At 45.3% G+C, this 137,940-nt stretch overlaps 14 protein-coding genes and 1 long non-coding RNA gene across 26 annotated transcripts; 13 read left to right on the top strand and 2 right to left on the bottom strand.

The window, feature by feature from the left end:
• The first annotated feature begins 4,817 nt into the window (after positions 1–4,817).
• kpna6 (karyopherin alpha 6 (importin alpha 7)) lies at positions 4,818–17,945 on the top strand. Its single transcript, XM_030346443.1, has 14 exons — positions 4,818–4,970; positions 6,515–6,648; positions 7,554–7,646; positions 7,812–7,911; positions 8,008–8,102; positions 8,359–8,490; positions 8,568–8,656; positions 9,081–9,180; positions 9,373–9,536; positions 10,089–10,167; positions 10,466–10,591; positions 11,707–11,834; positions 12,795–12,979; positions 13,450–17,945. The coding sequence occupies exons 1-14, from the start codon at positions 4,967–4,969 to the stop codon at positions 13,638–13,640; spliced, it is 1,620 nt and encodes a 539-aa protein (XP_030202303.1). The 5' UTR covers positions 4,818–4,966; the 3' UTR covers positions 13,641–17,945.
• A 109-nt stretch (positions 17,946–18,054) lies between these two features.
• txlna (taxilin alpha) lies at positions 18,055–26,449 on the top strand. Of its 2 annotated transcripts, none has more exons than XM_030346444.1 (11): positions 18,055–18,188; positions 18,487–18,670; positions 18,918–19,184; positions 19,348–19,439; positions 19,856–20,026; positions 22,476–22,670; positions 23,183–23,302; positions 23,703–23,777; positions 23,897–23,989; positions 24,113–24,208; positions 24,992–26,449. In XM_030346444.1, the coding sequence occupies exons 2-11, from the start codon at positions 18,508–18,510 to the stop codon at positions 25,313–25,315; spliced, it is 1,596 nt and encodes a 531-aa protein (XP_030202304.1). In that variant the 5' UTR covers positions 18,055–18,188; positions 18,487–18,507; the 3' UTR covers positions 25,316–26,449. The 2 variants fall into 2 exon arrangements, with proteins under 2 accessions (XP_030202304.1, XP_030202305.1); XM_030346445.1 differs by having other exon boundaries at positions 18,065–18,179.
• A 380-nt stretch (positions 26,450–26,829) lies between these two features.
• Positions 26,830–30,067, top strand: eif3i (eukaryotic translation initiation factor 3, subunit I). The gene is made up of 11 exons (XM_030347159.1): positions 26,830–26,979; positions 27,314–27,406; positions 27,491–27,578; positions 27,693–27,758; positions 27,969–28,118; positions 28,494–28,621; positions 28,791–28,901; positions 29,004–29,093; positions 29,234–29,307; positions 29,419–29,511; positions 29,779–30,067. The coding sequence occupies exons 1-11, from the start codon at positions 26,977–26,979 to the stop codon at positions 29,858–29,860; spliced, it is 978 nt and encodes a 325-aa protein (XP_030203019.1). The 5' UTR covers positions 26,830–26,976; the 3' UTR covers positions 29,861–30,067.
• A 30-nt stretch (positions 30,068–30,097) lies between these two features.
• Positions 30,098–35,545, bottom strand: hdac1 (histone deacetylase 1). Of its 2 annotated transcripts, none has more exons than XM_030347157.1 (12): positions 35,420–35,545; positions 34,596–34,708; positions 34,099–34,216; positions 33,912–33,986; positions 33,558–33,696; positions 33,117–33,258; positions 32,896–32,988; positions 32,659–32,767; positions 32,127–32,507; positions 31,483–31,638; positions 30,984–31,032; positions 30,098–30,895 (listed from the first exon to the last, which is right to left on the bottom strand). In XM_030347157.1, exons 1-12 carry the CDS (start codon positions 35,466–35,468, stop codon positions 30,868–30,870), a joined length of 1,452 nt encoding a protein of 483 aa, XP_030203017.1. In that variant the 5' UTR covers positions 35,469–35,545; the 3' UTR covers positions 30,098–30,867. The 2 variants fall into 2 exon arrangements, with proteins under 2 accessions (XP_030203017.1, XP_030203018.1); XM_030347158.1 differs by having other exon boundaries at positions 30,984–31,029.
• A 24,461-nt stretch (positions 35,546–60,006) lies between these two features.
• Positions 60,007–61,758, top strand: LOC115536133 (ubiquitin carboxyl-terminal hydrolase 37-like). Its single transcript, XM_030347817.1, has 6 exons — positions 60,007–60,144; positions 60,373–60,428; positions 60,519–60,580; positions 61,029–61,101; positions 61,216–61,351; positions 61,463–61,758. Exons 2-6 carry the CDS (start codon positions 60,425–60,427, stop codon positions 61,530–61,532), a joined length of 345 nt encoding a protein of 114 aa, XP_030203677.1. The 5' UTR covers positions 60,007–60,144; positions 60,373–60,424; the 3' UTR covers positions 61,533–61,758.
• Positions 61,759–62,243: 485 nt separating this feature from the next.
• LOC115536089 (protein ALP1-like) lies at positions 62,244–63,604 on the top strand. Its single transcript, XM_030347744.1, has 2 exons — positions 62,244–62,376; positions 62,653–63,604. The coding sequence occupies exon 2, from the start codon at positions 62,762–62,764 to the stop codon at positions 63,602–63,604; it is 843 nt and encodes a 280-aa protein (XP_030203604.1). The 5' UTR covers positions 62,244–62,376; positions 62,653–62,761.
• A 25,274-nt stretch (positions 63,605–88,878) lies between these two features.
• On the top strand, positions 88,879–93,141 carry LOC115535224 (ubiquitin carboxyl-terminal hydrolase 37-like). The gene is made up of 15 exons (XM_030346242.1): positions 88,879–89,041; positions 89,199–89,266; positions 89,355–89,391; positions 89,566–89,646; positions 89,890–90,027; positions 90,356–90,482; positions 90,567–90,709; positions 90,883–90,976; positions 91,048–91,127; positions 91,242–91,385; positions 91,615–91,670; positions 91,761–91,822; positions 92,269–92,341; positions 92,456–92,591; positions 92,703–93,141. Coding segments are annotated over exons 1-15 (1,311 nt in total). The 5' UTR covers positions 88,879–89,039; the 3' UTR covers positions 92,773–93,141.
• A 6,278-nt stretch (positions 93,142–99,419) lies between these two features.
• On the top strand, positions 99,420–101,360 carry LOC115535217 (ubiquitin carboxyl-terminal hydrolase 37-like). Its single transcript, XM_030346231.1, has 6 exons — positions 99,420–99,834; positions 99,992–100,059; positions 100,148–100,184; positions 100,359–100,439; positions 100,683–100,820; positions 101,149–101,360. Coding segments are annotated over exons 1-6 (504 nt in total). The 5' UTR covers positions 99,420–99,832; the 3' UTR covers positions 101,327–101,360.
• A 14-nt stretch (positions 101,361–101,374) lies between these two features.
• Positions 101,375–105,028, top strand: LOC115535214 (ubiquitin carboxyl-terminal hydrolase 37-like). 4 transcript variants are annotated; one of them, XR_003974419.1, is made up of 9 exons: positions 101,375–101,503; positions 101,677–101,770; positions 101,842–101,921; positions 102,036–102,179; positions 102,409–102,616; positions 103,063–103,135; positions 103,250–103,385; positions 103,497–103,619; positions 104,877–105,028. XR_003974419.1 is itself a non-coding variant. In XM_030346230.1 (9 exons), exons 1-9 carry the CDS (start codon positions 101,391–101,393, stop codon positions 103,564–103,566), a joined length of 825 nt encoding a protein of 274 aa, XP_030202090.1. In that variant the 5' UTR covers positions 101,375–101,390; the 3' UTR covers positions 103,567–103,935. The 4 variants fall into 4 exon arrangements, 3 of the variants coding, with proteins under 3 accessions (XP_030202090.1, XP_030202089.1, XP_030202088.1); XM_030346230.1 differs by lacking the exon at positions 104,877–105,028 and having other exon boundaries at positions 102,409–102,464; positions 102,558–102,616; positions 103,497–103,935; XM_030346229.1 differs by lacking the exon at positions 104,877–105,028 and having other exon boundaries at positions 102,409–102,464; positions 102,555–102,616; positions 103,497–103,935.
• Positions 102,519–107,250, bottom strand: LOC115535216 (uncharacterized). Its single transcript, XR_003974420.1, has 4 exons — positions 106,900–107,250; positions 103,462–103,569; positions 103,175–103,338; positions 102,519–102,638 (listed from the first exon to the last, which is right to left on the bottom strand). It is a non-coding gene; the product is annotated as an uncharacterized LOC115535216 (long non-coding RNA).
• A 3,013-nt stretch (positions 107,251–110,263) lies between these two features.
• LOC115536388 (ubiquitin carboxyl-terminal hydrolase 37-like) lies at positions 110,264–112,457 on the top strand. The gene is made up of 7 exons (XM_030348211.1): positions 110,264–110,678; positions 110,836–110,903; positions 110,992–111,028; positions 111,203–111,283; positions 111,527–111,664; positions 111,993–112,119; positions 112,204–112,457. Coding segments are annotated over exons 1-7 (600 nt in total). The 5' UTR covers positions 110,264–110,676; the 3' UTR covers positions 112,351–112,457.
• Positions 112,458–112,469: 12 nt separating this feature from the next.
• LOC115536387 (uncharacterized) lies at positions 112,470–116,814 on the top strand. Of its 4 annotated transcripts, none has more exons than XR_003974674.1 (8): positions 112,470–112,613; positions 112,685–112,764; positions 112,879–113,022; positions 113,252–113,459; positions 113,906–113,978; positions 114,093–114,228; positions 114,340–114,462; positions 115,719–116,814. XR_003974674.1 is itself a non-coding variant. In XM_030348210.1 (8 exons), exons 3-8 carry the CDS (start codon positions 112,895–112,897, stop codon positions 114,407–114,409), a joined length of 522 nt encoding a protein of 173 aa, XP_030204070.1. In that variant the 5' UTR covers positions 112,470–112,613; positions 112,685–112,764; positions 112,879–112,894; the 3' UTR covers positions 114,410–114,778. The 4 variants fall into 4 exon arrangements, 3 of the variants coding, with proteins under 3 accessions (XP_030204070.1, XP_030204069.1, XP_030204068.1); XM_030348210.1 differs by lacking the exon at positions 115,719–116,814 and having other exon boundaries at positions 113,252–113,307; positions 113,401–113,459; positions 114,340–114,778; XM_030348209.1 differs by lacking the exon at positions 115,719–116,814 and having other exon boundaries at positions 113,252–113,307; positions 113,398–113,459; positions 114,340–114,778.
• Positions 116,815–120,922: 4,108 nt separating this feature from the next.
• LOC115535219 (ubiquitin carboxyl-terminal hydrolase 37-like) lies at positions 120,923–123,250 on the top strand. The gene is made up of 7 exons (XM_030346236.1): positions 120,923–121,471; positions 121,629–121,696; positions 121,785–121,821; positions 121,996–122,076; positions 122,320–122,457; positions 122,786–122,912; positions 122,997–123,250. Coding segments are annotated over exons 1-7 (600 nt in total). The 5' UTR covers positions 120,923–121,469; the 3' UTR covers positions 123,144–123,250.
• Positions 123,251–123,262: 12 nt separating this feature from the next.
• LOC115535218 (uncharacterized) lies at positions 123,263–127,607 on the top strand. 4 transcript variants are annotated; one of them, XR_003974421.1, is made up of 8 exons: positions 123,263–123,406; positions 123,478–123,557; positions 123,672–123,815; positions 124,045–124,252; positions 124,699–124,771; positions 124,886–125,021; positions 125,133–125,255; positions 126,512–127,607. XR_003974421.1 is itself a non-coding variant. In XM_030346235.1 (8 exons), the coding sequence occupies exons 3-8, from the start codon at positions 123,688–123,690 to the stop codon at positions 125,200–125,202; spliced, it is 522 nt and encodes a 173-aa protein (XP_030202095.1). In that variant the 5' UTR covers positions 123,263–123,406; positions 123,478–123,557; positions 123,672–123,687; the 3' UTR covers positions 125,203–125,571. The 4 variants fall into 4 exon arrangements, 3 of the variants coding, with proteins under 3 accessions (XP_030202095.1, XP_030202094.1, XP_030202093.1); XM_030346235.1 differs by lacking the exon at positions 126,512–127,607 and having other exon boundaries at positions 124,045–124,100; positions 124,194–124,252; positions 125,133–125,571; XM_030346234.1 differs by lacking the exon at positions 126,512–127,607 and having other exon boundaries at positions 124,045–124,100; positions 124,191–124,252; positions 125,133–125,571.
• Positions 127,608–131,816: 4,209 nt separating this feature from the next.
• Positions 131,817–136,331, top strand: LOC115536088 (ubiquitin carboxyl-terminal hydrolase 37). Its single transcript, XM_030347743.1, has 15 exons — positions 131,817–132,231; positions 132,389–132,456; positions 132,545–132,581; positions 132,756–132,836; positions 133,080–133,217; positions 133,546–133,672; positions 133,757–133,899; positions 134,073–134,166; positions 134,238–134,317; positions 134,432–134,575; positions 134,805–134,860; positions 134,951–135,012; positions 135,459–135,531; positions 135,646–135,781; positions 135,893–136,331. Coding segments are annotated over exons 1-15 (1,311 nt in total). The 5' UTR covers positions 131,817–132,229; the 3' UTR covers positions 135,963–136,331.
• The last annotated feature ends 1,609 nt before the right edge of the window (positions 136,332–137,940 follow it).

The following is a 137,940-nucleotide window of genomic DNA, read 5'->3' as shown; positions in this document are numbered from 1 at the left end:
GAACAGTCACTCACAGGTCACGATGTGATAAACATGGAGCAGCGGCGAACGGTGTAGCGGTGAACTCTTAAGTGGAACAGCTAAGCGAAAATTTAATTTTCGTATCACTTTTGGCGATATGTGGTCATTCCAGAGATACTTAAAGTGTCTCACACCGACACCCAGTCATAACATTCATTATACTGTAAGCCTGTTTGAAGGAATAGAAGGAAATTTATGACCGAAATCCCCTTCAATTGTAGTGGTTTTCATGGAACATAATCTTCTGATGCTTAATACCATAATACAATTAAGGAGTAAATGATGGATCTGTCGTCCAGCACTGTAATGTATGTTGAAATTGTTTGAAGTTATACTTGTTAGCTCTATTCATGTGTAACAGTAATATGAAGTTAGAGAGATTTCAAGGGTCCTGTTATAGAGAGGCTACAAGATGTAATCTCTTCAAACAAATACAGCGTCCGGCCTAGTGGGTTTGATTGGCTTGTAAGGTTTACAGAGTTACTTCCTCCCATGCCATGTGTTAATCAATTACTGTCTGTGTACAATAATTGTTGTATATTGATCCCGGCTTCATTTACTTCATCTACTCTAGCAGTGTCCCTAAGTGTGTCTGGACACTGCTAGAGTCTCTCTCTCTCTCTCTCTCTCTCTCTCTCTCTCTCTCTCTCTCTCTCTCTCTCTCTCTCTCTCTCTCTCTCTCTCTCTCTCTCTCTCTCTCTCTCTCTCTCTCTCCCTCTCTGACATCAGTTGGTGTAATGCATTCTCAGCCTGCACTCTGGTATCGTTTGCAATGTAATAACATTATCCAAGGCCAAGGCTGGAAGACCATGTCATAGAGCAAGATACACGCATACTGTTTAACAGGCTGGGAGGATTTAAATTGAAAATCCATAAACAATGTTCAAAGCGCTTGTTGAAACGTAAAACGGTCTGAGTGACTCTCATCTTCTTTGCACATTTACACACGCATATGTGCATATATATGTGTGTATATGTGTATATATGTATACATGTGTATATATGTACACATGCACAGGCACACAACTAATCGTTTTGGCAGGTCTATGGGCAGGTTCTGCTATCTGTCGGCCTCTCAATGTCTAGCAGCGTTGGCTCTTAAAGGGTCCAATATCAAATCGGGTCCTGATTGAAAGGTGTTATGTCACACTGCTGGTGTGAAGATGTTTGGTTCCACAGAAATGGTTTAATTATTTCTGACACTTCTCACATGGAGAGCATCTACTGCGTTTATATAATTTTTCTGTGAAGGCGGCAAAATGAGACGCTATTACTATTCAAATGCCTCCCACCAATCTCTCTCTCTCCCACAAAAGGATTGATGGAATGATCCTCGAAAGGATTCGAAAAACCACCTATTCAGCATTTTACTTATCGGCCGTGACACCGGGAGGACGGGGACAAGCCGACACAGACAATGTTAGGGGGAGAGAGAGAGACACGCACACAGAGGGAGAGACAGACACACACACACACACACACACACACACACACAAACAGAGGGGGAGAGAGAGACACGCACACAGAGGGAGAGACAGACACACAGACACACACACACACACACACACACACACAAACAGAGGGGGAGAGAGAGACACGCACACAGAGGGAGAGACAGACACACACACACACACACACACACACACACAAACAGAGGGGGAGAGAGAAACACACACACACACAGAGGGGGAGAGAGAGACACAAACCCAGAGGGAGAGACAGACACAGACACACACACACACAAACAGAGGGGAAGAGAGAGAAACACACACAGACACACACACACACACACAAACAGAGGGGAAGAGAGAGAAACACACACACGCACAGAGGGGGAGAGAGAGACACATACACACAGAGGGAGAGACAGACACACACACACACACACACACACACACACACACACACACACACACACACACACACACACACACCGAGGGGGAGAGAGAGACACACACACACCCACACAAACAGGGGGGAGAGAGAGAAACACACACACACAGAGGGGGAGAGAGACACAGACACACACACACATAGAGGGAGAGAGAGAGACACACACACACACACACAGGAAGAGGGAGACACACACACAGAGGGGGGGAGAGTCACACACACACAGAGGGAGAGAGAGACACACACACACAGAGGGAGAGAGAGAGACACATACTCAGGGGCGAAGAGAGAGAGACACACACACACACACACACAGGGAGAGAGAGACACACACACAGAGGGAGACAAAGACACACACATCCACACAGCGAGGGGGAGAGAGTAACAGAGAGAGAATACAGTACAAGGGAGAATGAGTGGTGCTAAAAGAGTGAGTGGCTCATCAGTATAACAGAAGGGAGGGTTAACGCGCGTTGAATGAATTCTCCACGCCTCACGCTATGAAGACATATATCCTCGTTCCTATTCATACCCCACATGCGCTGACACACATCTCCCTCTCTCCCTCACTCCCTCCCTCCCTCGCTCCCTCCCTCCCTGTGGCGATATCTGTCTCAGCCTTATTACTCTCTCTGAGCGGAGCCCCTCGCTCGCACACCACGCCCTGCAGATGGTACCTCCCGTGAGCACCCTCTGGCTCCCCGCTCCTCCCCTCTCGGCAGACCCCCCTCGTTACCACCCTGGTGTTTAATCGAATAAGGGGGAGGATTAAAAAGCAAGCACGCATGTAATGGAATCAGCGCAATTAAAATCGAATTTCAAAGATAATTGGTGATTTGGTGTAATTCAGTAAGCAGTCGAGATCGCTGTTTATTATGAACCTCCGTTTAGTTTCCTACATGTTATTTATTTGATATGGGCTAGATTCTAGCCTTTGTTTTTACAGCCAGGCGTTTTGCTTATTGCCAGCCACCAGAGATCTAAGGTCCCTCTGATATGCATTAACAAGTGCATGATTGAAAGTATGCTGTTGTTGTGTCCAGAAAAGCACGATCCTGGGTACCACACTAAAATATACCATAAAAACAACATCTCTGGTGGTAAACAAACTGACAATTGGCATGGGCCACTGGTACTAAATGTATTTTTTTATTAGCATAAATAGAAATGTGTTTGGTAGTGCACCAAGAAGGCACTACTGGTGAGTTCTGAGAACATTGGACTTTGGGCAGAGTGTGAAAGAACATGGAAGAATTCCAACCCTATTCTCCATTCTGACCCTCCATTAACCCCTGCCTCTTTGCCTGGGCAGGCCTGGCAACTCTTCATTTATATGAGCAATAAACATCTATACGAGCTATATATATGCCTTCTTGCTCACTTCTGGCTCCCTTGATTTCATTACACAGGACGTCTGTGGCATTGACTAATGGAAAGCCTTTGCTCCTCTCCAGAAGCGCTACGCACTGTGCGATCTCTTTTAGCCGGTACGACTGAATAGGGAACGGTACTCCCTGTGGGTGGGAGGCCCCACTGGCCCCACTGGCCCCACTGGCCCCACTGGCCCCAGCGGCCCCACTGGCCACAGCGGCCCCAGCGGCCCAAGACGTTAGAGGGGCCCATTTGAAGCGGCGGCTGGTCTCGCTCCTGGTCCTGTGTCACTTAACACGAGTGGGGGAGCTCCGTCCCAGCATGCCGTGTCTCAGTGCCGGCCCTCCCGCCAGTAGTCGCCGTGCCCCCAGAGAGAGGCAAGGCCTCATGAGGCTCTGACCAAAGCCAGTGGATCCACTTTAAACAGACAGGATTGATGGTCAATATTAGTTTCTTGTTTGCTGAGAAATTGTAATCAATATTCTTTATTTTTTTTGTGGTTTGTGCTGGAGTTGGCTTGATCTGCAAAAAGAAAATCCATTGTGGAATATGAGAGCACCTGATTGTGGAGAGCGCTCTATCACTGTGTTCATCAGTACAACATTGCCCCCTAAAGCTTCTCCTCAGTGCCTCACACCAGGTCCCTGAAGACACCGCGAACTGGAAACAGCACAGGTATTCACCACTACTCGGCCAGAGTCATTCTGTCCTGCCACCTCACCCCAATTGTCCTCCCACGTCCAGTCTGCAGATGTTCAGAGTAGACGTCCTCCATGAGGTGCAGATCCAGACGTGCAGAGGCCTGTGAGGGAGGAACTACAACACAGAAAGATCTGGAAGAAGCATGTTGCACGTTCGTTCGAGAGACATGGGTTCAAATCCCAACCCAGACTATAAGTGAGGCTAATAGGAAGAAATAAATAAACATAGTTGTTAGTGAGTGAGATCTGTGACAGTGAAGGGTAAAGGGCGTGTACATCATGTGTCACATTGCAATGACGCCTACATTTCAGAAGTATAGCGTAGGAATAGTATTGTATTTGGTAGTAATGGTATTTCGGTCATAATAATTCATTGTGAAATAATTTGTCATTATGGGGTCACATTGTGATATTAGACACTGCCACAGCGTTGCTCATGTGAGACAAAGTTTTGATAGGCCTAGGTTACGGTATATTTAGGGTTGATTAGGATTTTACATTCGACAAATCATTCAAGGCATCAGAAAATGGCGGAGTATCGACAGCCAAGAAATGTATGCATTCTGAAGAACAAGCCGTATAACTATCTATAAATATCATCCAGACATCTGCAAAGAGTCACAACAGTGACTTGGAGGTGGGAGTTCGTTTTTTATTTATATGTTCTCTACTATCTCTTTAATAATTCAAACACAGGAATTGAATTCAGTTTTTTGATTGAATGCACAATGACACAATTATAAAATATAAAAGAACACCATGGGTCTAACTTAATTCTGAGCAGACTTTATCAGGGGGCTGCAGTGAGTGGGTTCGCTGCGCCCCCTGGCGGCTGAAGATTACCTGCTTGACGGCTGCTGTCCTCCAGTGTGTTGACGCGACGGATTGCTTTTAGGAGCAACCTCTGGAAAGCTTCAGGAGGAAGGATTTCTACGATTTATTACTGCGCGACGTGAGGAAAACGTTTGATTAAAGACAAAATGGGTAAGGTAGTAAGACATAGGAATGAATGTGTGTAGTAAATGTAGTCCTTAGTTCTCTGATGGCAGAGTCCACTAGCAGCTAGCTAGCGGCGCCCTGTAGCAAGAGTTAAAGCGTGTAGCGGGCTCATGTCAACACAGTCATGCACATGCATTGATTCCAAATGACACGTTTATTGCTTATTGTATGAAAGACAACCTCGGATGGAACTACCTCAGTGGATATGGGTCGACGGAAGCGGGGATTACGGTTAAAGTAGTAACGCACCCCGCTAGCGGCTAAAGCTAGTCTGCTAGCCTGCTAACGGCTAATGCGGCTGTCAGCCTCTATTTTTAAAACTGTCCAACAACTAAATTACATGACGTCAGCTAAAACCTTTTCGGCTGTTCGGTCATAACGTTTGACACCGAAAGGACGAGTCAAGGGAAACGGTGTTAGCCAGTCAGCTAACAGACGTATTACAATATTTAAATCCTGCATTACAATCGAGCTTGGGCTTTTGTTGACATGTGACCCAGATGAGGATAAACCCGTCCACCTGGACTACAGGTATATGTGGATAGACCAGTCCACCTGGACTACAGGTCTGGTCTCTGAGGATAGGCCAGTCCTTCTGAACCACAGGTCTGACCCCCTGGTCTCTGAGGATAGACGACTCCACCTAAACCACAGTTCCCGAACGCCTGATCGGACTCTCTCTTACATCGCTGCCCTTATCACATTTGAAACCAATTCTCAGGGTTCAGTGCCTCACAGACTTGATAAAACACGTCACTTACTACATTGGAGTAGTAAGTCGACCTCATGTTTTTTTCCTTATTCGACAGGTGTCCATGCGGCACTATCACCTTGACAAAAGTTCATAACTGAGTCATATTAAGCAGGCTACGACACTATGGCATGTTGCACTTCCATACAGCATCAGGTAGCTGTAAAGTCTGTTCCTGACCACGGCCTACTGCTGAGCAGAATCATTTTATGGAATCATTACAATGTTCTTAATATAAACAATCCCAACGTTATCATTGCTCTTTTACTATCTTCTTCATACCAAGTTATCCTGCCGAGAGGTCTTGAGTGTGATAGTGTAAGCTCAGCCATGTGTGGCCATGAAATACAATGTTAGTTGCCTCATTTAATGCCGGGAATGGATATTGTGTGAGATTTTCTATGCAGTCAATAATCTCTGCTGTTAATCGGTTTTGTAGAGTGGCAGGAATACCCTGATGTCAGCCAAAAGCAGGTCAATCTCTGGCCAGAGATTTTATTCTATGGCTGCAAGCATAAAATAAAGGCATAGACCTTTCCAAGGCTCATACCTCATGTAATGTTACCCCCCCCCCCCCTTGTTTCCTCAACGTTACCTAATTTTAGTTTTAGGTGGGGTTGGAGAAACGTGATACACATCAGTGAAATACCCTGCACCCCTCAGACACATGCTACCAGCTACTCATTTGTGTGTGCTCTCTCTCTCTCTCTCTCTCTGTCTCTCTGTCTCTCTGTCTCTCTGTCTCTCTGTCTCTCTGTGTGTGCGCGCGCGCGCGCAGAACCGTCTGCCAGTCCGGCCAAGGATACCTGCCGGATGAACCGCTACAAGAACAAAGCCCTGAACCCCGAGGAGATGCGGCGCCGGCGGGAGGAGGAGGGCCTCCAGCTCAGGAAGCAGAAACGAGAGCAGCAGGTGGTCACAGACTCCATATAGGGCCCTCATGATGGAGGGCCCCTGGTCCAGATGGGGAGTGGCCCTCATGAGGAAGGGCCCCTGGTCCAGAAGGGGCGTGGCCCTCATGATGGAGGGCCCCTGGTCCAGAAGGGGCGTGGCCCTCATGATGTAGGGCCCCTGGTCCAGAAGGGGAGTGGCCCTCATGATGTAGGGCCCCTGGTCCAGAAGGGGAGTGGCCCTCATGAGGGAGGGCCCCTGGTCCAGAAGGGGAGTGGCCCTCATGATGGAGGGCCCCTGGTCCAGAAGGGGAGTGGCCCTCATGAGGGAGGGCCCCTGGTCCAGAAGGGGCGTGGCCCTCATGATGTAGGGCCCCTGGTCCAGAAGGGGAGTGGCCCTCATGAGGGAGGGCCCCTGGTCCAGAAGGGGAGTGGCCCTCATGATGGAGGGCCCAGTAGGGGGTGGCCCACTAAGTAATAATCAATATAATGATCACACTTTTTTAGCATTATTGAAGATCTTGGTCCTATTTGGAGCCATGCAGAACATAAGTCCATGACCTGAATGGTCCAACTATTGCGCCAATTTATCAAAGACACAAAGTTGAAGATGCAGACCACATTATTCTTCACAACAATGGTGTGAAGAAGAGGTTAGAAGATGAGTGTTACGGTGTCGCTAAGCCTAAACTGTGGCTGCAGTATCTAGGCTGCCATAGCAACGCTGAATCGTAATGAGGGGAAAAGGCTGAAACATTTTTTTCTTAATATTTAAATAATTACTGAATGAACTGGTGACTTTACGATTAGTTCTGCTGTATTGGTGCGCTTAAGCTTAAAATAAGGAAGTCAATTCTACATGAGTGCAGTGCTTTTGTGTACATTTTGTGTCACTGTGACCTGACCCATATCCCTTTTGAGTCGCAGCTCTTCAAGAGACGAAACGTGGACATGCTCAGTGAAGAGGCGGCCATGTTTGAGAGTCCTCTGGTGGATTCCTACCTCAACTCACCGGTCACAGTGAGCTCCACACAAACATCTACACATCCATATCCCAATAGACTCATGCCTGGTTCTTGGTCCATATTTAGTTTCAGTTCTGGTGGCTAATGTTTCCCAGCCGGCTAGTGGGTTGAGAACTCTGGGAAATGTAGTCTCTGAGTGTGTGTGCTTGTTGTTTGTCAGGAAGGGGTGATAACCAGAGAAATGGTAGAGATGCTGTTCTCAGAAGACCCAGAGCTCCAGCTAAGCACCACGCAAAAGTTCAGAAAGCTACTCTCCAAAGGTAATCCACCCCTGACCCGTGTCGCCCACGGGGCTGAGCCACCGTGTTCGATCACAACATCTCACGCCTCGTGTTGTATGGGTTCATCCACCTCAGAGCCCAACCCCCCCATCGATGAGGTCATCAACACACCGGGGCTGGTGGAGCGCTTTGTGGAGTTCCTGAAGCTGAGTGTCAACTGCACACTGCAGGTACACTCACTCACACTCACTCACGCACACTTACATACAAGCACACACAGACACACACACACTCTCACGCACACACTTGCATGCAAGTACACGCGCACTTACATTCACACGCACCTACAGGTACACACAGACACGGACAGATGCACACAGACATTCACACACACACGGACAATCACACGCACACACAGACATTCACACCCGCATACAGGTACACACGGCACTTCTGCCAAGGTCTAATCTGTTGTTTCCCCGGAAGTTCGAGGCGGCGTGGGCGCTGACCAACATCGCGTCGGGAACGTCCATGCAGACGAAGACGGTGATCGAGGCCGGGGCGGTGCCCGTCTTCATAGAGCTCCTCAACTCTGACTTTGAGGACGTCCAGGAGCAGGTAATGACCGGCCTGATGTTCCTCACAGCGCCCGTTGAACCCAGTGCGCTGACCACCTGCTGTGCTTGTTTGTCCAGGCGGTCTGGGCCCTGGGTAACATCGCCGGGGACAGTGCGGTGTGCCGGGACTATGTGCTGAACTGCAACATCCTCCCACCACTATTAATGTAAGTTTGTCTACCTTGCCCCACGCTGACATTTGACCAAGCCTACACACCGTGTACAACCGTCCTGTCTTACTCTTTGGTGCACAGATCAAGTGACCGATCTAATCAATGGACAGTAAAGAAGGGATTAATGGTTAACATGAGACTCATCTCAGAAGCAGCAGTCCTACATGATGGCAGACAGACACGGCCTGAACCACATGACCTCAAAGGGTGGAGCTCGGCCTTGTTAAGTTACGCACATATTCTACTGAAATCAAAGGGATGCTTCAGAAAGGATCTTGACGTATTCCTACAGGATACCCTCTTGTAAAGTTAACTACCGCTGGCCAAGATGTGTTGGCCAGTGGCATCCATAAGGCCATGCATGGCCTGGGCTGCCATGTGATGTGCCTTGTGCTCACTGTTTGAACTCTCCTGTCAGGCTTCTGACCAAATCCACCAGACTGACCATGACCAGGAACGCCGTCTGGGCGCTGTCCAACCTGTGTCGAGGGAAGAACCCGCCGCCTGCCTTTGAAAAGGTCAGTCCTCCCCTCTCCGTGGGGACCAGGCCGCTGTAGCCTACTACTACTAGCCTTCTACTTCTTATGGATTAAGGGGGAGATGGTGGAGCTCTGTATCTGACTGTGTGTGTGCGTGGCCCCCAGCTCTGTATCTGACTGTGTGTGCGTGGCCCCCAGCTCTGTATCTGACTGTGTGTGCATGGCCCCCAGGTGTCCCCCTGCCTCCCGGTGCTGTCCAGGCTCCTGTTCAGCAGCGACCCCGACCTGCTGGCAGACGCCTGCTGGGCCCTGTCCTACCTCTCAGACGGACCCAACGACAAGATCCAGGCCGTCATCGACTCGGGGGTGTGCCGGCGCCTGGTGGAGCTCCTCATGTCAGTGAGGCAGCAGTACAGTCCAAACCTCTTTTACCCTCACCTCAGACTGTGGGGAACGAGCTTAAATTATAAAGTGGGATTAGTCGGAAATTAAGGAGGTAGTGATTTATTTTGATCTGATTTACAAAGAACTGCTTCGCTCTTGGCCAGCAGCTTCTCTTTGAATAATGCTGCCCGATTAAAGCCTGCCTTATGAAATAGGATTTGTAAATGGCCGTGGGAATTAGGGATACAAAACTGGATGCGAGGAAACTGATACTTGCCGAGCAAATAATAATATGATGACAAATGTATTGTAATCTAAAATAGTTTTGAAGTCATTATTGTCTGTCTGTTTTATGCAGTTCTTAAAGTGCACTGTATTGGATATGTTTGGTATGGGCCATTATGTGCACTGCCGACAAATCCTGTATGAATCATCATGCCATGGGTGTGTTCTGTCTGGGTGTAAACGATAAGCCAGCTTGGCTCTGCCCCAAGGGTTTTTGTCTTCATCCACTTCCTGTGTCCCTGACTCCACCCCCTTATCTCGGCCCTCCTCCTCTGCAGGCATAGCGACTATAAGGTGGCCTCTCCTGCTCTGAGAGCTGTGGGGAACATTGTGACCGGGGACGACATCCAGACACAGGTGAGCACAACGCTGCGCTTCAGGAGGGTCGTCGAAGGTTCTCCTCCATGTCTGTTAAACGTTCCTATGTTTCCCTAATGCGTTTGTTTGAGTGTTGTATAGTTTTGTAGCCTGTTGGCTACGAGGTCCCGGCACATTCCTGGTGCCCTGCATCAGTCCTGGCTTTAGCCACAGTCCTGGCTTTAGCCTCAGACTGCAGGCTGAAGCCAGGGGGTGATGTAAAGCCTCCAGTCAGGGGCACTGAGTGGGTGGTGTAAAGCCTCCAGCCAGGCTCATTGTGTGCATGTTCTCTGTGTAGGTGGTGTTGAACTGCTCGGCGCTGCCCTGCCTGCTGCACCTCCTCAGCAGCGCTAAAGAGTCCATCCGCAAAGAGGCCTGCTGGACCATCTCCAACATCACCGCCGGCAACAGGGCGCAGATACAGGTGTGGCCTCAGAGCTGGATACAGGGGTTACCATGGCTACAGGGCGCAGATACAGGTGTGGCCTCGGAGCTAGATACAGGGGTTACCATTGCTACAGGGCGCAGATACAGGTGTGGCCTCAGAGCTAACTGGATACAAGGGTTACCATGGCTACAGGGCGTAGATACAGGTGTTACCATGGCTACAGAGCGCAGATACAGGTGTTACCATGGCTACAGAGCGCAGATACAGGTGTTACCATGGCTACAGAGCGCAGATACGGGTGTTACCATGGCTACAGATCTAGATACAGGTGTTACCATGGCTACAGAGCTCAGATACGGGTGTAACCATGGCTACAGAGCGCAGATACAGGTGTTACCATGGCTACAGAGCGCAGATGCAGTTGTTACCATGGCTACAGAGCGCAGATGCAGGTGTTACCATGGCTACAGAGCTTGGATATGGTTGTTACCATGGCTACAGATCTACATACAGGTGTTACCATGGCTACAGAGCTCAGATACAGGTGCTACCATGGTGTAACATGCGTTGTGTTTATCTCTGAAGCATGGACTGGGACTCTCAGCATTGGGTGCAGTGGTTGTATTGCCTGCACAATGGACCAGCAAACATACAGACAGGGTATATCATTTCCTGGTCCGCCTAGACAAAATAAATACAATATTACAAATTGCACGATAACCTGTGCGTGCAAACGAAAATAAAATAAATAATACCATGCCAAATATCACAAGAATGTATTAAACAACTGTCTAGAGATAAGTCACGATAATGATGACATGACTAACAGATATTTCATGCTGACGTGTTTCTTGCTCAACCTACCTGCATCAGATGCCGTCCTTTCTGCCCCAGCATACCCAGGATGCAACACTGTACCGAAATATCACAAGTCTTGACCCAATGACTGGATGGATTTAACAATATTCTCATACTCATTTTATTTACTCCCTTACAATGGGTGGGTTGAGATTGGTTAAAAAGAGGACATCCCACAAGGACCTGAGGGTCTTGATTATCTGCCTGATATCCAGAGAGACCAGGCAGGAGAGTAGATCCAAAAACAAAGGGCTGGGGAAGTCTTTATCTCCTCCTCCGTGCCCTTCCCACAGACGGTGATCGACGCCAACATCTTCCCGGTGCTCATCGACATCCTGCAGAAGGCGGAGTTCAGGACCAGGAAGGAGGCCGCCTGGGCCATCACCAACGCCACCTCGGGAGGCACGCCCGAGCAGATCAGGTCCTCAGAGCTCCACCACACCTGTTCACCTCATTCATTCATTACACCTGGTATTAGAAGGTCAGGTCCTCAGACATTCACTACACCTGTTATTAGATGACTGTAACCTGTCATTATAACACCTGGTATTAGCAGACTGTAACCTGTCATTATAACACCTGGTATTAGCAGACTGTAACCTGTCATTATAACACCTGGTATTAGCAGACTGTAACCTGTCATTATAACACCTGGTATTAGCAGACTGTAACCTGTCATTATAACACCTGGTATTAGCAGACTGTAACCTGTCATTATAACACCTGGTATTAGCAGACTGTAACCTGTCATTATAACACCTGGTATTAGCAGACTGTAACCTGTCATTATAACACCTGGTATTAGCAGACTGTAACCTGTCATTATAACACCTGGTATTAGCAGACTGTAACCTGTCATTATAACACCTGGTATTAGCAGACTGTAACCTGTCATTATAACACCTGGTATTAGCAGACTGTAACCTGTCATTATAACACCTGGTATTAGCAGACTGTAACCTGTCATTATAACACCTGGTATTAGCAGACTGTAACCTGTCATTATAACACCTGGTATTAGCAGACTGTAACCTGTCATTATAACACCTGGTATTAGCAGACTGTAACCTGTCATTATAACACCTGGTATTAGCAGACTGTAACCTGTCATTATAACACCTGGTATTAGCAGACTGTAACCTGTCATTATAACACCTGGTATTAGCAGACTGTAACCTGTCATTATAACACCTGGTATTAGCAGACTGTAACCTGTCATTATAACACCTGGTATTAGCAGACTGTAACCTGTCATTATAACACCTGGTATTAGCAGACTGTAACCTGTCATTATAACACCTGGTATTAGCAGACTGTAACCTGTCATTATAACACCTGGTATTAGCAGACTGTAACCTGTCATTATAACACCTGGTATTAGGTACCTGGTGAACCTGGGCTGCATCAAGCCCCTGTGTGACCTGCTGACCGTCATGGACTCCAAGATCGTGCAGGTGGCTCTGAACGGCCTGGAGAACATCCTCCGTCTGGGGGAGCAGGAGGCCAAGCAGGAGACCAGCGGAGCAGGGGTCAACCCCTACTGCAGCCTCATCGAGGAGGCCTACGGTCAGCACACACACACTGCTGGTCCACACACACTGCTGGTCACCACACACGCACTGCTGGTCCACACACTGCGGGTTACCACGTACACACTGCTGGTCCTCTCTGTCTCCGTCTCTGTCTGTCCGTGTCTCTGTCTCTCTGGGTGTCTGTGTCTCTGTCTGTCTCTGTCTCTCTGTGTCTCTGTCTCTGGGTGTCTGTGTCGCTGTCTGTCCACACACACATGACCCAATGGGGGGCTGGAGGGGTCATCAGAGAGGGATGGATGCTAGAAAAGACAAAGTCCCGTAGAATTGTAACCTGTATGAGGAGCAATGATTCAGGATCCCTTCCTCTTGGATTCTGTTCGACTGTGAATGTACATTTGAATGATTCAAGTATTATTATTCTTTTCATGATTCAGAAAAAAGAAACATGGAAACAGTTTAGGCCCCGTTATTGTTAAATCTCACCCCTTTCTCTGCGCTCCTCAGGTCTGGACAAGATCGAGTTCCTCCAGAGCCACGACAACCAGGAGATCTACCAGAAGGCCTTCGACCTGATCGAGCACTACTTCGGCGTGGAGGAGGACGACGTGGCGGGCCTGGCGCCGCAGGTGGACCAGGCCGGCCAGCAGTTCCTCTTCCCCCAGCAGGAGGCCCCCATGGAGGGCTTCCAGCTATAACTCCCCCGGCCCCCCATCCTCCAGGGTACATCCAGAGGGCACTCCTGTACCGTCTGACGCCCTCCCTCTCTCCCATGTGTGAGGTCCCATCTCCCCCATCTACCTTCCCCCCCCCGCCCCCGCCTTATCCTGCAGCCTCCGGTCAGCCCTGCTCGTCGCCAGGAGCGCTGACCTTTAAACGATCCTACCTAGTCTGAAGAAATACCCAACTCAAACGGTCCGAGGACACAATCACCTTGACAAAGGCCAGCGCGAGGAAGTGCGTCGTGGACATCTCTTCAACGTGCTGACATGCCATGGCTCATAGGGGTCAGCGTAAGGCTTCCTCTCTCTGGATCACGGGCCTCTTCCTGCTCTGGGGACCCCCCCCCCCCGTGGAGAGCTCTGAGGGTCCTGAGGTTGCAGGGCCAAAAAATAGATGAATTCATGGTCCTTTCTTTGCCTCGAGGGAGGGTTGTTGAATCATGCTTTTCTTTTCCTATGTTCTGCGTTTAAGGATTAGTTTGGTAGCCCTCCCTGGTTCCTGAGTGTGGAGCAGCGTTTGGGTTCTGCCACAGTGGCCGTAGATTCAGGGCTGGTTTCTCATGGTAAGAGAGGAACCGCCTCTAGGGGGCGTTGCTCCTCCCCATGGAAACACTGGGAGGGGGCGGGGCTAGTCTGACAGAGGCGGGGCCATGCCATTTTGAGTTGACGGGATGAGTTACTCCCTGATTTTGCTTTTCAGATAGTAGATAGAGTGTGGGGGGGTCTGGGGTTGAAGGTGATGAAGTAAGATGTCATTTAGGTTGAGGTGGTTCAGGTTTTGGGGGTTGGTGTTATGGGGTGGGGCGGGGGGGGGGGGGGGGTCTAATGTTCGTGGTGTGCCGTGTTATTAATAATGAACCCTTTGGATTATGAAGTTCTCTTGACTAATAAGATAGAGCATGGCTGGTGGTCAGCCTGCAGGGGAGGGGTGTGTTACCGGGACCCCGTGGGGGGCTTATAGGGTGCATGCGTTTCTACGGTGATGTCAATCACACTCGGACCCGGAGGTTACAGAGGTGTCATGGAGTGCAAACCGGTGTCACTCACAAAACCAATTTTGCGCTGCTGCTTCTACGCAGCGGTGCGCGTGGTCGACGGTCCACCGGGGATGTCTTTACTATTGGAGTCTGTGGCCTAAAGGGGCAGACTAGGTGACGGCTGTTTGTCCCACAGGACACCTCTGTGAAGGCTCCGTGAGCGTGGCTCTGCTGCGACCCCTCCCCGTCTCCTGCATGGCGTTTATGACCCTACTCCAAGTCACGCTATATCCCTGGCCAAACTCGGTGGCAGACTCGTACTACACAATAAGAGCGTCAATGCAGTGGTACACCTGGAGGACTCCCACTGGACAGGTTGCATCTAGTGGGTGGTTTTTGAGTTTCTTATTTTGGTGCTGGTGTGGTCCCAGTGGTAGCGAGGGTGTGTTGTACAGCAGTTGATAGATATCTAACCTTAATGATTCTTGGTTACCTTTATCGTGGAGAATGGCTTTGACAACTGGTGATGATGTTGCATGGGTCCATTGTAATATATAAAGGTGTGGGTATATATTCAAATCACTGGCTTACAACGTGTAGTACCAACTAGGGTCTGGCTAGGGATACGTCTTATGTGATGAGCCTAAACCTCCAAAACAAAACTTAAGATGTATAGAGCACACATTACACGCACACTTGCATCCAACACCAGCAGACACTGCACACACACCTTACCCATGAGTGGGTTCTCGCATTTGACAATGGTTTCCTCAATGACAGGTTTTACAGTGCACTCCTCTCCAAGGGGGGGAGGGGGAAAGCTATGCACACGATATTCTGTTCCTCGGTCAAAATGACCTGTATTCTAGGATACCTTTTTCATTTGCGAGCCACTTGACATGAGAGGATTTCAGCCTCGTAAACCCTGATCCCAGGTCAGCTGCCCTCCTGCCGCGGGTCACCACAGGCCCACTGGGGGAGGCCCAGCGGAACTGGGATCAGCGTTCCTCCGGGCACAACGGTCTGCTAGTGTGATGTTTGACTGACAGGCACTGCGTGAAGACGGATATATTCATTTTGTTTTACGACCCCCTTAAGGAGCGCTTATTCAGTGGATCAAACCCCACTGCTGGGACTCGGCGTGCAGGCTCGACTGTGGCTTTGGTCTGAGCTTAATGCAGTGTGTGTGCTTTGTATGGATCTAATATCTATATGGTAATCACATGCACACACACACACCGAAACGTTACATCAGATTCGAATTGATGAACCTTATTGGGGATCATCCCGGCCAACAGAGACCAAGCAGCAGCAGCAGCAGCAGCAGCACGGTCTAATGGCAGGGGAGACTGTCTCTCTGCCGGTCTCTCTGCCGGTCTGAAGATCCACAGTAGGCGTGTTCCTACCAGGCTGGAGAGGTTCAGCGGTGGACGCCGTCAAGCGGGCGGTTAGCCGCGCCCCGTCGCTCACGGCCTCAACGGCAGCGCGTTGCGCCCGCCGAGCAGCATTTATATCGATGGACTTTGGTTTAATTTCCACTTCTGGTCAAGATCCTCAAAGAATTTCCGGAGTGGCAAAGAAAACATGCTCACGAAAGAAGAATCTATAAAAAAAAAATGAAAATATTTATATTTTAAGAAATGCACTCCTATTCACTAAAGTGCCAAACCCGACCAACAACAGACTGAGATTCCTAGGTTTCTGACTGATAGACTTTCTTTCCTTTTTATTTTCTTCTTTTTGTCCTTTTTGTACTTGAATGTGCACACGTTTTGTGCAAAACATTGCTGCTCTCCTTATCTCAACATTTCATTATATTGCCATTTATTCTTTCTATAAGTGGCATTCTTCAACAAACAGGAAGTAAATCAGGACGCAGGATGTGACTTCATTGTTCGGGGCAACAAAGGGCTTAATGATTGCGTCACATTGCGAACTCCGAGTTGTGTCCCACTTCTTCCAGTGTTGTTGTGTTGTGGCTCAGGGGGACCCCACCACCCCCGGCGTTCCCAGTGACACGGTGACATTGGCTGACCCCCTGGGTCGGCTTGGGTAATTAACATGAGGTTCAATATGCGGCCAATATCCACTTCCCAACACTGTTCAGAAAAGGTTTGTCACCTTTTCTCAAGAGCACAAGATGCATGGCTGGGATCCTCAGCCAGGCTTGTCCACCTCTGTTTAGTGCTGCCCTAGTGAGCTGGTTATCTCAGCAAAGCGGGCTCCCCTAAGCCCAACATATCTTTAAAGGTGGTGTTTGAGCGTTGTTTCTTTTTGGCAAATTGCTGCAGTGTATTTGTTGTTTATGTTGGTCATCAACAAAAGCTGTTTTTTGCGAGCGCTGCAGGAAGCCCTGCGCTACGTCAACGCACTCCCGCAAAGTGCTCTGCCCTCGACGATACCGACCGCAGACGCAACAACCAGAGAGACGGGAACACGTTTTTCATACTTTGAGTTGAAGCAACTGAAGGAACTTCATGATTTTTTTCGTAAATTATGCAGTGATTGACATTATAAAAAAAGTAAAACTTGGAGCTGATCTATGTGTGTTTTCTGATACTTGGACGTGTATTCTGGTGAACTTCCAATCACTTCTGAGAAGTGGAGAAAGGACCTTCAGGATGTCCTGGTCTCATTAGGGTCTCAAACAATGGGAGATGGTACATGAAAGGTTTTGGTTTTTGTTAATTTGATTAGTTTACCTTCCTCCCTAATCAGGATATCCTGGTTTACAATTTTGAATATCTACATCATAGGTAGGATCTTTAATTTTTTTGTTGGTCATTTTCGAGCGGTCGCAGAATACTGTAGGAGGTGTTCTCTGAGGGGCTGGTTCCAAGGTCTCTATCCCTAGTTAGACATGTCTTCCGTCCTATAGGAATAACCATTGATGTCTCTTGTCAAAAAGGAAAGCGATGCTTAGCTTGGTCAAGTAATGTCTATGCTACAAATGTTTACAATGCTATGTGTTTGTGAAATAGGTTTCATGTCATCACGGACCTGTCCTAACTTCCCTTCTCTGCTTCAGTCCTTTCCCGCCCCCTTTTTTAAATGTATTTATTTCTCTTCAGATGGCTTTAATGTCTGATCCCATTCTTAACTGTGACTTGACTTTACCGACGGTATGAATGAGTGACGAGATAACTTCGAAAGAACATGACACCCAAACATGAACAAGAAAAATTACAAGCATACAAAACCATTAACAATATTAGAAATGTAAAAAAATAAAAAAGTATATTGAATAAAAAATTGTCCAGTGGAAATGCTGTACAAAACGAATAAAGTTATGTTGCAACCCTTTCGTGCATTTCCGTTTTGTTGTGCTTGTGTATGATGAACCTGTACAGCACGGTTCACATGATGTTCAGGTCAGTTCCGCTCCTGATCGCTGGTGGGCGCTAGAGGTAGTAGAGGCTCCTGATAGGTTGAGAGGCGGTGGGCTAACCGGAAGTGATTGTTGTGTTCTGGATACGGTTCTCACGCTGCAAAGAAAGTAAAACCAAAAGCTGGAGCAGGGGTATATCTCCTCCGTCAGGTCTGTCAGGTAACGAATTTAATATTAACATTGTGTAACAGTGGAAGAACTCGTACAGGACTGATGACTTGTCTGTCTGAGGACAGCGAACGCCTCACTATGTTAGCTCGGTACTGCTAACGTTCAACTACAAGCTGCGGATATAAGTGCATCTATTCGACTAAGGTCGATCTAGTATTATTGATAAGTGACAGGTCTCTAGGCACAAAGCTTGAGTAAAGTCTACAGGACTTTAATCAGTGTGTTGTGGTCAAGATTGTGTTGTGGCGTTGGAAACTAATAGTGTGGACTTACTTCTTAACGCCAGATATTACCGTAGATTGAAGAGATGAAGAAACAAGACGCGGAAGAATCCATTCCCCAGGCGGCCGATGAAGCGCCGTCTACAGCTGGGGCCGTGGAGGGCCCCCCCACACCCACGGGATCCGAACCGGAGACCCCCGCGGCACACACACCGCCTCAGTCTGGAGGAACCGGTCTGGACGATAAAGGTTTCAGTCATGTTTTCACGTTGTATCCAGACGGGGTCTTTGATCCCAGCTCTCATGTTTCCGTCATGTCGTCATGCTGTATCAAGACGGGAACTTGGATCTCAGCTCTAACGTGCAACAGCTAGTGCCCACACGTTGACCACTGGCTCTGTGTTAAGTTAATGTCGTCCAATGAGCTGTGGCTATTTAAGGTTCACTGAAACGTTCCCAACCTACTGTGTGTGTGTGTGTGTGTGTGTGTGTGTAGTGGCCGAGGTGGTGCTGTCCCAGTGTGACATGTCAGAGGAGCTGAGTCGGCAGCTGGAGGACATCCTCAGTACCTACTGCCTGGCGAACGCCAACGGCGACGGCCCCGCTCTGCCCAACGGCCAATCGCACAGCCCTGAGCTCAACGGCCTGGCCCATGAAGGGGACGAGGGCAAGGCCGTGAAGGGTGGGAAAGTGAGCGGCGGCGGGGGCGGGGGAGGGAAGGAGGCGAAGAAGACCCAGGAGAAGAAGAAGGTGAAGGGATTGGGTAAGGAGGTCAGGGGGCATCATCGAGGGTCAGAGGGCGGCACGCAGCCCCACGCTGTTGACTATCAACTAGCCCCATATATAGCTCGTCATGTTATCTTATTTTATTGTATTTCTGCCCCCCCATAACACTCTTCAAATGTACTCCTCGGGCCGCTGTGCAGGCAAAGAGATCACCCTCCTGATGCAGACGCTGAACACCCTGAGCACACCCGACGAGAAGCTGGCAGGCCTCTGCAAGAAGTACGCTGAGCTGGTGAGGGGCCTCCTGCACCGCCTTCACATAGCCACCAGAGGGCACTGTTGGCTCATGGGTTTGAGTGGGAAAACTATGATGGCGAAAATGACACATTCACTGTTTAGCGGAAATACGTCTTTCAGCCCTATTTCAAGAATCAAATCGGTTATTGTGTTATTTGTTATCAGTAGTGTTAGTTTTTTTAACTAAATGTCATTGCCATCAGTGTCCACTCTAAGTGAGCTGTTGCAGTCAAAACATGGTGAATGTTGGTGCATTGTATCTTTTTTTTTTTATAAACGTCCAATCATTGTAGTACAGCAAGCTACAGTTGCACAATAAATAAAATGTTGGCAACAAAGGCTAACCAAAGCATCTTTTCACGTCAAGAATAATGAGACCGTCCATCAAGTGTGTGTGTTTTGTGTGTGTAGCTGGAGGAGCAGCGTAACGCCCAGAAGCAGATGCGCGCGCTGCAGAAGAAGCAGAGCCAGCTGGTGCAGGAGAAGGACAACCTGCGCAACGAGCACAGCAAGGCTATCCTGGCCCGCGGCAAGCTGGAGAGCCTCTGCCGAGAGCTGCAGCGGCACAACCGCACGCTGAAGGTACGCTCCTCCTCAGCCGGTCAGCAGAGCCTCCCGGGAGGCTCGTAGCACTGCCCCTGGGTCTGCTCCTGTAGGGACCAGCAGCTGGTTGCACCAGCAGAACGTAAGGTCCCACTTAGGCTACGTTGAACGTAAATCACCCAAACGTTTGACTTTACACTCTACTAAAAAAATAGCAGTTGCACCAAGCAGATAGTTTCAACGTAACACTAAGTTATAACTTATCTTTTACACCTCCCCTCTAGCTGGTGTAAGTTCCATACTAACGATAAAGAACCGTTAAAAGAAAAAAACGTAAAAAGATTTCAACACTAAGGCAGGGTAAAGATGGCTATTCGTTTTGAGCAATGGGAAGAGGAGTTTCAACGCTGTTTGCACCAGGAACGGATTGTCCGTGACCGTATCGATCCATTTCTTTATTATAGGGCCCGACCGATTAATCGGCCGATTATAGCCTTTTTGAAAATAATCGGCATCGGCCAAAAAGCTTCTTTTTTTTTTTTTTTTTTCTTTTTTTCTTTTTAAATGTTATTGCGCTTAGTATCCTGCAGATTGCGCTCCTACTCGCCTTGCTAACTAACAACTTTAGCTGGAGTAAAAAAGAGGAGATTGAATTTTACCGTACAACATGAAAGCACGCTCGCTCAGGCAGCTGCGCGCTCACCTCACCAATGTACACAAGACGCATTGTTTGAGCATGTTGTGCCTGTTTTTCTTTAGGTCCCAGGCCATGTTAATTTGTTATACTGTAGACTCTAACGGTGAGACCATAATGCTCAGCAAGCACGTGTTAGTCACTGCTCACGAGCGCAGCACATTGGGAGTTAGTTATTTATTTTACATTTTACATTACACTCATTTTTGACTGTAAATGTATTCTAAAACACTCAAAGGTTCTGCATTCAATTCACATATTCGTCAAAAGTGTTTAAAGTATAATTTGGGTATCAAAAACTACGTTTTATATACTTTTTTTTTAATCGGCCGATTAAATCGTAATCGTAATTTTTCTCTGAAAATAATCGGCATCGGCACTCAAAAATCTATATCGGTCGGGCCCTTCCTTAATAAGTTTGATGTTGAATTATATGCGCGATTTCGGTTTTGCCGGGCGGAATATTTTATTTATTTATTTATTATAAAATCCGCCATCAAATTGCTTAACCTCACGCCTCTACCGTCCAAGCAAATTTTAGAGAATAAATGACTGAAACTGTTTTGTTTGCCCTCTCATTTGGGTGCCAACGCATCTTCACTCGGATAAGGTGGAAACTTGCCGTTATGGTGGTGCAACCAAAATTTAGAACACCTTTAGTTTGACACTAGCTACGTCGAGCGTAGGGTTAAGGCGGACTTTACACCCGAACTTATGATCGGCTTTACGTTCTGCTGGTGCAACTGACTGCTGCAGTCGGTTGCACCCGGACCCGGGGCCGACATAACCAGTGAGGTCTGCTCCTGGACCAGAACCCGGGACAGACTTGAAGTTGAACATCAAATGGAAGAATTCTAGACTTCTAACACGTCTCATTCCACCATAGTATGGCTCGCGTTCCCAACAGCTTGATTCTTTATTATTCTCTCCTATAATGTAATGATATAATAATATAACTACCAGCCTTAAAAGGGTAATGAAGGTTCAGAACGCACCACAGGGATTCCGGTAGATATTCGCTTGCAGCAAAGTTTCCTTTCAGATATATCTTGCTGTAAAGACTCAACATAAGACAATATTCTAGATCACTGCTCTAGATGTTCGACATGTTCCTAATATCAAGGACACCGTGTGGCACTCTGGGAAATGTGTGTAAAACACTATAGACAAGACTATACATGAAAGGCATCCACTCGCGGTTGATATGTGGAAACAGGGAATATTGAACGATTATAAGAACTCATCAACCCGGATATTATTGCGTAACGCGTTTGAAACGGCTCATACACGTGTCTTGAAAGAATCATTCAAAGGAAACAGACTGTAATTTAGAACCTAATGGGCTTCGATGTGTGTTGTCATGGACGCAAGACCAGACATTGGTTAAGGCGCGCCTTCAAGCTGGTAGCCCTGCTGTCATGGAGATGAATCTCCCGTTCAGGCCAGGCTAATGTCTGCTACCAAGCCCTGCCGCATGGAAGGAGCACCATTAGTGTGATGAGCCATGCTGTGTTTGTCCTGCGGATGCTTCTTTAAAGGTCCCATGACATGCCACCAGGTGTGGTGTGATTAGCCGCTACAAGCCGTATTGGAAATCTGACCCTTATGACATCACAGGTGGGCGTGTCCACCTAGATGGGTGACGGATAGATGAGCAACGTTTGCTACAGTCCACTGGGTAGGCGGGTAGACTGATCCATCCAGCACACATCTAGGTGGACACGCCCACCTGTGATGTGATAAGGGGCCGATTTCCAAAACGGCTTGTAACGGCTAACCCCCCCCCCCCCCCAGGAAGAAGGGGTGCAGCGGACGCGGCTGGAGGAGGAGAAGAGGAAGGAGGTGACGTCCCACTTCCAGGTCACGCTGCAGGACATCCAGTCCCAGATGGAGCAGCACAACGAGAGGAACGCCAGCCTGCGGCAGGAGAACACCGTGCTGGCCGACAAGCTCAACAAGCTCTACCAACAGTACAAGCTCCGCGAAGAGGTGGGCGGGGCCCCGACTCATGCTTAACCCCGCCCCTATCTCTTGACGGTCCTCTGAATCAAGACCCATTGAAGGGACGTGGAGGGCGTGGCCCCGACTCATGCTTAACCCCGCCCCTATCTCTAGATGGTCCTCTGAATCAAGACCCATTGAAGGGACGTGGAGGGCATGGCCCGACTCATGCTTAACCCCGCCCCTATCTCTTGACGGTCCTCTGAATTGAGACCCGTTAAAGGGAAGAGGAGGAAGGGGCCCGACTCATGCTTAACCCCGCCCCTATCTCTTGACGGTCCTCTGAATTGAGACCCGTTAAAGGGAAGAGGGGCCGTGTTGGGCACAAGGGGGGGATCAAGTGGAGATTTGACGGCTCCTGCAGAATGCAGGAGCAATGCATCAGAAATGGCTTCATTTTTAGTGCTGCCTAAACACAATCCTCTTCAACAATGCGCTAGTAGCCTTCTGTGCTTCTGAATGTGTTCCCTTGGTAAACAAGGCCTCCCTCTCCCGCCCAGCACATAGACAAGGTGGTGAAGCACAAGGAGCTGCAGCAGCAGCTGGTGGACGCCAAGCTGCACCAGGCGCACGAGCTGCTCAAACAATCCGAGGAGCGCCACGACCGTGAGAAGGACTTTGTGAGTCACACATGCATGCATGCATGCATGCATGCATGCATACATACATGCATACACAGTAGCTAAGGTCCGTCCTATTTACTGGTGGAGTGAACAGTTGCATAAGAACCTTACGGGAGGGTAATGATTGGAAAATATCGTGCATTTTGAATGTCCAAATAGCACACCACTAACATTTTAGTCCTGTCTCGTCTCATTAACGAAAACAAAATGTACATTTCGTCATAGTTTTTATTATCAAAGATCTATTTTTAGCTCGTCAACGTCTCGTCTTAGTCATGGAAAAAAGGTTGTTGACGAACATTTTCGTTGACGAAATTAACACTGATACACACACCTAGCTGTTCCTGGGGTTCTTACCCTCCCTCTGCCCCCCCCCCCCCCCCCCCCCCCCCCCCAGCTGCTGAAGGAGGCGGTGGAGTCACAGAGGATGTGTGAGCTGATGAAGCAGCAGGAGGTGCACCTCAAGCAGCAGGTGAGGACCTTGTATTGAGGACGTGCTCTCTGACCGACCACATGAGCCTTAAGAGTTGTTGATGTTGTTGTTGTTGTTGTTGTTGACGGAGCCTGACTCCTCTCCTCATCTCTATGCAGTTGTCGTTATACACTGAAAAGTTTGAAGAGTTCCAGACCACCCTGGCCAAGAGCAACGAGGTCTTCACCACTTTCAAACAGGAGATGGAGAAGGTGAGTGTGTGTGTGTGTGTGTGTGTAGGGGGGGGTATCCTTCTTTAGTCAATGTCTTCATTCTGTTGTAATGAATCAGTCCATTTGAAAACGAGTAATGAATGATCATCATATTGTCTCCAGATGACCAAGAAGATCAAGAAGCTGGAGAAGGAGACCACCATGTACCGGTCCCGCTGGGAGAGCAGCAACAAGGCTCTGCTGGAGATGTCCGAGGAGGTGAGGCCTGCCTCCTCCTGGCCCCGTGGCTCAGCGGGGGTTTCTTCTAGGGCCGGACCCTGGAGTTGGACCAGTCTTCATTAAGATGCCCCAGCGGCCTTCTCAGAAGAAACTATCTTAGGTCCAAACCGCTGCCCTAGTCCCGTCATTGGTGTTGGTTTGAAACTCAGACAGCGGCGTTAAAGCGAGAGGAGAGGGGCGATCTCTGGTCACGAACCATCTGACCCGAAACGCAGCATATAGGTTCACACGGCTGGACCAACCGGGACTACGTCCACTGATTTGGCTTTCGCTCCTCAATTTAGATCAATTCATTGTGGGATTTATCACGCTTAAAGGAGCATATTATACCACCAGGTGTGAGTGTGATTAGCCTACAAGCCGTTTCGCCATTTCTCCTTTAAGCTGTCGAATACCATAATCCTTTCTGATGTCCATGTTGCCGTCGTGGCAAAAAAAACGGAATACGGTTCATTTGGTTGATATCAGGGTCCACAGCCTCGTTCATTAGGGTTATATCAGGATCCACAGCCTCGTTCATTAGGTTTATATCAGGGTCCACAGCCTCGTTCATTTGGTTGATATCAGGGTCCACAGCCTCGTTCATTAGGTTTATATCAGGGTCCACAGCCTCGTTCATTAGGTTTATATCAGGGTCCACAGCCTCGTTCATTAGGTTTATCTCAGGGTCCACAGCCTCGTTCTTTAGCTCAACCTTTTGGCCGAGGCAGTAACGCGTCCAGAGATCGGACCCGTGAACCTGACCCTCCTCCTTGTGTTCAGAAAACGGTGCGGGACCGAGACTTCGAGGGCCTGCAGGGGAAGGTTCAGCGGCTGGAGAAGCTGCGGCGGGCGCTGAAAGTGGAGCGCAACGAGCTCAGCAAGAAGGTGCAGAGCCTGGGGGGGCCGGACGAGGCGGTGCCCCCGGCCCACGCCGACTCGCCCTCCCCGCCCCCCATGGACCTGGAGCACAGCGGCCACCCCCCCACCCCCAACAGCTCCTCCTGCTCACATGCCTGCCGGTGCGGCCCGGAGACGGACTCAAGGAGCCCGCTGGAGGGGGCCCCCCCGCCCCCCGCTGCCCTGCCCCTCTCTGCCCAGGACTGAGGCCTCTGACGGGGAGGAGAGCACGCTCAGACCGCACGCTCAGACTGCACTTCTGCACCCCCGCACCCCCCAACACACTGACACACACACACGCGCGCAGGCTCACATTCCACCCCAAACCTTAAAAACAAGAAATTTAAATATGGGAATACCAGCTCCTATAGGCCCTCAAAAGTTCATGTATTAAGTAACACAACAGACCATATTTCTGTTGCAATTAGAATGTCTATTTAAAATCATTCCATTGATGTGAGAAAAAGCCATCTTCGCTGAATGACTTTAGCCTCTGTTGAATTATTGCACACTTAGTTGCACAATGCTCTTGGACTGTAATAACATTTTGACATATTTAATGTAACTGTTACCTATATCTTACAGAGCACCACTATTCATTAAAATGTATATTTTTAATTGACATGTATTGAGGTTTATTTCGCTGTTTTTGGTTTTTAAATAAATGGCCCTATCATCATATCCTGTTGTGTATATAACAGTCTTTCCTCATTGCTATATACCAACAACATTCTTCTTCCCCGTAGTGTGTGGAGGGTGTGGTGTGCTTTGTGTGTGAACTGTTAGTGTGTGTGGAGGGTTCAGACATGGCTGTGTTGCTTACTGCCTCCTATACTTCACTATAGTCCCCGGGAACTGAATGTTAAACTATGCAATCCTAGCCACTCTCTGATCAAGCAAGCGCTTGCACGTGAGAATGTAGTCTATTCCATTGTTGGATTTGCATGGTACAATTTCATTAAAAATTCACGCTTTTGATTTAACAGAAGAAAATTGTGTATCCACTTGCTGCTTTACTTCCACTGAAAGGGAAAGCAAACAATGATAATATGAAGGAGGGTTGGTGTTGAATACAGTGGTCTATTTAGAGCTGAAAAACGGCTCTGTTTCCATGCTCATTATTCAGTTACTTCTATTCTTTGTGCTTGTATTGAATACCATGGATTAACTGAATATCATTGTTTTAGGAAATATGAAGTGCCTCCCAATCTAGTGCTTGGGTATTCTGTGGTTTATTGGAACGCACCAAAGATTGTTGAACTTTTTTGGTTTATTTTGCTTTTGTGTGTTTGTTGAACTGTCTGTGAAACCTTTCTCTTAAATTAAAGTGCAGCCAGTGTATACGTCCGTTACGAGACATGCTGATGTAGGGGGCAGACTGTGGTGTGGTCAGAGTTCTGGGATACCGAAGTGATTTGTTATGGGGAGGAAGCTGCAGACAGTTTTTGTTTAGGTTAAAATGCACATTTCCATAAAAGGTTTCCCTGAATTGTAACTATATATTGGTAAACTATCATACATTAGACATACATTAAACCAGACCTAAAGCTCATATAATTACCATACTCTGTATTATTTATTAGACAAGGTGGCCTAATGTAGTATGGCATGGGAAGGAGGGATTTGGTGTGTAGCGGTCAAACTTCCTCTCATATTAATGACATTTTAAGACAAGCACCAGCTACCTCCGGCCAATAGGGGGCCCCTGTCCGGCCGGTAGAGGGTCCTGACCGGCCGCTAGGGGGGCCAAGGCGGAAGTGCTAACTCCTTTCCGCCGAAAACCCGGCGCTTGATCCACGAGTGTTGGTCCTTTCTATTTCTTCGTTGGAATAAACAACCACCGAATACGGAGTAAAGGGACTTCAATCATGGTGAGTCTGGGTCATGAATATTTTCCGGCGCTGTTACACTTTTAAAGAAAACATGGATTTATTAGGTTAAGAGGTCTGCTCTGCGGGAGCTACATCGTCTACCGTGAGCTTAGCCAATTGGCTAGTTAGCTAGCTACTAGTCGGTGCGCTGGATAGCTTCGTTCCTAGCCTATGACACAATGTGCAGAGGGACGGTACATCTGTTGATCGGTACATCCGATGAAGAGGTTGCTACAGATGATCGGTACATCTGATGATGAGGATGCTACAGATGATCGATACATCCGATGATGATGCTTCTGATGATGGATACTGATCCTCTTGTTCTCCCCAGAAACCCATCCTGCTGCAGGGGCACGAGCGCTCCATCACTCAGATCAAGTACAACCGGGAGGGAGACCTGCTCTTCTCCGTGGCCAAGGACACGGTAAGGCTACTGAGAGCCGCACGTCACCCTCAGTGAGAGCTCCCGGTCGGTTCCTAAAGTTAAACCAGATGTTTTTGGTTCCAGGTTGTGAACGCGTGGTACTCCGTCAACGGCGAGCGACTGGGGACCTACAATGGTCACACTGGAGCCGTGTGGTGTGTGGACTGTGACTGTATCCTCTTTAGCCCTGCTCTCAGTAGTGTTGGCCTGCCATTACATTCAGTTGGTTTGTTTTGTGTGTTTGTATTGTGTGAGAACGGTCAATGTCCTTAACACTGTGACTCAGGGGACACCAAGAACGTGTTGACGGGGTCTGCAGACAACAGCTGTCGACTGTGGGACTGTGAAACAGGTAGGGCGTGAGGCAGGCATTGGTAATTTTAGGTATATTTTGTAAATGATCATCAGCGATTGCCAGATAGTCATCGTTTTTGAACGTGTGTAATGTATTTGACTGGTGGTGTTACGACCATGGCAGCCACGGGTCCACTGTAAAGTGATGCGTGATCGTTGAGCGGACAGCCCACGTCACTGGTTCAACCGAGGCTCCGTCCTCTGGCAGGTAAACAGCTGGCCCTGCTTGAGACCAGCTCTGCCGTCAGGACCTGTGGCTTCGACTTCAGCGGCAACATCATCATGTTCTCCACGGACAAGCAGATGGGCTACCAGTGCTTCCTCAACTTCTTCGACCTGAGGGATCCCCAGCAAATAAGTAAACAGCCTCCTCAGTTACAACAGAGAAAAGAGAACGTTAATCTCCATAATGTTAAAACAATGGACTGTATTTAATGATCTCGTGTTTAAATCGCAGTGTGTAGGATTTAGTCTCTCAGTCAATAGGCTGGAACCTTTCAGGATCATAAAACCATCGAGACGTCTTCTGCCCACTCCTACTGGCTGTGTGATTGTATTACCGTATTATTATTGACTGCAGACATGTCTGGGACATTTTAGCTTCAAGCTAGATGAGCTGTGTCTTTGTGTCTTTAAAAAGGTGGTTTGATGGATTTTAGCTAAATGAATAGTGTTCGTATGAATCAAGCCTCTTCAGTGAAAGTGTTGGCTCATGCCGCTCTTTGTGGTGCAGAGGACAACCAGCCCTACATGACGGTGCCCTGCAGCGAGTCCAAGATCACCAGCGCCGTGTGGGGGCCCCTGGGCGATTACGTCATCGCCGGACACGAGAGCGGAGAGATGAACCAGTTCAGCGCCAAGGTGGCTCTTCTTTCCTGTTGTGGTTTCCCATGTTTAGTGTGTCCTGACTCAACGCTAGAGGGTAGTGGAGTGTAGTGTCCTGAGTACAGCAGGGTAACTGAGGGTAGTTACCCGGACTGCAGGCTACAGGGTAACTTGCCCTGAGTGTAACTGGGTGCGTTGTCCACAGTCTGGGGAGGTCCTGAAGAAGATCAAGGAGCACACCAAGCAGATCAACGACATGCAGAGCTCCGTGGACCTCACCATGGTGATCAGCGCCTCCAAGGACAACACTGCCAAGGTAGCCCGCCGCCCCTCCGCCCAGATACAGCCGACTATAAACACACGCCGTCGTGTGGGTGTCAATTACTGACCATGTTTAACGGTGTTCTCGATTATCCAGCTGTTTGACTCCACAACTCTGGATCACATCAAGACCTTCAAAACTGAGCGACCCGTTAACTCTGCGGCCATTTCGCCCATCATGGACCACGTAAGGCAACCTCATGGTCAATGCTGAAACAGAATCATTATCCAAGCTTTGCAGCTACAAGAGTCATTAAGCATTTGAAGGGTGGCCCACTTCTAGCTCTATACCCATTAGGTTTGCCTCTTGTGTTTTTTTCCTATCAGGTGGTGATGGGAGGTGGACAGGAGGCCATGGAGGTCACCACCACATCTACCAGGATCGGCAAGTTTGAGGCCAGGTAAGAGGATATCCCCCTGGCAGTCTGCGGTCTCTTTAGCTATATGGCGTTGAGCACAGCCTCTCACAGATGCAAGTGTTGAATGCAGTCTTCTCTCTGCCCCCCCTCCAGGTTTTTCCATGCTGCTTATGAAGAGGAGTTTGGGAGAGTCAAGGGTCACTTCGGCCCCATCAACTGTGTGGCCTTCCACCCGGATGGAAAGAGGTAGGAGACCCGACGCATTTTACAATCAGGGTTAAACCCCATACAAATTTTCTAAATAACGATTTGATTCAAACGTTCTCTAGAAACGACAGGAAACAGCCTGGCAATTGCTCTACTTTTACACTAAGAACCACGTCCTCCTGCCCTAGTGACAGTTCAGCAGAGCCTCAGCGAGTAGAATGAAACCTCCCTGAAGGAGGCGTGTGGAGTCTGTTTAGAACCTAAGTTGGGCCCTGCAATGAACTGAATGTTTTCTTCCATCTGCAGCTACAGCAGCGGGGGAGAGGACGGCTACGTGAGGATTCACTACTTCGACCCACATTACTTTGACTTTGAGCTGGAGGCCTAACCACAAAGGAATACCAACCGACCAGGGCCCCTACCCTAATGAACTGTCACGTCTACGGGTGCCAGCGGGGCCTTCGCATGGATGAAGGGTTGTGACCCAGAAGACCGTTTATTTCATCCCTGGAGTTTTTGTATTGTTAAAATCTGCAGTAGTTTTGCCATCTAACTTGACTCCTGCATTAAACCTGATTAAATTCCATGCACAGCCCCATTCTTTGTACACTATATGGAGACATAATTGAAAGCAGTTTCTTTATTTCTTATTACAAAGTTTAGGGTAATGCACATTTCACAAGGATCAAACGCTCATACACCTGGAGGCATAATATCTAAAACTAGTCACTCCTCAACATTATCCCCAAAGAGGTATAAACTCATTCACACAAATAAAAAAGGGTAATGACCAAATAGCAATAGGACGACGGCATAAGGAAATGTATTGATACTAAAAATAAGTTACTGGATAGGAATTATGAGAAGTCTTGCCAAAGTAATGCCTACTCCAAACATGCAACTTACTGATTTTTACAAAAGTCCCAAAGGGTACAGAAAGTGTTTAAAAGGATCCTTTAGTGTGTAGAGAATATTTTAATCATAACCAAACCCTCAGACTAAATCCAACACGTTGGACTTAGTTTGGGTACGTTATATGACCAGGGTGTTTTTAATAATAGATTCAATTTATAGCGCTCTTCTCACACTCAAAGTGCTTTTTTTTTTTTTTACTGTCTGACTTAAACCCCTGCGCTCCTTTGTTGAGCACAAGGTGAATTGTAATACTTTTTGAATATTCAAATCAATTCCGAATGGCAACACTTTGGCCTGCTGTCCTGTTTGCACTCATCTAGAAATCCTATGAGGTTAAAAAAGTGATTTGAGCCAGGCAGTTCAGGAGGCACAGATGTTAAAAGTGGATTAGAAAATAAGTCCTTGGTTTTCAACATTGCAGTAGGATTGGATTTGTGGTGGGGGGGGGGGCCCGGCATCGTCTCACTTTGACCTGGGGAGTCAAGTGGTCTTCGCCTCTTCTTTTGGTCTAAATAAAAAGGAGACATGTGGTCAGTCAATGTTTCTTAATGAATATGAACATATGGAGACCAACCGGTCCATGCAGCATCACTTACCCAGATGTGTCCATCTTCTCTTCTTCCTTCTCCTCCTCTTTCACTTCTGCTAAGAAACCGATAGAAGGGTCATTAACATTAGCAGTAGGACAATTGGTAGAAAAAAATAGAAATGTGTTGACCGGTTAATCCAAGATGGAAATTAAGCCACCTTTAGATGGACTACAGGTGGCCTGACCTGTAGTCCTTTAGATGGACTAGAGGCCAGGCCACCTGTAGTCCTTTAGATGGACTAGAGGCCAGGCCACCTGTAGTCCTTTAGATGGACTAGAGGCCAGGCCACCTGTAGTCCTTTAGATGGACTAGAGGCCAGGCCACCTGTAGTCCTTTAGATGGACTACAGGCCAGGCCACCTGTAGTCCTTTAGATGGACTACAGGCCAGGCCACCTGTAGTCCTTGAGATGGACGACAGGCCACCTGTAGTCCTTTAGATGGACGACAGGCCACCTGTAGTCCTTTAGATGGACGACAGGCCAGGCGGTGGTAGTGGTGCCTCACCTTTCTTCTCCTCGCCCTCCTTCTCCTCCTCCTTCTTCACACGCTTGGGCTTCTTGTGGTTGGCTGCGTTCCTGCGGCCCCCGCCCTGGCCCTCGGCCTCGTCCTCAGAGTCTGAGAACTCCTCTTCACACGCGATCCTCTTGTCGTGGGCGCGGACTGAAACCAACCGTGGAACAGGCACCAATTAGCATCCACCCTCACATCGTATACACAACAAGACCGCTCAATGTTTGTAACCCGGGGGGGGGGGGCCCTCACTTCTAGGGACAGGAAGGGGTCCCGTCCATTGAGTCAGACCCACCCACCCCCAACATTTGTAGCCCCCCTCAGTGTGATGGCACACACTTTCATATTGACTTGATTTACCGACAGAGGGTTGAAAACAAAAAAACATGATTTGGGCCGGGGGGCCAATCAGGTTTACTAGATCCTAGGGCGGGGGGCCAATCAGGTTTACTAGATCCTAGGGCGGGGGGCCAATCAGGTTTACTGGATCCTAGGGCCGGGGCATAATCAGGTTTACTGGATCCTAGGGCCACGGTATGCATCGCTGGACCACAGGAACAGGTCTTGAGATATGGTCATCATAAACAAGGTGACACCAACCGTGGGAGGTGCACAGAGGGTCTGGTTAGAGGACTTACTGGAGACCCTCTTGTCGGGGTCCTCGTCGTCCTCCTCAGCGCTGTCGGGGTGCGGGGCGTCCTCGGGGATGGCCTGCATCTGCACGCCGGGCGCGTGGGGCAGCATGCGCAGGTTCTCGAACAGCCGCTGCTTGATCTTCTCCAGGTACTCGCCCGTGTTCTGGTTGGTCATGTTGGACGGGCTGATGTGCAGCTTGAAGTCCGGCCCGAAGTACTCAAAGTAGTCGTTGTAGGGCAGCTCGTTGGGGATGGAGCAGTCCAGCGCCACCGCCGTCTCGTAGGTCCAGCAGCGGGCCACGTTCCTGATGGTGTAGCCGCCTCCCCCCAGCATCAGCAGGGGCAGGTTGAAGCTCTTCATGTACTCCACACACTTGGCATGGCCTGGACACAACACACAGATCAGGACACAACACACACAAACACGCCGTTAAGGACAAGACACACACAACGTTCAGGACCCCCCCACCCACACAAACACCCACAATTTTACTCCGACCTGACCCTTGGAGACCCCCTCTCGGAGCCGACGTACCCTTGATGGTGAGATTGAAGCAGCCCAGCCGGTCACCGGAGAGTGAGTCGGCGCCACACTGGAGGACCACAGCACTGGGCTGGTACATCTCCATCACTTTGGCCATGATCTACACATGACACACCAAAGGAACATTACACACCAACAATGTGCTTACTACACCAATCAGGATCCACCAAGACCCCCTGAAGGCCCCTACATTAGACCCTGAGGTGGCTCTAATCTAGGGAGACTCACGGGTTTAAAGATGGCTTCGTATGACTCGTCGTCGATGCCGTCCCTCAGGGGGTAGTTGACTGCGTAGTACTTGCCCTTCCCGGCTCCAATGTCCTGTGAATATTCATGGTTAACATTCAATGTTGTGCTTTTTTAGATTATGTTTGCATTATACACACACAAACAAAGCAAACTCAATACCCTATGCCTGATGACTTGCATGCACACAGACATAGACTTACCCTCAGGTCTCCAGTGCCGGGGAAGTACTCCCCATACTTGTGGAAGGAGACGGTCATGACGCGGTCGGTGGTGTAGAAGGCCTCCTCCACACCGTCCCCGTGGTGGATGTCGATGTCGATGTACAGCACCCTCTGGTGGTACCTGCAGGACACAGCGTCGGGGTGTTAGTGCATCCCATAGTTAACAACTAGATGACGGATGCCTTTTAGATGATGGCCAAAAAAGATTGCCAAGTGACTCAATTAGTGCATGAAAAATATCTATACAAATTTCTTGAAGAATCATCATGCGAGGCCACTGATGCATACATACTAGAAGGCATACTAGTCGAGGGTTTGTATGCAATGGAAAGAAAGCGCCCACAAAAGGCTGTGTTGACCACCAAAGGCAGTGTGAAGTTTCTCCTCCCAGCCTCGCTGGGTCAGGCCACTCCCACTTACTTGAGCAGCTCCAGGATGGCCAGCACGATGTCGTTGACGTAGCAGAACCCCGATGCCTCCGACTTCTTGGCGTGGTGGAGCCCTCCGGCCCAGTTGATGGCGATGTCCGTCTGCTGCTTGTTCAGCTTCACCGCCCCAGCTACACGGGGGGGGGGGGGGGGGGGAGAGATATGGATCAGAGGGGACCCCTGGAGCTGGTCTCTAAAGCTTAAGAACATGGAACTCATGAACTCAGCGTTAACCTTACCCAATCAAAACTGTGTGTCAATATGCATCGCAACCCCCACTACCAGAATGATTTCCAACAAGGCAGGGTGAACGTGAGCTGAATAATGCACAGCTGAGGAAACGTACCGACAGAGCCCCCGGTGGAGAGCTGGCAGAACTCAAAGAGCCCATCAAACACAGGACAGTCCTCCCCTACGTTGACTGGGGAGAGGAAACCAAAGATTAGAATATAAACCTATAGCTTACATGATGATCTATCATTTAAAGACATTAACCGGGATGAGGCAGCACTCTGATGAAGAAAAGAGCTCACATCTCTGCATCTGTTTGCTGTACTCTGACATGTTGTCCGGCCGGATAGACCGGAGAAACTTGATGTAGTCGTCGCTGTGGTACTTGGTCATCTCCTCGCCGTTGGCCTTGTGTGGTCTCTGGAGGAACAACACACCCAGCAGTGGGTTACCTTCTCCTCACAGTCAGTCGGCACAGTGTTACACAGGAAAATAGAACCTGTTCAATTTTGTTATTTCTTAATTCTGACGACATACATTGTGCAATGCGTTTGTGGTTCAGAACTGGCCTCTTGTAACCAGCTACTATCAGAGAGATGGTTATATATTACCCATTAGTTAAGTAATGTTTTTATGAGCAGGGTGTCAGGAGAGATATCAAAAGTTTGCGATTGAGAATGCACAGCATTGCTTTGAAATAGTTAAATAGAAATAACTCATCATATATTTATACACAATGAAACAAAAGACCTCAACACTGCATGTTTGTGGATCCCGGGAGGAAGTGGCCACTACTCACATAGATCTCCATCTTCCTGTACAGCCCGTAGTTGAGCAGGAGGTTGTGGGTCATGCGAATCCTGTGGGGCTTCATTGGATGGCCCTGGCCATAGTAGTAGTTACCAACGTCCCCTGAAAATTTTCGCAGAAAGCAATTATCTCAAACCATTATTTTTGTTTTTTTCTTTTAGTTATCCTCAATACATAATTTATATTCAGTTGAGCGTTACAAATCATTGATAATACTACAGTATGGCAGCACACAATGGAGATTGTTGCACCCACTGTAAAATAAGAGTGTGGTTTTTGGTGAAACAGCCCTATCCTATGGACGGTAGTGGGTTTATAACGGGGGACGATACCGAACTGGCCGGTCACGGTCCCCTAGAAACATGATTTACGCAACTTGTATGGCAAACGGATGAAAATTAGGATTTGAAGATAGGTTGATTCAACGGATTGATGATAGAGGAAGTGGATGGATGGGATGAACCTCTTAACGCCGGTCGCTCAGGGGTTCATACCCCAGAGGCGAACAGTTCTCAGAGACCCAACATGATTGGATTTTATGGAAGAAATTAAGCGTTCATTTTAAATATGGTAAACAATATCAGTAAGGCACAGCACAATAGCTAAACAACGAGATGTAGCCGCACAACAAGCTAACATTAGCAGCACAGGCTGGTTAGCTAGCACTCGAGCTAGCACGCCGGCTACCCTTGTTCGTTATTCGTTTGGCTCCACTTTACAGAAGGATAACATGCAATTATTAATCGATCTGTGTACAAGGTTCGCATGATTCTAAACCTATGCAAAACAAGAGTGCATATATATTATATTTACCGTCATAATAATAGCAAACTTTCTTCTTTGTTCCTTGAGACAGCGCCATTTTAGCCCGGTTCTCCCCGCTGCTCGGTCTGTCTCGACAGGGAGGAGCTGCTGCTGCGCTATCGACCAATCGGAGCGGACCAGGGAGCTGCAGCTGCTCTGCGGACCAATCAGAGCCGACTGGTGGAGATGAGGGAGGACTTCACCATCAGTGGCTCTTTATTATGGATATATACTCAATGTATATGATCTAATGTATTCATGGACCAATACTGTAACCATCAGCGGTTCTTTGATATAGATATATATACTCAATGTGTATATAATGTATTCATGGAGCAATACTGTAATCCTCAGCAGCTCTTTAATATGGATAGATACTCAATATGTATATAATGTATTCATGGAACAAACTTTAACCATCAGCGGCTGCCCTAGATATATACTCAATGTATAATATCTAATGTATTCGTGGAGCAATACTGTAACCATCAGCGGCTCTTTAATATAGATATATACTCAATGCATATCGAATGTAGGCTATTCATGGAGCAATACTGTAACTATCTCTTAATATAGATACACTCAATGTATAATGTCTAATGTATTCATGGAGGACTACTGTAACAATCATTGGCACTTCAATATAAATATATACTCAATGTATATCTAATGCATTCAATACCACAACCAAATGTTAGTGCTAGATTAAAAACAGTTAAATGTGAAGTGGTTATTGAGCAATATTCCATATTTGTTGGTACAAACAATGTAATAAGATGGATATTAATTGCACAAAGCGTAACGATTATGTTTGAAAATGATCAGTCATGTGGGACTCAAACTGACTGTGATTTACTGCCAACAGCGTCACCTGCTGTCCCACTAAAAATTCTGGACTATTAGGCGGGCGGAGCCAGGCTAGTCTTTCTAGGAGTTGAGCAGATGAGATGGACCGGGCCCCTGAGTCAGAGCACGGAGACATCTGGCCCTCAATGTTTCATATAAAACCTATCCTTTTTTTTCAATAATTTTCAATTTGTTATGATTATGTGGATAAACTTACATAGCATGGGCTACCATGCTTGATATACAGCAATAATAATACAATATGAAGCATACTAACAACGATAGGCTAGCATGCATCCATCTCTTTAGATTTATTTTAAAGGCAAAATGTGACGGGATGAGGACGTCCATCTCATTAGGCTACTATATAAGGCTTGTTTTGCGAGGTTCTTCGGTCCATGGTCTCCTTGACGACAGCATCACTGCCTCGTTCAACCCAAGCCCCCAGGAACAGTGCATACTTCCGCAATCCACCAGTGCTCAGCGACCAAGCCTGGTATTGCAACTGTTTAAGCGGGCTGTGGAGGGGTCCCTCGATTCAAGGGGCCCAGAAGTAGATATCTCCGTTTGCTCCAATACAAGTGGGGAACAGGAATGTGTCTACTCAAAAAAATGCTGGATATCAATCAAAGGCTGATAATTATCTTTATGCCATGTACATGCTCCAACCTCGTTGCTGATCGATATGTAACCATTTATTTGTGCATAAATTGTTGATTTCATTTTTCGTAAATAGTTAGAAGGAATCTGTTTGAGCAATAACAATGAACTGTATTTTTTTGCTAGGCCCACATACATTTACTATGTTGTTGGTGTTAATATGGAGCAATCTTTCATATTTATGAAGTTAACCATGGTCGGTAAACAATGTGACTGCCATAGAGTGGCGAAGTCACGCCCCTTCCGGTAGAGCTCATGGGACCTATGAGATCGAAAAATATGAAGATGTCTATGGTGTCAATGGAGAGAAAATAATTATTTTCTGGTCCCGGTCTTTATATGCCATGGATTACACATATGTTGTTTTTGGATTTAAATGATAATTTTTCATGCAAAGAGTTCAACCGTTTATTGTGCAATTGTTCAGATAAAGGCTGTAGAGAAAACACAACGAGAAAGACTACACGGCTCGTATGTGACGTCACGCTCCCTGCGACTGGCGTGGAGAAGACCGACAATCTTCCCATCGACATAACTGAAACTCTGCACGTGCCCCGACTTATAATGGTTTTCACCTCTTTCGATGCTTTTATCCTCCCCTTGGAAACAGCGGTGAAGTGGGGCAGAGAGATCGCCATCTCTGTGACGAGTTCCACGTGCGGGTGTTGTGACGTATATCATATGCGTCGAGAGCAGCGAAGAGCTGTAGTTCACAAAGCGGCCTCACATAAAACCTAAAATTATCAATCTTCTTCACGAACATTTTTAGTTTTCTTTGCATGAAAAATTATCATTCAAATCCACAAACAACATATGTGTAATCCGGGGTATAGAAAGACTGGGATCAGAAGATAATTACTTTCTCTCCATTGAAACCCATTCATATTTTTCGATCTCATAGGTCCCATGAGCTCTACCGGAAAGGGGTGTGACTTTGCCACTCTCGCTTGCTACAATGCTAATGTGTTACACTGAAAACCAGACCACTATTTCAAGTTTTAATTTTGAAAGAGTTTATATGTAAAACTGCTGATCATATATTTTTGGGTACTAATTTATCGCTAATTATTACGGTCTAATATTGTTGTGGGGATCGGGAGTAAATATTTGTTGTGAGTCAAAGCGTTGGTACTGGGAAACGGAAGGGCGGAACCAAAATGTGTTGCAGTCCGGTTGAGGGGAACTTCCGATTCCTCGCCAGACGGATTTCGGAAAATAAGGGAAAAAGCGTTGTTGCTTTATTCCCGTACTGTCATCTACCTGCTTTTCAGGTTTGTACACGGTGAAAATCACGTTTATTACTATCTTCAAGAATCGGAACATATTATAAACAGGTTGATCAACTTTGGGTAAGGTTTAAGTCTGAAAATGTCGAGTTATGAACTTTTCTAAAAGTCCTTTGTTTGTTTCGCGCCAAACGGCTTTTGTGTAAAATGGCAGTTGGTCGTTTGCAGAGAATATGATTGTGGCAACGCACACATCGTAGAGCATGATTAAGTTTACTTTGGCCCTGAACACCTGACATAAATGTTTAAGAATATATTTCATGTGATTAAGAGGTTGATGACGTTATGATAGTATATGTTATAGAGTATAAGAAAATAGTTTATGTGTGTTATAGCTATATACTTAGCCTGTCAGTTAGGCAGACCTATCAACCATTGTAATTCAGGCAGTGGTTTAATGTAAATTCCCTAAGAGTTGTCGATTGTCGAAAATGGGAGAACAGTCTACTAAATGACAAGTGTTATTGTGGTGTAAAGCCAAAGTATATTTAGGTTTGACATTTTATTTATTATATCGGAACAAAACTTATTAAATTGCACTATGTGAGCTTTAAAAATAACCAGCCAATAAGCTGAAAACAGGCACTTCAACTTTAGCTTAGGTGAATTTTGACAGGAGTGTGTATTTTGATACGAGTTGTGTATTTATTGTAATGTCAAGTAAGAGTAGAGAGGAACGAGATATGTGAGCCTCACTTTTTATTGCACTTTTGATGTTTTACTTCTAACAAGGAACCTACTAAGGGGAAATTGACATTTGTACATGCACTTTAACCAGGGAATAGTTATATTTATTTATTTTATTTATTTATATGTGATATTTGGGATAATTGTTAATTAAAGAGACGGATTTCGGAAAATGACGACAAAGCTTCGTTGCTTAAAGGTTGGGTATGGAATTCGCTTTTTTGGCCATTTTTGCAAAATTACTTGAAATCCTTATCATAACCCACTTACAGCCACTGAGTTAGAAGTACTGACATGAAAATTAAACAAGTCAATCATCTGCGGAACGGGCAGGGCTCAAAAAACTCCAGCCAATGATTTCCATAGCCACCGAGTTGCATTGGACAGTAAGTACGTCAATCAAACGGTCGTACTGCACTCCCCCTCCCCCGCGCCCCGCACGCGACCCCTTCGTGCAGTACTCGCGACCCAGAGCTCGTGACCCAGAGCAAGCTCCTGTTTGCTGTTATCCTGCAGTAGCTACTGGAACTAGTTAATCCACATTTGGACCTAGCAGTATAAGACAATTTCCATGGCAGACAAGACGCCACCATCCCCAACACCACCACCACCACCAGCAAAGAGAAGGAAAACTCTTTTTCTTTTGTTAAACAAAATAGCCATGGAGCACAGTAAACTATGCTTACCTAGTGTTGGCCAAAGCATTGCTATGATGACCAGGCTAAGGCCATCTAGCTAATTTTGACTATGGCTATGATATTTTGCCATAAACTTGGGTGAAAACTAGGGTTGCCGCGGTATACCGTGTTACCGGTGTTAGTGGGAAGAGGCAGTGAATGAAGTATTGATTAGACAGCGATTTATTATTAACCATAGCAACGCTGGTAAACAAACCTGCAAAGCCCAATCCTTACGAGAGCTCACCGCGCTACGGCCATCCGGAGGCGCAGAGCTTTTTGCCGTGATATTATATATAAAATTATATTATATACTATTATATATAGAACGTTATAAGACGCTGTCATCGAGAATTGGCGCGCTGCCAGACGCTGTCACAGTGTGAGAGGAGAGTTGACGGAGAAGATGTGTGAAAACCAGGACTTCCAATACAATTATACGAAACAAACATACATTTTCTAAAAATAGTAATGATTTATGTGACCATTTAATGTATAATATCTGGTGCAAAGTACAGCTGAATGTAGTGCCATGTTGTTTAACGAAAACCTACGCTAGCCTGGCTCGCTCTCACGCATCTGTGTTCGCGCTCGTGCATGATTGCGCGTCCAGGTACTTGGAATGGGTGGAGTCAGAGTCAGCGTTGAAGGAGAGGGGGTAGGACCATTTGAGTTGTGTATTTTCAAAATCTGCTGGCGTTTCGCAAATCTCATAACCAACCTTTAATTCCTGTACTTTCATCTACCTGCTTTTCAGGGAGTCCGCTCTCAACAATCTATTTGTTACTTCCGTCCCGGCCACTTGGGACCGGTAACACTAACAAAGGAAAACAAGAATATTTCTGCATCCGGAACGTCATAAACTAGGGCGTGGCTATGCTCCCGTGATGCGGAAGCAAATTTCACCTTGATGTTGCCCTGCGACATTGAGCAGTTTTCATAGGAATGAATGGGCGCCATTTTGGAATCGGCCATGGTTCAACCGAGGCGGCAAGTGGACACACGCTGCTGCTAATTATTCATTGGTTGATCATTATGTCTACTTGACTCTGCTTGTCGAAGAGGAAAGCAAACGTGGGTGGCTGTTGCTCCAGACAGGTAAAATAAAATCTTAGACATAACTCTTGAAGGTTACACCTTGCTATCTCGCCTTGAGGTTGCGATGGAAACCTTCAATACAATTATGAAACGCAATATAATTTTTGTTAGTCATGCATTTATGTAATAATCCCGATAGTAACCCGATAAATGCGGCCAACATTGAAACCTTAATTTAATAAACAAAAAATTAAAACACATTTGTCCGCCAGCTTATTTGTTGTTCTTTAAACACGTGTTAGCGACCTGAACGTTCTGATGGCTGCAGGCTACATTGACCCTTTGTAAGTGGGAGCGTGTATGTTCCCCGGGTCCTATGTTCCCCTCTTTGTATGAGACTGGGGAACATAGGACCCTTTTTTAAAAAAAGGGTCCTATGTTCCCCGGTTTTCCCAAAAAGGGTCCTATGTTCCCCGATATGTATGTGACCGGGGAACATAGGACCCTTTTTCAAAAAAAGGGTTCTATGTTCCCCGGTCTGTTACTTTTTCCACCATTGCTGCCAAATTCCGGCCGAGATAACTACCATTGCATGTCCTTTTGAGGAAGAGGGCGGGACGTCGGAGAACCTGACGCAGTCTATTCATACGCCGGTAAACAAACCCCGATAAGGCCAATCCCTACGAGAGCTCCCCGCGCTACGGCCATCCGGAGGCGCACAGAGCTTTTGGCCGTGATATTATTATACAGTTATATTATATTATATACTATTATATAAAGAGCTCCGGGAGTCGCAAACGGCAACAATCACTTTTTCCTCCATGCTGCAGTTCGCCCCGGACTGCACTGCACTGAGTTGGCCGGTTGAACGCTGATTGGCTGTTACGTTACACATGTCACTCAGTGGCCACGCTGTTGAACGCCGATTGGCTGTCATCACGCGAATGTCGCGTCCAAGTTTAAATATTTTTAAAGATTGATAGATTGCGGGGAACATAGGAGCCTTTTCCCAGAAAAGGCTCCTATGTTCCCCGCTTTTCCCAAAAAGGGTCCTATGCTAGTCCCCGGTATGTATGGCTACAGGGGAACATAAGACCCTTTTTGGGAAAAACAGGGAATATAGGACCCGGGGAACAAAGGACCCGGGGAACATAGGGATGACCCCTTGTAAGTGACCCTAAACCTTTGAACGGTTATGTAAAATATATATATATATATATATATAATATATTTAAGCAATAGATCACGACAGGCTGCGGTATGTGCTCATTATACAACTGTTAAGGGGCGTTGTCCGGCCCCGACGCGCAGCGGAGGGCCGGCGACCCCATTCACAGTGGTATAATGAGCACATACCACTGACTGAAGTGATCTATTGCTTTTATACAACGTTTACTATTATGGCAAAACGAAAGTCATAGACACACTACATTTAAAAAGAAACCAAGAAAGTCAAAGTAGCCGTTTTATTAAGGAATACAAAAAAGTAGTCCCTCCTGGCTGCCTTCAAAATGCACGACGGTCGCTATGCAACACACTTTAGCGTCCCTCCGAGAGAAGGCTCGGCTAGAGCGGTTCGCCGGCAATTTAACCTATGGAGCAGTTCACTCGCCGTGTGCCTAAGCTTTCGTTAGTCTCTCCATCGCCTTGCTCACTCCCGGAGTAACAACATTTACACCCTCTCCATCATCCAACATATGTTTTACTTTGTAACTGTTTCTACTTCCAGGCGCGGAGTGATATGCAAACTTTCACAAAGTGATCGGGCGTCATAGCAGTTATGTACAGGTGCTGGTCATATTATTAGAATATCATGAAAAAGTTGATTTATTTCATTAATTCCATTTAGAAAGTCAAACCTGTAGAATGTATACATTCATTCCAAACAGACTGATACATTATAAGTGTTTTTTGCCAAAAAGAAGATGATTATAGCTGACAACCAATGAAAACCCTAAATTCAACATCTCAGAAAATTAGAATATGGTGAAAAGGTCAGATATTGAAGACACCTGGTGCCACACTCTAATTAGCTAACTAACTCAAAACACCTGGAAAAGCCTTTAAATGGTCTCTCGTTTTGATTCTGTATGACACACAATCATGGGGAAGACTGCTGACTTGACAACTGTCCAAAAGATGACCATTGATACTTTAAAGAAGGAGGGCAAGACACAAAAGGTCATTGCCAAAGAGGTTGGATGTTCCCAGAGCTCTGTGTCCAAGCACATTAATAGAGAGGCGAAGGGAAGAAAAAGATGTGGTAGAAAAGAGTGTACAAGCAAGAGGGATAAACGCGACCTGGAGAGGATTGTCAAACAAAACCGATTCAAAAATGTGGGGGAGATCCACAAAGAGTGGACTGTAGCTGGAGTCAGTGCTTCAAGAAGCACCACACACCGACGTATGCAAGATATGGGCTTCAGCTGTCGCATTCCTCGTGTAAAGCCACTCTTGAATAAGAGACAACGTCAAAAGCGTCTCGCCTGGGCTCAAGACAAAAAGGACTGGACTGCTGCTGAGTGGTCCAAAGTTATGTTTTCAGATGAAAGTAAATTTTGTATCTCCTTTGGAAATCAAGGTCCCAGAGTCTGGAGGAAGACAGGAGAGGCACAGAATCCACGTTGCCTGAAGTCCAGTGTAAAATTTCCACAGTCAGTAATGGTCTGGGGTGCCATGTCATCTGCTGCTGTTGGTCCACTGTGTTTCCTGAGGTCCAGGGTCAATGCAGCAGTCTACCAGGAAGTTTTAGAACACTTTATGCTGCCTGCCGCGGACCAACTTTATGGAGGTGACGATTTCATTTTCCAACATGACTTGGCACCTGCACACAGTGCCAAATCTACCAGTACCTGGTTTAAGGACCATGGTATCCCTCTTCTTGATTGGCCTGCAAACTCACCTGACCTTAACCCCATAGAAAACCTATGGGGTATTGTGAAGCGGAAGATGCGAGATGCCAGACCCAACAATGCTGAAGAGCTGAAGGCCACTATTAAAGCAACCTGGGCTCTCATAACACCTGAGGAGTGCAACAGACTGGTCGACTCCATGCCACGCCGTATTGCTGCAGCAATTCAGGCAAAAGGAGCTGCAACTAAGTATTGATTGCCATACATGCTGAAACTTTCCATGTTCATACTTTTCAGTTGGCCCACATTTCTAAAAAATCATTTTTTGTACTAGTCGTAACTAATATTCTAATTTTCTGAGATACTGAATTTGGGATTTTCAGTAATTGTCAGTACTAATCATCCAAATTAAAAGAAATAAACATTTCAAATATATCACTCTGTGTGTAATGAATTGATATAATATGTAAGTTTCACGTTCTGAATATAATTACTGAAATAAATCAACTTTTTCATGATATTCTAATAATTTGACCAGCACCTGTATACGCTCATTATACAACAGTTAGGAACCAATCAGATCGCTGGATTTAGGCCCCCCGTTGTATAAATATATATATATATTACAGTAGCCTTCAAAAGTTTGAGCATATATATATATCTGCATAATAACTGCTTGTGTTTTATTTTATTTATTCATTTTTGAATCAATCATTTATCATAATTGTTTCATTAAAATATTGTAATATTATGAATTATTCTTCTTGTGTCTCCCCCACTACATGCCTCCCCTCTTGTGTCTTCCCGACTACAGCTCTCCCCTCTTCTTGTGTCTCCCCCACTACATCCCTCCCTGTTTCTCATCACCCCGCCTCTCTCTTCTCGTCCCCATCCTCCCCTGTTCCTGTTCTTCTGTCCGGGGAAGACCTTCCAGATGTCATCACCCCCAGCAGCAGAGATGTCTCCTCCCCACCAGGACGGTCATCAGATGTCGGTGAGCAGAGCAGCTCAGGGATCTCAGAGGACACCACCCTGCCTGATGAGGATGTACAGGGGAATCAAATGTAGGTAACAAGTAGCATTAAGTTCACCGCCGGTGAAATTATGCCAAAAATGAGTCATTCATGTTTGTAAGTTCTCAATTTGCATTCCTGCTTCTTTAGAGAATAAACATGAATACAAGCAGCCTCTGTTTGGGGCCGCTGATGCCTTCACCCCCTTATAGTCCATTGTTTAAGGGGTTCTGGTTATATTTGTAGAGATTTACACTTTCCCAAACTTTGGTTGTCTCTACTTTAAAACCTAATCATCACGACTATATACTCCGGGCTGGTACATTGTAGGGTGGACAACTGATTTTGTCGCAAGGGAAACATGGTAATCTACCTCGTTCGCACCGGTCATTGTACATCTTGTATTGGAAAACTTTATTAAGCATTACGAATCCAAACACGGATCCTTCGAGGAAAAGTATCCTCAGAAGTAAGAGCGTGGAAAATATCCGAGTTGAGAGCTCAGTATGAGAGGTCTACGCGTGTCTTCACACACTCATTTGCAGGCCAGCAACTTGCAAATGAATGCTCACTTAAAGGTTGGGTATGGAATTCGCTTTTTTGGCCATTTTTGCAGAATTCCTTGAAATCCTTATCATAACCCACTTACAGCCACTGAGTTAGAAGTACTGACATGCAAATTAAACAAGTCAATCATCTGTGGAACGGGCAGGGCTCGAAAAACTCCAGCCAATGATTTCCACAGCCACCGAGTTGCATTGGACAGTAAGTACGTCAATCAAACGGTCGTACTGCACTCCCCCTCCCCCGCGCCCCGCGCGCGCAGTACTCGTGACCCAGAGCTCGTGACCCAGAGCAAGCTCCTGTTTGTTGTTATCCTGCGGTAGCTACTGGAACTAGTTAATCCAAATTTGGACCTAGCAGTAGAAGACAATTTTTTGATAATAAATTGATAATAAAAACGCTGAAAGAGAAAAACTGAAATCAAGAATAATCCTAGGCGCTGCTTTCGAACATTGGCGGCAACTGAAGGACGAGAAGAGTCTAAAAACCGATGCTTGTGTGGCGGTTGACCTATTTTCAAAGTTTATACCGTTTATACTCGGTAATACCGGTGTTGAGACGAGTGTATTACTCGGTGTGAAAATGTCCACGCGGCAACCCTAGTGAAAACCAGGACTTCCAATACAATATGAAACAAACATACATTTTCTAAAAATAGTAATGATTTATGTGACCGTTTAATGTTTATAACATCTGGTGCAACCATAGCCGCGGGAACGTTCTCAGGAGGGGCTGCTGGAAAAAAAAAACTCAGCCTGCACTAGATTCGCAACTCGTTACATTGATAAAAAAGATATATAGCAGCGCAGCTTCCTACTTCCTTCACACCATGGTTCACATCCAGCTGCTCACAGAACAAGTTTAGCGCACCACCGCTCCCCTCACACTTTTTCATATAACCTTTTTTCAGCACTAGGTCATATGAGCATTAAATAAATGCTGCGTCTCAAAATGCCTTGGACAGCAGCGAGGATGACTCGCTTTGCCACGGGCCGAAACAGTTCGGAGCGACCACAGCCAGAGCGAACACAGCGGGGCAGAGGAGTGTCAAGAATAGTCTTTGGTGTACACATCAGTACGGCCTATTTGCACTACTGTTTAGTGGCAGTGCAGTGTTTTATTCTATGCCTTTTTATTTTCGTATATTATTTCAATGAATGCAATTTATTTATTCATAAAAACAAGATCAGGTCTTCAAATCTTTTTTCCAAATATAGGTTGTCTTACAATGGGGTTTGTGTTTATATTCGGACCAATACGGTACAGCGGGCGCTCACATGACGTTAAGCATTTCCTGGTGCATAATGTGACGCTTCAGAACCTAAAATCCCGTTTCTCCCCGTTGACACGAAAACACATAACCAGCGTTTTCAGAAATCTCCACTTTGGCCGGAGTTTTAGAAATGATCGTTTTCTGTGATAAGACAGGGCCTCAGACAGGGGGTGTTGCAGCACCCCCAGCACCCCTACTTCCCGCGGTACTGGGTGCAACTTACAGCTGAATGTAGTGCCATGTTGTTAAACGAAAACCTACGCTAGCCTGCGCAGTGCGTTCTCTGGCCGTGATTCGAAGGTGTTAGCTAAAGGTTAGACAACAAAGCTAGAATCGCAAGTGCAGCACCTCCCCGAACGGTTTAGGTAGAAGGAAAATGGAGTAGTGATGGAGGAGTGCAGTTTGGAAGTACTTTGGATTGAGGCAAATTACCAAGGAAAGTCATATGCAAGAACACGGTTTTGGGTTTCATAACTGTGCACATGCACAGCAATACCGATCTTTTTCACGATATTGGACCCTCACAAACATAAATATAAAAAACAAACAAAATAAATATTACATGAAAGCTGAGCCTCCACTTATTCCAACAGTCCAAACCATATCATTCTGTGACTAAAACTCGCAAATAACAACTTAAAGGTCCCATGACATGAAAATCTCACTTTATGAGGTTTTCTAACATAAATATGAGTTCCCCTAGCCTGCCTATGGTCCCCCAATGGCTAAAACTTGCGTTTGGTGTAAAACGGAGGCTCAAGTGCGCTGATTTGGAATGTCTGTATCATGACGTCACCAAGAATCTCAGCTCCTCCCCTTACTCTGCCTGGCCCGCCCAGAGACGTTGGCCCGCCAATGAGACGTGTGTGTGTGTGTGTGTGTGTGTGTGTGTGTGTGTGTGTGTGTGTGTGTGTGTGTGTGTGTGTGTGTGTGTGTGTGTGTGTGTGTGTGTGTGTGTGTGTGTGTGTGTGTGTGTGTGTGTGTGTGTGTGTGTGTTACAGTGTGTGTGTACACACACTGTAACGCAAGTGTTTCTTGTCGGTTTTTTGACGTGTCTTGTATTTCCACAACGAGACTGTTGTGGGGGTTATCTGAGCCATGGCTGAGAAGGAATTGGGGGAAAGGAACTTTGGCTTTGACTCGCTGAAGTACATGAACTGCGACATGCCGCCGGTTGCCGCGAGGCACCATCGCCCGGCAGCGGGCAGCCGGCAGCGCGCGGTTCAGTCGACTTCAGGTTGTTGTGAAAGTGGAAGAACCAGAGACGTCGCAGAACCCGACAAAGTCGTTTGTGATTCATAATATCGTCTGGAGGCACACACAGCTTTTGGCTGTGATAATATGTATTAAATGATATAGATTTCTATGTATTATATGATATTATTTAGATATAGAGATCCAGGACTGTACCGCAAGTGTTGTACACTTCCTTGTTATTTGGATAACCGTTCTGCTTCTGGTGTTATGGCGCATAACACGTCGGACTCTCGCCTCTGGTATTTCTACAACGAGACTCGTATTGGGGGTTATCTCAGCCAAGGTTGAGAATGAATTGGGGGGAAGTAACTTTGGCTTTGACTCCCTCAAGAACATGAACCACGACATGGAGGAGAAAGGGATTGTTGGCGGCGAATGTCTCCCGCTTGAGACCCGCTGAGGGACCACCGCCGGAGGTGGAGGTGCCTAAGCGCTGCCCGGCAACGATCCCTTTCTCCTCCTTGTCGCGGTTCAGTCTACTTCACATTGATGAGGACGTTGAAGAACCAGGAACGTCGGAGAACCCAACGCGGTCGTTTGAGATTCATAATATCGGCTCACACAGCTATGGCCGATGTAGATATCTATGTAGGCTATATGATAATATTTAGATATAGAGCTCCAGGACTCCCGTGTGTTCTAGAATATTTACAGAACACGGCTAAAGGCTGTGCGCCTCGCCATTGCGATACATCCACTGTAAACAGAGCCCATGGTACCGTGGCTGCAAGCTGCTCAGGGCCACACCCCCACCCTCCTCCTTGACCCGTCTCGCTCCTCCTCATTTGCATTATAGCTGCAGACACCAAAACAGAGCATTTGGGGGAAGTTCAATGTGCGACTGGCTCGGAGTGGCTGTAACTCTGCACCACGGCTGAATTTCGGGAACGTCTTTGAATACTGTTAGTTGCCCACCAATACCTATATTAAAGAATACATAAAATAGCATGTCATGGGACCTTTAAGAAGAAACGTCCCCTTTTCTTTTAACAACCAAAAATGAAGTATTATCTTTGTGATATTTGTCCACAAAGTTGAATCTGGTCGAATAACCACCATAAACAGATAACCCAGTGGGCCAAATTTTGCAACTAAACATGGTGTTTTCCATCAATGAATAAGAGAATGTTTCTCAGGAAATAGGTAAATTGCCTTCAATCAGAAAATATATTCTTCATCGCAATCTAGTGGCCATATGTTTATTTGCGAGTGTTTGGCTTGGTGCATTCGAATATATTTGCCCTGAACTTTAAATAGAGGTGTCAAGTGTCAAAATTGTAAGATATCTACCTTTATTTGTGTCTCATAGTAAGACATCGCTCCCAACTGATAATTATTTCAGGTGGAAATGTTATCTTCCACTTATGCTGTGTTCCATGGCTTTATTCACTTTAACCAAGTATCATCCCCATTGAATATTTCACTTGCACAACAATCTTTCTTTTGGCACAAAGATGACATTATGAAATTATGTTCTTTCCTAAAAAAAAACTTTTCCCCTGATATCAAAAATGGTATAGAATATCGATATTTTTCCAGGTATAGTGTCAAAGTTAGAAAATCCAGTATCGTGACTGACAACACTACTAAAAACGAGATTGTGATTATTCAGTTAGAGCTACAAGAAACGTGAAAGTTAAAAAAGACATATCTTTGCTACTACCTCTGACATTTAGTTAAGTACATTTGCATGAAATCATGCAGGTCTACATATAACTTGGCGATAGCTTTAATAGGTTACAACGGTGGACTGAAATCACTTCATGGCACGATGTGACCGCTCGATAAATAAGTAAACAAAGAGAAGTTTGTTATTTTTTAAACACAACATGTGTGGAAGCTAACATTCAGCTTCAGTCTGAGCTAGGATGATTTTTCTGAGCCCCCCCAAAACCAGGCCGCGTGCCTGGCAAAAAGAGGCCTGTTCACGATTCTGATTATAATTTGGGCAAGTGAACATCACATTCGGGCAAGTTGAACCTGACCTGTACTTGCCCGATGGGCAAGGGCTTTTGAAACCTTAGTGTCAACCCCTGGGATGAATTGCGTGAAAAAATAAAGCAAATCCCAATGTGAGCTGCAACAAAAGCCAGAAAATCCGAAATGTTATCAGATGACGCTTCACGTCACAGCTTGATGTGGCTGGATAGGACCCAATTTATGGGTCCTATCCAGACCCATAAATTGGTCATGGGTCCGGATAGGACCGTCACTTGGTCCGGACCCGGACCGTGGTCCGCCGTTTGGAGATGCCAAACGTAGGGCGTTCCGATTCAGATCGGGCGAAAATAAGTGTACTGAAAGGACCCGGATGGTGTAATAAAGTTTTAAAAATTGAGATAAGGAAAAACTGCATGTTGTGCATTGCATTTCAGAGAGCACCACAGTAGATAGTGATTAAAATTAAAAATATATACATATTAAATTGAATTCAGCAGTGCAACCATACTGTATAACAACATGTAGCAGCGTTATTGCACGGGTGGTGAGTATATATTTAAATAAATAAAATACAATATTGCACATTGTATTTCTTCAGATGTTCTCTGTTAATGCCATCAGTCGCACTCTTGCAGGGAAGAAGCTATTGAAGAATCTTGTTGTGTGTGTGATGACACTGTCCGCTCTACTGTGTCTGAGTCTGTATTTGCAATTTTTGTTATTGAGTAGAGGGTGAGCTGGGTGGAGGGAGTCTAAAGATTCTCACTGCCATTTTCCGACAGCGCTGACTGTAAATAAAGTCCATGAAGGGAAGTGTGGTCCCAGTAATCCTTTCAGCAGTCTTTATGACCCTTTGGAGTGCCCTCCCCTCTGCCTGTGTGGTATTCCCGTACCAGACAGTGATCCCTGAAGTGAGAATGCTCTCTACAAGTCCACTGTAGGCCAGGGTGAGAGGACGCTGGTTTAGTCCCGATTTCCTGAGCAGTCTGAAATACAGCCGCTGCTGGGCTTTTTTCACTGTGGCAGCAGTGTTTAGAGACCAGCTCAGGTCAGACATCACCTGCAAGAGCACACTTTATTGGCAAATACATTCAAAACAAAGTTACACTGTAGTTAAATGCTGCGTGAGAAATGCAAAGCGAATTATATACAATCATCTATTAACGTACGAAAAGAATAATACTAAACAATACAATTCAAAATTATTTAAATTATAATTAGGCTAATCTAACACTCCAACCAATAATAAGGAACAAAGTAAAAAAATATTTACATGCCCTGGATAAACTAAAGTACAAATGCTAATGCAAAATGACAGTGTCAAGAAATTAAACGCATTTAAATGTCAAGGCCAGAAACACCACCATGTTCACCTTTTCTGGATTTAACAAACTGCGGAGTGAGGTAGCAACACTACCGGCAGTGCTGAACACACGTTCAGATGGAGCTCTGATAGCACAAATACATAAATATTTACGTGCAAGCCTCGCCATGAGTGGAAACCGTCCCTGGTTATTTTTCCACCCAGTTAGAGGGTTTTCTTCATCATCAACAGCCATTTCCTGCAGGTACAGTGTAATCTCTGCTGTGGCTTTCTGATTTGGTGTGAGTGGTGGCTGTAGCTGGTCTTTTCCCAAGAAGGCTGCCAAGCAAGCTTTTCTTCTTCTTGGGCGCAGTGCCAGCACCGGATTCCTCTTCCTCTCTCACTTGTGCGGGACCGTGTTCCAATATCCATACTATCCGTACTTACTAGGGGTGTAACGGTACACAAAAATCTCGGTTCGGTACGTACTTCGGTTTTCAGGTCACGGTTCGGTTCATTTTCGGTACAGTAAGAAAACAAATGCAATATGTAAATGTGCTAGTTGTTCATATCACACTTTTGTGCTTTAAACAATAGGAACATTAGACAATACAAAGCTAGAATTCTGCTCGAAAAAATATAAATACAAGATTCTGAAATGTAGAAATAAAAATAAAGAAACAGGCTCTGACTGTTTCTTTAAAAAATATATTTTCTCCATGGGCAAAATTGAACAATTGCAACACTAAACAGTTTCAAGTTGTTGCTCAGATTACATTTTACTCATGCACTATATAGTGCACTTTAAACACCCAAAATTTGAGTGTACATACGATGTACCCTACATGTTACTCCCGTATACCACAATGCAATGCGGTCGTGTTTTTTCGGAGGAGAAGAAGAGTTTACGGCTTTCGTTTGGAAATTTCAACAATTTATTTGGGATTTAACATAGAATATTTAACATTCAAAATTAATAAAAAAAAACTTGAACAAGGAAATGTAACATTCAACACAACCTCCAGCTTTCCTCGTGGGTGCCCGGTTTGTTTACATGATGTGGGCGCATCTGTCTGCGTCACACAAATACCCGGCAAATTTACTGACGCAAATGACGTTTAGAAATGTTCATCATAGTGTCCGAATTGTCGTTTGTTCGTTCCCTAAATAGTGCACTATATCATGAACACTATATAGGGAATAATGAGTAAGTGAATAGGGAACGATTTCGAACACAGCTACGGTGTGCGCAACTGTGCATGTGCGGCTGCAGCATGTTCCACACATGCGTTCCTCTACTTAATATGTCCGTATGGAAACTAGTTCGGTACGCCTCCGCACCGAACCGAGCACCCCGTACCGAAACGGTTCAATACAAATACATGTACCGTTACACCCCTGGTACTTACTAGCCTAAGATTGAGTACGTAGGGCAGGGTACTTCAATTAAAATTGAACAAGGTCCAGTAACTAAAAATTCCTTCCAAGAAAGGTCCGAACCTACCACGTCCTAATAGCCTTCTTTTGTCAAATACAATCAACACGGCATATTACCTTATAATTTCAGATGTTTTTATTTTCAATTTCCAAATAGCTTACTTTTAATCATGAAAAACTAGTCGGACAAAGTAACGCATATTAACATTTCAAGTAAACAAAACGGGTACATTAGGCCTGCATTTCAAGTAAACATAAAAAGTGCATAAGGTCTACATGGCAAGTAAGCAGAACAGGAACACTGGGCCTACATTTCAAATAAACACAAAGTGCATTAGGCCTACATTTCAAGTAAGCAAATCAGGTACACCAGGCCTACATTTCAAGTAAGCAAAACAGTTACCCCTTCTGTAGTGACTGAGACAACCTTTGTTAGATCAATCCCCCTCTTTAACAGCATCTCCTTAATAGCCTCATAAATATCTCTTCTCGTCTTGTGTGTGTCTCAAGTAGTGTTAGACCCAACAGGTCCTCACAGATCTCTTTCTTGTCTTGATGAAACAATCGCACATAAACCAAAAGCTGGGAATTATCCGTTACATCTGAAGACTCATCAATGGCTAAGGATGGGGCACTCTGAACAGCCACATCAAGCTGTGACGTGAAGCGTCATCTGATAACATTTCGGATTTTCTGGCTGTCGTTGCAGCTCACATTGGGATTTGCTTTATTTTTTCACGCAATTCATCCCTTTGTTTACCTTCAAGTAACGTCTCGGCAGCGGATTTCAAGCACTCCTTCACAACAGTCGTGTCACTGAACGTTTTTTTATGTTGCCCCAAAATCCATGCAATCTTAAGTGAGCATTCATTTGCAAGTTGCTGGCCTGTAAATGAGTGTGTGAAGACACGTGTAGACCTCTTATACTGAGCTCTCAGCTTGGATATTTTCCACGCTCTTACTTCTGACTTCTGGGGATACTTTTCCTCGAAGGATCTGTGTTTGGATTCGTAATGCTGCTTAATATTCCCGCTTTTTATCAGCGCCACGGTTTCAACACATAAAAGACACAACAAAGGTTTAGTACTGCCTTGCGGGAGAATGAACATGTATTGGTCAGTCCATTCAACTTTAAAATATCTGTTTTCGGGATCAACTTTCCTTATTTTCAAGCAAGCCATTTTCTCATTCCAAATCGCTCTTCCGGGAAACAAAAAATTTGATTGGCTATTTTTGGAGTGACGCTATGCCGTGACAGACGGAGGGAGGGGGGGAGTTCGGTGAGTGCATGATCTTCGCTCTGTGAAGATCATTGCTTTTTGCTGTTTTCCTGCTGTACTACAGACTATTCTGCCTTTCAATTTGTATTTCAGTGTTAGTAAAAATGATTTTACTAACATAATCATGCTTTGTATAGTGAAATCATAAAAAAATATATAATATATTATATTTTTTATTATTATTTTAAATTGGTCACTTGGTCTGGACCCGGACCGCGGTCCGCCGTTTGAATGAAGTGATTAGACAGCTTATTAGATACCTAATAAGCTGAGTTCGGTGAGTGCATGATCTTCGCTCTGTGAAGATCATTGCTTTTTGCTGTTTTCCTGCTGTACTACAGACTATTCTGCCTTTCAATTTGTATTTCAGTGTTAGTAAAAATGATTTTACTAACATAATCATGCTTTGTATAGTGAAATCATAAAAAAATATATGATATATTATATTTTTTATTATTATTTTAAATTGGTCACTTGGTCTGGACCCGGACCGCGGTCCGCCGTTTGGAGATGCCTGATGTAGGGCGTTCTGATTCAGATCGGGCGAAAATAAGTACTGAAAGGACCCGGATGGTGTACTCAAAACGGTCAAATCGTGAAGTGTGTGGCGATTAGAGCTGTCCCAAACGATTATTTTTCAAACGATTAATCTAGCGATTATTTTTTCGATTAGTCGACTAATCTAACGATTATTTTTTCAGTTACCGATTATTTCACATTACTTCATCAATGTATCTTTTCACACAATATGGATATCAAAACATTTGTTGTTAAAATATCATCATTTATTAAACATTTCTTTAACATGCCACTTTTTTGTGCAAACACGGCACTTAAATTGTTTAAACTGCAAAATAGTGCATTTTGATGCCATTTGTAGTATCTATCAAATGAACAAAATAAGTCAATCAGGAGGAATATACCAAATATAAAATTATTGTTCTACTCCTTCCTCCCTCTCTCATTGTGCAAACTGAAAAATAATGGAAACAAATCCGAACCCGACAGTCTATTCATAATATTGTAATGACCACGGAAGAGGCAGTGAATGAAGTGATTAGACAGCTTATTAGATACCTAATAAACTGTTGGAACACGCAAGACCGGTCACCAGCAACGCTGGTAAACAAACCCTCGGAGCTCGGCTTTTGGCCGAGTTTTATGCCACCAGCCTCTGTGCTCCCGCTACTGCTTGCCGCCGCCATTGTTATGAATTTAAACGATTGCCGACTAGCGTTCTGGTGCATATTTAACGCCACGACTGGAGTGAGAGTGGGGGGGAGGCGACGCGTCGACGCAAATTATTCATGTCGACGAATTTTTGAAGTCGACTATGTCGACTAGTCGTTCCAGCTCTAGTGGCGATTGCACACTTTTCTTACTCAACGGCAGCCATCTTAGCTACGTAGCGGAAGAGGGCGTAGCCAAAGTAAGCGCATTTTCCACAAAGCCTGCATTAATGGTCATTTTGTAGTTTTTATAGATTTTTATAGCTGCTAGGCGTAAAGGGTTCACCGTTCAAAGCCGGATGTTTATTGCGGGGGAGGAGCCGCGGCAGCAGTCGTGATCGTAATTTCCGGTTAGTGCACCACGGAGTATTCGATTTGGACACTGACATCTGAAAATTGGCGCACTTATTGAGTGTGGATTGTGTACTTCAGAAAACATCTTAAATCGTGTAGAGGCACGACCAATACCTAAAAAGTAAAAAAGTGGATGAACTGGCACATGAACTGAACTTTAATATATAAAATATGAACTACGTAGAGCAGAACTGTGCAAAATGAGTGCAAAATGTAAACATTGTAAAACCAGATTATGCTACATATGCTACACATGGTTTACATTTCGTTCTGTGCAGCACTAAAAAAGTCGGACAATCGTGATCTGGGACGCGATGCGCATAGATTAACGTTTGTGCGCATGAGCACGAAATCGCGTGATACCGGGTTGTGTGATAATAAGTTATAATATTGCAATGACATTAAGAATCGGAAAAATATTGCTTTGATTAAAGGAATTTTTTTTCGATCTTGAACTTTGATCAAATTGATCTGATGAGAGACAAATACTATATTGTGGGTGGGGGGGGGGGGGGAGAAGCAATATAGGCCTATTATTTATTTTTATTTAAATATGCAGTCTGTAAGCACCTGCTTTGAAGAGCCCACTGCTCGTCGACAAAATGATTGGTGAGGCTCATGTATGGCTCAGATGTACGACTGGACCATAGATCCGTGGTTGTGGCAAAGTATTTCACACACCCAAGCTGGATTTCCAGATTTCCCCGGCACTCTTCATACAGACAACAGGGCTCTAAACTAACATTTTTCACTGGTTGCACTGGTGCGCCTAACTTTTTTTCTTAGGTGCACCAGCACAAAAGTTAGGTGCACCCAAATTGTCGACCATATCGCATTCAACACTGCAGTTTTACAGGTTCACGTTTTTTTTTAAATAGCTGTCCATGTAGGCAATATTGACTTGTAAATGATGAACTAAGAATCTGGTCAACCTAATGTTCTTTATTTGAATATTTGCACAAGAAAGGTAATTTCACTGAAACATTTTGGTGCTGTAAGTGTTTCACTGAGCTGCAATTTAAACTTAAAACATCTGAAGATAAATTAAATAAAAAGAAAATTAAAAGTGCAAGTGTTTTAAACTGAAACTTCAAACTGAACATCTCATGGCTCCAGGTCTAATGGACTATCCTCAATTGCAGTCACATGCCCCTCTGATGGCCAACTCATGTAGTTTGGCCTTCTTGATCTTTGGCAATAGCCCGGGCTATTATTTGTTTTCTATCACTGAACTTTCGAACAAAACTCTTGCTTAGCAACGATGGGAAATAGCCTACTATCAAATGCATTATTTAAACCAGTATGAATATTACCGTAGGCCTATATGTTTACCAGGCAATTGAATAACGCCTGCACACACACACAGGCACGCACGCACGCACGCACGAACACGCAGAGTGGTAATCGGGAGAGTTGGGAGAATTCCCGGTGGCCCGTTAACGTTTCGGGCGGCGCCGCGTCAACGTCGCAACCAATTCCGTTTTGTCTAGAGGGGAGTAACTGAGCGCCCCCTCCCGAAGTGGAACAGCCCAGGTCGGCCTTGAACTGCGATTGGTCTGAAAGACGTAACAGCTAATGACAACATTGAACTCTCATGCAGGCTCGAACAGAGTGACACACAAACACACACACACACATAGTTTTTCACCCACTCCGTATGCAGCTTATTCCATGCTTAAAGCACCCAGGCTACTATGCGGCGAGCTGGGGCTCTCATGTTCTCCCCTGCGGTGTATACCTTGTCCGCATCCCCTGCCATCCAGTTGTCATACGATTCATGCAGACTGGTTTTGAACGGCTGATTCCATGGATGTAGCCTACTTTGCGTGTGCCGTGTTTTCCCGCCGATGTGGCAAAGCTATATGGTTATGCTGTTGAGAGCTTAAATAAATGCACGATATAAGTTGACTGAACAATTATTGAAGTTTAACATTTTGTTCAGCAAATTTGACAACTGACAGATGCGATATTGTAGCCAGTAGGGGTGCAACGGATCACAAAGCTCACGGATCGGATCGGGTCACGGTTTTTGAGTCACGGGTCGGATCATTTTCGGATCAACAACAATAAAGATAACAAGACAAATGTGACTTTAAATAAAAAGTCACATTTAAAATAAAATAACTGTGTAAAAACAAAATAAAGTGAAAAATTAGGTAATAATCCTGCTTCCTTTAAGCATGGTCAATATTTAAAAAATTTGCAATTTGAGGCATTATTCCTTCTTCTTTTTAACATGGTTAGGATAGTAAATAATCCCTAACCCTGGATTTACAATTCAGGATGTCTGCATTGCCTGGGGAGTTTAGAGTCTACACTCTCCCAAGGCAATGCAGACATCCTTATCTTCTTTTTTTTAGTTTGGGGTTTTATTTGGCATTTTGTAAATCCATTGATTTCGGTTGGGAGACTCATGCTCATTGCAAGGGGGGTTGGTTGTAGTCTTTTCGCTCGGTTCTAGCCCTGCTGTTGATACGCGAAAAGACTACAACCAAACCTAAAGACGTCCGGTTCCGGTTCCGGTTTACGTTTCAATGGGATTTACGGAACGCCAAATAAAACACAACAGAAACTGTATTTCGCTACGATACTTGATGATGTTGTTAATACCGGAATTGTCCTCTAAACATGCGCTGATCACGTCAACGCACAACTTTTTTTTTTAATCAGCCGATCCGCGGATCACTTGCGTCCCGAACCGTGATGGTTGATCCGTACGGATCACGGGAAACCCGTGAACCGTTGCACCACTAGTAGCCAGTGAAAATCGCAAAATTCTGACGAGCATTCTTAAATGAAGTAGAATAAACACGAATATCTGGACCACGGCCAATCAGAGGGGGGTCCCGCTCTTCATTATCTCTGATTGGTTTGGACCATGATATGGGCCTTTCAGAGTCGCAGAGTTTTTTTCTTTTTGAACCGCTGGTTGCTATGGAAGCCCGTTTCCGCCACGTAAAAGAAAAAAAAATGCAGGTCACAACTCATTATTTTGAGATAGTATCTCGTTATTTTGATAGTATCTCGTTATTTTGACATAGTATCTCGTTATTTTGAGATACTATCTCATTATAATGAGATACTATCTCATTATTTTGAGATAACCCCTCAACAGGACCAGACCAGTCATTGTAGCCTAATTGTAGCTTATCCATAGGTGCTACATATAGCCTATTATTACAGTAGATTAGCTGGAGATGATGAACTCGATTATTAAAGATTATTTCAGACGGAGGTATACAAATGCTGAAATTTTGGCTCGATTATCTATGGAGCACAACATAAACCTTAGTAAAAGAACTCTAGAAAGAGTGCTTCATAGGAATCAGCTGTGGCGAAGACGCAATAAGGCGGACATCGGAGAAGTAGCCGATTTCATACATCGCCAATTACAGTCCTCTGGCCAACAACATGGCTACAGGTGGATGCAACAGAAGTGTTGGATGGCAGGGATCATCACGGACAGAGAGACCGTTCGTCTCTTGCTGCGTCAAATGGATGGTGGTGGCGTGGATCTCCGTGCACGGCACCGTCTGAGACGTAGAGTCTATGTCAGTCGTGGCCCGAATTATGTGTGGCACATAGATGGATATGACAAATTGAAGCCGTATGGGATATGCATCAGTGGTTGCATTGATGGGTTCTCGCCAAAGATGATCTGGCTAAACACCCACTCAACTAACAGCGACCTACGTCTTATAGCGGGGTATTTCATTGATTCCGTGATGCAGCATGGTCGCCCATTGAAAGTGAGATTGGATCACGGAACGGAGAACACACACATTGCCGCAATGCAATTTTTTTTTTTTTTCACGGCAGTGAAAACGGCATTTCCCCAGAATGTGTCACTCTAGGTCCAAGCATGGGGAACCAACGTATTGAACGCTGGTGGTGTACGGCTGATTTCTATGAAGCACTCTTTCTATAGTTCTTTTACTAATGTTTATGTTGTGCTCCATAGATAATCGAGCCAAAATTTCAGCATTTGTATACCTCCGTCTGAAATAATCTTTAATAATCGAGTTCATCATCTCTAGCTAATCTACTGTAATAATAGGCTATATGTAGCACCTATGGATAAGCTACAATTAGGCTACAATGACTGGTCTGGTCCTGTTGAGAAGTTATCTCAAAATAATGAGATAGTATCTCATTATAATGAGATAGTATCTCAAAATAACGAGATACTATGTCAAAATAACGAGATACTATGTCAAAATAACGAGATACTATCTCAAAATAACGAGATACTATCTCAAAATAATGAGATACTATCTCAAAATAATGAGTTGTGACCTGCATTTTTTTTCTTTTACGTGGCGGAAACGGGCTTCCATAGGTTGCACCGGTGCGACCTCCGATTTTTTTTAGTCGCACCATTGAGAAATTAGGTCGCATGTGCGACCAAATTGGTCGCACTTTAGAGCCCTGGACAAGGCAGTGCAGTTTTCGAAAAATATTTTCTGCCAGGGAGATTGTACCTTTGGTCCAGCACATTAATCAACTTTTTGAACCCGTCTTTTTCGACTGTGCTCATGGGCATCATGTCTTTTGCTATACAATAAGAAACTGCGTTTGTTGCTTATTTTTGATTGTTTATCATACGGTGCAACTGACGCAAAAGATGACACGATAGACTGCTGTTTTGGAACAGCCCCGCTCGCGCTGCTGACAGCTGCGGTAGGACGGCGGGGATAACTTGTTGTTGCACGCATTTTCATGCTTTCGGTGTAGTTGCTGGGATGGTACGTTTTCAGATGCTCGACGTGAGTTTTATCGCGATTAATAATAGTAATCGAGTTATCGCCCAGCCCTACCTTGAAGCAGCCTTTTCATACGTACGGGCACGTGTGTGCATTCAGCGATCGGACAATGAACCGTTTGTGTCCACAGAGTGTTACTCCTTCACGTGAAGCGCTTCCACCACGACGGGGCACGGTTGAGGAAGGTGACCGATGCTGTCAGCGTTCCTCCATGGCTGTCTCTGGCCTCCCTCGTTGGAGAGCAGGGTGCTGCAGCTGGGATAGACCCACTGAGGTAAGAGATAAGGAAACAGACTACGACGGTAGGCAGTGCGTTGTGCTTCATGGAAACAGATTGGGGGGTTGGGAGTGGTGGGCGTCATTGAAACAGAGTCAGATGAATCTAGATTGGTAATCCGGCCATAAGCTCCCCTGCCTCTTATAGAGGACCTCACGCAACCATTTTAGTGTTTAATTTACGATCCTCAATATGATTAATCATTATGTATGGAATGTGTTGTAGATCAAGTTATGGAGAGGGGGACATCGCATCTGGAGCAAAACCAAGTGCAAACATGGGTAAGAAAAAAGTGATGGATTCCTATCTCATGCCCAACCGCTTGAGTTTTTCAGTTGTGTACAAAACAGGATTGTTGGTGTGTTTCTCAGCAGCAGTGGATCATCTTGACAGTGCAGGAGACAGGGACAGAGGTCTTCAGGAAGTTCATGGGGTGAGAGGGGCCAGGGAGAGAGCTGTAGTACACAGTGGGACAGAATATGGACAGATTCAAGTGATGATGCAACAGAGAAGCCCCAAGTGTTTTTTACACTGGCACTATGCCCGTCTTATTTGAAACTTTTTCCCGGCATTGGCGTTTTTGCACTTGTAAATAGTTAATGGGGTTTGTAGCCTACATTCAGACGCAGTCTACTCATTCTTGCGTGCGAGTGGCTTGAATAAAATTAAAACATTCCGAGTATGCAAATTATTCTAAAGATGTCTACGTGCGTAGCCCCGCCTGCTCCAATGAACAAGAAAGCCGGCTCTTTGAAGGCTTTACACAGGCAGGACAGTGAAACTGTAACATCTGCCAAGCAGCCACCGTACCTGCTTGGCAGTGTAAAAATGCTTAGGGTTAGGGTTAGGTTCTCTGACAAATGAATCCTGTTTCTCTACAGAAGGATCACAGCAACCAGAGCACCTACCGTCTGTCGGGGATGGTCTCTCACCTCGGGGAGAGCATCAACACCGGTAACTAAAGCTTTTATAGTAAAGAATGTACATCTGTACCTGACACACGCGTCAGACACTAGACCCGTCCCACGCTGGGGGACAGTAAGGTAATGGATGTCTTGTGTCCCCCAGGCCACTACGTCAGTGACGTAGCTCGAGAGGACGGCGCCGGATGGTTGACCCTCAACGACGCCCGTGTGACGCCCGCGGAGACGCCGGTCCTGAGGACCAGAGAGAAGACCGCCTGCATGTTGTTTTACGTCCTAAGGTGATACTTTAAACGTTTCTCTCTACAACAGCCAATGCTTCTTTTAGACTCAGACTGTTTTACTCACTGAACTTACTGAAACACTGACTCCTGCTCGTCTTCTTCCACCAGTGGAGCAGAAGAGGGAAGCCATGTCCCACTGGCTCAGAACCAGGAGCCATCTGGAGCTGAGAGGGACTGACACCTGTGAGGCCCAGGAGAGCGCTTGATTGGTGGTGCCTCTACAGCCCGCTCTGGGGGCCACACCCTGCAGCCCCCCTCTACAGCTGAGGCCCACCTTTAAACGCCCCCCTAGGGGCCACACCCTGCAGCCCCCCTCTACAGCTGAGGCCCACCTTTAAACGCCCCCCTAGGGGCCACACCCTGAAGCCCCCCTCTACATCCTCCTCTGGGGGCCACACCCTGAAGCCCCCCTCTACATCCCCCCCTAGGGGCCACACCCTGAAGCCCCCCTCTACATCCCCCCCCTAGGGGCCACACCCTGAAGCCCCCCTCTAACCCCCCCCTAGGGGCCACACCCTGAAGCCCCCCTCTACATCCCCCCCTAGGGGCCACACCCTGAAGCCCCCCTCTACATCCCCCCCTGGGGGCCACACCCTGAAGCCCCCCCTGGGGGCCACACCCTGAAGCCCCCTTCTACATCCCCCCCTAGGGGCCACACCCTGAAGCCCCCCTCTACATCCCCCCCTAGGGGCCACACCCTGAAGCCCCCCTCTAACCCCCCCCTAGGGGCCACACCCTGAAGCCCCTTCTACATCCCCCCCTAGGGGCCACACCCTGAAGCCCCCCTATACATCCCCCCCTAGGGGCCACACCCTGAAGCCCCCCTCTATATCCCCCCTAGGGGCCACACCCTGAAGCCCCCCTCTACATCCCCCACTAGGGGCCACACCCTGAAGCCCCCCTCTACATCCCCCCCCTAGGGGCCACACCCTGAAGGCCCCCTTTACATCCCCCCCTAGGGGCCACACCCTGAAGCCCCCCTCTAACCCCCCCCAGTCAACTAAATAGCGAGTTTGTCTGAGGTGAGTAGCATAAACTGAAATGCGTCTTTGTAAATTAACACAACAGTTGGTATTTGACGTTAGGTCTATAGACCTAACGTTAAATACCAACTGACGTTAGGTCTATAGGAGTTAACAGGAGTTAACGGTTTGCCTTCTTATTAATTCAATAAATTAAATGTAGGCTATTTTCACATTTAATTAATAAGAAGGCAAACCTTTATTAGCAACTGTGCAGTTCTTTTTTGTTTTCTAATTAACTGAAGATAATGTAGGCTATCTTTGTTTATGTTGCAGGTACCTGTCAACTGGAGACTCGTACAGGTCCATAGCCTTCAGCTACAGGGTGGGGTTCTGCACTGTGGCGTGGATCGTGAAGAGTGTGTGTGAGGCCATATGGCAGTGTATGGTCTCCACGTACATGCCTGTGCCAGGGGCAGAGGACTGGATGAAGATAGCGGGGGACTATGAGAAGCTGGCGGACTTCCCCAACTGCCTCAGCGCCATAGACGGTAAACATGTGGTGATCCAGGCCCCACCGTCAACTGGCAGCCAGTACTTCAATTATAAGGGGGCATTCTCCATCGTCCTTCTGGCGGTGGTGGATGCCCGCTATAGATTTAGGGTCGTGGATGTGGGGGCCTACGGCAGGAGCAGTGATGGAGGCACGCTCTCGTCTTCGGCCTTTGGCACTGCTCTGCGGCTGGGGAACCTGGACCTTCCACCTGATCGACCCCTACCTGGAGCAGGCCATCTGGGACCCCAGCCGCATGTTTTCATTGGGGATGAAGCTTTTCCTCTGCGGAGGAACCTCCTGCGGCCCTACCCTGGCCAAAACCTGGGGGGAGAGCGGAGGAGCTTCAATTTTCAGCTGTCCCATGGCCGGAGGATTGTGGAGTGCGCCTTTGGCAGCCTCGCCAACCAGTGGAGGCTCTACAGGAGTGTTCTCGGTGTGTCGCCAGAGGTTGCAGAGAGCGCCGTGAAAGCCACCTGTATCCTCCACAACTACATGCGTTGGGATGGTGAGGGAGAGGATGGCCCCCGCACTCCAACTGTGCCATCACAGGGTGCAGAGCATCCCCAGGGTCGGCAGCAACAACGCCTCCAGGGAAGTGGTCGCAGTGAGGGAGACCTTCAACCGCTATTTCTCATCTCTGCCTGGTCGAATGACTTGGCAGGATGGAATTTAGTTTATCATTTTTTTATATATTTAAATCAAAAAAGGCGAAAAACCAAAACTAATAATTAAATTTCTTCAATCAATCTAACATTCATGTTGTATGCTGGATTACTTCTGAAGACAAAAACACACCTTTAACACCTTCATCATCATCAGAGCATTCATTATGTATCTACTACCTAATGTAATGAAAACAAGCATTAAAGTCTTAGCATTAAAATGTTTAATTAACTGATTCATTAGAAAATGATTCCAAGATATTATGTACACATTTGAAACATTTCTTATAGCTTGTACTAAATCTAAATAGAAAATGATTCCAAGATATTATGTACACATTTGAAACATTTCTTATAGCTTGTACTAAATCTAAATAGAAATTGATTCCAAGATATTATGTACACATTTAAATATTTCTTATAGCTTATACTAAATATAAATAGAAAATGATTCCAAGATATGTACACATTTAAAAAATCTTAAAGCTGAAACTAAATCTAAATAGAAATTGGTTACAAATTCATTACTCTCCAAACTCCACATCGTACAGGACCTGCTGCATCCTCATGCGCACCTGGGCCTTTTTTTGGTGTGACAGCCTCCTCAACGATGGGACGAGGCTGAGCATAAAATGCTCATCCTCGTCAACAGCCAGTGCATTCTCCTTTTCCTTTTGGATGGAGGACATGATTGATTTCTGGAACGCAGACAGCGGCTGCTCCAGCTGTCTCCTCCGTGGTGGTGGAGGTGCAGGACGCAGCGGTGTGACCAGAGCCACCGTAGAGGTAGTGGGAGGAGATGGAGGAGAGGTGTCCGCAGCGGACTGTGAGAGGCTGGAAGAGGGAGGAGATATCTCCTCTTCACTTTGAGCCACCACCTGTGAAAGAAAGCATACATTTGTTTGTTTAAAATGTACAAATTAAAATGGTGAATTCTTATAAATATCTCTGCATCTGGCTTCACCTAACAAAAACCTTAAGAACACTAGTATGTTAGGGTATGTTTTTAGCATATGGTTTAGGCTACTAGCTTTTGTTATAGGCCTACCTCTTGTTGGGGAGACATACTGGGCGCTAGCAGGGCCAAGATCTCCGGTGCTATCTCCTGGCTATCCTGGCTATACTCTCCCTGCTCCATATTGCTGGCTGTCACCCTCTCCTTCACATGGCGCTCCAGGAAGCCCATGATGGCCATATACTTCCACCTCTTGAAAGAGGTGGCACCGGCCCCATTTTTTTTTCTGTCCCTCTCTGCCTTCCTCTCCTTCAAATATTTATCACGCAAGTATTTCCACTTCTTGCGGGACACTTCAGCTGTAGAGACATACAAGAAGATTATGTCTCTACAATTAGCAATTCACACAACCTACAAGGTTAATATCAAGCCTACCTATCAATAACGTTAATACTAACTGCCAAGTAAACGGGTGGCAGTTTGTACCTAACGGCTGATAGTTAAATGCGATAATATCATTAATAAACATGATAATAATATAAATAATTAATTAATAATTCCCACCGGTAACGCCCAGCATAGCTGAAATGCCTCGCCAGGCCTGGTTGCGCTTTGTTTGGTCATAATACACCTTTAACGTGAGGACCGGACACTCACTCACAGCTGTTATTAAACTTTGGTCCGACATGTTTCAGTTTGTGTTCTGTTGATACTTTTAGCCTTGCCTCCTCCTCGATTTTGATTGGTCGTTCGAAAAAAGCGCCGATGACGTGGAGCGCTTTTCTTCAAAAGTTCAACTGTTTTCAACTGGGGCGCGCGTCTAAAAGCGTGCGGAGCGTTTAACCGCCCCGGGCGGCTTTTTAAAAGGCGCGCTGCATGCGCGTCCTGCCATAGAGAATGCATTGCAGACAGGCGCTCCGCTTTTTAAAAAGGCTTTTGGTGGACACGGCCCCTAAAAGCGCGAGGCGCGCGGCGCGTTTAACCGCCCCGGGCGGCTTTTTAAAAGGCGCGCTGCTTGCGCGTCCTGCCATAGAGAATGCATTGCAGACAGGCGCTCCGCCTTTTAAAAACGCTTTTGGTGGACACAGGCCCTAAGGCTGATCATAATGAGGATCACTTTATTTTTATTTTGTATCATAATAATAATGAGCATATTCATATTATGTATAATAATAATGCTGAGGATCATATTATTATGAATAATAATGTCATTATGTGATCCTTTTTATTATTATACATGTATGTACATTTATGTAATGAGGATAACATTATGTATAATAATAATGCTGAGGATCATATGTGTATGATAATATGATAATTATGTATAATATATTTAAGCAATAGATGGTGGTATGTGCTCAGGGCCGTGTCTAACGAATGGGCTGACCGGGCTGTAGCCCCAGGCCTCGCCGCTAGGGGGGCCTCCGGTCGCTGAAGGTCAAATGACAAAAATCCATAAAAAAAAAATTAAAAAGACGAGCGAAAATGCCGGGCCAAAGGTGTGAAAGTGGAAGAACCAGAACCAGAGACGTCGCAGAACCCGACAAAGTCGTTTGTGATTCATAATATCGTCTGGAGGCGCACACAATATGTTATATGATATAGATATCTATGTATTATATGATATTATTTAGATATAGAGCTCCAGGACTGTAACGCAAGTGTTGTACACTTCCTTGTTATTTGGATAACCGTTCTGCTGTTGGTGTGATGGCGCATAACACGTCGGACTCTCGTCTCTGGTATTTCTACAACGAGACTCGTATTGGGGGTTATCTCAGCCAAGGTTGAGAATGAAATGGGGGGAAGGAACTTTGGCTTTGACTCCCTCAAGAACATGAACCACGACATGGAGGAGAAAGGGATTGTTGGCGGCGAATGTCTCCCGTTTGAGCCCCGTTGAGGGACCACCGCCGGAAGGCGGAGGTGCATGTGAGTCATTCTATAATTAGGGGTACATGTCATGTCCATGGGTTGTATTTATAAATTGTACAAAATATTTTCCTTTAATAATACTAAATCAATAATATATTTTATATTGGGGCAGAGTTATTTTTCATTTCACTTAAAAATTTCAACCAGTTCCATATTATTTTTTTCAGAAAATGCATATTCTATACTAGAAGTCGCTGTTTTTGTGCTGTCCTAACTGCTGAATGTCAGGTGTTGCTTTAAGAAAAAACAATAAACTATGCGTTTTTGAGAATTATTTTCATCATCATTTGTTGGAAATAATCATTATAATATGATGAAGGTGTTTTGAAAAATTTGAAAAGTAGAAATTTCCGTCAACCGTGTTACCCACTGACAAAACCCCTATAATTCAGCAGTGGTTGAATTCACAAGTCACATGTCCAACACCACGTGATGTCATTTCCTGCAGTGGTGGTAAATTTGAAAACAGTTGGGTAAGTTTTTCCTTCTCCTCTTCAATATTTCATCAATAATTTGGGTTTTACATTGAGTGGGTTAATGGCTTGTCAACTGTGTTATCAACATTTTCTTGTTCACTTGCATTGCACATTATTTTTTACTAATATTAACTGAAAGTGTATAAAAACACGAGTTGATCAAGGTCATATGGTGACAGGTTCAAGGTTGCCAGTTAGCACAAGGCCCCAAAATGGCCGAAATGTCAACCGTGTTACCTGTCAACTGTGTTACCCATCAAGTGTAACACAGTTGACAGAGAGTAACACGGTTGACAATGTTGCCAGGTTTCATTGTGATAGTTTATGCTTATAGTGTTTTGTTTTTTAATAATGAATACATACTGAATAACTGGTAGATTAACTAACCATTAATAGTGTTAACTAAGTATTAACTAACTGTTTTAGGAAGATGAGTCGCTTATCTGCTGCTGAGAAGCAGCGCCAGTACAGGGCCCGGCGTAATGCTGATCCTGAGAAAAGGGCTGCATATTTACAGAAGCACAGGGAGACATGGCAAGAGAACAAGCAGCGAGGAAAGGTGAAGGCAGTGAAAGATTTAAGCGAGAGGGAGAAGAGAAGGAAACGAGCATATTGGAGAAAAGCCCAACGTCAGACTAGAGAGAGAAAGAAAGTGATAGAGAGCCAGTTGACTCCACCCCAGAGTCCTGAAGTTAATCCACAGCCTCAGATGTCAAGGTAGAGATTTTTTTTATAGAAAATAGGTTTATCAATAAATTATGAAATGATGTTGAAAAAACTAGAGTAGCGGCTTGTCATCGTTTTTCTGTTCGATGCATATGAAGTTTAGAACTCATGATCTATAAACTAATGCTTTGTTTATCATTTTAGACAGAAGTGCTGGAAGGAAGAAAGTCAAGAGAAGGGAGTCAAACTTATACAGAGAAATCCAGGCTCTTAAGGAATCACTCAATAAACAGAAAAGAAAAACTGAAAAATACAGGAAAAGACTAACAAGACTACACCAAAATTCAGAGTCACCCAGATCAAAAACCCGCCGCCTCTTACGAAGGGTTCCTGTGTCTCGAGAGGTGCACAAAACTTTAGTTTTCCACCATGCCCTAGTGGACAACATCAGCAAAAAGTATGCTTCTACCAAACACAAAAAAACTAGGCAGGTAATCGCAAACCTTGTGACAGGAAGGATATTAAAAAAATACAAGTAAAAAAAAAGATTTCAGGAAACTCTAGCGATATCGAGAAAACGGCTGAACAACAGTGAGATTTCCATCTCCCACAAGTTCAAGTACAGATCTTTATGCTACAGACTACGTAACAAAGTTCTGTCCTTCTTCACCACAGATGAAAACAGTCGCCTCACAGCTGGAAAATCCCAAACTGTAACAAGAAGGAAGATAAAGAAACAGAAAAGGTTCTTAAACGATACAATGAGGAACCTACATAGAAGATTCCTCCTTGAGAGCCCTGACAGCAGGATCTCCTATTCCTTGTTTTGCCGTATGCGGCCCTTCTGGGTGGTCCAGCCATCGATTGCAGACCGAGAGACCTGCCTTTGCAAGTTGCATGAAAATCTCGGTTTTCTGGTAGAGAAGCTGCATTTTCTCAGAGTCATTGGGAGCACTGACTTGGAGGAAATGGCAGAGTCAATTTGTTGCGACTCAAAATCAAAGGACTGCATGTACAATGCATGTCCTAACTGCAAAGATAGAGAATTTCCAATTGCTAGTGAGAGGGATTTGGAATCAACTGTGTATTGCACACAGTGGATGACGGAGGCAGTTCTTAGGGAGAAAAAGAACAAAGAAGGAGTAAAGGAAAAAGTGTCACTCAGAATGACTGTCAAAAAGAGGATGGAGATGACGTTGCAGAACCTGCTGGAGTTCTTCAAAAAACAACTAACTCACTTCAAAAGACACTTGTTCAACATTAAAAGTCAATTCAGCTTCCACAGAGAACTTAAGAAGAGCATGACACATCAGGAATGTTTAATTCATGTGGATTTTTCTGAAAATTATGTTTGCAAGTATTCTTCTGAGATCCAAGCAGTGCACTTTGCCTCAAACCAGCAGCAGGCAACACTCCACACTGGAGTGCTAAATGTTGGTGGAGTGGAAGAGCATGTTTGCTTTGCCACAATCACCTCATCAAAAGAGAAAGGTCCTGCAGCCATATGGACTCACATGTCACCAATACTAGACCTGGTCAAGGCGTCGTACCCTAATGTCAACACGGTGCATTTCTTCAGTGATGGGCCGTGTACACAGTATAGGCAGAAGGGCAATTTCTATCTATTTTTGTACAAAGCTGCACCAGTGTGGGTTCCAATCAGGAACCTGGAACTTCTTTGAGGCGAGCCACGGCAAGGGTGCTCCAGATGGAGTTGGAGGCCTCCTCAAAAGGACAGCTGACAGGCTTGTCAGCCATGGAAAAGACATCCCAAATGCTGAGCTGTTCTTCAATGCACTTGTGGATGCAAAGTTAGCGATTAAGCTGTTCTATATAAGTGAGGACAATGTCGCTGAAGCTGTCAAGAACATGCCAGAGGGTCTTCCAGTGGTGCCTTCAACTATGCAAATTCACCAAGCGGTAACGGTAGGAGAGAGAAAAATTACCTATCGAGATGTGAGCTGCATTTGCTCAGCAAGACAGACCCTGGATTGTCAATGTCATCCCACCAAAACATTTGCCTTTGAGGCAACGACACCCACACAGGAGCATACAAACACCCAGAAACAGCCAGAGTTTGCTTGGCAAGACGCAGATAAGATTGGCAAGTGGTGTTGCCTAAACTACGACCATGAGATCTATCCTGGAATAATCCAAGAGATTTCTGAAACACACGTGGAGGTGAAATGTATGCATAGGGTAGGCGTAAACTGCTTCTTCTGGCCAGCCAGAGAAGATGTCTTGTGGTATTTGCATTCGGATATCATTACAATGATTTCTCCTCCAACTGCGGTCACCTCACGTCATGTCGAGATCGACAAGGAAACATGGGGCAAGATCTCAGACATGTGAATCAAATAAAACAGAAAAGAAAAGAAAGACAAAGATGAAATGCAGTGTAAGATGAGTTCAAAAGCAAAGTTTTGTAAAGAATAATTAGAATCAACACAAGGATTAAATGAAATACCAGGGTGAGTTGGAAAGGAAAGTTTTTTGTTGAGAATAACTTTTAACTGTTTAAATTGTTAAAATGAGCTTAATTCTATTGTTCCTTGTGTGTGTTAATATTGACAGAAGGGAGAAAGGGAGTAAAATGTTCATGTCTGCTTTGTTTAAGCGAAACATATGTTTTAATGGTTATATTAATATATTATTAATGGTTTTAATGTCAGGGTGTGGGTGTCTCCCTGTGTTTTTCCCTCCTGTGTTGATTACTGTTCCCTCCCCTAATGTGTCTCAGCTGTTCCTCGTTGTGTTTGTTATTTAAGCCCTCGTCTTTCCTTTGTTCGGTGTGCTGTCATTGTGGTTTGTGTGTGGTTTGCTGTGGTTAGTGTTGGTTGTAGTCCTGCGTGTTCCGTGTTCCTTGTTCCTTTTCGAGTTCCCTGTTGTCTCCCGAGTTCCGAGTTGTCTCCCGAGTTCCCCGATACCTGTGCCTTAGCCTTTAGGTTTGATTAAAGTGCCGTTTTCCTCAATACCGTCTGCGTTTGGGTCCTACCTGCCTGCCTGCACCTCCGCCTCCCCGTAACATTTAATGTTAAAATATTTGTATTTTATGTTCATTTGTGTCTGTTTATTTAAATGAAATTGAACTCTTCAGCTTAATTACATAATATAATTAAATTTGTCATCAAAATAAAACGTTTTAGCCAACAGAAAGTTTCTCTTTTTCTCCTATCCTGTCAACCGTGTTACTGCAGTCAACTGTGTTACTTGGTCCGTCAACTGTGTTGCATGTGGTTTTTATGTCATAATTCTGGTAAATGTTGGCTGGGGTGTAAAAGATTTGATGTGGGATACTTTTAGAGAGGGTTCTCTTACATAAGGATGTTGTATACCTCTTAATTTCGTCTAATATGGATAAATGTTGAAAGAATGGTCATATTTGATAGTAGCCTCCCACAGAATCTTCATTATCTAGCTCAATAATCATATTTTCAAATCAGTTAGACAGACAACCTCGAACCCCCTGGTGAATAGACTCAAAAACTTTCATACAAATGTGTTATCAAATGTGTAGTGGTTCATTAATGTATTGTATGACACATGTTTTTGTCCGTAACACAGTTGACAAAGTAACGAATCAAATGGTTACTTTCTATTAAATATTCAAAAAATAATTACAGATTAAGCTTGGCAATTAATATATTAAACACATTAAAGGGGTATATTATTGAAACAACTAGATTATTTATCAAAATGGCACACTGATTTTTTCACTTTTGGGTTGATGAAATGTACCCCTAATTATAGAATGACTCATAAGCGCTGCCCGGCAAAGATCCCTTTCTCCTCCTTGTCGTGGTTCATGTTCTTGAGGGAGTCAAAGCCAAAGTTCCTTCCCCCCAATTCATTCTCAACCTTGGCTGAGATAACCCCCAATACGAGTCTCGTTGTAGAAATACCAGAGACGAGAGTCCGACGTGTTATGCGCCATCACACCAACAGCAGAACGGTTATCCAAATAACAAGGAAGTGTACAACACTTGCGTTACAGTCCTGGAGCTCTATATCTAAATAATATCATATAATACATAGATATCTATATCATATAACATATTGTGTGCGCCTCCAGACGATATTATGAATCACAAACGACTTTGTCGGATTCTGCGACGTCTCTGGTTCTTCCACTTTCACATCAACCTGAAGTCGACTGAACCGCGCGCTGCCTGCTGCCGGCTGCCGGGGGATGGTGCCTCGCGGCAACCGGCGGCATGTCGCAGTTCATGTACTTCAGCGAGTCCAACCAAAGTTCCTTTCCCCCAATTCCTTCTCAACCATGGCTCAGATAACCCCCACGACAGTCTCGTTGTGGAAACTCAAAGAACCGACAAGAAACACTTGCGTTACAGTGTGTGTATTCACACACACACACGTGGCGCTCGCACAGTCGAGTCTCATTGGCGGGCCAACGTCTCTGGGCGGGCCAGGCAGAGTAAGGGGAGGAGCTGAGATTCCTGATGACGTCATGAAGAACAGACATTCCAAATCAGCGCGCTTGAGCCTCCGTTTTTTCAAAGGCGAGCAGAACAGCTAGTGCTAGTTTTACACCAAACGCACGTTTTAGCCACTGGGGGACCATAGGCAGGCTAGGGGAACTCATATTTATGTTAGAAAACCTCACAAAGTGAGATTTTCATGTCATGGAACCTTTAATAGCCTACAATAGGCCCTACATTGTTTTATAGTTTTTGATGAGTTTACAAGAACAGGATGCATTTCTATAAATTAAGTAACTTTCAAAAAACAGTTCATTTATGTTGTCTGGGCCTAACTTGCTGTACTTGATAGCAAATGCATTGTAGGGCCTATTACTTTTTCTGTAATGATTTGCCAAAGTCACCAAATCACTAATTTCATACTTTCTTTTTTCCTACATTTTCAAGTAGGCCAATTCAGATACATTTTGTTTCCCCATCCTCATTCTGTCAGCTTTGTCAACACTACTGCAATTATAATAAAGCTACCCTTGAATTGAAATGAATTTAATTGAATTGAAATCATATTACCAGTTCACTTTAAATAGTCTGTCATAGATTGGTAGGCCTACTGTGTACGCTGATGTGTCAGTGGGTTTGTGTGAGGTCATGCGTCAGAACATCATGATATGAAGGGCCTCACCCGGGTAATTAGCCCCGGGCCTCAGAAAGTGTTAATCCGGCCCTGTATGTGCTCATTATACCACTGTTAAGGGGCGTTGTCCGGCCCCGACGCGCAGCGGAGGGCCGGCGACCCCCTTCACAGTGGTATAATGAGCTCATGCCACTGACTGAAGTGATCTATTGCTTTTATACAACGGTTACTGTTACGGCGAAACGAAAGTCATAGACACACTACATTTAAAAAGAAACCAAGAAAGTCAAAGTAGCCGTTTTATTAAAGAATACAAAAAAGTAGTCCCTCCTGGCTGCCGCTATGCATCGACGGTCGCTATGCAACACACTTTAGCGTCCCCTCCGAGAGAAGGCTCCGATTTATCCTATGGAGCAGTTCACTCGCCGTGTGCCTAAGCTTTCGTTAGTCTCTCCATCGCCTTGCTCACTCCCGGAGTAACAACATTTACACCCTCTCCATCATCCAACATATGTTTTACTTTGTAACTGTTTCTACTTCCAGGCGCGGAGTGATATGCAAACTTTCACAAAATGATCGGGCGTCATAGCAGTTATGTATACGCTTATTATACAACAGTTGGGAACCAATCAGATCGCTGGATTTAGGTCCCCCGTTGTATAAAATGTGAATATATAATATAAAAGCACAATATATAATGTAACTATCAAAATAAGATCCCCTGTGGAACTAATATATGATAATTGAGTTCTGGTTTTCATTTAATTTTGTTTAAATAAATGTGTTTATTGTATGAATAGTAAAATAACAATTAAAATGTTCATGATATTAATAATTTCAATAATTCCAATAAAATCAATAATAAGATATCACCAGAGTATATCATAATAATATATGTCATCTAGGGATGCACGATATATCGGCAGTGATATCGTTATCGGCCGATGTTAGTCATTTTTTAACATATCGGCATCGGCCCGATGAGTAAAACTGGTCTGATATTAACAGCCGATATTTATTTCCGTCTAGTTGCCGTTGTGTGTTTTTTGCCCATGCGCAGCTTGTTTGGTCATGTGACATTGTCAGTGACGCAGCCAGACGCACGGAGAGGCAGTACAGGAGTGTTTGTCACCTTAAAGGCCCACTATGCAACTTCGGGAATATCTTCGCTGTTTTCTTGGTTTTGGCACGCACATTTCTCTACACAGCGCCCCCTACAGCTTCGTAGTAGATATTTCACAACACTGTCGTAACAACTCGTTGACGTCCCTTCCCCATGCACTTCTACGCGAGCCATGTGCATTTGTTTTCAAAGAAGCCGGCGAATGCGTGGAGCCATGTCCGAAGTAGATTTTCATAAAGTGTAGGCAAGGTTATACATTTTTAAAAGGGTGTATTTGCATTGCAATAAACATAAATCCATCCTTTTTTATAGTTCACCGGGAGAATTTATACCCTAGGTTATAATTGTTTTATCTTAGGTTGAACAGAACAATCAGTGTAAGAGGTTTGGCCAACATAATAATCGAAATAAACAAGAACCTGGATTCGGGGATTCAGTCTGTATCTGGGGGACAGACGAACAGCAAAACACCCATGGAAACAAAGGTGTTTATATGGTTGCAAGCAAGCTAGAAACATACAGGGCTCACAACAAAACGGTCGAGAAAACAATTTTTACAGGGCTCACAACTAAATGGTTGAGCAAACACATTTGTACAGAGACTATCAGAATCAAGAATACCACGAAGACAAAGTTCACCCAAGGGTACTTTCAATTTCAAAAGCAACACGGCCGAGTCGGCGTCTGATTTGCAGTCTTCTTTTTCTTTCAGTTCACGCTATTCCTGAAAAGCTTGCCCAACGTTTACTCGTGTCTGGCCTCTCTGTCGGTCAGTCTCCCTTTTCTCTTCTTCTGTTCCTCCGACATTGGGTTTCTCTGTCTCTTTTTAGTCGGCTGATCTATGATGAATATAACAATCCCTTAGTTACTTGTGTTTATATCGAGCCGGTTCCGTGTTTGGGGGTCTGTGCCGTAAAGCAATTCGTTAGTGTAGTGACCCTTGCACAGAAGCATACGGCCGACATCTTTCTTTATTCTGGGTGGAAATAGTAACATAGTTACGCCATTAAATGCGTTTATGGAAACATTTTTAGCGAGAAATGTGCATTTTACTTTCATAATGTTCGCTCGGTGAATGTGAAGGATGTTCGGTTTGATAGTTATGACGAAGAGTGAACGCTCCGTTCACTTGCGTGGACAGAGTCTCTGGTTGCTAAGCAACCTCAACGTCTTGGCGGACTATTTCTCTCCTGATCAACACTACGAATGCTGGAAACACACCAGACACACCATGTGAAGTTATTTAACCCGATTATCGTTATTTATGAGTCCCCAAGTGAAGGAGTTCAAGTACCTCGGGGTCTTGTTCGCGAGTGAGGGTACTATGGAGCGTGAGATTGGCCGGAGAATCAGAGCAGCGGGGGCGGTATTGCGTTCGCTTTACCGCACCGTTGTTACGAAAAGAGAGCTGAGCCGCAAGGCAAAGCTCTCGATCTACCGGTCAATCTTCGTTCCTATCCTCACCTATGGTCATGAGGGTTGGGTGATGACCGAAAGGACGAGATCGCGGGTAAAAGCGGCCGAGATGAGTTTTCTCAGAAGGGTGGCTGGCGTCGCGGGACAGGGTGAGAAGCTCAGTCATCCGTGAGGAACTCGGATTAGAGCTGCTGCTCCTTTACTCATGCCCCTTTCACACCGCCGCAAAATCGGTGCCGGTTCCGGGCCAGTTCGGAGCTAGGGCCAGGGCTTTGGTTTCACACCGCCAAAGAACCGGATCCGGCCCCTAAAAACCGGTTCAACTCTGGCCCCACTTTAGAGCTGGGCTAGAACTAGAACCGCTTTTACGCCGGGGGCAGGGGGCGGAGTTATCCGTACCTTCATAAACAGGAAGATCAACGAAGACCGGCATTTTTTAAAACACCGAAGTAAACAATGGACGTGAATCCGTGTATGGTTCTTTTTTTTTTCTGATTTTGTTTTAAATCGGAATATTCAAAGAACGAACCATACACGGATTGAATCGAAGACGAAATTGTTGTTGTGTTTGAAACTGGCGCGAGGGTTCTTCTGCGCGCCTAACCTGACGCTTGATCATTGTGTGGCGGTTCAACGCGTCAACGCGCCAACGCAGCTAGATGAGTCCATGTCCATGCAAGTGAACGGAGCGTTCCCTCTTCGTCATAACTATCAAACCAAACATCCTTCACATTCACCGAGCGAACATTATGAAAGTAAAATGCACATTTCTCGCTAAAAATGTTTCCATAAACGCATTTAATGGCGTAACTATGTTACTATTTCCACCCAGAATAAAGAAAGATGTCGGCCGTATGCTTCTGTCCAAGCTCACTAGCGGAGACGTTTGCAGTGACGTCATGACGTTGCTCACGCCGGCTCCATGGCTGGCTCTGGCCGGTGTGAAACCAACCGGTTCTTAACTGGGGTAAGGCTGGAACCAGTTTGGAACTGGCCCTAGCACCAGCCCGGAACTGGCTCTCGGTTCTTTTTGGTGTGAAAGCGGCATTAGAAAGGAGTCAGCTGAGGTGGTTCGGGCATCTGGCAAGGATGCCCACTGGGCGCCTCCCTTTGGAGGTGTTTCAGGCACGTCCATTGGGGAGGAGACCTCGGGGAAGACCCAGGACTAGGTGGAGAGATTATATCTCAACACTGGCCTGGGAACGCCCCGGGATCCCCCCGTCAGAGCTGGTCAATGTGGCCCGGGAAAGGGAAGTCTGGAGCCCCCTGCTTGAGCTGCTCCCCCCGCGACCCGACCCCGGATAAACGGATGACGATGAGGTGAGATGAGATCGTTATTTATATCCGAGATTATTTAATCTAACCCGATCTAAACTCTATCATGCACCCAAACACGGCGGCGTTTGGGTTTCCTACCTCGGACTCTAGCGCAGCCACAGGCGCGTTGAACCATTTTTGTGACACACAATGATCAAGCGTCAGGTTAGGCGAGTAACGCGCCGCGCGTTACTCGCGTTATCCAACGCGAGTAACGCGGTTGGTGTGGCCGTACCATTAGTCGATTGATCCATGATGAATGCAACAATTGCCTCGCAACTGGCTGTTTATATCTAGCCGGTGCCATGTTTGGGTGTGTGTCTGTGCCGTAAAGCATTTTCGAAACTACAATCTGACTACATTTTCGAGGATACTTCCGCTGCGTCACATCCGGATTGTGTCGGTCCGAACAGATCAAGTTGCATATGCGCTTTTTCACTGGAGAGGCGACATGGGTAAATGACACACCCACCAATCGACCCAGAAATGGATGCAGAACCATCAGCATAACTCTCAACCTGCATACTTAATGTAATTTTGGCTAAAAAAGTTGCATAGTGGGCCTTTAACTGAAAAGAATCAATGTCGGCGGTTTGGATGTTTTTTACGGTCTCAAATGAAGGTACTCGAATTGCAATATGCAGTACTTGCAAAGCCGAAGTAATGCGGAGGATGCCGTGTCAAATCATTACATACATTATCTTAGCGTAATACAGTTTCTGTTGTGTTTTATTTGGCGTTCCGTAATCCCATTGAAACCGGAACCGGATATGTTTATATTTGGTTGTAGTCTTTTCGCTCGGTTCTCCGGATCAACAATAGGGCTAGAACCGAGTGAAAAGACTACAACCAACCTCCCTTGATATATTTGATTTAGCCTATTTCACAGATTTGAGTTGAAATTGACTTAATCTTGAAACACTTTTTGTAATTTATAAGACAAGTGTCTGGTTTCCATGAATATTGGCAAATTTGATTTAAGTTATAAAACCTTGTCAAGATATTTTGATTTGTGATCGTTATTGTGATTTATGATCCAAACTTTTTCATAGATGCAAGTTGTAAAAGTAGCCTAGAACTAACACTGTAAGTAACTTGTGTTTGTTATGGATGCCCTGTAACTTGTTGAAGAAACAATGTATTTCGAAGTTTTGGTAAATAAAGAAAGAAATAACTTTTAAATATTCACAGTGTTTGCATGTTCTTCAGTTTACAAAATCATCATAGAAACTTGTTTTTATACCAATATCGATATCAGTAAATATCGGTTATCGGCCGTAACAGCAATTTTAATATCGGATATCGGTATCGGTCGAAATTGTCATATCGGTGCATCCCTAATGTCATCAATAAATGTGTTTACTTACTACTAATCTCCTGTGTTTGGTCCGTTTCCTCAGTCTCCAGTCTCACCCTTTAATCACATCAACCACATAACACAGGTTTACATCGTCCACAGCTCAGCATTGTTTGAGCAGTAGATTTGAGGAACATCCAGACAACAAACACTTGATACAGATCATTTGCTTGGCCTTATTAATTACCAGGGCTTACAACGGCGCTCCCATGTAAAGGCCCTTAAAACGGTGAAATGTCACTGGGAGTCTGACTTAAAAAATGTATTTGCACTCATTTAAAGTTTTTCAGTTACTGTTAAGACAGCATCCTCAGCATTAATGGATATTAACGTTCAGGAGAGGAAGAATTGTTTCGGTCTATCCAGAGCCGAATAACAGAGTTCAGGTAAAGAAAGGTGTCACTTCTCTATGTAGGCCTACTCAAGAACAGAGAGTTCAGGTAAAGAAAGTGGTTTCAATCAGGTTGGTCTTCCTCTTTAGAGTGCCATGTGACTAATATTAATATAATGTTACGTGAGCAAGCCAAGTAAGTTCAACTGTTGCTTGTTCATAATTGATTGAAACCTTATTTTAATGAATATTTTCATTAGATATTCTATCTATCTATCTATCTATATATATATATCATACAGTACCGTTAAAAAGTCTAAATACATATATACATGTATGATAACTTCTTGTGTTTCTTTCATTCATTCATTTTTGATACAATCATTTATAATAAATTTTCCCATCATCATTTAAATATCGTAATATTATAATTAATTCTCACGCCCCTTTCTTCAAACAGCCTGCCATGGAGGAAGATGGAGGAGAACCTGACCACCGCCCGGCCCCTTCTGTGGTTGAATCGCTGCCTCAGAAGAAACCCTCTTTTTTCCCCACTTTCCCATCCCTCCCCTCTTCTCGTTTCAACCCCACTGCATCTCTACCCTCTTCTCGTTTCTCCCCCACTGCATGCCTCCCCTCTTCTTGTGTCTCCCCCACTACATCTCTCCTCTCTTCTCGTTTCTCCCCCACTGCATGCCTCCCCTCTTCTTGTGTCTCCCCCACTACATCTCTCCCCTCTTCTTGTGTCTCCCCCACTAAATGCCTCCCGTATTCTTGTGTCTCCACCACTACATCTCTCCTCTCTTCTCGTTTCTCCCCCACTGCATGCCTCCCCTCTTCTTGTGTCTCCCCCACTACATCTCTCCTCTCTTCTCGTTTCTCCCCCACTACATCCCTCCCGTATTCTTGTGTCTCCACCACTACATGCCTTCCAACTTCTCGCGTCTCCCCGACTACATCTTCCCCCTCTTCTCGTTTCACCCCCACTACATGTCTCCCCTCTTCTTGTGTCTCCCCTAATACATGCCTCCCCTCTTCTTGTGTCTCCCCCACTACATGCCTCCCCTCTTCTTGTGTCTTCCCGACTACAGCTCTCCCCTATTCTTGTGTCTCCCCCACTACATCCCTCCCTGTTTCTCATCACCCCGCCTCTCTCTTCTCGGCCCCATCCTCCCCTGTTCCGTTCCCTGTTCCTGTTCTTCTGTCCTCTGGTATCTCCCCAATAACTGTGTCTCTTTCTCCCTCCCCCCCCTCCTCTCTCTCTCCAACAGGAATCCTGGACCTTCCAGATGTCATCACCCCTAGCAGCAGAGATGTCTCCTCCCCACCAGGACGGTCATCAGATGTCGGTGAGCAGAGCAGCAAAGGGACCTCAGAGGACACCACCCTGCCTGATGAGGATGTACTGGGGAATCAAATGTAGGTAACAAGTAGCATTAAGTTCACCGCCGGTGAAATTATGCCAAAAATGACTCATCCATGTTTCTAACTTTTCAATTTGCATTCCTGCTTTTTATTTGTCCTTAAAACATCAGCCCCCATCCTCAGTTGACCTTGATGAATGTGTGCGTTTCAGGGTACCTGCAGTAGCTGGGAGTGAGCTCAATGAGGTGGACCCCACTGGGCCTCCTGCCCAGACAACAGGTACTTTGAAGCAGTCCTCCATTGAGTAGACAGCATGTCCCACAGATCAACTATTATTGTCTTAACCGTGGTGGTGGTCGGTCCTCAGAGTTCTCCCGGCCTCGTCGCTTCTCATCTCTGCAGTGGTATGACAGCAGGAGCCAACCTTTGCTGATTGCATCAGGGAGATCCATCAGCACAGGATTGGACATCAGATAGAAATCGATGAATGAATGAGTCCGTTTTGCTTATACGTGACGTGACTATCCTCCTCATTGCTGTGTTTCCCTCTCTGTTCCCCTCGTCCCTGTGTGTTGCAGTCAGCCTCAGAGGGACGAGGTCAGCCGGCTGCGGGCCTCCTCTGGTAGGAGCAAGACCCAGCAACACCAGGAGGCCCTTGGGTAAGAGACAGGAAAGACATCTCTTGAGCTGGTTCTTTAGAGAATAAACATGAATACAACCAGCCTGTTTGGGGCCGCTGATGCCTTCACCCCCTTATAGTCCATAGTTTAAGGAGTTCTGGTTATATTTGTAGAGATTTACACTTTCCCAAACATTGGTTGTCTCTTCTTTAAAACCTAATCATCACGACTATATACTCCGGGCTGGTACATTGACTAATGATGTGTATGTGTTTTCTTCAGCTTGCCCAACATTGGAAACAGCTGCTTCCTGAACGCGTCCCTGCAGTGTCTCTACAGCCTGCCCTGCTTCTGCAGTGACATCACGGGGCAGGAGGACCTCTGGAGCCCCCGGAGAAGAACCAAGCTGAAGCTGCTGAGGTCCAGTAGAGATCCAGACCCTTAGCCCTCACACTAGAGGAGAACCAGACCCTTAGCCCTCACATTAGAGGAGAACCAGAACCATAGCCCTCACAAACTACAGTACAGCTTGGACGATTTACTGACAAAGTGAATGCTCCACTGTACAATATTAAGTACAGTAGGTATACTAAATGCACTTGGTCTTTTCGTATGCTGTTCTCCAGGTACTTGGGGGAGCTATATAAATCCCGGCAGGGTGAGGGCTCCTACAAAGGCAAGCGCCGGCTCCTTTGGTCCATCAAGAGCAGTCTGGCAGAGTTCAACGAGGAGTACGAGCATATCACTGAGCAGGTACAGCTGATGAGTCCTTATCTCTTGGCTTATGCGCTTGTTGAGGATTAAACACATGTCAACTGAACTTCTGGTTTCTGACAGGATGCTCATGAGTTCCTGCTCCTCCTCTTCATGAAGATGAAGATGGAAGGTGAGACACTGCAGGAGATCTCCACGTCACCCAGCTATATCTGCCCCGTCCAGAACTTTGAGTTCAGACTGCAGTGTGTACGCACCTGCACCAGGTAACGCTTGACTTCATCGAACGTATTATTGTTGTCGCATAATACTACTATAGTTCCTCCATCATTGAATGATGGAAATCAGAGTCAATCAATGTTACGCCAACACTTTTGGCATCATGATCTGGTCTGCTGTGTTCAAATGGTGATTTTCTGTTCTCTGCCCGTCTTAAAAGCTGCGGTGACAAGGTCTTCCAGGAGGAGGAGCAGAACCACTTGTCCTTGGACCTCCACCCGTCGTTGATAGCTGGCCTCCAATTCTACTTCAAAGTCAGTACACCGTTGTGTTGGTGTGTCCGATTACGCTGGTCCACTGATACTCACAGAGCACTTTCCCTCAGCCTTCAGAGTTGGAGTGCACCTGCCGGCAGTGCTCTGGATGCCAGGCAACAGCGGTTCGGCATTTCCTCACTCTGCCCAGGTGAGCCATGAACTTGAGTCTGTTGTCTCCAATGTTGCCTTGAAGCAGCCTTTTCATACGTACGGGCGCGTGTGTGCATGCAGCGATCGGACGATGAACCGTTTGTGTCCACAGAGTGTTACTCCTTCACATGAAGCGCTTCCACCATGACGGGGCACGGTTGAGGAAGGTGACCGATGCTGTCAGCGTTCCTCCATGGCTGTCTCTGGCCTCCCTCGTTGGAGAGCAGGGTGGTGCAGCTGGGATAGACCCACTGAGGTAAGAGATAAGGAAACAGACTACGACGGTAGGCAGTGCGTTGTGCTTCATGGAAACAGATTGGGCGGGTTGGGAGTGGTGGGCGTCATTGAAACAGAGTCAGATGAATCTAGATTGGTAATCCGGCCATAAGCTCCCCTGCCTCTTATAGAGGACCTCACGCAACCATTTTAGTGTTTAATTTACGATCCTCAATATCTGATTAATCATTATGTATGGAATGTGTTGTAGATCAAGTTATGGAGAGGGGGAAATCGCATCTGGAGCAAAACCAAGTGCAAACATGGGTAAGAAAAAAGTGATGGATTCCTATCTCATGCCCAACCGCTTGAGTTTTTCAGTTGTTTACAAAACAGGATTGTTGGTGTGTTTCTCAGCAGCAGTGGATCATCTTGACAGTGCAGGAGACAGGGACAGAGGTCTTCAGGAAGTTCATGGGGTGAGAGGGGCCAGGGAGAGAGCTGTAGTACACAGTGGGACAGAATATGGACAGATTCAAGTGATGATGCAACAGAGAAGCCCCAAGTGTTTTTTACACTGGCACTATGCCCGTCTTATTTGAAACTTTTTCCCGGCATTGGCGTTTTTGCACTTGTAAATAGTTAATGGGGTTTGTAGCCTACATTCAGACGCAGTCTACTCATTCTTGCGTGCGAGTGGCTTAAATAAAATTAAAACATTCCGAGTATGCAAATTATTCTAAAGATGTCTACTTGCGTAGCCCCGCCTGCTCCAATGAACAAGAAAGCCGGCTCTTTGAAGGCTTTACACAGGCAGGACAGTGAAACTGTAACATCTGCCAAGCAGCGACCGTACCTGCTTGGCAGTGTAAAAATGCTTAGGGTTAGGGTTAGGTTCTCTGACAAATGAATCCTGTTTCTCTACAGAAGGATCACAGCAACCAGAGCACCTACCGTCTGTCGGGGATGGTCTCTCACCTCGGGGAGAGCATCAACACCGGTAACTAAAGCTTTTATAGTAAAGAATGTACATCTGTACCTGACACACGCGTCAGACACTAGACCCGTCCCACGCTGGGGGACAGTAAGGTAATGGATGTCTTGTGTCCCCCAGGCCACTACGTCAGTGACGTAGCACGAGAGGACGGCGCCGGATGGTTGACCCTCAACGACGCCCGTGTGACGCCCGCGGAGACGCCGGTCCTGAGGACCAGAGAGAAGACCGCCTACATGTTGTTTTACGTCCTAAGGTGATACTTTAAACGTTACTCTCTACAACAGCCAATGCTTCTTTTAGACTCAGTCTGTTTTACTCACTGAACTTACTGAAACACTGACTTCTGCTCGTCTTCTTCCACCAGTGGAGCAGAAGAGGGAAGCCATGTCCCACTGGCTCAGAACCAGGAGCCATCTGGAGCTGAGAGGGACTGACACCTGTGAGGCCCAGGAGAGCGCTTGATTGGTGGTGCCTCTACAGCCCGCTCTGGGGGCCACACCCTGCAGCCCCCCTCTACAGCTGAGGCCCACCTTTAAACGCCCCCCTAGGGGCCACACCCTGAAGCCCCCCTCTACATCCCCCCCTAGGGGCCACACCCTGAAGCCCCCCTCTACATCCCCCCTAGGGGCCACACCCTGAAGCCCCCCTCTACATCCCCCCTAGGGGCCACACCCTGATGCCCCCCTCTAGGGGACCTGAGGCCCCTCTCTACACCCCCCTCTGGGGGCCACACCCTGCGTCCCCCTTCTACAGCCCCCTCTAGGGGCTAACCAACCCCCTCTACACCCCCCTCTCGGGGCCCTGCGGCCCACCTCTTTGGACGTTAAGGCTGATCATAATGAGGATCACTTTATTTTTATTTTGTATCATAATAATGAGGAGCATATTCATATTATGTATAATAATAATGCTGAGGATCATCTTATTATGAATAATAATGTCATTATGTGATCCTTTTTATTATTATGCATGTATAATAATAATAATAATGAGGATAACATTATTATGTATAATAATAATGCTGAGGATCAAATTATGTGTATAATAATAATATGATAATTATGTATAATATATAATGTGAATATTTAATATAATAGCACTATATATAATGTAACTATAAAAATAAGATCCCTGTGGAACTAATATATGATAATTGAGCTCTGGTTTTCATTCAATTTCGTTTAAATAAATGTGTTTATTGTATAAATAGTAAAATAACAATTAAAATGTTCATGATATTAATAATTTCAATCAAATCAATAATAAGATATCACCAGAGTATATAATAATAATATATGTCATCAATAACCCCACACATAAAACAGTCAGACACCATTTCAACCTTCAAGTCACAACAACGTCTAACTGATCACTGTTTTGATTTTTTTTTTTTTGTTGTTGTTTTTTTATTTCTTATTGCCTATGTTTATTTATTTATTTATTTATTTATTTTTTCCACAATGTCTTGCTTTTTAAAAAATGTATGATGACTATATGCTCTGTAAGGTGACCTTGGGTGTCTTGAAAGGCGCCTCTAAATTAAATGTATTATTATTATTATTATAAATGCGTTTACTTGCTACTAATCCCCTGTGTTTGGTCCGCTTCCTCTGTCTCCAGTCTCACCCTTTAATCACATCAACCACATAAGGTTTACATCGTCCACAGCTCAGCATTGTTTGAGCAGTAGATTTGAGGAACATCCAAACAACAAACACTTGATATGGATCATTTGCTTGGCGAGTCTGACTTAAAAAATGTATTTGCACTCATTTAAAGTTTTTCAGTTACTGTTAAGACAGCATCCTCAGAATTAATGGATATTAACGGCAGGAGAGGAAGAATTGTTTTGGTCTATCCAGAGCCGAATAACAGAGTTCAGGTAAAGAAAGGTGTCACTTCTCTATGTAGTCCTACTCAAGAACAGAGAGTTCAGGTAAAGAAAGTGGTTTCAATCAGGTTGGTCTTCCTCTTTATAGTGCCATATAATGTGACTAATATTAATATAATGTTACATGACCAAGCCAAGTAAGTTCAACTGTTGCTTGTTCATGAATAACAAAAACTGACACTAATAAATCAAAAAGACCCTTCATGAAGATTGGGCAAACCAAACTGTCAAATGAGCTGTTCATTAGACAATTACTTCACATTATATTTTTTTTGCTTGGTTGACATTTTACTATTTTCTATAAATAGATAATATATACATTTTTACAAATGCTAGTTTCAACTATGTTGATCGAATATGGTCTAAATCAAACCTACCGAGTCAGCCCAGTGGATAACACTATCCAAGATCAAGTCTGAAATCCAACTTTTGGAAGAATTGCCACTCTCCACTATTGTTCTTTAGTTTTATTCTTTCTTTCTTCTTCTGTATTATTCTATACGTATATGTAGACACAGAATTTCGATATAATTTATACTTTTTTAAGAATCACAGTTAATTTCATACCGTATATTTCCAGTTGGTCTCAAGGACGTTGAGGCTCGAGCGTGAGCAGTTCTGGAGATGACAGCCAAGGTGACAGGGCGGCTAGTTAGCGATAGCCCATGGTGGCTATGAGAGCTAACCATTGCGGACGTCGTGGAGCCTAAAACAACGTCAACCTAGAAACATAATGTGAAGCTTAAACGGTTCTGTGTTTCGTGTTACACTTGCGATAAAATGATGAATCGATTGGAAATATGATTGTTAGAAATCTGCCGTTTGTCTGTGGAGAGCCCCGTTTATATTGCTAAAGGCTAGGCGCTTGCTACATATCCGGGTGTACGTCCACCGGTAGAAGATAAATGCTAAAATCAATGCTTGCCTGTCCAATAGTAATTAGGGGCGAGGGAGGGCTTTCAGACCTGTCACTCAAACCACCGCGCCAGTAGAGATTTGATTCGCGAAGCATTTGCGGCGCTGCCGGTGGCTGAACATTAGTTCTCCGGTTGATGTTCTTTAAGTTCTTTTAAGAATATTTCAAGTTCAATTTCTACATAAATGTAAGATCATTTTATGCGTGATTATTTTGAGGGTTGTTTTAATATTAGCTAATTTACCAAACATGTTAAATTAGCGTGTCCCTGCACACTGAGCGCGCGTGTGTGTTTGTGTGTAACGTAAAAGTTATTAGGTAAATTACGTCGCATTCAGGTGTTAATTTTGCTCACAATTTGACTTATATGTGCCTATTTTGTGCGTTGTGGATGTCATCGAAGACCCATTTTCTACTGCTATCAGTGTGTTCTTTACGCAGACCTTGTGAGTAGGCCTATATGTGTGTGTGTGTGTGTGTGTGTGTGTGTGTGTGTGTGTGTGTGTGTGTGTGTGTGTGTGTGTGTGTGTGTGTGTGTGTGTGTGTGTGTGTGTGTGTGTGTGTGTGTGTGTGTGTGTGTGTGTGTGTGTGTGTGTGTTAGCGATGGATGAGAGGTCCCTTGTATACCACATAACGTCATAGATAATAAGGTTGCGTTTCGGTGTGTATTCGTGTGTTTGCCATTGCAGAAGTATACGATTTATCGGTTTTCTGGCAATATACGTTTTTAGCTGGTTTTTGGTTGATTGGGTGTTTTTTAGTCCATAATTGGGCTGGTAATTGCCAATCCGATCTGGCAACACATGCCTATATCTACACAAACGATACGCGATATAAAAGCTGAGACTCAAAGGAGACCAACGGGATCCTCATTTTGTGAGCTTATTTCGATTAACTAAATGTGAAGTAATAAGGTCAATAATATATATTTTCCAAGTCTCAAACAAATACCCACAACGTACTCAAATATATTCAAACTCGGTCACATTAGCTCTTTTTTTAACCCACTTTATTTGTTTTCGAACCATTTGACAACACTATTTTCAAATCCTTTCGCTTGATTTAAAGCCATTTAACATTTCTTTACGTCTTAAACTATGTGGTTTTACTTATGAAACATGTTTTCAACCTCAGTTTGCACTACAGCACTCACCGCATTTTCTGCAGGAAATGCATTTTCTAGTTTCTAATTTGTTAAGATTATGTGGATAGACTTTGATTTAGCATGGCCTAACATGCTTGATGGACAGATATGGTTAGCGATAATTATACAATATGAAGCATAATAATAGCGATAGGCTAGCACCAATCAATTTTTATTCATTTTAAATGCTAAATGTGACGGGATGAGACGGTAATGTGGACATCCATCACATTACCACATAAGGCTTGTTTTGAGAGGTAGGCCTACTTATATTGTAATTAGGTGAGTGCTGCATGCAGCTCTCAATTGTTGTTCTTCAGTTGTATTCCTTCTTCTTCATTATTCTATACAAACTTTTTAGAGACAGAATTTCATCAATCCCTTTTGATTAATTTTAAATGCTAAATGGGAGGGGATGAGACGCTGATGTTGACATCCATTACATTACCATATAAGGCTTGTTTTGAGAGGTTCTGAGATCCATGGTCTCCTTGACGACAGCATCACTGCCTCATTCAAGCGAGACGCCACGCGGACTGACTCACGCACGCTGCACGAAGTTGTCTTTGCTAGTTGTTGCTAATTGTTGCTAATTAATCGTGGGTTGATCATTATATCTACTTGACTGTACTTGTCGAAGAGGAAAGCAAACATGGGTGGCTGTTGCTCCAGACAGGTACAATTACATCTTAATCATGACTCTTAAATGTTACACCTTGCAATCTTTCCTTGAGGTTGCGATGGAAACCTTTCATCAAATTGTGAAACGTAATCAATATAATTATTGATCATGCATTTATGTAATAATCCCTATAAGTAACCCGATATTTACGGCCAACACTGAAACCTTATTTTAATAAATATTTTTTTAAAAACACATCTGGCCGCCAGCTTCTTATTTGTTGTTCTTTGAACACGTGTTAACGACCTGAACGTTCTGATGGCCGCAGGCTACATTGACCCGTTCTAATCGACCCCAAACTTTTCAACGGTAGTGTGTGTGTGTGTGTGTGTGTGTATATCTATCTATCTATCTATAGATAGATAGATATATCATACAGTACCGTTAAAAAGTCTAAATACATATATACATGTATGATAACTTCTTGTGTTTCTTTCATTCATTCATTTTTGATACAATCATTTATAATAAATTTTCCCATCATCATTTAAATATCGTAATATTATAACTAATTCTCACGCCCCTTTCTTCAAACAGCCTGCCATGGAGGAAGATGGAGGAGAACCTGACCACCGCCCGGCCCCTTCTGTGGTTGCATCGCTGCCTCAGAAGAAACCCTCTTTTTTCCCCACTTTCCCATCCCTCCCCTCTTCTCGTTTCAACCCCACTGCATCTCTACCCTCTTCTCGTTTCTCCCCCACTGCATGCCTCCCCTCTTCTTGTGTCTCCCCCACTACATCTCTCCTCTCTTCTCGTTTCTCCCCCACTACATCCCTCCCGTATTCTTGTGTCTCCACCACTACATGCCTTCCAACTTCTCGCGTCTCCCCGACTACATCTTCCCCCTCTTCTCGTTTCACCCCCACTACATGTCTCCCCTCTTCTTGTGTCTCCCCTAATACATGCCTCCCCTCTTCTTGTGTCTCCCCCGCTACATGTCTCCCCTCTTCTTGTGTCTCCCCCAATACATGCCCCCCCCTTCTTGTGTCTCCCCCACTACATGCCTCCCCTCTTCTTGTGTCTCCCCAACTACATGTTTCCCCACTTCTTGTGTCTCCCCCACTACATCCATCTCCTCTTCTCGTGTCTCCCCCACTACATGTCTCCCCTCTTCTTGTGTCTCCCCCACTACATGTCTCCCCTCTTCTTGTGTCTCCCCAACTACATGTTTCCCCACTTCTTGTGTCTCCCCCACTACATCCATCTCCTCTTCTCGTGTCTCCCCCACTACATGTCTCCCCTCTTCTTGTGTCTCCCCCACTACATGCCTCCCCTCTTCTTGTGTCTTCCCGACTACAGCTCTCCCCTATTCTTGTGTCTCCCCCACTACATCCCTCCCTGTTTCTCATCACCCCGCCTCTCTCTTCTCGTCCCCATCCTCCCCTGTTCCGTTCCCTGTTCCTGTTCTTCTGTCCTCTGTAATCTCCCCAATAACTGTGTCTCTTTCTCCCTCCACCCCCTCCTCTCTCTCTCCAACAGGAATCCTGGACCTTCCAGATGTCATCACCCCCAGCAGCAGAGATGTCTCCTCCCCACCAGGACGGTCATCAGATGTCGGTGAGCAGAGCAGCAAAGGGACCTCAGAGGACACCACCCTGCCTGATGAGGATGTACTGGGGAATCAAATGTAGGTAACAAGTAGCATTAAGTTCACCGCCGGTGAAATTATGCCAAAAATGACTCATCCATGTTTCTAACTTTTCAATTTGCATTCCTGCTTTTTATTTGTCCTTAAAACATCAGCCCCCATCCTCAGTTGACCTTGATGAATGTGTGCGTTTCAGGGTACCTGCAGTAGCTGGGAGTGAGCTCAATGAGGTGGACCCCACTGGGCCTCCTGCCCAGACAACAGGTACTTTGAAGCAGTCCTCCATTGAGTAGACAGCATGTCCCACAGATCAACTATTATTGTCTTAACCGTGGTGGTGGTCGGTCCTCAGAGTTCTCCCGGCCTCGTCGCTTCTCATCTCTGCAGTGGTATGACAGCAGGAGCCAACCTTTGCTGATTGCATCAGGGAGATCCATCAGCACAGGATTGGACATCAGATAGAAATCGATGAATGAATGAGTCCGTTTTGCTTATACGTGACGTGACTATCCTCCTCATTGCTGTGTTTCCCTCTCTGTTCCCCTCGTCCCTGTGTGTTGCAGTCAGCCTCAGAGGGACGAGGTCAGCCGGCTGCGGGCCTCCTCTGGTAGGAGCAAGACCCAGCAACACCAGGAGGCCCTTGGGTAAGAGACAGGAAAGACATCTCTTGAGCTGGTTCTTTAGAGAATAAACATGAATACAACCAGCCTGTTTGGGGCCGCTGATGCCTTCACCCCCTTATAGTCCATAGTTTAAGGAGTTCTGGTTATATTTGTAGAGATTTACACTTTCCCAAACATTGGTTGTCTCTTCTTTAAAACCTAATCATCACGACTATATACTCCGGGCTGGTACATTGACTAATGATGTGTATGTGTTTTCTTCAGCTTGCCCAACATTGGAAACAGCTGCTTCCTGAACGCGTCCCTGCAGTGTCTCTACAGCCTGCCCTGCTTCTGCAGTGACATCACGGGGCAGGAGGACCTCTGGAGCCCCCGGAGAAGAACCAAGCTGAAGCTGCTGAGGTCCAGTAGAGATCCAGACCCTTAGCCCTCACACTAGAGAACCAGACCCTAAGCCCTCACACTAGAGGAGAACCAGACCCTTAGCCCTCACACCAGAGGAGAACCAGACCCTTAGCCCTCACACCAGAGGAGAACCAGACCCTTAGCCCTCACACTAGAGGAGAACCAGACCCTTAGCCCTCACACTAGAGGAGAACCAGAACCATAGCCCTCACAAACTACAGTACAGCTTGGACGATTTACTGACAAAGTGAATGCTCCACTGTACAATATTAAGTACAGTAGGTATACTAAATGCACTTGGTTTTTTTCTGATGCTGTTCTCCAGGTACTTGGGGGAGCTATATAAATCCCGGCAGGGTGAGGGCTCCTACAAAGGCAAGCGCCGGCTCCTTTGGTCCATCAAGAGCAGTCTGGCAGAGTTCAACGAGGAGTACGAGCATATCACTGAGCAGGTACAGCTGATGAGTCCTTATCTCTTGGCTTATGCGCTTGTTGAGGATTAAACACATGTCAACTGAACTTCTGGTTTCTGACAGGATGCTCATGAGTTCCTGCTCCTCCTCTTCATGAAGATGAAGATGGAAGGTGAGACACTGCAGGAGATCTCCACGTCACCCAGCTATATCTGCCCCGTCCAGAACTTTGAGTTCAGACTGCAGTGTGTACGCACCTGCACCAGGTAACGCTTGACTTCATCGAACGTATTATTGTTGTCGCATAATACTGCTATAGTTCCTCCATCATTGAATGATGGAAATCAGAGTCAATCAATGTTACGCCAACACTTTTGGCATCATGATCTGGTCTGCTGTGTTCAAATGGTGATTTTCTGTTCTCTGCCCGTCTTAAAAGCTGCGGTGACAAGGTCTTCCAGGAGGAGGAGCAGAACCACTTGTCCTTGGACCTCCACCCGTCGTTGATAGCTGGCCTCCAATTCTACTTCAAAGTCAGTACACCGTTGTGTTGGTGTGTCCGATTACGCTGGTCCACTGATACTCACAGAGCACTTTCCCTCAGCCTTCAGAGTTGGAGTGCACCTGCCGGCAGTGCTCTGGATGCCAGGCAACAGCGGTTCGGCATTTCCTCACTCTGCCCAGGTGAGCCATGAACTTGAGTCTGTTGTCTCCAATGTTGCCTTGAAGCAGACTTTTCATACGTACGGGCGCGTGTGTGCATGCAGCGATCGGACGATGAACCGTTTGTGTCCACAGAGTGTTACTCCTTCACATGAAGCGCTTCCACCACGACGGGGCACGGTTGAGGAAGGTGACCGATGCTGTCAGCGTTCCTCCATGGCTGTCTCTGGCCTCCCTCGTTGGAGAGCAGGGTGCTGCAGCTGGGATAGACCCACTGAGGTAAGAGATAAGGAAACAGACTACGACGGTAGGCAGTGCGTTGTGCTTCATGGAAACAGATTGGGCGGGTTGGGAGTGGTGGGCGTCATTGAAACAGAGTCAGATGAATCTAGATTGGTAATCCGGCCATAAGCTCCCCTGCCTCTTATAGAGGACCTCACGCAACCATTTTAGTGTTTAATTTACGATCCTCAATATGATTAATCATTATGTATGGAATGTGTTGTAGATCAAGTTATGGAGAGGGGGAAATCGCATCTGGAGCAAAACCAAGTGCAAACATGGGTAAGAAAAAAGTGATGGATTCCTATCTCATGCCCAACCGCTTGAGTTTTTCAGTTGTGTACAAAACAGGATTGTTGGTGTGTTTCTCAGCAGCAGTGGATCATCTTGACAGTGCAGGAGACAGGGACAGAGGTCTTCAGGAAGTTCATGGGGTGAGAGGGGCCAGGGAGAGAGCTGTAGTACACAGTGGGACAGAATATGGACAGATTCAAGTGATGATGCAACAGAGAAGCCCCAAGTGTTTTTTACACTGGCACTATGCCCGTCTTATTTGAAACTTTTTCCCGGCATTGGCGTTTTTGCACTTGTAAACAGTTAATGGGGTTTGTAGCCTACATTCAGACGCAGTCTACTCATTCTTGCGTGCGAGTGGCTTAAATAAAATTAAAACATTCCGAGTATGCAAATTATTCTAAAGATGTCTACGTGCGTAGCCCCGCCTGCTCCAATGAACAAGAAAGCCGGCTCTTTGAAGGCTTTACACAGGCAGGACAGTGAAACTAACATCTGCCAAGCAGCGACCGTACCTGCTTGGCAGTGTAAAAATGCTTAGGGTTAGGGTTAGGTTCTCTGACAAATGAATCCTGTTTCTCTACAGAAGGATCACAGCAACCAGAGCACCTACCGTCTGTCGGGGATGGTCTCTCACCTCGGGGAGAGCATCAACACCGGTAACTAAAGCTTTTATAGTAAAGAATGTACATCTGTACCTGACACACGCGTCAGACACTAGACCCGTCCCACGCTGGGGGACAGTAAGGTAATGGATGTCTTGTGTCCCCCAGGCCACTACGTCAGTGACGTAGCTCGAGAGGACGGCGCCGGATGGTTGACCCTCAACGACGCCCGTGTGACGCCCGCGGAGACGCCGGTCCTGAGGACCAGAGAGAAGACCGCCTACATGTTGTTTTACGTCCTAAGGTGATACTTTAAACGTTACTCTCTACAACAGCCAATGCTTCTTTTAGACTCAGACTGTTTTACTCACTGAACTTACTGAAACACTGACTCCTGCTCGTCTTCTTCCACCAGTGGAGCAGAAGAGGGAAGCCATGTCCCACTGGCTCAGAACCAGGAGCCATCTGGAGCTGAGAGGGACTGACACCTGTGAGGCCCAGGAGAGCGCTTGATTGGTGGCAGAGTTCCCGTTGTCCGGTAATTACCGGTCTTTGACCGGAAAAAAATGAGGAGGACCGAAAATCCTAAATGTCTCCGGTCAGAATGACCGATTGGAAATAAGGCCCCGTCCACACGGAGCCGAAACGGGCGAAAACGATCCGGTTTCGTTTTATGCTTAATGTTCAAGGTGCTGGTTCTCCACAGAAAAAAGTGGAGCGCATCAACCCTGCGCTCATACAGCATGCGCGCTGTATACAAACATTCAGTCACGAGGAGATTCAACCATTGAGCAGAACAAAATTGAGCAGGTCCTATGTTCCCGGTTTTCCCCAAAAAGGGTCCTATGTTCCCCTGTAGCCATACATACCGGGGAACATAGGACCCTTTTCCCAGAAAAGGGTCCTATGTTCCCCGCAATCTATCAATCTTTAAAAATATTTAAACTTTGACGCGGCATTCGCGTAATGACAGCCAATCGTCGTTCAACAGAGTGACATGTCTAACGTAACAGCCAATCAGCGTTCAACCGGCCAACTCAGTGCAGTGCAGTCCGGGGTGAACTGCAGCAAGGAGGAGAAAGTGATTGTTGCCGTTTGCGACTCCCGGAGCTCTTTATATAATAGTATATAATATAATTGTATAATAATATCACGGCCAAAAGCTCTGTGCGCCTCCGGATGGCCGTAACGCGGGAAGCTCTCGTGGGGATTGGGCTTCTCGGGGTTTGTTTACCGGCGTATGAATATACTGCGTCAGGTTCTCCGACGTCTCTCCCTCTTCCACAAAAGGTAAAGACATGCAATGGTAGTTATCTCGGCCGGAATTTGGCAGTAATGGTGGAAAAAGTAACAGACCGGGGAACATAGAACCCCTTTTTAAAAAAAGGGTCCTATGTTCCCCGGTCACATACATATCGGGGAACATAGGACCCTTTTTTGGGAAAAGCAGGGAACATAGGACCCTTTTTGAAAAAAAGGGTCCTATGTTCCCCAGTCTCATACAAAGAGGGGAACATAGGACTCGGGGAACATAGACACGCTCCCCTATAGACTACCGTAGGTTTATGAACTAAACGGCGGCAAGCTAGCGAAAGCCGGCGGCAAGCTTTGCGGAGTACCGGTATTTAACAACAATGGCGAATCAAAATATGATCACACACTTCTTCTTTATATAGCCTGCCTATCATTTTTTTTAAGTGCAATAAACACGGACAATATCCGACCGTTTTTTTTCCAATTTGACCGGTAAAATTAAACCTTCCCGGTCACATGACCGGCACCAATTTCTTCTAGCGGAAACACTGATTGGTGGTGCCTCTACAGCCCGCTCTGGGGGCCACACCCTGCAGCCCCCCTCTACAGCTGAGGCCCACCTTTAAACGCCCCCCTAGGGGCCACACCCTGAAGCCCCCCTCTACATCCCCCCCTAGGGGCCACACCCTGAAGCCCCCCTCTACATCCCCCCTAGGGGCCACACCCTGAAGCCCCCCTCTACATCCCCCCTAGGGGCCACACCCTGATGCCCCCCTCTAGGGGACCTGAGGCCCCTCTCTACACCCCCCTCTGGGGGCCACACCCTGCGTCCCCCTTCTACAGCCCCCTCTAGGGGCTAACCAACCCCCTCTACACCCCCCTCTCGGGGCCCTGCGGCCCACCTCTTTGGACGTTAAGGCTGATCATAATGAGGATCACTTTATTTTTATTTTGTATCATAATAATGAGGAGCATATTCATATTATGTATAATAATAATGCTGAGGATCATCTTATTATGAATAATAATGTCATTATGTGATCCTTTTTATTATTATGCATGTATAATAATAATAATGAGGATAACATTATTATGTACAATAATAATGCTGAGGATCAAATTATGTGTATAATAATAATATGATAATTATGTATAATATATAATATAATAGCACTATATATAATGTAACTATAAAAATAAGATCCCTGTGGAACTAATATATGATTATTGAGCTCTGGTTTTCATTCAATTTCGTTTAAATAAATGTGTTTATTGTATAAATAGTAAAATAACAATTAAAATGTTCATGATATTAATAATTTCAATCAAATCAATAATAAGATATCACCAGAGTATATAATAATAATATAAGTCATCAATAACCCCACACATAAAACAGTCAGACACCATTTCAACCTTCAAGTCACAACAACGTCTAACTGTTCACTGTTTTTATTTTTTTATTTCTTATTGCTTATGTTTATTTATTTATTTATTTATTTATTTTTTCCACAATGTCTTGCTTTTTAAAAAATGTATGATGACTATATGCTCTGTAAGGTGACCTTGGGTGTCTTGAAAGGCGCCTCTAAATTAAATGTATTATTATTATTATAAATGCGTTTACTTGCTACTAATCCCCTGTGTTTGGTCCGCTTCCTCTGTCTCCAGTCTCACCCTTTAATCACATCAACCACATAAGGTTTACATCGTCCACAGCTCAGCATTGTTTGAGCAGTAGATTTGAGGAACATCCAAACAACAAACACTTGATATGGATCATTTGCTTGGCGAGTCTGACTTAAAAAATGTATTTGCACTCATTTAAAGTTTTTCAGTTACTGTTAAGACAGCATCCTCAGAATTAATGGATATTAACGGCAGGAGAGGAAGAATTGTTTTGGTCTATCCAGAGCCGAATAACAGAGTTCAGGTAAAGAAAGGTGTCACTTCTCTATGTAGTCCTACTCAAGAACAGAGAGTTCAGGTAAAGAAAGTGGTTTCAATCAGGTTGGTCTTCCTCTTTATAGTGCCATATAATGTGACTAATATTAATATAATGTTACATGACCAAGCCAAGTAAGTTCAACTGTTGCTTGTTCATGAATAACAAAAACTGACACTAATAAATCAAAAAGACCCTTCATGAAGATTGGGCAAACCAAACTGTCAAATGAGCTGTTCATTAGACAATTACTTCACATTATATTTTTTTTGCTTGGTTGACATTTTACTATTTTCTATAAATAGATAATATATACATTTTTACAAATGCTAGTTTCAACTATGTTGATCGAATATGGTCTAAATCAAACCTACCGAGTCAGCCCAGTGGATAACACTATCCAAGATCAAGTCTGAAATCCAACTTTTGGAAGAATTGCCACTCTCCACTATTGTTCTTTAGTTTTATTCTTTCTTTCTTCTTCTGTATTATTCTATACGTATATGTAGACACAGAATTTCGATATAATTTATACTTTTTTAAGAATTCACAGTTAATTTCATACAGTATATTTCCAGTTGGTCTCAAGGACGTTGAGGCTCGAGCGTGAGCAGTTCTGGAGATGACAGCCAAGGTGACAGGGCGGCTAGTTAGCGATAGCCCATGGTGGCTATGAGAGCTAACCATTGCGGACGTCGTGGAGCCTAAAACAACGTCAACCTAGAAACATAATGTGAAGCTTAAACGGTTCTGTGTTTCGTGTTACACTTGCGATAAAATGATGAATCGATTGGAAATATGATTGTTAGAAATCTGCCGTTTGTCTGTGGAGAGCCCCGTTTATATTGCTAAAGGCTAGGCGCTTGCTACATATCCGGGTGTACGTCCACCGGTAGAAGATAAATGCTAAAATCAATGCTTGCCTGTCCAATAGTAATTAGGGGCGAGGGAGGGCTTTCAGACCTGTCACTCAAACCACCGCGCCAGTAGAGATTTGATTCGCGAAGCATTTGCGGCGCTGCCGGTGGCTGAACATTAGTTCTCCGGTTGATGTTCTTTAAGTTCTTGTAAGAATATTTCAAGTTCAATTTCTACATAAATGTAAGATCATTTTATGCGTGATTATTTTGAGGGTTGTTTTAATATTAGCTAATTTACCAAACATGTTAAATTAGCGTGTCCCTGCACACTGAGCGCGCGTGTGTGTTTGTGTGTAACGTAAAAGTTATTAGGTAAATTACGTCGCATTCAGGTGTTAATTTTGCTCACAATTTGACTTATATGTGCCTATTTTGTGCGTTGTGGATGTCATCGAAGACCCATTTTCTACTGCTATCAGTGTGTTCTTTACGCAGACCTTGTTAGTAGGCCTATATGTGTGTGTGTGTGTGTGTGTGTGTGTGTGTGTGTGTGTGTGTGTGTGTGTGTGTGTGTGTGTGTGTGTGTGTGTGTGTGTGTGTGTGTGTGTGTGTGTGTGTGTGTGTGTGTGTGTTAGCGATGGATGAGAGGTCCCTTGTATACCACATAACGTCATAGATAATAAGGTTGCGTTTCGGTGTGTATTCGTGTGTTTGCCATTGCAGAAGTATACGATTTATCGGTTTTCTGGCAATATACGTTTTTAGCTGGTTTTTGGTTGATTGGGTGTTTTTTAGTCCATAATTGGGCTGGTAATTGCCAATCCGATCTGGCAACACATGCCTATATCTACACAAACGATACGCGATATAAAAGCTGAGACTCAAAGGAGACCAACGGGATCCTCATTTTGTGAGCTTATTTCGATTAACTAAATGTGAAGTAATAAGGTCAATAATATATATTTTCCAAGTCTCAAACAAATACCCACAACGTACTCAAATATATTCAAACTCGGTCACATTAGCTCTTTTTTTAACCCACTTTATTTGTTTTCGAACCATTTGACAACACTATTTTCAAATCCTTTCGCTTGATTTAAAGCCATTTAACATTTCTTTACGTCTTAAACTAGGTGGTTTTACTTATGAAACATGTTTTCAACCTCAGTTTGCACTACAGCACTCACCGCATTTTCTGCAGGAAATGCATTTTCTAGTTTCTAATTTGTTAAGATTATGTGGATAGACTTTGATTTAGCATGGCCTAACATGCTTGATGGACAGATATGGTTAGCGATAATTATACAATATGAAGCATAATAATAGCGATAGGCTAGCACCAATCAATTTTTATTCATTTTAAATGCTAAATGTGACGGGATGAGACGGTAATGTGGACATCCATCACATTACCACATAAGGCTTGTTTTGAGAGGTAGGCCTACTTATATTGTAATTAGGTGAGTGCTGCATGCAGCTCTCAATTGTTGTTCTTCAGTTGTATTCCTTCTTCTTCATTATTCTATACAAACTTTTTAGAGACAGAATTTCATCAATCCCTTTTGATTAATTTTAAATGCTAAATGGGAGGGGATGAGACGCTGATGTTGACATCCATTACATTACCATATAAGGCTTGTTTTGAGAGGTTCTGAGATCCATGGTCTCCTTGACGACAGCATCACTGCCTCATTCAAGCGAGACGCCACGCGGACTGACTCACGCACGCTGCACGAAGTTGTCTTTGCTAGTTGTTGCTAATTGTTGCTAATTAATCGTGGGTTGATCATTATATCTACTTGACTGTACTTGTCGAAGAGGAAAGCAAACATGGGTGGCTGTTGCTCCAGACAGGTACAATTACATCTTAATCATGACTCTTAAATGTTACACCTTGCAATCTTTCCTTGAGGTTGCGATGGAAACCTTTCATCAAATTGTGAAACGTAATCAATATAATTATTGATCATGCATTTATGTAATAATCCCTATAAGTAACCCGATATTTACGGCCAACACTGAAACCTTATTTTAATAAATATTTTTTTAAAAACACATCTGGCCGCCAGCTTCTTCTTTGTTGTTCTTTGAACACGTGTTAGCGACCTGAACGTTCTGATGGCCGCAGGCTACATTGACCCGTTCTAATCGACCCCAAACTTTTCAACGGTAGTGTGTGTGTGTGTGTATATCTATCTATCTATCTATCTATCTATAGATAGATAGATATATCATACAGTACCGTTAAAAAGTCTAAATACATATATACATGTATGATAACTTCTTGTGTTTCTTTCATTCATTCATTTTTGATACAATCATTTATAATAAATTTTCCCATCATCATTTAAATATCGTAATATTATAACTAATTCTCACGCCCCTTTCTTCAAACAGCCTGCCATGGAGGAAGATGGAGGAGAACCTGACCACCGCCCGGCCCCTTCTGTGGTTGCATCGCTGCCTCAGAAGAAACCCTCTTTTTTCCCCACTTTCCCATCCCTCCCCTCTTCTCGTTTCAACCCCACTGCATCTCTACCCTCTTCTCGTTTCTCCCCCACTGCATGCCTCCCCTCTTCTTGTGTCTCCCCCACTACATCTCTCCTCTCTTCTCGTTTCTCCCCCACTACATCCCTCCCGTATTCTTGTGTCTCCACCACTACATGCCTTCCAACTTCTCGCGTCTCCCCGACTACATCTTCCCCCTCTTCTCGTTTCACCCCCACTACATGTCTCCCCTCTTCTTGTGTCTCCCCTAATACATGCCTCCCCTCTTCTTGTGTCTCCCCCGCTACATGTCTCCCCTCTTCTTGTGTCTCCCCCACTACATGCCTCCCCTCTTCTTGTGTCTCCCCCACTACATGCCTCCCCTCTTCTTGTGTCTCCCCAACTACATGTTTCCCCACTTCTTGTGTCTCCCCCACTACATCCATCTCCTCTTCTCGTGTCTCCCCCACTACATGTCTCCCCTCTTCTTGTGTCTCCCCCACTAAATGCCTCCCCTCTTCTTGTGTCTCCCCAACTACATGTTTCCCCACTTCTTGTGTCTCCCCCACTACATCCATCTCCTCTTCTCGTGTCTCCCCCACTACATGTCTCCCCTCTTCTTGTGTCTCCCCCACTACATGCCTCCCCTCTTCTTGTGTCTTCCCGACTACAGCTCTCCCCTATTCTTGTGTCTCCCCCACTACATCCCTCCCTGTTTCTCATCACCCCGCCTCTCTCTTCTCGTCCCCATCCTCCCCTGTTCCGTTCCCTGTTCCTGTTCTTCTGTCCTCTGGTATCTCCCCAATAACTGTGTCTCTTTCTCCCTCCCCCCCCTCCTCTCTCTCTCCAACAGGAATCCTGGACCTTCCAGATGTCATCACCCCCAGCAGCAGAGATGTCTCCTCCCCACCAGGACGGTCATCAGATGTCGGTGAGCAGAGCAGCAAAGGGACCTCAGAGGACACCACCCTGCCTGATGAGGATGTACTGGGGAATCAAATGTAGGTAACAAGTAGCATTAAGTTCACCGCCGGTGAAATTATGCCAAAAATGACTCATCCATGTTTCTAACTTTTCAATTTGCATTCCTGCTTTTTATTTGTCCTTAAAACATCAGCCCCCATCCTCAGTTGACCTTGATGAATGTGTGCGTTTCAGGGTACCTGCAGTAGCTGGGAGTGAGCTCAATGAGGTGGACCCCACTGGGCCTCCTGCCCAGACAACAGGTACTTTGAAGCAGTCCTCCATTGAGTAGACAGCATGTCCCACAGATCAACTATTATTGTCTTAACCGTGGTGGTGGTCGGTCCTCAGAGTTCTCCCGGCCTCGTCGCTTCTCATCTCTGCAGTGGTATGACAGCAGGAGCCAACCTTTGCTGATTGCATCAGGGAGATCCATCAGCACAGGATTGGACATCAGATAGAAATCGATGAATGAATGAGTCCGTTTTGCTTATACGTGACGTGACTATCCTCCTCATTGCTGTGTTTCCCTCTCTGTTCCCCTCGTCCCTGTGTGTTGCAGTCAGCCTCAGAGGGACGAGGTCAGCCGGCTGCGGGCCTCCTCTGGTAGGAGCAAGACCCAGCAACACCAGGAGGCCCTTGGGTAAGAGACAGGAAAGACATCTCTTGAGCTGGTTCTTTAGAGAATAAACATGAATACAACCAGCCTGTTTGGGGCCGCTGATGCCTTCACCCCCTTATAGTCCATAGTTTAAGGAGTTCTGGTTATATTTGTAGAGATTTACACTTTCCCAAACATTGGTTGTCTCTTCTTTAAAACCTAATCATCACGACTATATACTCCGGGCTGGTACATTGACTAATGATGTGTATGTGTTTTCTTCAGCTTGCCCAACATTGGAAACAGCTGCTTCCTGAACGCGTCCCTGCAGTGTCTCTACAGCCTGCCCTGCTTCTGCAGTGACATCACGGGGCAGGAGGACCTCTGGAGCCCCCGGAGAAGAACCAAGCTGAAGCTGCTGAGGTCCAGTAGAGATCCAGACCCTTAGCCCTCACACTAGAGAACCAGACCCTAAGCCCTCACACTAGAGGAGAACCAGACCCTTAGCCCTCACACCAGAGGAGAACCAGACCCTTAGCCCTCACACCAGAGGAGAACCAGACCCTTAGCCCTCACACTAGAGGAGAACCAGACCCTTAGCCCTCACACTAGAGGAGAACCAGAACCATAGCCCTCACAAACTACAGTACAGCTTGGACGATTTACTGACAAAGTGAATGCTCCACTGTACAATATTAAGTACAGTAGGTATACTAAATGCACTTGGTTTTTTTCTGATGCTGTTCTCCAGGTACTTGGGGGAGCTATATAAATCCCGGCAGGGTGAGGGCTCCTACAAAGGCAAGCGCCGGCTCCTTTGGTCCATCAAGAGCAGTCTGGCAGAGTTCAACGAGGAGTACGAGCATATCACTGAGCAGGTACAGCTGATGAGTCCTTATCTCTTGGCTTATGCGCTTGTTGAGGATTAAACACATGTCAACTGAACTTCTGGTTTCTGACAGGATGCTCACTGAGTTCCTGCTCCTCCTCTTCATGAAGATGAAGATGGAAGGTGAGACACTGCAGGAGATCTCCACGTCACCCAGCTATATCTGCCCCGTCCAGAACTTTGAGTTCAGACTGCAGTGTGTACGCACCTGCACCAGGTAACGCTTGACTTCATCGAACGTATTATTGTTGTCGCATAATACTACTATAGTTCCTCCATCATTGAATGATGGAAATCAGAGTCAATCAATGTTACGCCAACACTTTTGGCATCATGATCTGGTCTGCTGTGTTCAAATGGTGATTTTCTGTTCTCTGCCCGTCTTAAAAGCTGCGGTGACAAGGTCTTCCAGGAGGAGGAGCAGAACCACTTGTCCTTGGACCTCCACCCGTCGTTGATAGCTGGCCTCCAATTCTACTTCAAAGTCAGTACACCGTTGTGTTGGTGTGTCCGATTACGCTGGTCCACTGATACTCACAGAGCACTTTCCCTCAGCCTTCAGAGTTGGAGTGCACCTGCCGGCAGTGCTCTGGATGCCAGGCAACAGCGGTTCGGCATTTCCTCACTCTGCCCAGGTGAGCCATGAACTTGAGTCTGTTGTCTCCAATGTTGCCTTGAAGCAGACTTTTCATACGTACGGGCGCGTGTGTGCATGCAGCGATCGGACGATGAACCGTTTGTGTCCACAGAGTGTTACTCCTTCACATGAAGCGCTTCCACCACGACGGGGCACGGTTGAGGAAGGTGACCGATGCTGTCAGCGTTCCTCCATGGCTGTCTCTGGCCTCCCTCGTTGGAGAGCAGGGTGCTGCAGCTGGGATAGACCCACTGAGGTAAGAGATAAGGAAACAGACTACGACGGTAGGCAGTGCGTTGTGCTTCATGGAAACAGATTGGGCGGGTTGGGAGTGGTGGGCGTCATTGAAACAGAGTCAGATGAATCTAGATTGGTAATCCGGCCATAAGCTCCCCTGCCTCTTATAGAGGACCTCACGCAACCATTTTAGTGTTTAATTTACGATCCTCAATATGATTAATCATTATGTATGGAATGTGTTGTAGATCAAGTTATGGAGAGGGGGAAATCGCATCTGGAGCAAAACCAAGTGCAAACATGGGTAAGAAAAAAGTGATGGATTCCTATCTCATGCCCAACCGCTTGAGTTTTTCAGTTGTGTACAAAACAGGATTGTTGGTGTGTTTCTCAGCAGCAGTGGATCATCTTGACAGTGCAGGAGACAGGGACAGAGGTCTTCAGGAAGTTCATGGGGTGAGAGGGGCCAGGGAGAGAGCTGTAGTACACAGTGGGACAGAATATGGACAGATTCAAGTGATGATGCAACAGAGAAGCCCCAAGTGTTTTTTACACTGGCACTATGCCCGTCTTATTTGAAACTTTTTCCCGGCATTGGCGTTTTTGCACTTGTAAACAGTTAATGGGGTTTGTAGCCTACATTCAGACGCAGTCTACTCATTCTTGCGTGCGAGTGGCTTAAATAAAATTAAAACATTCCGAGTATGCAAATTATTCTAAAGATGTCTACGTGCGTAGCCCCGCCTGCTCCAATGAACAAGAAAGCCGGCTCTTTGAAGGCTTTACACAGGCAGGACAGTGAAACTAACATCTGCCAAGCAGCGACCGTACCTGCTTGGCAGTGTAAAAATGCTTAGGGTTAGGGTTAGGTTCTCTGACAAATGAATCCTGTTTCTCTACAGAAGGATCACAGCAACCAGAGCACCTACCGTCTGTCGGGGATGGTCTCTCACCTCGGGGAGAGCATCAACACCGGTAACTAAAGCTTTTATAGTAAAGAATGTACATCTGTACCTGACACACGCGTCAGACACTAGACCCGTCCCACGCTGGGGGACAGTAAGGTAATGGATGTCTTGTGTCCCCCAGGCCACTACGTCAGTGACGTAGCTCGAGAGGACGGCGCCGGATGGTTGACCCTCAACGACGCCCGTGTGACGCCCGCGGAGACGCCGGTCCTGAGGACCAGAGAGAAGACCGCCTACATGTTGTTTTACGTCCTAAGGTGATACTTTAAACGTTACTCTCTACAACAGCCAATGCTTCTTTTAGACTCAGACTGTTTTACTCACTGAACTTACTGAAACACTGACTCCTGCTCGTCTTCTTCCACCAGTGGAGCAGAAGAGGGAAGCCATGTCCCACTGGCTCAGAACCAGGAGCCATCTGGAGCTGAGAGGGACTGACACCTGTGAGGCCCAGGAGAGCGCTTGATTGGTGGCAGAGTTCCCGTTGTCCGGTAATTACCGGTCTTTGACCGGAAAAAAATGAGGAGGACCGAAAATCCTAAATGTCTCCGGTCAGAATGACCGATTGGAAATAAGGCCCCGTCCACACGGAGCCGAAACGGGCGAAAACGATCCGGTTTCGTTTTATGCTTAATGTTCAAGGTGCTGGTTCTCCACAGAAAAAAGTGGAGCGCATCAACCCTGCGCTCATACAGCATGCGCGCTGTATACAAACATTCAGTCACGAGGAGATTCAACCATTGAGCAGAACAAAATTGAGCAGGTCCTATGTTCCCGGTTTTCCCCAAAAAGGGTCCTATGTTCCCCTGTAGCCATACATACCGGGGAACATAGGACCCTTTTCCCAGAAAAGGGTCCTATGTTCCCCGCAATCTATCAATCTTTAAAAATATTTAAACTTTGACGCGGCATTCGCGTAATGACAGCCAATCGTCGTTCAACAGAGTGACATGTCTAACGTAACAGCCAATCAGCGTTCAACCGGCCAACTCAGTGCAGTGCAGTCCGGGGTGAACTGCAGCAAGGCAGGAGAAAGTGATTGTTGCCGTTTGCGACTCCCGGAGCTCTTTATATAATAGTATATAATATAATTGTATAATAATATCACGGCCAAAAGCTCTGTGCGCCTCCGGATGGCCGTAACGCGGGAAGCTCTCGTGGGGATTGGGCTTCTCGGGGTTTGTTTACCGGCGTATGAATATACTGCGTCAGGTTCTCCGACGTCTCTCCCTCTTCCACAAAAGGTAAAGACATGCAATGGTAGTTATCTCGGCCGGAATTTGGCAGTAATGGTGGAAAAAGTAACAGACCGGGGAACATAGAACCCCTTTTTAAAAAAAGGGTCCTATGTTCCCCGGTCACATACATATCGGGGAACATAGGACCCATTTTGGGAAAAGCAGGGAACATAGGACCCTTTTTGAAAAAAAGGGTCCTATGTTCCCCAGTCTCATACAAAGAGGGGAACATAGGACTCGGGGAACATAGACACGCTCCCCTATAGACTACCGTAGGTTTATGAACTAAACGGCGGCAAGCTAGCGAAAGCCGGCGGCAAGCTTTGCGGAGTACCGGTATTTAACAACAATGGCGAATCAAAATATGATCACACACTTCTTCTTTATATAGCCTGCCTATCATTTTTTTTAAGTGCAATAAACACGGACAATATCCGACCGTTTTTTTTCCCAATTTGACCGGTAAAATTAAACCTTCCCGGTCACATGACCGGCACCAATTTCTTCTAGCGGAAACACTGATTGGTGGTGCCTCTACAGCCCGCTCTGGGGGCCACACCCTGCAGCCCCCCTCTACAGCTGAGGCCCACCTTTAAACGCCCCCCTAGGGGCCACACCCTGAAGCCCCCCTCTACATCCCCCCCTAGGGGCCACACCCTGAAGCCCCCCTCTACATCCCCCCCTAGGGGCCACACCCTGAAGCCCCCCTCTACATCCCCCCTAGGGGCCACACCCTGAAGCCCCCCTCTACATCCCCCCTAGGGGCCACACCCTGATGCCCCCCTCTAGGGGACCTGAGGCCCCTCTCTACACCCCCCTCTGGGGGCCACACCCTGCGTCCCCCTTCTACAGCCCCCTCTAGGGGCTAACCAACCCCCTCTACACCCCCCTCTCGGGGCCCTGCGGCCCACCTCTTTGGACGTTAAGGCTGATCATAATGAGGATCACTTTATTTTTATTTTGTATCATAATAATGATGAGCATATTCATATTATGTATAATAATAATGCTGAGGATCATCTTATTATGAATAATAATGTCATTATGTGATCCTTTTTATTATTATGCATGTATAATAATAATAATAATGAGGATAACATTATTATGTACAATAATAATGCTGAGGATCAAATTATGTTTATAATAATAATGTGATAATTATGTATAATATATAATATAATAGCACTATATATAATGTAACTATAAAAATAAGATCCCTGTGGAACTAATATATGATTATTGAGCTCTGGTTTTCATTCAATTTCGTTTAAATAAATGTGTTTATTGTATAAATAGTAAAATAACAATTAAAATGTTCATGATATTAATAATTTCAATCAAATCAATAATAAGATATCACCAGAGTATATAATAATAATATATGTCATCAATAACCCCACACATAAAACAGTCAGACACCATTTCAACCTTCAAGTCACAACAACGTCTAACTGTTCACTGTTTTTATTTTTTTTATTTTTTTATTTCTTATTGCTTATGTTTATTTATTTATTTATTTATTTATTTTTTCCACAATGTCTTGCTTTTTAAAAAATGTATGATGACTATATGCTCTGTAAGGTGACCTTGGGTGTCTTGAAAGGCGCCTCTAAATTAAATGTATTATTATTATTATTATAAATGCGTTTACTTGCTACTAATCCCCTGTGTTTGGTCCGCTTCCTCAGTCTCCAGTCTCACCCTTTAATCACATCAACCACATAAGGTTTACATCGTCCACAGCTCAGCATTGTTTGAGCAGTAGATTTGAGGAACATCCAAACAACAAACACTTGATATGGATCATTTGCTTGGCGAGTCTGACTTAAAAAATGTATTTGCACTCATTTAAAGTTTTTAAGTTACTGTTAAGACAGCATCCTCAGAATTAATGGATATTAACGGCAGGAGAGGAAGAATTGTTTTGGTCTATCCAGAGCCGAATAACAGAGTTCAGGTAAAGAAAGGTGTCACTTCTCTATGTAGGCCTACTCAAGAACAGAGAGTTCAGGTAAAGAAAGTGGTTTCAATCAGGTTGGTCTTCCTCTTTATAGTGCCATATAATGTGACTAATATTAATATAATGTTACATGACCAAGCCAAGTAAGTTCAACTGTTGCTTGTTCATGAATAAGAAAAACTGACACTAATAAATCAAAAAGACCCTTCATGAAGATTGGGCAAACCAAACTGTCAAGTGAGCTGTTCATTAGACAATTACTTCACATTATATTTTTTTTGCTTGGTTGACATTTTACTATTTTCTATAAATAGATAATATATACATTTTTACAAATGCTAGTTTCAACTATGTTGATCGAATATGGTCTAAATCAAACCTACCGAGTCAGCCCAGTGGATAACAGTATCCAAGATCAAGTCTGAAATCCAACTTTTGGAAGAATTGCCACTCTCCACTATTGTTCTTTAGTTTTATTCTTTCTTTCTTCTTCTGTATTATTCTATACGTATATGTAGACACAGAATTTCGATATAATTTATACTTTTTTAAGAATCACAGTTAATTTCATACCGTATATTTCCAGTTGGTCTCAAGGACGTTGAGGCTCGAGCGTGAGCAGTTCTGGAGATGACAGCCAAGGTGACAGGGCGGCTAGTTAGCGATAGCCCATGGTGGCTATGAGAGCTAACCATTGCGGACGTCGTGGAGCCTAAAACAACGTCAACCTAGAAACATAATGTGAAGCTTAAACGGTTCTGTGTTTCGTGTTACACTTGCGATAAAATGATGAATCGATTGGAAATATGATTGTTAGAAATCTGCCGTTTGTCTGTGGAGAGCCCCGTTTATATTGCTAAAGGCTAGGCGCTTGCTACATATCCGGGTGTACGTCCACCGGTAGAAGATAAATGCTAAAATCAATGCTTGCCTGTCCAATAGTAATTAGGGGCGAGGGAGGGCTTTCAGACCTGTCACTCAAACCACCGCGCCAGTAGAGATTTGATTCGCGAAGCATTTGCGGCGCTGCCGGTGGCTGAACATTAGTTCTCCGGTTGATGTTCTTTAAGTTCTTGTAAGAATATTTCAAGTTCAATTTCTACATAAATGTAAGATCATTTTATGCGTGATTATTTTGAGGGTTGTTTTAATATTAGCTAATTTACCAAACATGTTAAATTAGCGTGTCCCTGCACACTGAGCGCGCGTGTGTGTTTGTGTGTAACGTAAAAGTTATTAGGTAAATTACGTCGCATTCAGGTGTTAATTTTGCTCACAATTTGACTTATATGTGCCTATTTTGTGCGTTGTGGATGTCATCGAAGACCCATTTTCTACTGCTATCAGTGTGTTCTTTACGCAGACCTTGTGAGTAGGCCTATATGTGTGTGTGTGTGTGTGTGTGTGTGTGTGTGTGTGTGTGTGTGTGTGTGTGTGTGTGTGTGTGTGTGTGTGTGTGTGTGTGTGTGTGTGTGTGTGTGTGTGTGTGTGTGTGTTAGCGATGGATGAGAGGTCCCTTGTATACCACATAACGTCATAGATAATAAGGTTGCGTTTCGGTGTGTATTCGTGTGTTTGCCATTGCAGAAGTATACGATTTATCGGTTTTCTGGCAATATACGTTTTTAGCTGGTTTTTGGTTGATTGGGTGTTTTTTAGTCCATAATTGGGCTGGTAATTGCCAATCCGATCTGGCAACACATGCCTATATCTACACAAACGATACGCGATATAAAAGCTGAGACTCAAAGGAGACCAACGGGATCCTCATTTTGTGAGCTTATTTCGATTAACTAAATGTGAAGTAATAAGGTCAATAATATATATTTTCCAAGTCTCAAACAAATACCCACAACGTACTCAAATATATTCAAACTCGGTCACATTAGCTCTTTTTTTAACCCACTTTATTTGTTTTCGAACCATTTGACAACACTATTTTCAAATCCTTTCGCTTGATTTAAAGCCATTTAACATTTCTTTACGTCTTAAACTAGGTGGTTTTACTTATGAAACATGTTTTCAACCTCAGTTTGCACTACAGCACTCACCGCATTTTCTGCAGGAAATGCATTTTCTAGTTTCTAATTTGTTAAGATTATGTGGATAGACTTTGATTTAGCATGGCCTAACATGCTTGATGGACAGATATGGTTAGCGATAATTATACAATATGAAGCATAATAATAGCGATAGGCTAGCACCAATCAATTTTTATTCATTTTAAATGCTAAATGTGACGGGATGAGACGGTAATGTGGACATCCATCACATTACCACATAAGGCTTGTTTTGAGAGGTAGGCCTACTTATATTGTAATTAGGTGAGTGCTGCATGCAGCTCTCAATTGTTGTTCTTCAGTTGTATTCCTTCTTCTTCATTATTCTATACAAACTTTTTAGAGACAGAATTTCATCAATCCCTTTTGATTAATTTTAAATGCTAAATGGGAGGGGATGAGACGCTGATGTTGACATCCATTACATTACCATATAAGGCTTGTTTTGAGAGGTTCTGAGATCCATGGTCTCCTTGACGACAGCATCACTGCCTCATTCAAGCGAGACGCCACGCGGACTGACTCACGCACGCTGCACGAAGTTGTCTTTGCTAGTTGTTGCTAATTGTTGCTAATTAATCGTGGGTTGATCATTATATCTACTTGACTGTACTTGTCGAAGAGGAAAGCAAACATGGGTGGCTGTTGCTCCAGACAGGTACAATTACATCTTAATCATGACTCTTAAATGTTACACCTTGCAATCTTTCCTTGAGGTTGCGATGGAAACCTTTCATCAAATTGTGAAACGTAATCAATATAATTATTGATCATGCATTTATGTAATAATCCCTATAAGTAACCCGATATTTACGGCCAACACTGAAACCTTATTTTAATAAATATTTTTTTAAAAACACATCTGGCCGCCAGCTTCTTATTTGTTGTTCTTTGAACACGTGTTAACGACCTGAACGTTCTGATGGCCGCAGGCTACATTGACCCGTTCTAATCGACCCCAAACTTTTCAACGGTAGTGTGTGTGTGTGTGTGTGTGTGTATATCTATCTATCTATCTATAGATAGATAGATATATCATACAGTACCGTTAAAAAGTCTAAATACATTTATACATGTATGATAACTTCTTGTGTTTCTTTCATTCATTCATTTTTGATACAATCATTTATAATAAATTTTCCCATCATCATTTAAATATCGTAATATTATAACTAATTCTCACGCCCCTTTCTTCAAACAGCCTGCCATGGAGGAAGATGGAGGAGAACCTGACCACCGCCCGGCCCCTTCTGTGGTTGCATCGCTGCCTCAGAAGAAACCCTCTTTTTTCCCCACTTTCCCATCCCTCCCCTCTTCTCGTTTCAACCCCACTGCATCTCTACCCTCTTCTCGTTTCTCCCCCACTGCATGCCTCCCCTCTTCTTGTGTCTCCCCCACTACATCTCTCCTCTCTTCTCGTTTCTCCCCCACTACATCCCTCCCGTATTCTTGTGTCTCCACCACTACATGCCTTCCAACTTCTCGCGTCTCCCCGACTACATCTTCCCCCTCTTCTCGTTTCACCCCCACTACATGTCTCCCCTCTTCTTGTGTCTCCCCTAATACATGCCTCCCCTCTTCTTGTGTCTCCCCCACTACATGTCTCCCCTCTTCTTGTGTCTCCCCCAATACATGCCTCCCCCCTTCTTGTGTCTCCCCCACTACATGCCTCCCCTCTTCTTGTGTCTCCCCAACTACATGTTTCCCCACTTCTTGTGTCTCCCCCACTACATCCATCTCCTCTTCTCGTGTCTCCCCCACTACATGTCTCCCCTCTTCTTGTGTCTCCCCCACTAAATGCCTCCCCTCTTCTTGTGTCTCCCCAACTACATGTTTCCCCACTTCTTGTGTCTCCCCCACTACATCCATCTCCTCTTCTCGTGTCTCCCCCACTACATGTCTCCCCTCTTCTTGTGTCTCCCCCACTACATGCCTCCCCTCTTCTTGTGTCTTCCCGACTACAGCTCTCCCCTATTCTTGTGTCTCCCCCACTACATCCCTCCCTGTTTCTCATCACCCCGCCTCTCTCTTCTCGTCCCCATCCTCCCCTGTTCCGTTCCCTGTTCCTGTTCTTCTGTCCTCTGGTATCTCCCCAATAACTGTGTCTCTTTCTCCCTCCCCCCCCTCCTCTCTCTCTCCAACAGGAATCCTGGACCTTCCAGATGTCATCACCCCCAGCAGCAGAGATGTCTCCTCCCCACCAGGACGGTCATCAGATGTCGGTGAGCAGAGCAGCAAAGGGACCTCAGAGGACACCACCCTGCCTGATGAGGATGTACTGGGGAATCAAATGTAGGTAACAAGTAGCATTAAGTTCACCGCCGGTGAAATTATGCCAAAAATGACTCATCCATGTTTCTAACTTTTCAATTTGCATTCCTGCTTTTTATTTGTCCTTAAAACATCAGCCCCCATCCTCAGTTGACCTTGATGAATGTGTGCGTTTCAGGGTACCTGCAGTAGCTGGGAGTGAGCTCAATGAGGTGGACCCCACTGGGCCTCCTGCCCAGACAACAGGTACTTTGAAGCAGTCCTCCATTGAGTAGACAGCATGTCCCACAGATCAACTATTATTGTCTTAACCGTGGTGGTGGTCGGTCCTCAGAGTTCTCCCGGCCTCGTCGCTTCTCATCTCTGCAGTGGTATGACAGCAGGAGCCAACCTTTGCTGATTGCATCAGGGAGATCCATCAGCACAGGATTGGACATCAGATAGAAATCGATGAATGAATGAGTCCGTTTTGCTTATACGTGACGTGACTATCCTCCTCATTGCTGTGTTTCCCTCTCTGTTCCCCTCGTCCCTGTGTGTTGCAGTCAGCCTCAGAGGGACGAGGTCAGCCGGCTGCGGGCCTCCTCTGGTAGGAGCAAGACCCAGCAACACCAGGAGGCCCTTGGGTAAGAGACAGGAAAGACATCTCTTGAGCTGGTTCTTTAGAGAATAAACATGAATACAACCAGCCTGTTTGGGGCCGCTGATGCCTTCACCCCCTTATAGTCCATAGTTTAAGGAGTTCTGGTTATATTTGTAGAGATTTACACTTTCCCAAACATTGGTTGTCTCTTCTTTAAAACCTAATCATCACGACTATATACTCCGGGCTGGTACATTGACTAATGATGTGTATGTGTTTTCTTCAGCTTGCCCAACATTGGAAACAGCTGCTTCCTGAACGCGTCCCTGCAGTGTCTCTACAGCCTGCCCTGCTTCTGCAGTGACATCACGGGGCAGGAGGACCTCTGGAGCCCCCGGAGAAGAACCAAGCTGAAGCTGCTGAGGTCCAGTAGAGATCCAGACCCTTAGCCCTCACACTAGAGAACCAGACCCTAAGCCCTCACACTAGAGGAGAACCAGACCCTTAGCCCTCACACCAGAGGAGAACCAGACCCTTAGCCCTCACACCAGAGGAGAACCAGACCCTTAGCCCTCACACTAGAGGAGAACCAGACCCTTAGCCCTCACACTAGAGGAGAACCAGAACCATAGCCCTCACAAACTACAGTACAGCTTGGACGATTTACTGACAAAGTGAATGCTCCACTGTACAATATTAAGTACAGTAGGTATACTAAATGCACTTGGTTTTTTTCTGATGCTGTTCTCCAGGTACTTGGGGGAGCTATATAAATCCCGGCAGGGTGAGGGCTCCTACAAAGGCAAGCGCCGGCTCCTTTGGTCCATCAAGAGCAGTCTGGCAGAGTTCAACGAGGAGTACGAGCATATCACTGAGCAGGTACAGCTGATGAGTCCTTATCTCTTGGCTTATGCGCTTGTTGAGGATTAAACACATGTCAACTGAACTTCTGGTTTCTGACAGGATGCTCATGAGTTCCTGCTCCTCCTCTTCATGAAGATGAAGATGGAAGGTGAGACACTGCAGGAGATCTCCACGTCACCCAGCTATATCTGCCCCGTCCAGAACTTTGAGTTCAGACTGCAGTGTGTACGCACATGCACCAGGTAACGCTTGACTTCATCGAACGTATTATTGTTGTCGCATAATACTACTATAGTTCCTCCATCATTGAATGATGGAAATCAGAGTCAATCAATGTTACGCCAACACTTTTGGCATCATGATCTGGTCTGCTGTGTTCAAATGGTGATTTTCTGTTCTCTGCCCGTCTTAAAAGCTGCGGTGACAAGGTCTTCCAGAAGGAGGAGCAGAACCACTTGTCCTTGGACCTCCACCCGTCGTTGATAGCTGGCCTCCAATTCTACTTCAAAGTCAGTACACCGTTGTGTTGGTGTGTCCGATTACGCTGGTCCACTGATACTCACAGAGCACTTTCCCTCAGCCTTCAGAGTTGGAGTGCACCTGCCGGCAGTGCTCTGGATGCCAGGCAACAGCGGTTCGGCATTTCCTCACTCTGCCCAGGTGAGCCATGAACTTGAGTCTGTTGTCTCCAATGTTGCCTTGAAGCAGACTTTTCATACGTACGGGCGCGTGTGTGCATGCAGCGATCGGACGATGAACCGTTTGTGTCCACAGAGTGTTACTCCTTCACATGAAGCGCTTCCACCACGACGGGGCACGGTTGAGGAAGGTGACCGATGCTGTCAGCGTTCCTCCATGGCTGTCTCTGGCCTCCCTCGTTGGAGAGCAGGGTGCTGCAGCTGGGATAGACCCACTGAGGTAAGAGATAAGGAAACAGACTACGACGGTAGGCAGTGCGTTGTGCTTCATGGAAACAGATTGGGCGGGTTGGGAGTGGTGGGCGTCATTGAAACAGAGTCAGATGAATCTAGATTGGTAATCCGGCCATAAGCTCCCCTGCCTCTTATAGAGGACCTCACGCAACCATTTTAGTGTTTAATTTACGATCCTCAATATGATTAATCATTATGTATGGAATGTGTTGTAGATCAAGTTATGGAGAGGGGGAAATCGCATCTGGAGCAAAACCAAGTGCAAACATGGGTAAGAAAAAAGTGATGGATTCCTATCTCATGCCCAACCGCTTGAGTTTTTCAGTTGTGTACAAAACAGGATTGTTGGTGTGTTTCTCAGCAGCAGTGGATCATCTTGACAGTGCAGGAGACAGGGACAGAGGTCTTCAGGAAGTTCATGGGGTGAGAGGGGCCAGGGAGAGAGCTGTAGTACACAGTGGGACAGAATATGGACAGATTCAAGTGATGATGCAACAGAGAAGCCCCAAGTGTTTTTTACACTGGCACTATGCCCGTCTTATTTGAAACTTTTTCCCGGCATTGGCGTTTTTGCACTTGTAAACAGTTAATGGGGTTTGTAGCCTACATTCAGACGCAGTCTACTCATTCTTGCGTGCGAGTGGCTTAAATAAAATTAAAACATTCCGAGTATGCAAATTATTCTAAAGATGTCTACGTGCGTAGCCCCGCCTGCTCCAATGAACAAGAAAGCCGGCTCTTTGAAGGCTTTACACAGGCAGGACAGTGAAACTAACATCTGCCAAGCAGCGACCGTACCTGCTTGGCAGTGTAAAAATGCTTAGGGTTAGGGTTAGGTTCTCTGACAAATGAATCCTGTTTCTCTACAGAAGGATCACAGCAACCAGAGCACCTACCGTCTGTCGGGGATGGTCTCTCACCTCGGGGAGAGCATCAACACCGGTAACTAAAGCTTTTATAGTAAAGAATGTACATCTGTACCTGACACACGCGTCAGACACTAGACCCGTCCCACGCTGGGGGACAGTAAGGTAATGGATGTCTTGTGTCCCCCAGGCCACTACGTCAGTGACGTAGCTCGAGAGGACGGCGCCGGATGGTTGACCCTCAACGACGCCCGTGTGACGCCCGCGGAGACGCCGGTCCTGAGGACCAGAGAGAAGACCGCCTACATGTTGTTTTACGTCCTAAGGTGATACTTTAAACGTTACTCTCTACAACAGCCAATGCTTCTTTTAGACTCAGACTGTTTTACTCACTGAACTTACTGAAACACTGACTCCTGCTCGTCTTCTTCCACCAGTGGAGCAGAAGAGGGAAGCCATGTCCCACTGGCTCAGAACCAGGAGCCATCTGGAGCTGAGAGGGACTGACACCTGTGAGGCCCAGGAGAGCGCTTGATTGGTGGCAGAGTTCCCGTTGTCCGGTAATTACCGGTCTTTGACCGGAAAAAAATGAGGAGGACCGAAAATCCTAAATGTCTCCGGTCAGAATGACCGATTGGAAATAAGGCCCCGTCCACACGGAGCCGAAACGGGCGAAAACGATCCGGTTTCGTTTTATGCTTAATGTTCAAGGTGCTGGTTCTCCACAGAAAAAAGTGGAGCGCATCAACCCTGCGCTCATACAGCATGCGCGCTGTATACAAACATTCAGTCACGAGGAGATTCAACCATTGAGCAGAACAAAATTGAGCAGGTCCTATGTTCCCGGTTTTCCCCAAAAAGGGTCCTATGTTCCCCTGTAGCCATACATACCGGGGAACATAGGACCCTTTTCCCAGAAAAGGGTCCTATGTTCCCCGCAATCTATCAATCTTTAAAAATATTTAAACTTTGACGCGGCATTCGCGTAATGACAGCCAATCGTCGTTCAACAGAGTGACATGTCTAACGTAACAGCCAATCAGCGTTCAACCGGCCAACTCAGTGCAGTGCAGTCCGGGGTGAACTGCAGCAAGGAGGAGAAAGTGATTGTTGCCGTTTGCGACTCCCGGAGCTCTTTATATAATAGTATATAATATAATTGTATAATAATATCACGGCCAAAAGCTCTGTGCGCCTCCGGATGGCCGTAACGCGGGAAGCTCTCGTGGGGATTGGGCTTCTCGGGGTTTGTTTACCGGCGTATGAATATACTGCGTCAGGTTCTCCGACGTCTCTCCCTCTTCCACAAAAGGTAAAGACATGCAATGGTAGTTATCTCGGCCGGAATTTGGCAGTAATGGTGGAAAAAGTAACAGACCGGGGAACATAGAACCCCTTTTTAAAAAAAGGGTCCTATGTTCCCCGGTCACATACATATCGGGGAACATAGGACCCTTTTTTGGGAAAAGCAGGGAACATAGGACCCTTTTTGAAAAAAAGGGTCCTATGTTCCCCAGTCTCATACAAAGAGGGGAACATAGGACTCGGGGAACATAGACACGCTCCCCTATAGACTACCGTAGGTTTATGAACTAAACGGCGGCAAGCTAGCGAAAGCCGGCGGCAAGCTTTGCGGAGTACCGGTATTTAACAACAATGGCGAATCAAAATATGATCACACACTTCTTCTTTATATAGCCTGCCTATCATTTTTTTTAAGTGCAATAAACACGGACAATATCCGACCGTTTTTTTCCCAATTTGACCGGTAAAATTAAACCTTCCCGGTCACATGACCGGCACCAATTTCTTCTAGCGGAAACACTGATTGGTGGTGCCTCTACAGCCCGCTCTGGGGGCCACACCCTGCAGCCCCCCTCTACAGCTGAGGCCCACCTTTAAACGCCCCCCTAGGGGCCACACCCTGAAGCCCCCCTCTACATCCCCCCCTAGGGGCCACACCCTGAAGCCCCCCTCTACATCCCCCCTAGGGGCCACACCCTGAAGCCCCCCTCTACATCCCCCCTAGGGGCCACACCCTGATGCCCCCCTCTAGGGGACCTGAGGCCCCTCTCTACACCCCCCTCTGGGGGCCACACCCTGCGTCCCCCTTCTACAGCCCCCTCTAGGGGCTAACCAACCCCCTCTACACCCCCCTCTCGGGGCCCTGCGGCCCACCTCTTTGGACTTTAAGGCTGATCATAATGAGGATCACTTTATTTTTATTTTGTATCATAATAATGAGGAGCATATTCATATTATGTATAATAATAATGCTGAGGATCATCTTATTATGAATAATAATGTCATTATGTGATCCTTTTTATTATTATGCATGTATAATAATAATAATGAGGATAACATTATTATGTACAATAATAATGCTGAGGATCAAATTATGTGTATAATAATAATATGATAATTATGTATAATATATAATATAATAGCACTATATATAATGTAACTATAAAAATAAGATCCCTGTGGAACTAATATATGATTATTGAGCTCTGGTTTTCATTCAATTTCGTTTAAATAAATGTGTTTATTGTATAAATAGTAAAATAACAATTAAAATGTTCATGATATTAATAATTTCAATCAAATCAATAATAAGATATCACCAGAGTATATAATAATAATATATGTCATCAATAACCCCACACATAAAACAGTCAGACACCATTTCAACCTTCAAGTCACAACAACGTCTAACTGTTCACTGTTTTTATTTTTTTATTTCTTATTGCTTATGTTTATTTATTTATTTATTTATTTATTTTTTCCACAATGTCTTGCTTTTTAAAAAATGTATGATGACTATATGCTCTGTAAGGTGACCTTGGGTGTCTTGAAAGGCGCCTCTAAATTAAATGTATTATTATTATTATTATAAATGCGTTTACTTGCTACTAATCCCCTGTGTTTGGTCCGCTTCCTCAGTCTCCAGTCTCACCCTTTAATCACATCAACCACATAAGGTTTACATCGTCCACAGCTCAGCATTGTTTGAGCAGTAGATTTGAGGAACATCCAAACAACAAACACTTGATATGGATCATTTGCTTGGCGAGTCTGACTTAAAAAATGTATTTGCACTCATTTAAAGTTTTTAAGTTACTGTTAAGACAGCATCCTCAGAATTAATGGATATTAACGGCAGGAGAGGAAGAATTGTTTTGGTCTATCCAGAGCCGAATAACAGAGTTCAGGTAAAGAAAGGTGTCACTTCTCTATGTAGGCCTACTCAAGAACAGAGAGTTCAGGTAAAGAAAGTGGTTTCAATCAGGTTGGTCTTCCTCTTTATAGTGCCATATAATGTGACTAATATTAATATAATGTTACATGACCAAGCCAAGTAAGTTCAACTGTTGCTTGTTCATGAATAAGAAAAACTGACACTAATAAATCAAAAAGACCCTTCATGAAGATTGGGCAAACCAAACTGTCAAGTGAGCTGTTCATTAGACAATTACTTCACATTATATTTTTTTTGCTTGGTTGACATTTTACTATTTTCTATAAATAGATAATATATACATTTTTACAAATGCTAGTTTCAACTATGTTGATCGAATATGGTCTAAATCAAACCTACCGAGTCAGCCCAGTGGATAACAGTATCCAAGATCAAGTCTGAAATCCAACTTTTGGAAGAATTGCCACTCTCCACTATTGTTCTTTAGTTTTATTCTTTCTTTCTTCTTCTGTATTATTCTATACGTATATGTAGACACAGAATTTCGATATAATTTATACTTTTTTAAGAATCACAGTTAATTTCATACCGTATATTTCCAGTTGGTCTCAAGGACGTTGAGGCTCGAGCGTGAGCAGTTCTGGAGATGACAGCCAAGGTGACAGGGCAGCTAGTTAGCGATAGCCCATGGTGGCTATGAGAGCTAACCATTGCGGACGTCGTGGAGCCTAAAACAACGTCAACCTAGAAACATAATGTGAAGCTTAAACGGTTCTGTGTTTCGTGTTACACTTGCGATAAAATGATGAATCGATTGGAAATATGATTGTTAGAAATCTGCCGTTTGTCTGTGGAGAGCCCCGTTTATATTGCTAAAGGCTAGGCGCTTGCTACATATCCGGGTGTACGTCCACCGGTAGAAGATAAATGCTAAAATCAATGCTTGCCTGTCCAATAGTAATTAGGGGCGAGGGAGGGCTTTCAGACCTGTCACTCAAACCACCGCGCCAGTAGAGATTTGATTCGCGAAGCATTTGCGGCGCTGCCGGTGGCTGAACATTAGTTCTCCGGTTGATGTTCTTTAAGTTCTTGTAAGAATATTTCAAGTTCAATTTCTACATAAATGTAAGATCATTTTATGCGTGATTATTTTGAGGGTTGTTTTAATATTAGCTAATTTACCAAACATGTTAAATTAGCGTGTCCCTGCACACTGAGCGCGCGTGTGTGTTTGTGTGTAACGTAAAAGTTATTAGGTAAATTACGTCGCATTCAGGTGTTAATTTTGCTCACAATTTGACTTATATGTGCCTATTTTGTGCGTTGTGGATGTCATCGAAGACCCATTTTCTACTGCTATCAGTGTGTTCTTTACGCAGACCTTGTGAGTAGGCCTATATGTGTGTGTGTGTGTGTGTGTGTGTGTGTGTGTGTGTGTGTGTGTGTGTGTGTGTGTGTGTGTGTGTGTGTGTGTGTGTGTGTGTGTGTGTGTGTGTGTGTGTGTGTGTGTGTGTTAGCGATGGATGAGAGGTCCCTTGTATACCACATAACGTCATAGATAATAAGGTTGCGTTTCGGTGTGTATTCGTGTGTTTGCCATTGCAGAAGTATACGATTTATCGGTTTTCTGGCAATATACGTTTTTAGCTGGTTTTTGGTTGATTGGGTGTTTTTTAGTCCATAATTGGGCTGGTAATTGCCAATCCGATCTGGCAACACATGCCTATATCTACACAAACGATACGCGATATAAAAGCTGAGACTCAAAGGAGACCAACGGGATCCTCATTTTGTGAGCTTATTTCGATTAACTAAATGTGAAGTAATAAGGTCAATAATATATATTTTCCAAGTCTCAAACAAATACCCACAACGTACTCAAATATATTCAAACTCGGTCACATTAGCTCTTTTTTTAACCCACTTTATTTGTTTTCGAACCATTTGACAACACTATTTTCAAATCCTTTCGCTTGATTTAAAGCCATTTAACATTTCTTTACGTCTTAAACTAGGTGGTTTTACTTATGAAACATGTTTTCAACCTCAGTTTGCACTACAGCACTCACCGCATTTTCTGCAGGAAATGCATTTTCTAGTTTCTAATTTGTTAAGATTATGTGGATAGACTTTGATTTAGCATGGCCTAACATGCTTGATGGACAGATATGGTTAGCGATAATTATACAATATGAAGCATAATAATAGCGATAGGCTAGCACCAATCAATTTTTATTCATTTTAAATGCTAAATGTGACGGGATGAGACGGTAATGTGGACATCCATCACATTACCACATAAGGCTTGTTTTGAGAGGTAGGCCTACTTATATTGTAATTAGGTGAGTGCTGCATGCAGCTCTCAATTGTTGTTCTTCAGTTGTATTCCTTCTTCTTCATTATTCTATACAAACTTTTTAGAGACAGAATTTCATCAATCCCTTTTGATTAATTTTAAATGCTAAATGGGAGGGGGTGAGACGCTGATGTTGACATCCATTACATTACCATATAAGGCTTGTTTTGAGAGGTTCTGAGATCCATGGTCTCCTTGACGACAGCATCACTGCCTCATTCAAGCGAGACGCCACGCGGACTGACTCACGCACGCTGCACGAAGTTGTCTTTGCTAGTTGTTGCTAATTGTTGCTAATTAATCGTGGGTTGATCATTATATCTACTTGACTGTACTTGTCGAAGAGGAAAGCAAACATGGGTGGCTGTTGCTCCAGACAGGTACAATTACATCTTAATCATGACTCTTAAATGTTACACCTTGCAATCTTTCCTTGAGGTTGCGATGGAAACCTTTCATCAAATTGTGAAACGTAATCAATATAATTATTGATCATGCATTTATGTAATAATCCCTATAAGTAACCCGATATTTACGGCCAACACTGAAACCTTATTTTAATAAATATTTTTTTAAAAACACATCTGGCCGCCAGCTTCTTATTTGTTGTTCTTTGAACACGTGTTAACGACCTGAACGTTCTGATGGCCGCAGGCTACATTGACCCGTTCTAATCGACCCCAAACTTTTCAACGGTAGTGTGTGTGTGTGTGTGTGTGTGTATATCTATCTATCTATCTATAGATAGATAGATATATCATACAGTACCGTTAAAAAGTCTAAATACATTTATACATGTATGATAACTTCTTGTGTTTCTTTCATTCATTCATTTTTGATACAATCATTTATAATAAATTTTCCCATCATCATTTAAATATCGTAATATTATAACTAATTCTCACGCCCCTTTCTTCAAACAGCCTGCCATGGAGGAAGATGGAGGAGAACCTGACCACCGCCCGGCCCCTTCTGTGGTTGCATCGCTGCCTCAGAAGAAACCCTCTTTTTTCCCCACTTTCCCATCCCTCCCCTCTTCTCGTTTCAACCCCACTGCATCTCTACCCTCTTCTCGTTTCTCCCCCACTGCATGCCTCCCCTCTTCTTGTGTCTCCCCCACTACATCTCTCCTCTCTTCTCGTTTCTCCCCCACTACATCCCTCCCGTATTCTTGTGTCTCCACCACTACATGCCTTCCAACTTCTCGCGTCTCCCCGACTACATCTTCCCCCTCTTCTCGTTTCACCCCCACTACATGTCTCCCCTCTTCTTGTGTCTCCCCTAATACATGCCTCCCCTCTTCTTGTGTCTCCCCCGCTACATGTCTCCCCTCTTCTTGTGTCTCCCCCAATACATGCCTCCCCCCTTCTTGTGTCTCCCCCACTACATGCCTCCCCTCTTCTTGTGTCTCCCCAACTACATGTTTCCCCACTTCTTGTGTCTCCCCCACTACATCCATCTCCTCTTCTCGTGTCTCCCCCACTACATGTCTCCCCTCTTCTTTTGTCTCCCCCACTACATGCCTCCCCTCTTCTTGTTTCTCCCCAACTACATGTTTCCCCACTTCTTGTGTCTCCCCCACTACATCCATCTCCTCTTCTCGTGTCTCCCCCACTACATGTCTCCCCTCTTCTTGTGTCTCCCCCACTACATGCCTCCCCTCTTCTTGTGTCTTCCCGACTACAGCTCTCCCCTATTCTTGTGTCTCCCCCACTACATCCCTCCCTGTTTCTCATCACCCCGCCTCTCTCTTCTCGTCCCCATCCTCCCCTGTTCCGTTCCCTGTTCCTGTTCTTCTGTCCTCTGGTATCTCCCCAATAACTGTGTCTCTTTCTCCCTCCCCCCCCTCCTCTCTCTCTCCAACAGGAATCCTGGACCTTCCAGATGTCATCACCCCCAGCAGCAGAGATGTCTCCTCCCCACCAGGACGGTCATCAGATGTCGGTGAGCAGAGCAGCAAAGGGACCTCAGAGGACACCACCCTGCCTGATGAGGATGTACTGGGGAATCAAATGTAGGTAACAAGTAGCATTAAGTTCACCGCCGGTGAAATTATGCCAAAAATGACTCATCCATGTTTCTAACTTTTCAATTTGCATTCCTGCTTTTTATTTGTCCTTAAAACATCAGCCCCCATCCTCAGTTGACCTTGATGAATGTGTGCGTTTCAGGGTACCTGCAGTAGCTGGGAGTGAGCTCAATGAGGTGGACCCCACTGGGCCTCCTGCCCAGACAACAGGTACTTTGAAGCAGTCCTCCATTGAGTAGACAGCATGTCCCACAGATCAACTATTATTGTCTTAACCGTGGTGGTGGTCGGTCCTCAGAGTTCTCCCGGCCTCGTCGCTTCTCATCTCTGCAGTGGTATGACAGCAGGAGCCAACCTTTGCTGATTGCATCAGGGAGATCCATCAGCACAGGATTGGACATCAGATAGAAATCGATGAATGAATGAGTCCGTTTTGCTTATACGTGACGTGACTATCCTCCTCATTGCTGTGTTTCCCTCTCTGTTCCCCTCGTCCCTGTGTGTTGCAGTCAGCCTCAGAGGGACGAGGTCAGCCGGCTGCGGGCCTCCTCTGGTAGGAGCAAGACCCAGCAACACCAGGAGGCCCTTGGGTAAGAGACAGGAAAGACATCTCTTGAGCTGGTTCTTTAGAGAATAAACATGAATACAACCAGCCTGTTTGGGGCCGCTGATGCCTTCACCCCCTTATAGTCCATAGTTTAAGGAGTTCTGGTTATATTTGTAGAGATTTACACTTTCCCAAACATTGGTTGTCTCTTCTTTAAAACCTAATCATCACGACTATATACTCCGGGCTGGTACATTGACTAATGATGTGTATGTGTTTTCTTCAGCTTGCCCAACATTGGAAACAGCTGCTTCCTGAACGCGTCCCTGCAGTGTCTCTACAGCCTGCCCTGCTTCTGCAGTGACATCACGGGGCAGGAGGACCTCTGGAGCCCCCGGAGAAGAACCAAGCTGAAGCTGCTGAGGTCCAGTAGAGATCCAGACCCTTAGCCCTCACACTAGAGAACCAGACCCTAAGCCCTCACACTAGAGGAGAACCAGACCCTTAGCCCTCACACCAGAGGAGAACCAGACCCTTAGCCCTCACACCAGAGGAGAACCAGACCCTTAGCCCTCACACTAGAGGAGAACCAGACTCTTAGCCCTCACACTAGAGGAGAACCAGAACCATAGCCCTCACAAACTACAGTACAGCTTGGACGATTTACTGACAAAGTGAATGCTCCACTGTACAATATTAAGTACAGTAGGTATACTAAATGCACTTGGTTTTTTTCTGATGCTGTTCTCCAGGTACTTGGGGGAGCTATATAAATCCCGGCAGGGTGAGGGCTCCTACAAAGGCAAGCGCCGGCTCCTTTGGTCCATCAAGAGCAGTCTGGCAGAGTTCAACGAGGAGTACGAGCATATCACTGAGCAGGTACAGCTGATGAGTCCTTATCTCTTGGCTTATGCGCTTGTTGAGGATTAAACACATGTCAACTGAACTTCTGGTTTCTGACAGGATGCTCATGAGTTCCTGCTCCTCCTCTTCATGAAGATGAAGATGGAAGGTGAGACACTGCAGGAGATCTCCACGTCACCCAGCTATATCTGCCCCGTCCAGAACTTTGAGTTCAGACTGCAGTGTGTACGCACATGCACCAGGTAACGCTTGACTTCATCGAACGTATTATTGTTGTCGCATAATACTACTATAGTTCCTCCATCATTGAATGATGGAAATCAGAGTCAATCAATGTTACGCCAACACTTTTGGCATCATGATCTGGTCTGCTGTGTTCAAATGGTGATTTTCTGTTCTCTGCCCGTCTTAAAAGCTGCGGTGACAAGGTCTTCCAGAAGGAGGAGCAGAACCACTTGTCCTTGGACCTCCACCCGTCGTTGATAGCTGGCCTCCAATTCTACTTCAAAGTCAGTACACCGTTGTGTTGGTGTGTCCGATTACGCTGGTCCACTGATACTCACAGAGCACTTTCCCTCAGCCTTCAGAGTTGGAGTGCACCTGCCGGCAGTGCTCTGGATGCCAGGCAACAGCGGTTCGGCATTTCCTCACTCTGCCCAGGTGAGCCATGAACTTGAGTCTGTTGTCTCCAATGTTGCCTTGAAGCAGACTTTTCATACGTACGGGCGCGTGTGTGCATGCAGCGATCGGACGATGAACCGTTTGTGTCCACAGAGTGTTACTCCTTCACATGAAGCGCTTCCACCACGACGGGGCACGGTTGAGGAAGGTGACCGATGCTGTCAGCGTTCCTCCATGGCTGTCTCTGGCCTCCCTCGTTGGAGAGCAGGGTGCTGCAGCTGGGATAGACCCACTGAGGTAAGAGATAAGGAAACAGACTACGACGGTAGGCAGTGCGTTGTGCTTCATGGAAACAGATTGGGCGGGTTGGGAGTGGTGGGCGTCATTGAAACAGAGTCAGATGAATCTAGATTGGTAATCCGGCCATAAGCTCCCCTGCCTCTTATAGAGGACCTCACGCAACCATTTTAGTGTTTAATTTACGATCCTCAATATGATTAATCATTATGTATGGAATGTGTTGTAGATCAAGTTATGGAGAGGGGGAAATCGCATCTGGAGCAAAACCAAGTGCAAACATGGGTAAGAAAAAAGTGATGGATTCCTATCTCATGCCCAACCGCTTGAGTTTTTCAGTTGTGTACAAAACAGGATTGTTGGTGTGTTTCTCAGCAGCAGTGGATCATCTTGACAGTGCAGGAGACAGGGACAGAGGTCTTCAGGAAGTTCATGGGGTGAGAGGGGCCAGGGAGAGAGCTGTAGTACACAGTGGGACAGAATATGGACAGATTCAAGTGATGATGCAACAGAGAAGCCCCAAGTGTTTTTTACACTGGCACTATGCCCGTCTTATTTGAAACTTTTTCCCGGCATTGGCGTTTTTGCACTTGTAAACAGTTAATGGGGTTTGTAGCCTACATTCAGACGCAGTCTACTCATTCTTGCGTGCGAGTGGCTTAAATAAAATTAAAACATTCCGAGTATGCAAATTATTCTAAAGATGTCTACGTGCGTAGCCCCGCCTGCTCCAATGAACAAGAAAGCCGGCTCTTTGAAGGCTTTACACAGGCAGGACAGTGAAACTAACATCTGCCAAGCAGCGACCGTACCTGCTTGGCAGTGTAAAAATGCTTAGGGTTAGGGTTAGGTTCTCTGACAAATGAATCCTGTTTCTCTACAGAAGGATCACAGCAACCAGAGCACCTACCGTCTGTCGGGGATGGTCTCTCACCTCGGGGAGAGCATCAACACCGGTAACTAAAGCTTTTATAGTAAAGAATGTACATCTGTACCTGACACACGCGTCAGACACTAGACCCGTCCCACGCTGGGGGACAGTAAGGTAATGGATGTCTTGTGTCCCCCAGGCCACTACGTCAGTGACGTAGCTCGAGAGGACGGCGCCGGATGGTTGACCCTCAACGACGCCCGTGTGACGCCCGCGGAGACGCCGGTCCTGAGGACCAGAGAGAAGACCGCCTACATGTTGTTTTACGTCCTAAGGTGATACTTTAAACGTTACTCTCTACAACAGCCAATGCTTCTTTTAGACTCAGACTGTTTTACTCACTGAACTTACTGAAACACTGACTCCTGCTCGTCTTCTTCCACCAGTGGAGCAGAAGAGGGAAGCCATGTCCCACTGGCTCAGAACCAGGAGCCATCTGGAGCTGAGAGGGACTGACACCTGTGAGGCCCAGGAGAGCGCTTGATTGGTGGCAGAGTTCCCGTTGTCCGGTAATTACCGGTCTTTGACCGGAAAAAAATGAGGAGGACCGAAAATCCTAAATGTCTCCGGTCAGAATGACCGATTGGAAATAAGGCCCCGTCCACACGGAGCCGAAACGGGCGAAAACGATCCGGTTTCGTTTTATGCTTAATGTTCAAGGTGCTGGTTCTCCACAGAAAAAAGTGGAGCGCATCAACCCTGCGCTCATACAGCATGCGCGCTGTATACAAACATTCAGTCACGAGGAGATTCAACCATTGAGCAGAACAAAATTGAGCAGGTCCTATGTTCCCGGTTTTCCCCAAAAAGGGTCCTATGTTCCCCTGTAGCCATACATACCGGGGAACATAGGACCCTTTTCCCAGAAAAGGGTCCTATGTTCCCCGCAATCTATCAATCTTTAAAAATATTTAAACTTTGACGCGGCATTCGCGTAATGACAGCCAATCGTCGTTCAACAGAGTGACATGTCTAACGTAACAGCCAATCAGCGTTCAACCGGCCAACTCAGTGCAGTGCAGTCCGGGGTGAACTGCAGCAAGGAGGAGAAAGTGATTGTTGCCGTTTGCGACTCCCGGAGCTCTTTATATAATAGTATATAATATAATTGTATAATAATATCACGGCCAAAAGCTCTGTGCGCCTCCGGATGGCCGTAACGCGGGAAGCTCTCGTGGGGATTGGGCTTCTCGGGGTTTGTTTACCGGCGTATGAATATACTGCGTCAGGTTCTCCGACGTCTCTCCCTCTTCCACAAAAGGTAAAGACATGCAATGGTAGTTATCTCGGCCGGAATTTGGCAGTAATGGTGGAAAAAGTAACAGACCGGGGAACATAGAACCCCTTTTTAAAAAAAGGGTCCTATGTTCCCCGGTCACATACATATCGGGGAACATAGGACCCTTTTTTGGGAAAAGCAGGGAACATAGGACCCTTTTTGAAAAAAAGGGTCCTATGTTCCCCAGTCTCATACAAAGAGGGGAACATAGGACTCGGGGAACATAGACACGCTCCCCTATAGACTACCGTAGGTTTATGAACTAAACGGCGGCAAGCTAGCGAAAGCCGGCGGCAAGCTTTGCGGAGTACCGGTATTTAACAACAATGGCGAATCAAAATATGATCACACACTTCTTCTTTATATAGCCTGCCTATCATTTTTTTTAAGTGCAATAAACACGGACAATATCCGACCGTTTTTTTCCCAATTTGACCGGTAAAATTAAACCTTCCCGGTCACATGACCGGCACCAATTTCTTCTAGCGGAAACACTGATTGGTGGTGCCTCTACAGCCCGCTCTGGGGGCCACACCCTGCAGCCCCCCTCTACAGCTGAGGCCCACCTTTAAACGCCCCCCTAGGGGCCACACCCTGAAGCCCCCCTCTACATCCCCCCCTAGGGGCCACACCCTGAAGCCCCCCTCTACATCCCCCCTAGGGGCCACACCCTGAAGCCCCCCTCTACATCCCCCCTAGGGGCCACACCCTGATGCCCCCCTCTAGGGGACCTGAGGCCCCTCTCTACACCCCCCTCTGGGGGCCACACCCTGCGTCCCCCTTCTACAGCCCCCTCTAGGGGCTAACCAACCCCCTCTACACCCCCCTCTCGGGGCCCTGCGGCCCACCTCTTTGGACTTTAAGGCTGATCATAATGAGGATCACTTTATTTTTATTTTGTATCATAATAATGAGGAGCATATTCATATTATGTATAATAATAATGCTGAGGATCATCTTATTATGAATAATAATGTCATTATGTGATCCTTTTTATTATTATGCATGTATAATAATAATAATGAGGATAACATTATTATGTACAATAATAATGCTGAGGATCAAATTATGTGTATAATAATAATATGATAATTATGTATAATATATAATATAATAGCACTATATATAATGTAACTATAAAAATAAGATCCCTGTGGAACTAATATATGATTATTGAGCTCTGGTTTTCATTCAATTTCGTTTAAATAAATGTGTTTATTGTATAAATAGTAAAATAACAATTAAAATGTTCATGATATTAATAATTTCAATCAAATCAATAATAAGATATCACCAGAGTATATAATAATAATATATGTCATCAATAACCCCACACATAAAACAGTCAGACACCATTTCAACCTTCAAGTCACAACAACGTCTAACTGTTCACTGTTTTTATTTTTTTATTTCTTATTGCTTATGTTTATTTATTTATTTATTTATTTATTTTTTCCACAATGTCTTGCTTTTTAAAAAATGTATGATGACTATATGCTCTGTAAGGTGACCTTGGGTGTCTTGAAAGGCGCCTCTAAATTAAATGTATTATTATTATTATTATAAATGCGTTTACTTGCTACTAATCCCCTGTGTTTGGTCCGCTTCCTCAGTCTCCAGTCTCACCCTTTAATCACATCAACCACATAAGGTTTACATCGTCCACAGCTCAGCATTGTTTGAGCAGTAGATTTGAGGAACATCCAAACAACAAACACTTGATATGGATCATTTGCTTGGCGAGTCTGACTTAAAAAATGTATTTGCACTCATTTAAAGTTTTTAAGTTACTGTTAAGACAGCATCCTCAGAATTAATGGATATTAACGGCAGGAGAGGAAGAATTGTTTTGGTCTATCCAGAGCCGAATAACAGAGTTCAGGTAAAGAAAGGTGTCACTTCTCTATGTAGTCCTACTCAAGAACAGAGAGTTCAGGTAAAGAAAGTGGTTTCAATCAGGTTGGTCTTCCTCTTTATAGTGCCATATAATGTGACTAATATTAATATAATGTTACATGACCAAGCCAAGTAAGTTCAACTGTTGCTTGTTCATGAATAACAAAAACTGACACTAATAAATCAAAAAGACCCTTCATGAAGATTGGGCAAACCAAACTGTCAAATGAGCTGTTCATTAGACAATTACTTCACATTATATTTTTTTTGCTTGGTTGACATTTTACTATTTTCTATAAATAGATAATATATACATTTTTACAAATGCTAGTTTCAACTATGTTGATCGAATATGGTCTAAATCAAACCTACCGAGTCAGCCCAGTGGATAACACTATCCAAGATCAAGTCTGAAATCCAACTTTTGGAAGAATTGCCACTCTCCACTATTGTTCTTTAGTTTTATTCTTTCTTTCTTCTTCTGTATTATTCTATACGTATATGTAGACACAGAATTTCGATATAATTTATACTTTTTTAAGAATCACAGTTAATTTCATCAAGTATATTTCCAGTTGGTCTCAAGGACGTTGAGGCTCGAGCGTGAGCAGTTCTGGAGATGACAGCCAAGGTGACAGGGCGGCTAGTTAGCGATAGCCCATGGTGGCTATGAGAGCTAACCATTGCGGACGTCGTGGAGCCTAAAACAACGTCAACCTAGAAACATAATGTGAAGCTTAAACGGTTCTGTGTTTCGTGTTACACTTGCGATAAAATGATGAATCGATTGGAAATATGATTGTTAGAAATCTGCCGTTTGTCTGTGGAGAGCCCCGTTTATATTGCTAAAGGCTAGGCGCTTGCTACATATCCGGGTGTACGTCCACCGGTAGAAGATAAATGCTAAAATCAATGCTTGCCTGTCCAATAGTAATTAGGGGCGAGGGAGGGCTTTCAGACCTGTCACTCAAACCACCGCGCCAGTAGAGATTTGATTCGCGAAGCATTTGCGGCGCTGCCGGTGGCTGAACATTAGTTCTCCGGTTGATGTTCTTTAAGTTCTTGTAAGAATATTTCAAGTTCAATTTCTACATAAATGTAAGATCATTTTATGCGTGATTATTTTGAGGGTTGTTTTAATATTAGCTAATTTACCAAACATGTTAAATTAGCGTGTCCCTGCACACTGAGCGCGCGTGTGTGTTTGTGTGTAACGTAAAAGTTATTAGGTAAATTACGTCGCATTCAGGTGTTAATTTTGCTCACAATTTGACTTATATGTGCCTATTTTGTGCGTTGTGGATGTCATCGAAGACCCATTTTCTACTGCTATCAGTGTGTTCTTTACGCAGACCTTGTGAGTAGGCCTATATGTGTGTGTGTGTGTGTGTGTGTGTGTGTGTGTGTGTGTGTGTGTGTGTGTGTGTGTGTGTGTGTGTGTGTGTGTGTGTGTGTGTGTGTGTGTTAGCGATGGATGAGAGGTCCCTTGTATACCACATAACGTCATAGATAATAAGGTTGCGTTTCGGTGTGTATTCGTGTGTTTGCCATTGCAGAAGTATACGATTTATCGGTTTTCTGGCAATATACGTTTTTAGCTGGTTTTTGGTTGATTGGGTGTTTTTTAGTCCATAATTGGGCTGGTAATTGCCAATCCGATCTGGCAACACATGCCTATATCTACACAAACGATACGCGATATAAAAGCTGAGACTCAAAGGAGACCAACGGGATCCTCATTTTGTGAGCTTATTTCGATTAACTAAATGTGAAGTAATAAGGTCAATAATATATATTTTCCAAGTCTCAAACAAATACCCACAACGTACTCAAATATATTCAAACTCGGTCACATTAGCTCTTTTTTTAACCCACTTTATTTGTTTTCGAACCATTTGACAACACTATTTTCAAATCCTTTCGCTTGATTTAAAGCCATTTAACATTTCTTTACGTCTTAAACTAGGTGGTTTTACTTATGAAACATGTTTTCAACCTCAGTTTGCACTACAGCACTCACCGCATTTTCTGCAGGAAATGCATTTTCTAGTTTCTAATTTGTTAAGATTATGTGGATAGACTTTGATTTAGCATGGCCTAACATGCTTGATGGACAGATATGGTTAGCGATAATTATACAATATGAAGCATAATAATAGCGATAGGCTAGCACCAATCAATTTTTATTCATTTTAAATGCTAAATGTGACGGGATGAGACGTAATGTGGACATCCATCACATTACCACATAAGGCTTGTTTTGAGAGGTAGGCCTACTTATATTGTAATTAGGTGAGTGCTGCATGCAGCTCTCAATTGTTGTTCTTCAGTTGTATTCCTTCTTCTTCATTATTCTATACAAACTTTTTAGAGACAGAATTTCATCAATCCCTTTTGATTAATTTTAAATGCTAAATGGGAGGGGATGAGACGCTGATGTTGACATCCATTACATTACCATATAAGGCTTGTTTTGAGAGGTTCTGAGATCCATGGTCTCCTTGACGACAGCATCACTGCCTCATTCAAGCGAGACGCCACGCGGACTGACTCACGCACGCTGCACGAAGTTGTCTTTGCTAGTTGTTGCTAATTGTTGCTAATTAATCGTGGGTTGATCATTATATCTACTTGACTGTACTTGTCGAAGAGGAAAGCAAACATGGGTGGCTGTTGCTCCAGACAGGTACAATTACATCTTAATCATGACTCTTAAATGTTACACCTTGCAATCTTTCCTTGAGGTTGCGATGGAAACCTTTCATCAAATTGTGAAACGTAATCAATATAATTATTGATCATGCATTTATGTAATAATCCCTATAAGTAACCCGATATTTACGGCCAACACTGAAACCTTATTTTAATAAATATTTTTTTAAAAACACATCTGGCCGCCAGCTTCTTATTTGTTGTTCTTTGAACACGTGTTAACGACCTGAACGTTCTGATGGCCGCAGGCTACATTGACCCGTTCTAATCGACCCCAAACTTTTCAACGGTAGTGTGTGTGTGTGTATATCTATCTATCTATCTATATATAGATAGATATATCATACAGTACCGTTAAAAAGTCTAAATACATATATACATGTATGATAACTTCTTGTGTTTCTTTCATTCATTCATTTTTGATACAATCATTTATAATAAATTTTCCCATCATCATTTAAATATCGTAATATTATAACTAATTCTCACGCCCCTTTCTTCAAACAGCCTGCCATGGAGGAAGATGGAGGAGAACCTGACCACCGCCCGGCCCCTTCTGTGGTTGCATCGCTGCCTCAGAAGAAACCCTCTTTTTTCCCCACTTTCCCATCCCTCCCCTCTTCTCGTTTCAACCCCACTGCATCTCTACCCTCTTCTCGTTTCTCCCCCACTGCATGCCTCCCCTCTTCTTGTGTCTCCCCCACTACATCTCTCCTCTCTTCTCGTTTCTCCCCCACTACATCCCTCCCGTATTCTTGTGTCTCCACCACTACATGCCTTCCAACTTCTCGCGTCTCCCCGACTACATCTTCCCCCTCTTCTCGTTTCACCCCCACTACATGTCTCCCCTCTTCTTGTGTCTCCCCTAATACATGCCTCCCCTCTTCTTGTGTCTCCCCCGCTACATGTCTCCCCTCTTCTTGTGTCTCCCCCAATACATGCCTCCCCCCTTCTTGTGTCTCCCCCACTACATGCCTCCCCTCTTCTTGTGTCTCCCCAACTACATGTTTCCCCACTTCTTGTGTCTCCCCCACTACATCCATCTCCTCTTCTCGTGTCTCCCCCACTACATGTCTCCCCTCTTCTTGTGTCTCCCCCACTAAATGCCTCCCCTCTTCTTGTGTCTCCCCAACTACATGTTTCCCCACTTCTTGTGTCTCCCCCACTACATCCATCTCCTCTTCTCGTGTCTCCCCCACTACATGTCTCCCCTCTTCTTGTGTCTCCCCCACTACATGCCTCCCCTCTTCTTGTGTCTTCCCGACTACAGCTCTCCCCTATTCTTGTGTCTCCCCCACTACATCCCTCCCTGTTTCTCATCACCCCGCCTCTCTCTTCTCGTCCCCATCCTCCCCTGTTCCGTTCCCTGTTCCTGTTCTTCTGTCCTCTGGTATCTCCCCAATAACTGTGTCTCTTTCTCCCTCCCCCCCCTCCTCTCTCTCTCCAACAGGAATCCTGGACCTTCCAGATGTCATCACCCCCAGCAGCAGAGATGTCTCCTCCCCACCAGGACGGTCATCAGATGTCGGTGAGCAGAGCAGCAAAGGGACCTCAGAGGACACCACCCTGCCTGATGAGGATGTACTGGGGAATCAAATGTAGGTAACAAGTAGCATTAAGTTCACCGCCGGTGAAATTATGCCAAAAATGACTCATCCATGTTTCTAACTTTTCAATTTGCATTCCTGCTTTTTATTTGTCCTTAAAACATCAGCCCCCATCCTCAGTTGACCTTGATGAATGTGTGCGTTTCAGGGTACCTGCAGTAGCTGGGAGTGAGCTCAATGAGGTGGACCCCACTGGGCCTCCTGCCCAGACAACAGGTACTTTGAAGCAGTCCTCCATTGAGTAGACAGCATGTCCCACAGATCAACTATTATTGTCTTAACCGTGGTGGTGGTCGGTCCTCAGAGTTCTCCCGGCCTCGTCGCTTCTCATCTCTGCAGTGGTATGACAGCAGGAGCCAACCTTTGCTGATTGCATCAGGGAGATCCATCAGCACAGGATTGGACATCAGATAGAAATCGATGAATGAATGAGTCCGTTTTGCTTATACGTGACGTGACTATCCTCCTCATTGCTGTGTTTCCCTCTCTGTTCCCCTCGTCCCTGTGTGTTGCAGTCAGCCTCAGAGGGACGAGGTCAGCCGGCTGCGGGCCTCCTCTGGTAGGAGCAAGACCCAGCAACACCAGGAGGCCCTTGGGTAAGAGACAGGAAAGACATCTCTTGAGCTGGTTCTTTAGAGAATAAACATGAATACAACCAGCCTGTTTGGGGCCGCTGATGCCTTCACCCCCTTATAGTCCATAGTTTAAGGAGTTCTGGTTATATTTGTAGAGATTTACACTTTCCCAAACATTGGTTGTCTCTTCTTTAAAACCTAATCATCACGACTATATACTCCGGGCTGGTACATTGACTAATGATGTGTATGTGTTTTCTTCAGCTTGCCCAACATTGGAAACAGCTGCTTCCTGAACGCGTCCCTGCAGTGTCTCTACAGCCTGCCCTGCTTCTGCAGTGACATCACGGGGCAGGAGGACCTCTGGAGCCCCCGGAGAAGAACCAAGCTGAAGCTGCTGAGGTCCAGTAGAGATCCAGACCCTTAGCCCTCACACTAGAGAACCAGACCCTAAGCCCTCACACTAGAGGAGAACCAGACCCTTAGCCCTCACACCAGAGGAGAACCAGACCCTTAGCCCTCACACCAGAGGAGAACCAGACCCTTAGCCCTCACACTAGAGGAGAACCAGACCCTTAGCCCTCACACTAGAGGAGAACCAGAACCATAGCCCTCACAAACTACAGTACAGCTTGGACGATTTACTGACAAAGTGAATGCTCCACTGTACAATATTAAGTACAGTAGGTATACTAAATGCACTTGGTTTTTTTCTGATGCTGTTCTCCAGGTACTTGGGGGAGCTATATAAATCCCGGCAGGGTGAGGGCTCCTACAAAGGCAAGCGCCGGCTCCTTTGGTCCATCAAGAGCAGTCTGGCAGAGTCCAACGAGGAGTACGAGCATATCACTGAGCAGGTACAGCTGATGAGTCCTTATCTCTTGGCTTATGCGCTTGTTGAGGATTAAACACATGTCAACTGAACTTCTGGTTTCTGACAGGATGCTCATGAGTTCCTGCTCCTCCTCTTCATGAAGATGAAGATGGAAGGTGAGACACTGCAGGAGATCTCCACGTCACCCAGCTATATCTGCCCCGTCCAGAACTTTGAGTTCAGACTGCAGTGTGTACGCACCTGCACCAGGTAACGCTTGACTTCATCGAACGTATTATTGTTGTCGCATAATACTACTATAGTTCCTCCATCATTGAATGATGGAAATCAGAGTCAATCAATGTTACGCCAACACTTTTGGCATCATGATCTGGTCTGCTGTGTTCAAATGGTGATTTTCTGTTCTCTGCCCGTCTTAAAAGCTGCGGTGACAAGGTCTTCCAGGAGGAGGAGCAGAACCACTTGTCCTTGGACCTCCACCCGTCGTTGATAGCTGGCCTCCAATTCTACTTCAAAGTCAGTACACCGTTGTGTTGGTGTGTCCGATTACGCTGGTCCACTGATACTCACAGAGCACTTTCCCTCAGCCTTCAGAGTTGGAGTGCACCTGCCGGCAGTGCTCTGGATGCCAGGCAACAGCGGTTCGGCATTTCCTCACTCTGCCCAGGTGAGCCATGAACTTGAGTCTGTTGTCTCCAATGTTGCCTTGAAGCAGACTTTTCATACGTACGGGCGCGTGTGTGCATGCAGCGATCGGACGATGAACCGTTTGTGTCCACAGAGTGTTACTCCTTCACATGAAGCGCTTCCACCACGACGGGGCACGGTTGAGGAAGGTGACCGATGCTGTCAGCGTTCCTCCATGGCTGTCTCTGGCCTCCCTCGTTGGAGAGCAGGGTGCTGCAGCTGGGATAGACCCACTGAGGTAAGAGATAAGGAAACAGACTACGACGGTAGGCAGTGCGTTGTGCTTCGTGGAAACAGATTGGGCGGGTTGGGAGTGGTGGGCGTCATTGAAACAGAGTCAGATGAATCTAGATTGGTAATCCGGCCATAAGCTCCCCTGCCTCTTATAGAGGACCTCACGCAACCATTTTAGTGTTTAATTTACGATCCTCAATATGATTAATCATTATGTATGGAATGTGTTGTAGATCAAGTTATGGAGAGGGGGAAATCGCATCTGGAGCAAAACCAAGTGCAAACATGGGTAAGAAAAAAGTGATGGATTCCTATCTCATGCCCAACCGCTTGAGTTTTTCAGTTGTGTACAAAACAGGATTGTTGGTGTGTTTCTCAGCAGCAGTGGATCATCTTGACAGTGCAGGAGACAGGGACAGAGGTCTTCAGGAAGTTCATGGGGTGAGAGGGGCCAGGGAGAGAGCTGTAGTACACAGTGGGACAGAATATGGACAGATTCAAGTGATGATGCAACAGAGAAGCCCCAAGTGTTTTTTACACTGGCACTATGCCCGTCTTATTTGAAACTTTTTCCCGGCATTGGCGTTTTTGCACTTGTAAACAGTTAATGGGGTTTGTAGCCTACATTCAGACGCAGTCTACTCATTCTTGCGTGCGAGTGGCTTAAATAAAATTAAAACATTCCGAGTATGCAAATTATTCTAAAGATGTCTACGTGCGTAGCCCCGCCTGCTCCAATGAACAAGAAAGCCGGCTCTTTGAAGGCTTTACACAGGCAGGACAGTGAAACTAACATCTGCCAAGCAGCGACCGTACCTGCTTGGCAGTGTAAAAATGCTTAGGGTTAGGGTTAGGTTCTCTGACAAATGAATCCTGTTTCTCTACAGAAGGATCACAGCAACCAGAGCACCTACCGTCTGTCGGGGATGGTCTCTCACCTCGGGGAGAGCATCAACACCGGTAACTAAAGCTTTTATAGTAAAGAATGTACATCTGTACCTGACACACGCGTCAGACACTAGACCCGTCCCACGCTGGGGGACAGTAAGGTAATGGATGTCTTGTGTCCCCCAGGCCACTACGTCAGTGACGTAGCTCGAGAGGACGGCGCCGGATGGTTGACCCTCAACGACGCCCGTGTGACGCCCGCGGAGACGCCGGTCCTGAGGACCAGAGAGAAGACCGCCTACATGTTGTTTTACGTCCTAAGGTGATACTTTAAACGTTACTCTCTACAACAGCCAATGCTTCTTTTAGACTCAGACTGTTTTACTCACTGAACTTACTGAAACACTGACTCCTGCTCGTCTTCTTCCACCAGTGGAGCAGAAGAGGGAAGCCATGTCCCACTGGCTCAGAACCAGGAGCCATCTGGAGCTGAGAGGGACTGACACCTGTGAGGCCCAGGAGAGCGCTTGATTGGTGGCAGAGTTCCCGTTGTCCGGTAATTACCGGTCTTTGACCGGAAAAAAATGAGGAGGACCGAAAATCCTAAATGTCTCCGGTCAGAATGACCGATTGGAAATAAGGCCCCGTCCACACGGAGCCGAAACGGGCGAAAACGATCCGGTTTCGTTTTATGCTTAATGTTCAAGGTGCTGGTTCTCCACAGAAAAAAGTGGAGCGCATCAACCCTGCGCTCATACAGCATGCGCGCTGTATACAAACATTCAGTCACGAGGAGATTCAACCATTGAGCAGAACAAAATTGAGCAGGTCCTATGTTCCCGGTTTTCCCCAAAAAGGGTCCTATGTTCCCCTGTAGCCATACATACCGGGGAACATAGGACCCTTTTCCCAGAAAAGGGTCCTATGTTCCCCGCAATCTATCAATCTTTAAAAATATTTAAACTTTGACGCGGCATTCGCGTAATGACAGCCAATCGTCGTTCAACAGAGTGACATGTCTAACGTAACAGCCAATCAGCGTTCAACCGGCCAACTCAGTGCAGTGCAGTCCGGGGTGAACTGCAGCAAGGAGGAGAAAGTGATTGTTGCCGTTTGCGACTCCCGGAGCTCTTTATATAATAGTATATAATATAATTGTATAATAATATCACGGCCAAAAGCTCTGTGCGCCTCCGGATGGCCGTAACGCGGGAAGCTCTCGTGGGGATTGGGCTTCTCGGGGTTTGTTTACCGGCGTATGAATATACTGCGTCAGGTTCTCCGACGTCTCTCCCTCTTCCACAAAAGGTAAAGACATGCAATGGTAGTTATCTCGGCCGGAATTTGGCAGTAATGGTGGAAAAAGTAACAGACCGGGGAACATAGAACCCCTTTTTAAAAAAAGGGTCCTATGTTCCCCGGTCACATACATATCGGGGAACATAGGACCCTTTTTTGGGAAAAGCAGGGAACATAGGACCCTTTTTGAAAAAAAGGGTCCTATGTTCCCCAGTCTCATACAAAGAGGGGAACATAGGACTCGGGGAACATAGACACGCTCCCCTATAGACTACCGTAGGTTTATGAACTAAACGGCGGCAAGCTAGCAAAAGCCGGCGGCAAGCTTTGCGGAGTACCGGTATTTAACAACAATGGCGAATCAAAATATGATCACACACTTCTTCTTTATATAGCCTGCCTATCATTTTTTTTAAGTGCAATAAACACGGACAATATCCGACCGTTTTTTTCCCAATTTGACCGGTAAAATTAAACCTTCCCGGTCACATGACCGGCACCAATTTCTTCTAGCGGAAACACTGATTGGTGGTGCCTCTACAGCCCGCTCTGGGGGCCACACCCTGCAGCCCCCCTCTACAGCTGAGGCCCACCTTTAAACGCCCCCCTAGGGGCCACACCCTGAAGCCCCCCTCTACATCCCCCCCTAGGGGCCACACCCTGAAGCCCCCCTCTACATCCCCCCTAGGGGCCACACCCTGAAGCCCCCCTCTACATCCCCCCTAGGGGCCACACCCTGATGCCCCCCTCTAGGGGACCTGAGGCCCCTCTCTACACCCCCCTCTGGGGGCCACACCCTGCGTCCCCCTTCTACAGCCCCCTCTAGGGGCTAACCAACCCCCTCTACACCCCCCTCTCGGGGCCCTGCGGCCCACCTCTTTGGACTTTAAGGCTGATCATAATGAGGATCACTTTATTTTTATTTTGTATCATAATAATGAGGAGCATATTCATATTATGTATAATAATAATGCTGAGGATCATCTTATTATGAATAATAATGTCATTATGTGATCCTTTTTATTATTATGCATGTATAATAATAATAATGAGGATAACATTATTATGTACAATAATAATGCTGAGGATCAAATTATGTGTATAATAATAATATGATAATTATGTATAATATATAATATAATAGCACTATATATAATGTAACTATAAAAATAAGATCCCTGT

Source organism: Gadus morhua, chromosome 22, assembly GCF_902167405.1.
Source record: "Gadus morhua chromosome 22, gadMor3.0, whole genome shotgun sequence".
NCBI classification, from domain to species: domain Eukaryota; kingdom Metazoa; phylum Chordata; class Actinopteri; order Gadiformes; family Gadidae; genus Gadus; species Gadus morhua.
Note: the sequence above shows the minus strand (reverse complement) of the source record. Positions and strands in the feature narration are given on the sequence as shown.

Excerpts from the sequence above, each read along its gene's own strand:
- LOC115535219 (XM_030346236.1), top strand. Across the intron at positions 121,697-121,784 it reads GCCTCCTGCCCAGACAACAG|AGTTCTCCCGGCCTCGTCGC; the intron begins GTACTTTGAAGC and ends GTCGGTCCTCAG. Across the intron at positions 121,822-121,995 it reads CGCTTCTCATCTCTGCAGTG|TCAGCCTCAGAGGGACGAGG; the intron begins GTATGACAGCAG and ends TGTGTGTTGCAG.
- hdac1 (XM_030347157.1), bottom strand. The coding sequence starts at position 35,468 with ATGGCGCTGTCTCAAGGAACAAAGAAGAAAGTTTGCTATTATTATGAC. Across the intron at positions 33,697-33,911 it reads CTCCACCGGGGGCTCTGTCG|CTGGGGCGGTGAAGCTGAAC; the intron begins GTACGTTTCCTC and ends CCCCCCGTGTAG. Across the intron at positions 30,896-30,983 it reads GAGAAGATGGACACATCTGG|ACCAAAAGAAGAGGCGAAGA; the intron begins GTAAGTGATGCT and ends CTTTTTATTTAG.
- LOC115535214 (XM_030346228.1), top strand. The coding sequence starts at position 101,391 with ATGAAGATGAAGATGGAAGGTGAGACACTGCAGGAGATCTCCACGTCA. Across the intron at positions 102,180-102,408 it reads GCTGGGATAGACCCACTGAG|ATCAAGTTATGGAGAGGGGG; the intron begins GTAAGAGATAAG and ends AATGTGTTGTAG. Across the intron at positions 103,136-103,249 it reads CGGGGAGAGCATCAACACCG|GCCACTACGTCAGTGACGTA; the intron begins GTAACTAAAGCT and ends TGTGTCCCCCAG.
- LOC115536088 (XM_030347743.1), top strand. Across the intron at positions 134,576-134,804 it reads GCTGGGATAGACCCACTGAG|ATCAAGTTATGGAGAGGGGG; the intron begins GTAAGAGATAAG and ends AATGTGTTGTAG. Across the intron at positions 135,782-135,892 it reads ATGTTGTTTTACGTCCTAAG|TGGAGCAGAAGAGGGAAGCC; the intron begins GTGATACTTTAA and ends TTCTTCCACCAG.
- kpna6 (XM_030346443.1), top strand. Across the intron at positions 6,649-7,553 it reads AGCAGAAACGAGAGCAGCAG|CTCTTCAAGAGACGAAACGT; the intron begins GTGGTCACAGAC and ends TTTGAGTCGCAG. Across the intron at positions 11,835-12,794 it reads GGCACGCCCGAGCAGATCAG|GTACCTGGTGAACCTGGGCT; the intron begins GTCCTCAGAGCT and ends ACCTGGTATTAG.
- eif3i (XM_030347159.1), top strand. Across the intron at positions 27,579-27,692 it reads GTGGTGTGTGGACTGTGACT|GGGACACCAAGAACGTGTTG; the intron begins GTATCCTCTTTA and ends ACTGTGACTCAG. Across the intron at positions 29,094-29,233 it reads TTTCGCCCATCATGGACCAC|GTGGTGATGGGAGGTGGACA; the intron begins GTAAGGCAACCT and ends TTTTCCTATCAG.
- LOC115535224 (XM_030346242.1), top strand. Across the intron at positions 90,977-91,047 it reads GCCTCCAATTCTACTTCAAA|CCTTCAGAGTTGGAGTGCAC; the intron begins GTCAGTACACCG and ends ACTTTCCCTCAG. Across the intron at positions 91,128-91,241 it reads CATTTCCTCACTCTGCCCAG|AGTGTTACTCCTTCACATGA; the intron begins GTGAGCCATGAA and ends TTGTGTCCACAG.
- LOC115535217 (XM_030346231.1), top strand. Across the intron at positions 100,185-100,358 it reads CGCTTCTCATCTCTGCAGTG|TCAGCCTCAGAGGGACGAGG; the intron begins GTATGACAGCAG and ends TGTGTGTTGCAG. Across the intron at positions 100,440-100,682 it reads CAACACCAGGAGGCCCTTGG|CTTGCCCAACATTGGAAACA; the intron begins GTAAGAGACAGG and ends TGTTTTCTTCAG.
- LOC115536089 (XM_030347744.1), top strand. The coding sequence starts at position 62,762 with ATGGTCTCCACGTACATGCCTGTGCCAGGGGCAGAGGACTGGATGAAG.
- LOC115536133 (XM_030347817.1), top strand. Across the intron at positions 60,581-61,028 it reads GTCTTCAGGAAGTTCATGGG|AAGGATCACAGCAACCAGAG; the intron begins GTGAGAGGGGCC and ends GTTTCTCTACAG. Across the intron at positions 61,352-61,462 it reads ATGTTGTTTTACGTCCTAAG|TGGAGCAGAAGAGGGAAGCC; the intron begins GTGATACTTTAA and ends TTCTTCCACCAG.
- LOC115536387 (XM_030348208.1), top strand. The coding sequence starts at position 112,895 with ATGAAGCGCTTCCACCACGACGGGGCACGGTTGAGGAAGGTGACCGAT. Across the intron at positions 113,023-113,251 it reads GCTGGGATAGACCCACTGAG|ATCAAGTTATGGAGAGGGGG; the intron begins GTAAGAGATAAG and ends AATGTGTTGTAG. Across the intron at positions 113,460-113,905 it reads GTCTTCAGGAAGTTCATGGG|AAGGATCACAGCAACCAGAG; the intron begins GTGAGAGGGGCC and ends GTTTCTCTACAG.
- LOC115536388 (XM_030348211.1), top strand. Across the intron at positions 110,904-110,991 it reads GCCTCCTGCCCAGACAACAG|AGTTCTCCCGGCCTCGTCGC; the intron begins GTACTTTGAAGC and ends GTCGGTCCTCAG. Across the intron at positions 111,284-111,526 it reads CAACACCAGGAGGCCCTTGG|CTTGCCCAACATTGGAAACA; the intron begins GTAAGAGACAGG and ends TGTTTTCTTCAG.
- txlna (XM_030346444.1), top strand. The coding sequence starts at position 18,508 with ATGAAGAAACAAGACGCGGAAGAATCCATTCCCCAGGCGGCCGATGAA. Across the intron at positions 23,303-23,702 it reads ACGACCGTGAGAAGGACTTT|CTGCTGAAGGAGGCGGTGGA; the intron begins GTGAGTCACACA and ends CCCCCCCCCCAG. Across the intron at positions 24,209-24,991 it reads TGCTGGAGATGTCCGAGGAG|AAAACGGTGCGGGACCGAGA; the intron begins GTGAGGCCTGCC and ends CCTTGTGTTCAG.
- LOC115535218 (XM_030346233.1), top strand. The coding sequence starts at position 123,688 with ATGAAGCGCTTCCACCACGACGGGGCACGGTTGAGGAAGGTGACCGAT. Across the intron at positions 123,816-124,044 it reads GCTGGGATAGACCCACTGAG|ATCAAGTTATGGAGAGGGGG; the intron begins GTAAGAGATAAG and ends AATGTGTTGTAG. Across the intron at positions 125,022-125,132 it reads ATGTTGTTTTACGTCCTAAG|TGGAGCAGAAGAGGGAAGCC; the intron begins GTGATACTTTAA and ends TTCTTCCACCAG.